At 43.0% G+C, this 116,407-nt stretch overlaps 4 protein-coding genes and 1 pseudogene across 5 annotated transcripts in view; 2 read left to right on the top strand and 3 right to left on the bottom strand.

Moving 5' to 3' along the window:
* The first annotated feature begins 13,653 nt into the window (after nucleotides 1-13,653).
* ARG2 (arginase 2) lies at nucleotides 13,654-48,582 on the top strand. Its single transcript, XM_010366663.1, has 8 exons — nucleotides 13,654-13,951; nucleotides 14,748-14,820; nucleotides 39,148-39,325; nucleotides 42,574-42,733; nucleotides 43,586-43,680; nucleotides 43,863-43,967; nucleotides 44,931-45,067; nucleotides 47,589-48,582. The coding sequence occupies exons 1-8, from the start codon at nucleotides 13,841-13,843 to the stop codon at nucleotides 47,792-47,794; spliced, it is 1,065 nt and encodes a 354-aa protein (XP_010364965.1). The 5' UTR covers nucleotides 13,654-13,840; the 3' UTR covers nucleotides 47,795-48,582.
* On the bottom strand, nucleotides 43,852-69,966 carry VTI1B (vesicle transport through interaction with t-SNAREs 1B). Its single transcript, XM_010366674.2, has 6 exons — nucleotides 68,978-69,966; nucleotides 58,638-58,696; nucleotides 55,929-56,120; nucleotides 52,958-53,131; nucleotides 50,310-50,371; nucleotides 43,852-48,351 (listed from the first exon to the last, which is right to left on the bottom strand). The coding sequence occupies exons 1-6, from the start codon at nucleotides 69,090-69,092 to the stop codon at nucleotides 48,255-48,257; spliced, it is 699 nt and encodes a 232-aa protein (XP_010364976.1). The 5' UTR covers nucleotides 69,093-69,966; the 3' UTR covers nucleotides 43,852-48,254.
* A 2,131-nt stretch (nucleotides 69,967-72,097) lies between these two features.
* Nucleotides 72,098-73,474, bottom strand: LOC104665101 (annotated as a pseudogene). The gene is made up of 3 exons (XR_748367.2): nucleotides 73,463-73,474; nucleotides 73,199-73,380; nucleotides 72,098-72,625 (listed from the first exon to the last, which is right to left on the bottom strand). The product of XR_748367.2 is annotated as an uncharacterized LOC104665101 (transcript).
* Nucleotides 73,378-94,979, bottom strand: RDH11 (retinol dehydrogenase 11). The gene is made up of 7 exons (XM_010366646.2): nucleotides 94,801-94,979; nucleotides 91,965-92,083; nucleotides 91,471-91,626; nucleotides 90,203-90,307; nucleotides 89,316-89,525; nucleotides 83,816-84,005; nucleotides 73,378-73,832 (listed from the first exon to the last, which is right to left on the bottom strand). The coding sequence occupies exons 1-7, from the start codon at nucleotides 94,872-94,874 to the stop codon at nucleotides 73,730-73,732; spliced, it is 957 nt and encodes a 318-aa protein (XP_010364948.1). The 5' UTR covers nucleotides 94,875-94,979; the 3' UTR covers nucleotides 73,378-73,729.
* A 19,200-nt stretch (nucleotides 94,980-114,179) lies between these two features.
* RDH12 (retinol dehydrogenase 12) overlaps nucleotides 114,180-116,407 on the top strand; it is a 12,311-nt gene continuing 10,083 nt past the window's right edge. Inside the window, exons 1-2 of the mRNA XM_010366633.1 lie at nucleotides 114,180-114,466; nucleotides 116,261-116,379. Of these exons, the coding sequence (XP_010364935.1) occupies nucleotides 114,399-114,466; nucleotides 116,261-116,379 (187 nt within the window). The 5' untranslated portion in view covers nucleotides 114,180-114,398. The remainder of the gene's footprint in view (nucleotides 114,467-116,260; nucleotides 116,380-116,407) is intronic.

The raw sequence follows: 116,407 nt of genomic DNA, 5'->3' as shown, positions 1-116,407 counted from the left end.
TTTTAGTAGAGACGGGGTTTCACCGTGTTAGCCAGGATAGTCTCGATCTCCTGACCTCGTGATCCGCCCGTCTTGGCCTCCCAAAGTGTTGGGATTACAGGCTTGAGCCACCTGCGCCAGGCCATCAAATTTTTGTATTTTTAATAGAGGCAAGGTTTCTCTATGTTACCCAGGCCAGTCTCAAGCAACCTGCCTGCCTCGGCCTCCTAAAGTGCTGGGATTGCAGGTGTCAGCCACTGTACCTAGCTGATTAATATGTTTTCTTGTATGCTTTTTCTCGTGTTGATGTGTGCTTTGTTGTCAGCCATTAACCTGGCAATGGAAAGAAAAAATACTTATTTTTCCCCGACATTAATCTACCATAGTTTGCTTACTGTCACCCTGTTGTTCTCATAGCCAGGGTAAATGGCTAGTAATTGTTACAAGTAAGGAAGAATGACAGTGGGAAAAAAATAGAAGAAAGGAAACATAGAAAGAAATCTATTGGCAGAATCTGATATAGTGCAGAAAGTAGTTTTTTTTGTTTGTTTGTTTGTTTGTTTTCCATGAAGTCACATCTCCATCTTGTGGCTTTCTAAAACAGTAGAGCTTAGTATTTTCAACTTTAGGAACACACCTGGCTTTTATGTGGACTGTTTCTCTTCCCTTGTAATATCAGGATACTTTTTGTTCTTGTGCACTAAAGGTTTTCGAATGTACTTAAACCAAGCTTGTGAGAAAGTTTAGATAAAAGATGCATCTAATTTGATGGGCATAGGTTTTACAAATAGGTTCAATTAGACTATAACACCTTCAGCTCAGTTTCATGATTTTGATCAAGCCACAACTGTGTAGGCTTGGAAATAAGTTACCTTTATGTAACTATTTTTTAATGAAGATTTCAAAGGAAAGGTACCCTGGTTTTTGTTGTTTTTTTGTTGTTGTTGTTTTTGAGATGGAGTTTCGCTCTTGTTGCTCAGGCTGGAGTGCAGTGGTGCGATCTCGGCTCACTGCAACCTCCGCCTTCCGGTTTCAAGCGATTCTCCTGCCTCAGCCTCCCGAGTAGCTGGGACTACAGGCACACGCCACCACACCCCGCTAATTTGTTGTATTTTTTGGTAGAGACGGAGGTTTCACCATCTTTGCCAGGATGGTCTCGATCTCTTGACCTCGTGATCTGCCCACCTCGGCCTCCCAAAGTGCTGGGATTACAGACAGGCGTGAGCCACCCTGCCTGGCCAAGAGCTCTGAGTTTTAAAAAGCCTGATATATTGAAAGTGTGGGCGGTAAACCAGCAGCAGTGGCTCGGTGCTTGTTCAAAATGCAGATTCTTGGGTCTCACACCAAACCTATAGACTCAATCTGAGTTTTAGCAAAATTCTCAGGTGATACTCTTAGACATTAAAATTTGAGAAGTACTGAAAGATGTAACTCTCAATACTGGATTCTCTACCCTGCTGCATAGTACAATCAGCTGGGGAGCTCTTAAAAACTACTACACCTGGGTCCATCCCAGGTAATTAAATCAGAATGGGCAGTGAGGGAAGGAGAACATGAACATGAGTTTTGTTTGTTTTTGTTTTTGTTTTTTTGAGACGGAGTCTCACTCTGTCACCAGGCTGGAGTGCAGTGGCACGATATCAGCTCACTGCAACCTCCGCCTCCCAGGTTCCAGAGATTCTCCTACCTCAGCCTCCCAAGAAGCCAGGACTACAGGCGCCCGCCACCAGGGCCAGCTAATGTTTGTATTTTTAGTGGAGACGGAGTTTCACCATGTTGGCCAGGATAGTCTTAATCTTTTGACCTCGTGATCCACCCACCTCTGCCTCCCAAAGTGCTGGAATTACAGGCGTGAGCCACCACGCCCGACCTGGACGTGAGTATTTTTAAAAAGCTCCCAAGTTATTTTTAGGGAGCGGCCAGAGTTAAGCACTCTTGGGAGGAAATCTTTCCCTCTACCATCCTAGGCTCTAATGTTAGAGGCCTGTGAATTAACTGACAATAGACTTTAATAGGAGAAAATGTTACTTTACCTACTGGGGTGTTGCGTAGTACAATGTAACTCTGAATAGTCAGAGATAAAGGTATCCAGTAGGGCCTTTGTATTTCTCGATTCTGCATCCATGAATTCAACCAACCAAGGGTGGAAAATATTCAGAGAGCTGGTTTGGTGGCTCACACCTGTAATCTCAGCACTTTGGGAGGCTGAGACAGGAGGATTGCTTGAGCCCAGGAGTTTGAGACCAGCCTGGGCAACAAAGTGAAACCCCTGTCTCTACAAAAAATCAAAAAGTTAGCTGGGTGTTGTGGCACGTGCCTACTGTCCCAGCTACACGGAAGGCTGAGGCAGCAGGATCCCTTGAGCCCAGGATGACAAGACTGCAGTGAGCCATGTTCATGCCAATGCACTCCAGCCTGGGTGAGACCCTGTGTCGAAAAAAAAAGAAAAAGAGGAAAAAAAATGTCTGTACTGAACTTGCGTAGACTTTTTTCTTGCCATCATTCCCTGAACAATACAGGATAATGGCTATTTACATATAATGTACATTGTATTAGGTATAAGAAGTAGACTAGAGATGATTTAAAGTATACAGGAGGATTGCATAGGCTATATGCAAACACGATGCCATTTTATATTGGGAACTTAAGCGTCTGTAGATTTTGGTATCTGAGGGAGGTCCTGGAACCAATCCCCAACTAATATAGAGGGACAACTGTATATACCACCTTAAACAAAAGGAGGGAGGTTTAGGGCTTCAATGAGAATGTATGGAAGGTTCTATTGGGTTTTTTGATACCGAATGACGCTGAATTAGGACTTTCTGGTGCTAAGTCTCAGTCTTTTCCCAATCAGGAAACTTCCTCACAGGAAACCTCAGAAATTTATTTGTCACAGTCCTGGAGGCTGGGAAGTCCAGGATCATGTTGCCTGCAGATTTGGTGTCTGGTGATAGCCCGTTTCACAGATGACACATTCTTGCTGTGTCCTCACATGATACAAGGGGCAAGGCAGCTCTCTGGGCACTTTTTTACAAGAGCACGGAATAGAAAACAACAAAACAAAACACAAAGTTTCATTCTCCTGTTGTTTCTTACAACACAGAAAACTTCTGTGACCAAGTGTGTGGGGGGGTTTTCCCCATACACCAAGCAAGCAATTCTGACACTGTCCACTTGGAAGTCACGTCAGATCCTACAGAACTTGTCAACAGCTCAGTCCCACAAAAGCGACCCCAACTTGAGACATCAATCGCAAGCCCAAGCTTCTGGAACTTCCCACCAACCAGCTATTAATTGGCATTCCCACAACGCTCCTTTTGGGTTCAGTTAATTTCCTATAAACTCTGTCTTTGCTGCAACTCCTGCTGTTCTCAGTGGTTTTTTTCAGGGCAGCAGGCAAGAAGAACCGGTCAGGCTGTGACACCTGTGCCACTGCTCATGAAGGCTCACAGAACTCAGGGAAACACTTATGCTTACTGGTTTATTATAATGCATATTTTAAAGGATACAAATGAATAGCCAGATGAAGAGATACATAGAGGGAGGTCTGGGAAGGTCCTGAGCTCAGACGCTTTTGTCCCATGGAGTTGGGGTGCACTGCCTTCCCTGTACCCCATATGTAGATGTCCGCGAACTCAGTCCTTTTGGGTTTATATATGAAGGCTTCATTGTGTAGGTCTGATTGATTAAATCACTGGTCATTGGTGGCCAACTCAACCTTCAGCCCCTCTTCCCCTTCCTGTAGGTGTGTGTGTGTTGGGGGCGGGGCAGGGGTATGAATTTCAAGCCCCTCAGCACATGGTTGCTTCTCCTGGTAACCAGCCCCTAATCCTGTGGTTACCTAGGGACTTTACAAAACTCACCGCCTTAACATAAATTTAGGTGTGGTTGAAAGGGGCTCATTATAAATAACAAGAGCCTTTCACATTTATTGCTGTAGAGTTGTTTCAGGAACCAAAGACAAAAGGCCAAATATTTTAACAAAACATATTCTTGAGGAGGAAAAGGGGAAGGGGATGGGGATCCGCTAGGGGCTGGCACTAACGGGACTGGTAGCTCCAGCTTTCAGAGTAGAGGAGTTTCTTGGCCCTGGAGAAAGGGCGAGTCCCAACAAGGCCCCTGGAAGCACTGTGAGATTGAGGGGGACAGGCTTCCCTAGTGAGCCAGGTCCCTTCCTTTCGACCTTGGGAGGGATGAAGGGAATGAGGGGAGGAGAAGGGCCAACGGAGAAGGCAGAATGGCTAGTCAAGGGCCGCTTGGGTGCCGCTTTTCCCCAGGGCTGCCTCCACTCCTGTGGTTGCTTCAAGGGTTGCCAGCCGGGGGCAGAGGCGCCAGCCTATGGTCCAGCACCATGCTGTTGAATGGCTATTCAAGGATCCACATTCCCTGAGAAACCACCTTTGCAGAATTTTAAGTAATGAAATATAACATGACTGACCCCATTTTGCTTCTAGTCTTGCAAGCTAAATTGTTTTGGGGTTTTTGTTGTTGTTTTGTTTTTGTCTTTGTTTTTGTATATTCTAATACAGAGACCAAGATAACTATAAGAGGAATTTAGTTTATAGCTAAACTTTGAGGCAAGGAGAACTGACCCCCCTCCTTGTTTGGAGATTGAAGCCACATTCATATGACATGGTTACAATTATGGTGGGGGTTTGAACTTTGCTGAAGAATTGTGGTAGGGGCTTGAACATAGTTAAAGAATGAGCTGCTATTGCTCCCTCTGTTTTCTGTAAGTTGCTTACTGCCCCAAAGTCACATAATGGGGGTCTCAATATTGATAACTTCCTCAACTACTCCTATAGATGACCTCACTATTGTGAAACCTAAAGACCTGGCCTTGGAGATCCTTATCAGGTTTAGCATTTCGGTAGATCAAGAGAGGCCGCCTGGTCCTGAGACCACCCACACTTCCTGGGAACTGACTCAGCTGTGCAAAGACAGTTTTAGAGGCCCCTGTGATTCTATCCCCAACCAATCAATTGTTTCAGTTCCCCAGCTCCCTGCCTCCCAAAGTACCCTGAAAAAACCCTAGCCTCCAAATTCTTGGAGAGACGGATTTGAGAAATTTCTCCCTGTTCTCCTCACTTGGCTTGACCCTGAAATTATTAAACTCTTTCTTTGCCACAACTTCTGCTGTTCTCAATGATTTTTTTGCAGGGCAGCAGGCAAGAAGAACCCATCAGACTGTGATACCTGTGCCACTTGCTCATGAAGGGCCACCAGCTGCTGGAGCCGTACCTGATGGTGAGTGTGGACGAGGTGAATGTGGTCCACACCAGCACCAATGGAGGACCAACAAACCCATGTACAATGAGGAGCTGTACACTAATGCCACTGATGGCAGCCATCGTCCATGAGATGCCCCGGGCTATGACCACTTCATGTAAACATGTACCCTGTAACTATTTATTTATTTATTTATTGAGATGGAGTTTCACACTGTCGCCCAGGCTGGAGTGCAGTGGTGCCATCTTGGCTCATTGCAACCTCCACCTCCCAGCCAGGTTCAAGTGATTCTCCAGCCTCAGCCTCGCAAGTAGCTGGGACTACAGGCATGCGCCACCACATCTGGCTAATTTTTTTTTTTTTTTTTTTTTTTTTTTAAGTAGAGATGGGGGTTTCACCATATTGGCCAGGCTGGTCTCGAACTCCTGAGCTCAGGTGATCCGCCTGCCTCAGCCTCCCAAAGTACTGGGAATACAGGCGTGAGCCACCGTGCCTGGCCACATGTACCCTGTAATTCTATCACTGGTAAACTGAGTTCTTTCCCTACTTTGTGTTAGTTGCAAAGAAAGAACAACCAATTGGAAAAACAAAAGGCAAGCAGGTTTTATTTCTGGCCATGAATAGAGAGCTCTTGCTCTAAAGCAATGTTCTCCAACCTTTTTGACAGCAGGAACCAGTTTCATGGAAGACAATTTTTCCACAGACCAGGGTGCGGGGGATGGTTTTGGGATGATTTAAGTGCATTACATTTATTGTGCACTTTATTGCTTTTATTATTACATTGCAATATATAATGAAATAATTATACAACTCACCATAATGTAGAATCAGTGGGAGCCCTGAGCTTGTTTTCCTGCAACTAAATGGTCCCATCTGTGGGTGATGGGACAGTAACAGATCATCAGGCATTAAATTCTCATAAGGAGTGTGCAACCTAGATCCCTCACATGCATAGTTCACAATAGGGTCCACGCTCCCAGGAGAATCTAATGCCGCTGCTGATCTGACAGGACGCGGAGCTCAGGCAGTAATGCCAGCAATGGGGAGTGGCTGTAAATACAGATGAAGCTTCACTCGCTTGCTTGCCCACCTGCTACTCACCTCCTGCTGTGCAACTTGGTTCCTAACAGGCCACAGGCCAGTACCAGTCAATGGCCCGGGGGTTGGGTACCTCTGCTCTAAAGACACCTTCTCCCAGAGCCATGGGAAATTGGGGAATTTTATGGAGTTAGATGTGGGAAGGGGAGGTATGTAAACATGTGCTGGGAGCCCAAGATCATAAACATGCATCTTTATACAATGCATGTTCAGAAAATGGTGGGGATTTTCTTCTATGGGTGGGATTTTGATATTATAATGATATCTTAATGATCTAAAGGTAACAAGGAGCTTCCAGTTCCGGTTGGCACCAGTTTTGCACCAGCCTTATCTTCCTCTGGTAATTGATGAAGGGTTCTGAAGCTCCTGTGGCTTCTCGGGCCATCTGGAGTTCTTTTAAGCAAAGTACCTTCAGATAAAAAGACTAGAAAAACACTGTTAAGGAAAAAAAAAAATGAGCTTTCACAGCTGTTTATGGTTTAAGAAAATAGGCTGGGTGCGGTGGTTCACACCTGTAATCACAGCATTTTGGGAGGCCCAGGCAGGCAGATCACTGGAGGCCAGGAGTTCAAGACCAGCCTGGCCAGTGTGGTGAGACCACCCCCTCCACCATCTTACTAAAAACACATACAAAAAATTAGCCAGCCGTGGTGGCGTGCACCTGTAATCTCAGCTACTCGGGAGGCTGAGGCACAAGAATCTCTTGAACCCAGGAGGTGGAGGTTACAGGGAGCCGAGATCGCACCACTGCACGCCTGGGTAACAGAGGGAGACTCTGTCTCAAAAAAGAAAGAAAATAATGAGCTTTCCCAGCTATATTTCTAGGGCTGCCCTGGTAACAATTCCAGTGTGGACTAAAAGGAAGAAGCTGAGGCAAAATTAATATAACTAGAGAATTTATTTGGACCAAGCTTGAGGATTGCAATACAGGAGCACAGATTCAAAAGATTGCTCTGAGCTTTTTTTTTTTTCTTTTCACTGGGAGCGGCTGTGCACGGCCAGCATGGCCAACACGTTGAACACCTTACAAGGCTTGGTGAATCTGCAGCCAGAGGGGAAAGTATCTGTGGTCATAACCCTGATAGGGCAGGACATGGTGGCTCAAGCCTGTAATCCCAGGTACTTACGAGGCTGAGGTGAGAGGATTATCTGAGACCAGGAGTTCGAGACCAGCCTGAGCAACATGGTGAGATCCTGTCTCTAAAATAAAAATTAGCCAGGAGTGGTGGTGCACGCTTGTGGTTCCAGCTACTTGGAAGGCTGAGGTGGAGGATTTCTTGAGCCAGGAGTTCAAGGCTGCAGTGAGCTATGATCGTACCACTGCACTCCAGCTTGAGTGACAGAATGAGACCCTGTCTCCAAACCCAACCCCTCCCCACCAATAAAACAGATCAATGGAAACAAGATTATTCTCACATACCTGAGGCAGCCCACCTACTGCTCTTACTGCAGGAAGTTTATCTGGGGAGTATTTGGGAAACAGGGTTATCAATGCCAGGTGTGCACCTGTGTTGCCCATAAACACTGCCATCATGTAACCATTACAGTCTGTATTTGCCAAAACAATATTAACCAAGAAGATTCAAAGACTGCCAAACAGAGGTTCAGAATCAACATCTCACACAAGTTCAGCATCCACAACTACAAATCACTACCACTTTTCAATCACTGTGGTGCCCTGCTTTTGGGGGATAATGGGTCTTCATTTCTGAAGGCTCTAGTGTCATGTAAAACTTTGATGAAATAAGTTTGTTACAATTTTCTTTTGGTTTTGTTTTGTTTTCTTTTTTTTTTTTTTTTGAGACAGAGTCTCGCTTTGCTGCCCAGGCTGGAGTGCAGTGGCCAGATCTCAGCTCACTGCAAGCTCCGCCTCCCGGGTTTACGCCATTCTCCTGCCTCAGCCTCCCGAGTAGCTGGGACTACAGGCGCTGCCACCTCGCCCAGCTAGTTTTTTGTATTTTTAGTAGAGACGGGTTTTCACCGTGTTAGCCAGGATGGTCTCGATCTCCTGACCTCGTGATCCGCCCGTCTTGGCCTCCCAAAGTGCTGGGATTACAGGCTTGAGCCACCGCGCCGGGCCTTTTTTTTTTTTTTTTGTATTTTTTAGTAGAGACGGGGTTTCACCGTGTTCACCAGGATGGTCTGGATCTCCTGACCTCGTGATCTGCCCGTCTCGGCCTCCCAAAGTGCTGGGATTACAGGCTTGAGCCACTGCGCCTGGCCTGTTTTCTTTTTTTGAGACAGGGTCTCACTCTGTCACCCAGGCTAGAGTGCAGTGGCATGATCACAGTTCACTGCAGCCTCGACCTCTTGGGCTCAAGTGATCCTTCTGGCTCCTGTTTCCTGAGTAGCTGGGTCTACAGGTGTACACCACCACACCCAGCTAATTTTGTTTATTTTTTTGTAGAGACAGGGTCTTGTTATGTTGTCCAGGCTGGTCCTGAATTCCTGGGCTCAAGCAATCTTCCTGCCTTGGCCTCCCGAAGTGCTAGCATTATAGGCGTGAGCCACTGCACCTGGTTCTTTTCTCTTGTTAATCTGTCGTTTGCTATAGGAGTGGTGGCTGTTCCTTACGATGGATGAGGAAAGTTATCACACTTTTCTGCCACTACACTGCCTTTGAGAACTTGCAGTTTACCCTTCTGTGAGTCCCCTTGGATTTGCAGTAAACAATGGTGTGCTACAGCCTGCTCTTAGCAGCTTGCAATTTTTAGAATTTTGTGAGCCAGTTGTCAAACACAACCGTATGGTGGCTCATGCCTGTAATCTCAGCTTTGGGAGGCTGAGGCAAGGAGGATCGCTTGAGCCCACGAGTTTAAGACCAGTCTAGGCAGCATAATGAGAACCCCATCTCTCCAAAAAAAAAAAAAAAGAAAGAAATTAGCTGGGTATGGTGGCATGCACCTGTAGTCCCAGCTACTCAGGAGGCTGAGGTGGGAGGATTGCGTGAATCCAGGAGGTCAAGGTTGCTGTGAGCTGTGATTGTGCCACTGTACTCCAGCCTGTAATAATTTAACTACATAAATTATATTAAAACCAAAGATAATATAGACTCCAGACTTATCACTGCCTAATTATTTTACTATGTCTTCCTATTATTTATGTCCTTGAGTTTCTTTGTGTTGATTGTATCTGTGTGGTAGAAATATTGTATAATGAGCACCTCTTCCCAACTCCATGTTCAGTGACATCACAATGGGAGCTCATAAATAAGAAGTATTTACACCACAGAAATCAGCAAACCTGACAATTGCATCTTACTTATTCCTACTCCCTCACAGTTCCCCACCCCACAACTCCCAGCAACCTATTAAGGGATAGAGTGTGTGTTGGCAGCCACGCAATTAAAGGAAAGAGGCCAAATCTCTAGATTTTCCTACAGAGGAAGAAGAAAAATGGAGCAAACTGGTTTGAACCTGAGGTGGGATCCTAGAGCGATGCACTAACAGGGTACAAGTTTTAAAGTAAATTTTAAAAATGTAACTCATTCTTTATGACTTTAGAATTTTATTTTTAAAAACATTCTTAAATGCCTGTTTTGAAAATAAAAGCTGGTATTCATTTTGAACTTTGGGGTTTATTTTTTGTTTTGCTTTGAGTTTCTGTTTTATGAACTTTGGGGTTTTAAAAATGAATTATAAGCAGTACATTGAGCTCCATAAAGACAGTGCTGGGGCAAGTGAGAGCCAGATGGGCACTGAGCGACTCTGTGCCTCGCTGAGGAAAAATGACTAAACATGGGCAAAGGAGATCTTAAGAAGCCAAGAGGCAAAATGCCATCATATGTGTTTTGTGTGCAAACTTGTCCGGAGGAGCATAAGAAGAAGCACCTAGATGCTTCAGTCGACTTCTCAGAGTTTTCTAAGAAGTGCTCAGAGAGGTGGAAGACCATGTCTGCTAAAGAGAAAGGACAATTTGAAGCTATGGCAAGGGCGGACAAGGCCCGCTATGAAAGAGAAATTAAAACATATATCCCGCCGGGCGCGGTGGCTCACGCCTGTAATCTCAGCACTTTGGGAGGCCGAGGTGGGCGGATCACGAGGTCAGGAGATCGAGACCATCCTGGCTAACACGGTGAAACTCCGTCTCTACTAAAAAGACAAAAAAATTAGCCAGGCGTGGCGGGCGCCTGTAGTCCCAGCTACTTGGTAGGCTGAGGCAGGAGAAAGGCGTGAATCCGGGAGGCGGAGCTTGCAGCCAGCCGAGGTGGCACCACTGCACTCCAGCCTGGGCGACAGAGCAAGACTCTGTCTCAAAAAAAAAAATATATATATATATATCCCTCCTAAAGGGGAGACAAAAAAAAGTTCAAGGATCCCAATGCACCCAAGAGGTCTCCTTCAGCCTTTTTCTTGTTCTGTTCTGCATATGGCCCAAAAAAAGATTTGGATTTTTATTTGAATATTTGCATATACATAATGAGGTATCATAGGATGGGATGCAACTTTAAACATGAAACTTACTTATGTTCATATACACCTTATACACATATCCTGAAGGTGATTTTATAAAATATTTTAAATAATTTTGTTCATGAAACAAAGTTTTGCCTGCATTGTTTCTATTTTTATTTTTATTTATTTATCTTTTGAGACAGAGTCCTCACTCTGTCACCCAGGCTGAAGTGCAGTGGTGCTATCTTGGCTCACTGCAACATCTACCTCCCTGGTTCAAACAATTGACCTGCTTCAGGCTCCCAAGTAGCTGGGATTACAGGCACATGCCACCACGCCTGGCTAATTTTATTGTGTTTTTAGTAGAGATGGGGTTTCACCATGTTGGCCAGACTGGTCTCGAACTCCTGACCTCAAGCAATCCACCTACCTCGGCCTCCCAAAGTGCTGGGATTACAGGTGTAAGCCACCACGCCAGGTCTTGTTTTTATTTTCTTTAGAGACAGGGTCTGGCTCTGTCACCCAGGCTGCAGTGCAATGATGCAATCATGGCTCATAGGCATGAGCCACTGCACGCAGCCTTTTTTTTTCTTTTCTGTTTTTCTTTCTTTTTTTCTTTTCTTTCTTTCTTTCTTTCTTTCTTTCTTTTTTTTTAAGACTAGTCAAGTGCAGTAGTGAGAAGGGGAGAAAAAATAGAACAAGGTTTTCCATCTGTAACTGACTGTGAACAATTAAGGTAACTCACTACCTTCAGACCAAACTGACTGCATTTTGACTGGGACTGGTCACATGAGGTCCAGTATGGGATTTTCCACTTGTGTCATCATGTAGGTGCTGAAAATTTGGATTGGGATTTTAGATTTTTGGATTAAGAATGCTCAACCTGTATAACAATCTCCTGTTCACTTTCCCAGTACATAATAAAGTGGAACTAGTAATTTATCTCTGACTAAACTATAGGTTGTGGAAAACCACTGAAAATGACATGCAGGATTAAAGTAGCACTTTGGAAAGGTCAGGCTGGTGATCCAGAGTAAATGCTCAAAAAGCAAGAGGCTTTTGGTTTTTGTTGTTGTTCGTTCGTTTTTGAGACGGAGTTTCGCTCTTATTGCCCAGGCTGGAGTGCAATGGCAGAATCTCAGCTCACCGCAACCTCTGCCTCCCAGGTTCAAGCGATTCTCCTGCCTCAGCCTCCTGAGTAGTTGGGATTACAGGCACCTGCCACCACGTCCAGCTTTTTGTATTTTTAGTAGAGACGGGTTTCTCCATGCTAGCCAGGCTGGTCTCAAACCCCTGACCTCAGGTGATCCACCTGCCTTGGCCTCCCAAAGTGCTGGGATTACAGGCATGAGCCACCTCACCCAGTGGAAGCAAGAGGTTTTTGCAGTAGCACAGGAAGCCCTGAGGCAACCTGTGCCAGTATCAACTTCAGAAAACATAGTAAAGGGGAAAAAATTGAATGTGGTGATGGGCAAGAAATACAAAAGTATCAACATAATTTCAGTGAACTGAACAAGTATGACGCATCTGTGACTGAATCCCTGACCACGCCCCCTCCCATTCCTGGAGGGCTTGTTAAAACATAGGTTACTAGTGCCTCGACTTCCTGGGCTCAAGAAATCCTCCCACTTTAGCCTCCCGAGTAGCTGGGGCCATAGGCACATGCCACGACACTCAGCTTTTTTTTTTTTTTTTTAATCTCTGGTACAGTCAGCATCTCACTATGCTGCCCAGGCTGGTCTCAAACTCCTGGGCTCAGGAGATCCTCTGTCTTGGCCTTCCAAAGTGCTCGAATTACAGAGGTGAGTCACCGTGTGCAGCCGGTTTCTTCTTGATGCTGTATCCAGGTGATGCTGATGCTGCTGGTCTGGGACCACACTTTCAGAACCACTGACTTACAGCAGTTATTTTGCAAAGGCCTCAAAGACAGCATTGTTAAACCAGCAGGGGGACACAGTACACAACAGAGCCTCTAAAAATAAAGTGCCTTAAGGTACTAAAGCTCCTTTGGAGTTATGGTGTTGCCATGCAGACCTCTGAACTATTTTGGAAAGCAGTGTGTAAATTGACATCAGGTGTTTATGTAAAAAATTAATTTGGTAGAAATAATGTCTAGATTCGTGCATGCCATGGTGTGTTGGTTAAGAACTTGGAATGTGGAGTCAGCTCTGCCACTTACAAGCTATGTGGCTCTGGGAAAATTACTTATGCCTTTGATCTTGTCTTCTTTGCTTTAAAAAGTAACCTGTGGTATAGAATTGGAGGGGTAAAGTTCTTGGAATGCTGAGTATTATTAAATTATTAGTTGTTAAAACTCTTAAGTAGTTACTTAGTACTTTCAGCTCTTTAGCCTACCCCAAACTTAGAAATAGTCTAAATACGTTGCTATATTTGCTTTTTAATAACCAGCGCTCCCGTTATTCAGGTAAAGAATTAAAAACATTTAGAAGGTAATTGCTTTGTAAATCCTAACCTCTTTCATTCAAAATACCTAAGGTAGATGGCTCTTTACAAACGTGCCTGGCTCGGAGAGCTCTCATCTATATTATATCTCCGAATCTAAATTTCACTGATGCACAAAGTCTAAGAGTGTTTCCTGGGCTTTGAGCTTTGAGACAGAACGAAGAAGATGGATGCTGGTTTTGACTAGGCAGGGCACTCACGTGGGGTCTGGTCAGACCAGACCCAACCGAGCCAGCCCATCGTCAGCATCAGCCAGGCGTGAAGATTCGTGTTGATTCCTGCTTTCCGCCAAGTTCAGGAACCTGGCAGGGGCCGGCCGCCTCCCGCGAAGGGACACCCCTGTTAGTGACCGCTCTTACTGGCCAGACCTGGATATTGGCCTTCTGGCATCAGAGGCAGGGGCATGTCCCTGGCCGGAGAGCCCAGGCCAGCGTGGGGTGACGTCATCGAAGGCATGTCCCAGCCCTGCAGAGCGGTGGGCGGGGCCTGCGAAGGTGTGCCGGGGGCTGGTTGGAGGCGCGGGCGGCGGGGTCGGGGCGGGGACAATGTGGTGGTGACGTCACGGGGCGGGGCGGAGGCTGGAGCGAGTAGGTAGGCGCAGCGACCGGCGGTGGCGCTCACTCCCGGCTTCCAGCCGCCTTGAGCCTCTGCCTTGGAGATTCTCAGTGCCACGGATCATGTCCCTAAGGGGCAGCCTCTCGCGTCTCCTCCAGAAGCCAGTGCATTCCATCCTGAAGAAATCCGTCCACTCTGTGGCTGTGATAGGAGCCCCGTTCTCACAAGGGCAGGTGAGAACTGGCACCTGGCACCGCCGGGCAGGATCCTCCGCCCCCTAGAACCTGGAGAAGGCGGCGGTGGGGTGCGGGGGACTGCGAGGCGAGGAGAGGATGGGGAGAAAAGGCGAGGGGAAGAGCTGGCGGGTTCCCGCGATTGGGCACCGTGGGAGCGTGTGGGACTTTCCCCGACAGAGGATGGAGAGGGAGGGAGGGGTGGAGGCCACCCTGTTTGGGATGAGGGCGAGTTTCTGCGGCTTCCCCAGAAAGACCGAGAAAACAGTGGATGCAGCTTGGGGTGATGGAGGGGAGTGAATGAGGAAGAGGATTCCTTGGAGGGGCTGGAGGAGGCGAAACTGGCCAGAATCCCCAGTGGAGAATCGATGGAGGAGGTTAAAGGGAGGGACCGAGGATTTAAGTCTTCTGGATCCATGCACTCAGAATGAGCTTTATTTGACTGGGAGGGAAATTGAAGCTGGCCTCTCCAGCGCGGGAGGCCGGGAGGAGCTGTTTTGTTCTCTTCAATGAAGGAAACCTGCAGTCCGGAGCGCTCAGTCTTCTAGAAGCCCGGTCTCTGGCCCTAGCCAGTCCCCCCACACACCTAGTTCCCGGATCCTAACCTGGCTCAGCCTCTCCCGTCTTGGCTTGGGCAGCTGATGTGATTCCAACAATGGAGTTAGAAGGACAGTCATAGATGGAAGGGCTGATGCTGTCACAGGTTTTCAGAGGAACCTGCTGGGAACTAAGTGTACCAAAGTGGTTTTTTTCAGTCATCTTCTCTACCTCTAACTGTAATTTTTGTGATTGACAGAAAAGAAAAGGAGTGGAGCATGGTCCCGCTGCCATAAGAGAAGCTGGCTTGATGAAAAGGCTCTCCAGTTTGGGTAAGTGGTTAGATTTTTAGATATCAGTGCAGAACTAGTAATAGAGCACTTCAGAATCTTTTTCTCTGACACCCAGGGACCACATAGCTTTGTGTTTGGGAACAGTCTGCCACATCCCGCATCCTCCTTTGGATTCCATCTACAGCTTAAGATCTATCAAGGAGTCATCAGGGAAAGTCCTCTTGCAATAAACAGTGTGTTGGAAGGCAAGGCGGTAGAGTGAGGCAAGGTCTGAACAGCTGCCAGTGAATGCAAGTGATGCTAAGAACACTAACTCCAGCTTCAACTGCATAGTCAACCTTTCCCCTTAAAATTCCATTTTCCTAACTCAATCTTGAGATGCTTATGATTTGTCAGTCTTGCCAGTTTCCTGTCTTCAAATTATTTCCTCTCCAAGGTTAATATCTTTATTACTGGAAGCAGTAATATAGGTCTTATAGACTCATAGATCTTATAGAACTAATAGGCTTAGATCTGTGTTTTCCGAGTTCTTTTTTGTCTTTTTTTGACATGGAGTCTTGTTCCATCACCCAGGCTGGAGTGCAATGGTGCAACCCTGGCTCACTGCAACCTCCACCTTCTGGGTTCAAGCGATTCTCCTCCCAAGTAGCTGGAATTACAGGTGTGTGCCACTACACCTGGCTAATTTTTGTATTTTTAGTAGACACAGGGTGTCACCATGTTGGTCAGGCTGGTCTTGAACTCCTGATCTCAGGTGATCCGCCCACCTCAGCTTCCCAAAGTGCTAGGATTATAGGTGTGAGCCACTGTGTTCGGCTATAAATGCCATTTCTATAGTAAGGGAGAACCCTTCTCTTAGTAACAGCACCAAATTTGAATACCTTTATAAGCAGGGCGCGGTGGTTCATGCCTGTAATCCCAGCACTTAGGGAGGCTGAGGTGGGTGGATCACCTGAGGTCAGGAGTTTGAGACCAGCCTGATCAATATGGTGAAATTCCTTCTCTACTAAAAATACAAAAATTAGGCATAGTAGCATGCACCTGTAGTCCCAGCTACTCAGGAGCCTGAGACAGAAGAATTGCTTGAACCTGGGAGGCAAAGGTTGCGGTGAGCCAAAATTGTGCCACTGCACTCCAGCCTGGGCGACAGAGTAAGACTTTATCTCAAATAAATAAATACATTTATGGCAGGAAGATTCTTCTTTATATCCAATCTAAATGTTTCTAGCCTCTGTTTAAGGCCATTTGCTCTGTTCATGTTTGGATCATTCACATATCTTTTCCGGTGCTATAAGAGCAAAATGTGAGGCAGCACGGAGATTATGGAGATAATAACACAGAATCTAAGTTAACTCCCTACTGTTGCTCTGAAATCTTATCTGCTGGTCATAAGTCCAGTCCAAGTGAAGTCATCTCCTTCCAAAAGACAGGACTAATGAAGTCACTGAGACCACCTTGAGTTGAGGTGTCCTTCATTTACCTCCGCCTACACATGGATATGGTGACTTGGATTCAATACTCAGACCTTGTTTCTTTATTAAACAATTGCAGTTTCTTCTTTACTTAAGGCCTCTCTTAGTCATTTTAATAACTCTCCAAGTTCACCACCGAAGATTAAAGACAAACTGCTAAGATTTAGTCTTCTTTTAATGTGTCGCAAGTTACCTAATGGAAGGAGGTTTTTATTCCTGCCTATAAATGAACGTACTGTCTCTTAAAATAGTTTGTACACATTGCCTTTTTAAAAGAATCATTTTACACTGAAGACGACAATCTCTGGTTATCACTATTTTTAAATCCTGGAGATATCTCTGCAGTCCATCTGAACTTGGCCAAGCATTGCTCAAATTGCTCTACCATCTGTAGGTTCTGCCACGAGAGACTCCTGACAAGAAGCGGTTTCAGTCTCTTCTGGAGGAGACCTCTATAATAATCAGCTGAGGCTGCTGAATGAGGGGGAAGGGCACATTTGTAGCAGCTTCTCTTACTCATGCTTTGTAGACTTCCTTTCCTGTCACAGCTCTTGGTATTTTTCCACTCCAGTGCAGGGGAAGCCATTCTCCTGCAAATACTACTCCCTCTACTGCTTCCTCTCTAAACTCCAACCTAAAGTAGTGGTGAAGTTTCAGTTTATGTGGCCTTCCCTTTGACTTTTTTCTCAGATACATTTAATTGTACAATTATATCCTTACTGTGTAGCTGATTGGTAGCTCAGTATCACCAGCAGTCTGAAATAGAATCTCATAGCCTATTAAATAAAACTGTGGCTCTCAGCAGATTTCTAGCATGTGGTTTTGGCTAATCTCCTGGAATATGTTGGAGAAAAGTACCAAGAGACATTTCAATTGCTCTATTCCTAAACAGTACCAAAATAACTTGAGTGTTTTGAGCACTTTCAAATAAACAGCATGGGTCAAATTTCGAAGGAGAGACTCATGGAAAGGTAACTTTCACAATCCCTTTGTTCCTTGCCTTTGCTCTGATGTCACAGGCTGCCTGTGTTAACATAGCATGAGTTAAACTTCCTGTTTTCTCTCGAATGAATGTATTTGACTTAGTGCCTGGGCTTGTTTTATTTCCTTGGGCTTACTAAGGACACTCAATAGTTCTCTCAGGTAACCGTTCCTTTTTTTTTTTTTTTTTTTTTTTGAGTCGGAGTCTTGCTGTGTCACCAGGCTGGAGTGCAGTGGTGCGATCTTGGCTCACTGCAACCTCCGCCTCCCAGGTTCAAGCAATTCTCCTGCCTCAACCTCCCGAGTAGCTGGGATTACAGGTGCCTGCCACTGTGCCCGGCTAATTTTTGTATTTTTAGTAGAGACGGGGTTTCACCATGTTGGCCAGGCTGGTCTCGAATTCCTGACCTCAGGTGATCTGCCCATATAGGCTTCCCAAAGTGCTGGGATTACAGGAGTGAGCCACTGCTCCCAGCCACCTTTTATTTTTCTTTGAGAGAGGGTCTCACTCTCACTCAGGCTGGACTGCAGTGGCATAGTCACAGCCTACTGCAGTCTCAACCTCCTGGACTCAAGCGATCCTCCAACTTTAGCCTCTTGAGTAGCTGGGACTACAGACACATGCGAGTATGCCTGGATAATTTTTTTTTTTCTTTCGTAGAGCCAGGGTCTCACTATGTTGCCCAGACTGGTCCCTAATTCCTGGGCTTAAGAGGGCCTGAAGAGAAATGAAAAGGCATTGCTCTGGCAAGGCTGAGGAGCAGTATGTCTCTACCTGATTTTGGTTAGCTCTGAGAACCATGGTAATTTGTGAACTCTAGCCACCTGTTACCATGTGAGAAGGAGTAGGCCTTGTACTCTTTTCTCCAGTTTTTCAAGAAAAGTCAGAAATTTGCATTTTAATGGGAAATCTGTGTTGTTTTAAAATACTGTATAATGACACCATTGAAAATGGTGGTGTAGGACCTCCAAAAAAGGATTGAGAACTGTATTAGTCTGTTCTTGCACTTCTGTAAAGACATACCTGAGACTGGGTAATTTAAAAAGAAAAGAGGTTTAATTGACCATGGTTCTGCAGGCTGTACAGGCTTCTGCTTCTGGGGAGTCCCTAGGAGAATTATAATCATGGTGGAAGGTGAAGGGGAAGCAAGCACGTCTTATATGGCGGGACCAGGAGGAAGAGAGTGAAGAGGGAGGTGCTACACGCTTTTAACCAGATCTCACGAGAACTCTATCATGAGACAGCACTAGGGAAATGGTGCTAAACCATTAGAAACAACCCCCATGATCCAATCACCTCCCACCAGGCCAGACCTCCAACATTGGGGATTCAATTCAACATGAGATTTGAGTGGGAACACAGAGCCAAATTATATCAAGAACACTGGCAAAAATGATCAGAATTCAGCTTTTTCAGAACTCTGGAAATTAACCAAAGGCTTGCAGCAATCTGGGGAGCATTTATTCAGTAAAAATGTGGAATCTCCGTAAGAATGTTAAGATTTGTGGCATTTTAACTTGCCCTGTTCCCATGCTGCCTTTTCCCAGGTCAGCTGTAGCCTGGACAACCAATAGCCTGCAATCACAGTGAAACCAGGAGGCTGGCAGTTACTGGAAAAGGGAGAACAGAGTTAATACTCCTCATAGACCATCCCCAGAAAATTGCCATTTGACTGGTCTGGTGGTTTCCTAAAATTGTCTACTCATAAGGTTGTCTTTATTTGACCAACACAAATCAGTAAGGAAAGAATAGTCTTCAGTAAATGATGCTGGGATAACTGGATATACACATACCAAAAAAAAAAAAAAAAAAAAAAAAAGGCCGGGCGCGGTGGCTCAAGCCTGTAATCCCAGCACTTTGGGAGGCCGAGACGGGCGGATCACAAGGTCAGGAGATCGAGACCATCCTGGCTAACACGGTGAAACCCCATCTCTACTAAAAACACAAAAAACTAGCCGGGCGAGGTGGCGGCACCTGTAGTCCCAGCTACTCGGGAGGCTGAGGCAGGAGAATGGCGTGAACCCGGGAGGCAGAGCTTGCAGTGAGCTGAGATCTGGCCACTGCACTCCAGCCTGGGTGACAGAGCGAGACTCCGTCTCAAAAAAAAAAAAAAATCCCTATCTCACACCATATATGAAAATTAACTCAAAATGGACCAAAGTCCTAAATGTAATGCTGAAACCATATAACTGTTAGAGAACATAGGACTGGATTTTTGTGACCTTGGGTTAGGTGTTGGTTTCTTAGATATCCTACCAAAATCACAAATGACAAAAATTAAATTGGACTTAACTAAATTAAATATATCTATGTTTCAAAGAGCACTATCAAGAAAGTGGAAGGACTTCATCAATGTAATGGAAAAAAAAAAAAAAGAAAAGGTAAAAAGACTGCCCATAGAATGGGCAAAATATTTCCAAATTGTATACCTGGTAGGATTATAGTGTTCAGCAAACATAAATAAAATACCAACTGTAAAAAGACAACCCAATTTAAAAATTAGCAACAGATTTAATTAGCCACTTCTCCAAATAATTTATACAAATTGGCAATAAACACATTAGTCATTACAGAAATGCAAATTAAAAACTACAATGGCCTGGCGTGGCACCTCATACCTGTAATCCCAGTACTTTGGGAGGGTGAGGTGGGCAGATCATTTGAGGTCAGGAGTTTGAGACCAGCCTGATCAACATGGTGAAACTCCATCTCTACTAAAAAATACAAAAATTAGCCGGATGTGGTGGCACACGCCTGTAGTACCAGCTACTCAGGAGGCTGAGGTGGGAGAATCACTTGAACCCGGGAGGTGGAGGTTGCAGTGAGCAGAGCTGGTACCACTGCATTCCAGCCTGGGCAACAGAGTGAGACTCTGTCTCGGCGGGGGCAGTGGGGTGGGGGAACTACAATGAAATACCATTTCACACCCACTAGGATGGCTATGATAAAAAAGACAGACAATACCAAGTATTGGTGAGGGTGTAAAAAGACTGGACCTGTCATATACTACTGGTGTGAATGTAAAACTGTGCAGCCATTTTGGAAAACAGTTTGGCAGACCCTCAAAGTTAAATGTATAGTTACTGCAATTCCATTCCTATGTATATACCTCACAGAATTCAAAACACATATTCACACAAACTTTTTTAAAGACAAATTCTCCCTCTTTCACCCAGGCTGGAGTATAGAGGTGCAATCTCGGCCTCAGCCTTCTGAGTACCTGGGACCACAGGCGAGTGCCACCATGCCCAGCTAACTTTTGTATTTTTAATTTTGCCATATTGGCCAGGTTGGTCTCGAACTCCTAGCCTCAAGTGATCCACCTGCCTCAGCCTCCCAAAGTGCTGGGATTATAGGCATGAGCCACTGCACCTGGCTACACAAAAACTTATATACAAATATTCATAGCATTATTCATAATGGTCAACATGTGGTAACTCAAATGTACATTAATTGAATAGGTGAGGAAAATTTGACATAGCCATGCAATGGAGTATTATTCAGCCATAAACGGAATGAAGTACTAATTTATGCTACAACATGGATGAACCTAGAAAACATGCTAAGTGAAAGAAGGCAGACACAGAAGGCCACATATTATATGATTCCATTTATATGAACTGTCTAGAATAGGCAAAGCCATAGAGACAGAAAGGAGATTAGTGGTTCCCAGGAGCTGGGAATGACTGCTAAAGGGCATGGGTTTCTTTTTGAAGGGTGATGGAACTGTTGTGGAATTACATAGTGTCGATGGCTGCACAACTTCTTGAATATATTAGAAAGCACTGAATTATAAATTCTAAAAGGATGAATTTTATGGTATGTGAATCATATCTCAATAATTAAAAAACTATATAGGCAATTGTGATCAGTAAGGAGATGTATATATGAAACTTCTGAATTGCTAATATTGATCTATTTTGTGACTTGGGTAGTAACTACAGTGTGTTTACAACTATCTGTTATGTAAGTTTTGTGTGTTTATATTTTATGAAATATACAATAAAGACACACCACATCATGTCTGTTGATAGATATGAATCTTTTTAAGCTTTAATTTTGGGCGTTGAAAAGAGATAAAACTGGCGTCTCTGAGTTGCCTTTTGAACAGTGTTATATCTTTGGGACGAGAATTGGTTGCTAGGTTGACTCAACAGCAAATATCAGTGATGTTTCTGAAGAGAGTGTAGGGCTGTATGATCCACCAAACCTTCTACCTCTGCCATTCACACTCTTCTATTAAAGAATTATCAAGGCATAGTAGCTCATGCCTGTCAGTCCAGCACTTAGGGAGGCCAAGGTGGGAAGATTACTTGAGGCCAGGAGTTTAAGATCAGCCTGGACAATGTAGCAAGACCCCATCTCTACATTTTTTAAGAGTCTATTTCCATAGCAAGGAAGAAATGAAAGTATAGCATCTGTCTCACTCCCTGCAAAAAAGTCTTTGCCTAGGGTTTGCATATGTGACTGGAAGCTAAATTATTGGAATGAGCTTGTTTGTTTAAGGTTAGTAAAGTGCTGGCTTCTTCGATTTCTAAAGTCATTCTGATATGTATTTGGAAAAGTAAATGTCTAACAAATTGGCTTTATATTTCCTTTAGAGATCTAGCAAAGACCAAACCTGCTTTGGACCTCATCTGTGCCACAGTCCCCTTGGGGGATGGGCCACCTGTAGCAGAAGAATAGGAGCTGAGGCATGAGCTGAAGTGGCATCACTTTAGGGCCCACTCCAATCCCACGTGGAATGTCACTAATAGTGACCTGTTTCTTTGGGTTCAAGCTTTTCATTTTCTGGGCCTCCTTTATATTGCAGATTCTTTTATTTTATAGATAGGTCTCACTATGTTGCCCAGGCTGGAGTGCGGGGGCTATTCACAGACATAATCATAGTACACTACTGCCTCAAACTTCTGGGCTCAAGCAAGCCTCCTGCCTCAGCTTTCTGGGTAGCTGGGATTGCAGATGTGCACCACTGTGCTCGGCTGCAGATTCATTTTAGGAGGTGAATACGTAATCAGTAATTTGCTAATGCCTTAGTAAAAACTTAGTGATGTGCCTGCATAGAGGGAAATCTATAATAGACACTATTGGGATTTGGCAAATTTCAATGTAGTCATATATTTCCCATTTATGACAGAAAAGATTTTAACTTAATACCTTTTATTTAACTTAATACCGCTCATCAAAAGTTTTTTGATACTTAACATTTACCATCTTCTAGACACTGTGCTAGGCATTTGCTATTATCCCATTTTCAAAATTTGTAAAAAGCAAATTTTGACCACCTCAGCCATTAGGATGGCTACTATCAAAACAGAAAATAAGAAGTGTTGATGAAGATGTGGAGAAATTGAAACTCTTGTACACTATTGGTAGGAACATAAAATGGGGCTGCTATGGAAAACAGTATGGCAACTCCTCCAAAAATTAAAAATAGAATTACTATATGATTTAGCAATTCCACTTCTGGGTATGTACCCAAAAGGATTGAAAGCAGGATCTTGAAGTAGTTGCGTACCCATGTTCACAGCAGTATTAACAATAGCCGAAAGGTGGAAGTAACCCAAGTGTTCATTGATGGATGAATGGAGAAACAAAATGTGGTACATACATATAATGGACTATTATTCAGTCTTTAAAAAGCAGGGCTGGGTGGGGTGGTTCATGCCTGTAATCCCAGCACTTTGGGAGGATGAAGCAGGAGGACACTTTGAGTCCAGGAGTTTGAGACCAGCCTGGGCAACTTAGCGAGACCTCATCTCCAGAAAAAAAAAAAAAAAAAATAGCCAGGTGTGCTGGTGCATGCATGTAGTCCTAGCTACTCTGGAGGCTGAGGCGGGAATATTGCTTGAGCCCGGGAGGTTGAGGCTGCAGTGAGCTGTGATCATACCACTGCATTCTAGTCCAGCAGCATGGACAACAGAATAAAGCCTCATCTCTCTTTAAGAAACAAAACAAAGAAACCTGACATACGCTGCAATATGGGTGAACTTTGAGGACATTATGCTAAGTGAAATAAGCCAGGTACAAAAGAACAAATACAGCATGATTCCATTTATATGAAGTTTTTAGAGTAGTCCAATTTATAAAAACAAAGTGGAATAGCAGTTACTAGGACTTGGTGGGAGAAGGAAATGGGGAGTTAATCATTGCTTAATGGGTACAGAGTTTGTTTTGCAAGATGAGTTCTGGAGATGGATGATGGTAGTGATGGTTAGTTACACAATGATATGAATGGTACTTAATGCTACTGAACTTAATTTTATGTATATTATCACAATTTAAGAAGAAACATTTAAATATAGAATGTATATTAAGAACAAGGAAGATCACTTGAAGTTCTGGCTTCTTAGGAACATAATGCTGTATATGAACATAATGCAGTATATCTGAAAACTCTTCAATTTGTTATTCAGCACATTGTTTTGATCTGTAAATAAATGCTGATAATTTTTTTTTTAAAAAAGGACACTATGGGGGCAGGGCGTGGTGACTCATGAGGCCTGTAATCCCAGCACTTAGGGAGGCCGAGGTGGGTGGATCACCTGAGGTCAGGAGTTCGAGACCAACCTGGCCAACATGGTGAAACCCCGTGTCTACTAAAAATACAAAAATTAACGGGGCATGGTGGCGGGTGCCTGTAATCCCAGCTACTCTGGAGGCTGAGGCAGGAGAATTGCTTGAATCCAGGAGGCAGAAGTTGTAGTGAGCCAAGATGGCACCACTGTACTCCTGTCTCAAAAAGAGAAAAAAAAAAACAAAAAACAAAGTATGACCTGAGGAGATTCAGAAACTTTCCCAAGGTCAGTAGTAGAGTTGAGAAGGAGTTAAGAACCTCATTTCTTGCCATATGCCATATGCAACCCGAATTTTGGATTGTCCAACCAACTTCTCAGCCTTCTCGGCTCTTATTACAAAGAAAGAAACTAAACTACCCAGCTTTCTTTTTAATAGAAGTGTTATTTATAGTTTATAATGAATGCACTGCATAAAAACTTTATAGCTTCATTATTGTGAAATGTATTCAAGATCCTACAGTAAAAGTGAAACATTCGCAAAGACTTGCGTTAATGAAGACTACACAGAAAACCTTTCTAAGGATTTGGGTGGATCAGATAGATACTTGGCAAATTTTTGAGTTGTACATTGTTACAGAAAGTCCACTTAACAGTGATCATTTGAAAAACAAAAATATAAATAGTTTCAAAAATCTTTAAAAAATCATCCGAAATGCATGATCTTCACCTCCAGCTTCTGAAGAGCCCTCATTCTCAGCGTCTTCCTTCCCTCATTTCCCACCACAGCCATCTCATGATCCTCAAGCTCATGCTTTTCCAACTCGGGTAGGGACTCTCTCAACTTTCTCCCTGTCATCCCCCAAATCAGTTGTATTGACAAAGAACCTTTTTTAACACCCTCCTTAGAGGATGAGAGTCTAGTTCCTGTCTTAGGTTGGTGCAAAAATAATTGCAGCTTTTTTTTTTGTTTTTTTGTTTTCTTGAGACGGAGTTTCGCTCTGTCACCCAGCCTGGAGTGCAGTGGCGCGATCTCGGCTCACTGCAAGCTCTGCCCCCCGGGTTCACGCCATTCTCCTGCCTCAGCCTCCCAAGTATCTGGGACTACAGGCGCCCGCCACCAGGCCCGGCTAATTTTTTTTTTTTGTATTTGTATTTTTAATAGAGACGGGGTTTCACCATGTTAGCCAGGATGGTCTCGATCTCCTGACCTCGTGATCCGCCCGTCTTGGCCTCCCAAAGTGCTGGGATTACAGGTGTGAGCCACCACAGCCAGCCTGTAATAATTGCAGTGAAATGGATACCATAGATAAGAGTGCCCATGGTAAGGGCTCGACAGTAAGAATGGAAAGAAAAATAGTTCATTTGACTCTCAAACAGTTTGGAAAGTAGTCCAGAGCTGGCTTAGTGGTTCTGTTCCTTTAAGTTCAGACCTAGATTCTTATCTGGTGCTACTGGCAAGGCCTCTGCCTAATGGTGCCAGATGGCTGTAGCCTCAGCAGCAGGATGGAAGAATGAACAAAGAAAGGGGCAACAGCAGTTCTCTTCCCCTCCCAAGAAGTTGCTCTGGGACACTTCTGCTTATCCTATTGTCCAGAACTAGTTCACATGACCACATCCAGTTACAAGCGAGGTTAGTAAATGTAGTTTGTTTGTTCGTTTGTTTGTTTGTTTATTGATTTATTTATTTTAGACAGAGTCTCACTCTGTCACCCAGGCTGGAGTGCAGTGGCATGATCTCGGCTCACTGCAACCTCCACCTCCCAGGTTCAAGCAATTCTCTGCCTCAGCCTCCATAGTAGCTGGGATTACAGGCACCTGCCACTGCACCCAGCTAATTTTTTGTACTTTTAGTAGAGATGGGGTTTCACTATCTTGGCCAGGCTGATCTGGTTTTGAACTCCTGACCTTGTGATCCACCTTCCTCAGCCTCAAGTGTGAGCCTCTGCACCCGGCCCATGTAGCATGTAGAATGTAGTCTATTCTAAGAGGTTATGCTCCCAGCTAAAAGCCTTTTCTCTCTGGAAAAAAGGAAGAATGAATTTTGGGTAACTAACACTCAGCAGTGCCCTCTACCTATACTCTAGACCCCCTCCCCTCCGACAGTCCTTGCTCCAGCATTATCCCTCCTCTCACCTCGCGTCATGGCTCTTCTCTCCTAACCTGTCCTTTCGGTAATTAATTGTGCAACCCTTACCCTCCACCATCCCCCTTGACCTTAGGTAGCCCTCTAGCGGTTGTCAGTTATTCTATTTTTCTTCAGAGCCGACTTCCTGACTTTCTCATTGCCTTTTCACATTTCAGCTTATTATAATGTGGCTTCATAGGCCATCATTGCAGTAAACCTAGTATTGCTGCAGTATCTGACCTACTTCCTAATACAGTGAACAGATGAACAGTATAATATTCACTTTATTTACACCACTAATCTTGCTTTCTTTATTGAAACCAACACTATTCTCTCTTGGCTTCAACTTTTCAAATTCCTCTAGTAAATCCTTTTTTTTTTTTTTTTTTTTTGAGAAAGGGTCTCACTCTGTCACCCACGCTGGAGTACAGTGGTACAATCTCAGCTCACTACAGCCTCGACCTCCCAGGCTCAAGTGATCCTCCCACTTTAGCCTCCCAAGTAGCTGGAACTACAGGCACACGCCACCACTTTTTTTAGAGACAGGGTCTCACTGTGTTGCCCAGGCTGGTGTTGAACTCCTGACCTCATGTGATCCTCCTGCCTCGGTCCTTCCAAAGCGTTGGGATTACAGGTGTGAGCCACTGCATCTGGCCTACATCCTCTTTTTCTACCTACTCCTTACATGTCGGTGTTCTCAGGATTCTGTCCTTGATTCTCCTGCTTTATCCTGTCTTGGTTGGCAGTCTGCTTCCATGGTTTTACTGTCACATGTATGCTGATGCCACCCAAAGCTCTATCTTTTAAAAATTTTTTTGAGACAGGGTCTTGCTCTATCACCCAGGCCAGAGTGCAGTGGTGTAATCTTGGCTCATTGCAGCCTCTACCTTGTGGGCTCAAGTAATTCTCCCACCTCAGTGTCCCAGGTAGCTTGGACCACAGGCTTGTGCCTCCATGCCTAGCTAATTTTGTTTCTTTTTCTCTTTTTGTTTTAGAGATGAGGTCTCACTGTGTTGCCCCAGGTTGGTCTCAAACTCCTGGATGCAAGCAATCTTCCCGCCTCAGCCTCCCAAAGTGTTGGAATTACAGGCATAAGCCACTATGCCCAGCAACAACTTTATCTCTAATACTTATTTTTCCTCCTAACTGCAAACCTGTATACAGATGTCTTCCATGTAGCTCATCTTTTTAACTTTTTGTTATGGAAGTGTTCAAACATAATGAAAGTAGAGATGGTAACATAACTGACTTGATACATCCATCAGCCAGCATCATCACCAGTATGAGGCAATGTTTTTTACACCACCTCCAGACCATTTTGGAGTAAATCAGACATCTTGTTTCATGGACTGGACAGCATCTTTTATCACACACAGTGTATCCTAACTTTATTATGGCCACCCAGAGGGGAAACAGACTTCTTGTATCTTAACACAGGAGGTGGTTTTGCAAATTGGAGCAAGGTGCTCACCATCTGTACCCATGGGAGTTAGGGTCTTACCCTTCTGTAGGAACTGAGAGGTTGAGGCACTACCTCCCTAAATGTGTGCATCTCCAGGAGATGGCTCCCTAGGTCCTTGAAGAAACATTCCTGCTTTGTGAGACTTGTGAGAGGCCTATTTAGTCATTGTGAAGATTCACATAAGTTTGAAAAGCATAGAGAAATCATGAAATAAAAGGGAGGAAGAGAAGTCTCTTTATTTTCAACAGGGAGAATTAAGCCTCTTAATTTTTAATTAGTATTATTCACATTGCCTGATTAAGTTACACTTTTTAGGTTTCTTTTGTTGTTTTTTTGTGTTTAAGTTTGAGTTGAATTCAAGTAAGGTCCACATTGCTTTATATTTTAAAACCTTTATAGGTTCTCTCTTTTTTTTTTTTTTTTTTTTTTTTTGTTCTTTGCAGTTTATTTGTAGAAGAATCTAGGTCATTTGTCTGTAGAATTTCTCTGTTTAGATCCCTGTGTTCTATGGCATGTTCTATGGTGAGTATACTTCATCAGAGGTGACATTTCAGTGATACTGTCAGCCACTGACTATTGCCTAGAATTATCCATTAACCTGTCTCCATGTACTTTCAACAGGATAGTCTCTAACATGTCAATGTCAACAGATCCCAGACTGAACTTATCATCTTCTCCCTCCCTTCCCATGTGCCTCTATTGCTGGACTTTCTGTTCCCTCTCATTTCTTTCTTTAGCTTCCTGTGGCACTTTGCTTCTCCAGGTCATTTTCTACACTGCTGTCTGAGCACTAGATCCAAAATGCAGATTTGATTTATCTTCCTGTTAGAAACCATAGTTGTTCCCCACCATATTTAGGATCTGGGCCTTGTCCCCTCCTCCTGCCGCATCTCTTTGCAGTCCTGTAGGTGCACTCTGGGTTCAGAGGAATTGTGCATTTTTCTATAGGGCTGAAGGTATTCTCTCCTCTGCAGTAAGCATTTCCTCCTCCTGTCTTATTCCTGGCTAATGTCTTCCAGACTCAGATATTGCTGCTTCTGAGAAGTTCTCCTGACCCTTCTCTTCCTGGATCTCTGTTCCCGCCACACCCTTTGCACAGCTGGTTCATAGCAGTTAGCACTGGGCTGGGCTGCCACTTTCTCTGCCTGACATCTCACCAGCCTGTGAGCTCCTTGAAGTCTGCACCATACCTTATTTCTGCATCCCTAGGATTTGGTGGAGTGCTAGGCACACAGTATACTTTTGTTGAAGGAAAAGAGGGAGCAAAGCATTTTAGCTTTCTCCTGTAACTTCATTCACATCACAACCCTTGATGAGTCTTCCCAAACCAGTATTTTGTTTCTCTGAAAATGATCTGCTACTTAGAAGCCACCTGGTCTCCCAGATTTTTAAAAATGTATGACTCGAAGGATAACTGCCATATATCAAACTTTAACTCTTGCAAGCTAAATACTAGTAGGGGCCGGATGTGATGGCTCACACCTGTAACCCCAGCACTTTGGGAGGCCAAGGTAGGTGGATCACTTAAGCCCAGGAGTTTAAGACCAGCCTGGGTAGCATGGCAAAACTCTATCTCTACCAAAAAAAAAAAAAAAAAAAAAAAAAAAAAATTAGCTGGGTGTGGTAGTGCGCTTCTGTAGTCCCAGCTACTTGGGAGGCTGAGGTGGGAAGATGGCTTGAGCCCAGGAGATGGAGGTTGCAGTGAGCTGAGTTCACACCACTGCACTCCAGCTTGGGCAACATAACCAGACCCTGTCTCAAACAAACAAACAAACAAACAAACAAAAAAACACTAGTAGGTAGTAATGATGAGTTATTGCTCCCTTTTTTGAGATACATTTTTAGACCGGGACATCAGTAGATAATGACTGCTTTCTTCAAGTAAGGCTGAGGCTGACCTCTAGTTACTTTAGACAGATGCAGCATTGTTATTTTAATATCCAAAATAGTACAATTCAGAGGCAGAACCTAAGAGATTACAGTGGTTGGCTTAAATAATTTAATCTTTGAATACATTTACTTATCCCTCTCTATTAATGACCAAACCTTGAAGGAAGGAGATGTTACAAGGGCTGGTTGGAGCTGTCTCCTCTGGAACTCTGAAGAAATGAACTGGGATAGATATCTCAAGACACATGGTTCTTTGGCTGGGCGCACGGTGGCTCACACCTGTAATCCAGTATTGAGAATAAATATATGTGGTAATGCTCAGCTTTGAAGGGAAGAAAAATGGACCCTTTCTGGCTCCCTCCTCTATGCCAAGAGAAGAGAACCACAGCCTAGAAAAGGAAGTAGAAAACACCTTCCTGTGTGACCCAAGAGTTGAGTCACTGCAGGTTGTGGCATTGTGGTTAGGGATTTCAGAGAAGTGGTGTTCTAAGATTTACTTGGCCTTGCCTTTATATTCTTTTATAGGGAATGTAGGAAATTCAAACTATGTGTGAGAGCAGGACTCTTTAAGAGCCGTTCCAGTGAGAAATCAGTGGGTCTGCATTTGTTTGCCACTTCTTTTTTTTTCTAGTAGGGATGGGGTCTTGCTATGTTGCCCAGGCTGGTCTTGAACTCTGGCCTCAAGCAATCCTCCTGCCTTAGACCCCAAAGTGCTGGGATTACAGGCGTGAACCACTACGGCCAGCCTGTTTGCTACTTCTCACCAGAAACTGTTTTATTAAAATGACATACAATATTACAGATTTCGGGAAGTCTTAGGTTACACCATCAGTTTCAAGGAAAAGGAAAAGGATAGGGTGGGGAGAAAAACCACAAAGATGCCTCATCCAGTTGAACTAATCTGTAATCTCTAGCATGTGTCAGGTCTTCCCTTGTTACCTCATTGAAACCACTATGTGAGGTAGGACAGGTTTAGAAACTGAACCTGACTAGAGATCTGGACTGTCCTAGGAAGTTAGTGGGCAGATGGCAGGGCTTCTTTTCTTTGCATCCAGTGTAGCATTTGGCTAACTGAGGCTGTCTGAGTATTCTGTGCTTTCAGCCCAAAGTAGTAGGGAATGCAGTCTGCTGGTTTGAGGTTTCTTGGGCAGACTCACCAGGATGCTAGCCCAGGGCCTGGGGCAGGGAGCTACCCATCAAAACTGGTAATTTGCAAAGCTGTAGTCACCAGCCTGATGTGTCTTTTTAAAAATTCTTTCTGGAACAAGGCAGAGTGTAACCATTTTTTTTTTTTTTCTTTTTGAGATGCGGTCTCACTTTGTCTCCCTGGCTGGAATGCAGTGGTGCGATCTCACCTCGCTGCAACCTCTGCCTCCCGGGTTCAAGCGATTCTCCTACCTTAGCCACCCGAGTAGCTGGGACTACAGGCATGTGCTACCATGTCCAGCTAATTTTTGTATTTTTAGTAGAGACAGGGTTTCACCATGTTGGCCAGGCTGGTCTCAAACTCCTGACCTCAAGTGATCCACCTGCGTCGGCCTCCCAAAGTGCTGGGATTACAGGTGTAGAGCACTGCACCAAGGTGTAAACAATTTTCAAACATCACATGCTCTAAAGAACAGTATTTTATTCCTGGGGACTGTTGCTGTTTCTTCTTCTCATTAGCTACTGGAAATATTGAAGTTTTGTCAACATGTTAACAATAGCAGGTCTTGTCTTCTCAGAGGAGCTCAACAGTCTTGTTCTGAATGGATATGGTCATGTGACTTCATGAAGCCAGAGCAATCCTCTTCTTACCTCCACCCCTGCCTGTGCTGGAACCAGGTTCTAGGGTGCCATCAGCTGACAGTCTGTCTGAGAAAGCCTGAGCTGGCTCATCACGGTCTACAGGTGCTCAGAGGGTTGACATGAGTTTGGTTCAGAGAGATGTACATTCCAAAGCCTATCTTTAGAAGATGACAGCATCTGTTCTCCTTAGGCAAGAAGGACAGATGTAACTGGAGAACCAATTAGCAGGAAACATAACTGATGTTGTAAATCATCTCAGTTACTATCTTGAACTAAATTTTTAAGTGTATTTTGTATTCATATATATATTTTAACTCAAGGATCACATTCATGCAAAGGCATCTATTAACACCGTATTTGTATCATTTGCTCTCGAGGTTAACGCTGGTGTATGTTAGATGGATATGTTCCGAAGTGACTGGCCTGGATCCCCACAGTCACTTTCCTTGAGTCCCCAGTGCCACTATCTGTGCCCCTGTCTTTCTCAGTCATGGTCCTCACTGCCTCTGAGAAAACCTACCTGTCATGGAGGCAATATGAGAGCAGAGTGGGGAGGAAGGAGATGTTACAAGGGCTGGTTGGAGCTGTCTCCTCTGGAACTCTGAAGAAATGAACTGGGACAGATATCTCAAGACACATGGTTCTTTGGCTGGGCGCACAGTGGCTCACACCTGTAATCCAGCACTTTGGGAGGCTGAGGCAGGTGGATTGCCTGAGGCCAGGGGTTTGAGACCAGCCTGGGCAACATGGAGAAACCTTGTCTCTACAAAAAAATACAAATTAGCCAGGTGTGGTGGCGCATGCCTGTAGTCCCAGCTACTTTGGAGGCTGATATGTGAGAATTGCTTGAGCCTGAGAGGTTGAGGCTGCAATGAGCCATGTTTGTGCCACTGCACTCCAGCCTGGGTGACAGAATAAGATCATGTCAAAAAAAAAGAGACAAGTTTCTTGAGGTTGTATAGTCTTTGGGAGTTAAATGCACCAAATAAAATTCAGATGTCTGCATTGTATTGGTAGTAACCAAATGAGTTTACCTAAATAACAGTCTCTCCAAAGGTTATTGCCCAAATTACATTGTATGGATAAGAGAAATTCTACTTACTTCAAATGGCCTGAATTAACCCCGGCATCCCCCATTCCCCACCCTCTAGTTTGGACTTCTAGTAACATTGCAACTTCATTTTTAATAAACTAGTATTTCAGGTACAACCTTGTTCTAACAATTAGCAGTCGCATCCCTTTAAAATTCCAGGAATTTGGCTGGGCGTGGCAGCTCACACCCATAATCCTTGCACTTTGGGACGCCGAGGTGGGTGGATCACCTGAGGTCAGGAGTTCCAGACCAGCCTGGCCAACATGGTGAAACCTGTCTCTACTGAAAATACAAAAATTAGCCGGGCATGGTGGCGCACGCCTGTAATCCCAGCTACTCGGGAAGCTGAGGAGGAGAATTGCTTGATCCGTTGGGTGGAGGTTGCAGTGAGCCGGGATCGTGCCAGTTCACTCCAGCACGGGTGAAAGAGCAAAACTCCATCTAAAACAAACGATTTGAAATAATTTTTAAATTAACTTCCAAGAATTCCTTTTGCATGGGGCTAAATCTGCCATGTATAATATTTGAGTCTGTAACTTGAAAAGCCATTAGTACCCTCTCAGCACCAAGTGAGGATGCAGAGTCTTTGTTTTTCTCCTGATTTCACTGATTTGTTATTCCTGACAAGTCACAAACATTTCTATCCTATTCATATGTAGAAACAATTTGGAAAAACTGCACACTAAGAGGCCCCTAGCTTTTCTGCATGTCTGTTATTCTACCAGTGGGCTGCCTGTGGCTCAGCAGACCCTCCTGTGTGTCAGCCCACTTTGAAACCCATCTCTCTTGACTTGCTAAGAGCCCTGGTAGCAACAGGGGTCACAGCAGTAGGGAGAATGGGATAGTCTTATGCTGTCAAATAAAATAAAATAAAAAATAAACCTCAGTCATCAAGTAATTATATATGAGTCTCTAACCAAAGGGTGATTCAGTTGCTGTTAAACAGTTGGAGCTATTTAGCCTTGCTGAAATTCTTCCTCTGCAATGTGTGGATAGCGATACCAGCAGAGAATGCGAGAACGTGCACCTATCTGTAGAATGTGTATCACAATGTGGTGTGTAGAGGCAGACAATTATTATCCATTTCCTGTCTCTGGCTTCTTTCAGGGATTTACTCACTAGCCCTGAAATAGAAGTGCTGTTCACAGATATTGCTAAGGTCAGGTAAGGCTGTTTTGATTTCTTCCTTACCGCCTGGTTGCATCATTCTGTTGATGCACTTATGTTCTTGTTCCACTCTGATAGAGCCTGGAGAGGTTTATCAAGGCCAAAGGTAACATCTGGGGCCTGAAAGATCAGAGTAGTACTCGGTGTATATTATTACCAGCACTCAGGAGAGAACCTACAAGGCTGTGCCAGTGTATAAACAGTAAGTGAAAAATGAGAGCCTTTCACATTGCTTCCAAATCTGTTTGACATGAGAACTTCCTTGAAGTTTCAGGCTCCTCTTGTCCTACAATGTCCTCTTAAAAGAGAAGAAAGAGCAGCAATTAAACACTAGGTCTCACCTGACCTGGACTTACAGATGAGTTGACTTGATGCACAGTTAGAGAAAGGGAAAGTTCCCTCAGGCATAACAGCCAGACACATATTCCTTACACATTACAATGTTCGCATTTTTCATCATTACCCTAAGCTTCATGAAAAATTAGCGAGACCATTTCTTATGACCTTTGAACCAGAAGAATTTGCCACAGCACTCTGATAAAGAAATAGCTTTAAGGCTGGGCATGGTGGCTCATGCCTGTAATCCTAGCACTTTGGGAGGCTGAGGTGGGAGGATCACTTGAGGTCAGGAGTTCAAGACCAGCCTGACCAACATGGCGAAACCTTGTCTCTACTAAAAATACAAAAATTAGCTGGGCATGGTGGTGCATGCCTGTAATCCCAGCTACTTGGGAGGCTGAGGCAGGAGAACCCCTTGAATCTGGGAGATGGAGGGTGTAGTGAGCTGAGATCGCGCCATTGCATTCCAGCCTGAGTGCAAATCAAGACTCTGTCTCAAAAAAAAAAAAAAAAAAAAAAGGAATGGCTTTAATATTACCCAGTTCATCCTGCTCTTACAAAATGTTAACATCCCATCAGCCTCCTCACTCCTCTTAAAAAAAACTGTAGCAGATGGGTTACAATTCATGTTTTCTACAACAATATACTAGAACCAGGATTCAGATAATCCTAGAACTAGGGTTCTGTTCTACCAGTCCTTTGGGTACCTCAATACTATTGGCACAGTAGGCATTAGAGGAGAAAGCTCTTAAGAGGTGACATCAGGTTGGCATATATTTGTTGATTCAGTTCTGTAATTAGAATAGTTTAACATAAATTTGTAATCCTAGAGCAACTTTCATATTTTGTTCTTAAAGGTTATGGCAATAGAATAAAAAAATACTCACTGTGGCATAGATTGCTAGCTATCCACCAAAATCTATTCTCATTCTCTTCTGGACATAAGCTAGACCTGCATTTGCTGAGCAGTGCCAAAAGTGAGCAGGAGTAATGTGCCACTTTCAGGCCAGAGTCTTGAAAAGAGGAGGTGCGCTTTCTCGATGCTTTCTTTCTCTCCTGCTGCCTTGAACCTGGAGAGACCTAGACTTAGCCACACAGATGGCAAAGTCCTAGGTATGGGAGCCACAAGCCAGGTCTCTGAAAAACTGCATAAAGGAAAGCCTCCTGCTGACCTGGAATACCTACCCTGGATGTTAAACGAACAAGAAATAAACTGTTTCAGCCATTATTTGGGGGGAGTTGCTATGGCAGTTAATTTACTCTAATAACCTTACTTAAAATAATATTACGTATTATGCTTATAACTAGGCCAGGCATGGTGGTTCACACCTGTAATCCTAGCTCTTTGGAAGGTCATGATGGGAGAATTACTTGAGCCCAGGGTTGGAGACCAGCCTGGAAAACACAGTGAGACCCTGTCTCTACTAATAATCCCAAAAAAAGGGGAAAAAAATGATTAAAGTCTGAAAGGATACAGTAGTAAAACCTGGGGAGTAGGTTTGGGACCTCTGTTATACACGTTATCATCCAATTTTACAGAGAATTTCAATTGCCAGTAAGGGAAGGGGGGAAGAAAGCAAAACAGTGCAAGTACAAACTATTTGTCATAGGAGTTCTTCTTTGACGCCCCTGATCCTCAGTGAACTTCCTTTGACTCCTTTAGGACTCATTGTCACAAGTCCTTACATGGCACTGAAACTGTGCAAATTATACAGCAGAGTTGGTTCTTCCTGAATATTCTAGGGGGGCAAAAAAAGAGCAGAGTTGGGAACAGGAAGGTAGGCCACTCAGGCAGGGCCTTTCAAGGTATTAATCCCTTTAGAGGGGGCTGGCCCTTAGCTTTGTGGATACAGAAACACAAGGTTGCTGAGTGCATAGCTCATCAGGCTTTCAGACCCACAGACTCATGCTAATGGTGCTGGATCAACCTAAGTGCCCATGCATAATTATGTTAAGCAGTAGTCCTTCCAGCGTCCACTGTCTAGAAGCTCTTGCCCATATTAAGGCATGTGGGAAACCAACTGAATAGCCAGAAGGCTGTTTGGTGAGATGGCATTGGAGTAAATGGAGTTGGACAATGTTGACAGAATCCACCACCCAGGTTGGGAATTAATCTAATGAACCCCCGACAGAAGTTAGTACCCTTCCAGCACCTGTAACGAGAGCAGAGTGATGGCCTGAATTAGTGACCAAAATCCTATGAAATTCAATCTCTCTTCCTGGGGAATGTTGCTGTAAGATTGCCAAATTCTCTTTAGGTTCATTTTTTAGGCTTTGTGCAGCTTTTTTCTAATACAAGTGAGTACTGTTTTCTCTCACGTTTATCTGAGTCCACATCCTGGTTTGCATGATTGGACTTGGGTAGTCCCCAAGTTCTGTGACTTATCCACTGGATTGAGCACTTTAATTCCTCTGTATTTCTTCTTGGTCATATGAGGACTGAATGAAAGCGCTTGGCAAATAGTTCTGAAAAGTTAGTTAATATTATTTAACTCCAGTTTGGGGCCTTTTTATGACTATTCCTTAAAGTGCAATGACCAAAATATAAATTTATAGAGTATAAATCTGTTATAATTGTACACCTAATATTATAAATCAGCAGGCATACCCTGGTGTCTTACATCTAATAAGAACCTAATGGTTGATGTGATTTAAGGAGAGTGCTGAGATAAACATGGAGGTGAAAGTAGAAGGCCGGGCGCGGTGGCTCAAGCCTGTAATCCCAGCACTTTGGGAGGCTGAGACGGGCGGATCATGAGGTCAGGAGATCGAGACCATCCTGGCTAACACGGTGAAACCCAGTCTCTACTAAAAAAATACAAAAAACAAGCTGAGCGAGGTGGCGGGCGCCTGTAGTCCCGGCTACTCGGGAGGCTGAGGCAGGAGAATGGCGTAAACCCGGGAGGCGGAGCTTGCAGTGAGCTGAGATCCGGCCACTGCACTCCAGCCCGGGCGACAGAGCGAGACTCCATCTCAGAAAAAAAAAAAAAAAAGTAGAAACATCCCGGAATTGTCCAAGATCTGTGCAGTAGGCTGGGCGTGGTGGCTCATGCCTATAATCCCAGCACTTTGGGAGGCTGAGGCAGGCGGATCACTTGAGGTCAGAACTTTGAGACCAGTCTAGCCAACATGGCAAAACCCTGTCTCTACTAAAAATACAAAAACAAATTTACTAGGCATGGTGGCACACACCTGTAATCCCAGCTACTCAGGAGGCTGAGGCAGGAGAATTGCTTGAACCCAGGAGGTGGAGGTTGCAGTGAGCCAAGATTGTGCCACTGCACTCCAGCCTGAGTGACAGTGCAAGACTTTGTCTCAAAAACAAAACCAAAAAAAAAAGTCTGTAAAGTCCAGGATTGAGTTGTCAACAGAGTAAAGACTTGATATTGACTTGAAGGTTAATTAAAACTTTCATTCTCTTAAGTCTAAAGTATCCTCTCCATATTTTGAGATTTGAAGTCCATAATGACTTTACTCATACCTTTTTGTCTTTTTAATAAAAGATTTTTATAGATGTTTTATTTGGTTCACATTTTTCTCTTGGTTCACAATGTCTTTGGCCTGTTGTCATATTCTTCTCCTCCTACCCCTGCCCCCGATACCTTTTTATCTAGTTGTCTGGATCTTCTCCAGGTCAGGGCCTTTTATATGACTATTCCTTAAAGTGTAATGGCCAAAAGATAAATACAGAATTCTTGCTGTAGGTGTATCTTACCTTTAAGAATAGGTCTGGGTGACACAAGGGCTGGGGAGGAAAAAAAGAATAGGATAAAGTTTTCTGTCTTGTTTCCAATATCTCTTGGTAGCAATTCCTTGGTTGACCTCATGGGTATTTGTTATGGTAATTTTTTATTTTTATATTTCCTCAGAATTTTGGCTTTGGATCGAGTTTGGGTTCAAGAGGTAAAGCTCAAAATTATAATTTAAATTCATGATGAGTCTATGCTGCTCTTAATCCAAACCTTTAACACAAATCTCTGCCAATATTAAGATAGGCCATGTCTACCTTGTTACTGCCCCTTCCCCACCAATACCGGGACCCTAAGAATACAATCTATGTCAATGTTCTGTTCTCTGATAGTTCAGATCCCTGTTTGATGGAGTCAGAGTATTTAGTCCTCACCCTAAATGTAGCATCCAACTTAGGTGGGAAAATATTCAAAGCTGTGAGAATATAGCACTAGTTCTTAAAGTGCTGGACTCATGAGGAATTCCTTAGGAGACAAATTGCATAGTAAAGGATAGAGGTTGAGCATCCCTAATACAGAAATCCAAAATCGGAAGTCTTCCAAAATCTGAGACTTTTTGAGCACCAATATGACATTACAAGTTACCCTGAACACACTGTATTAATGGTATGTCATATTTTCTGCTATTAAGTACCTATGTGTGAAAAAGCAAGAAAATTACTGCCTATCAGTAGCATATAAATTCAGAGTCAGGAAGATGGTGATGCCAAACAATCAGATTGTCCACATGGGTGGCTGTGATAGTGACACCTTTGTTTTCTGATGGTTCAGTGTGCACAAACTTTGTTTCATGCGCAAAATGATTTAAAATATTATATAAAATTACCTTCAGGTTATGTGTATAAACTGTGTATGAAACACAAATTTTGTGTTTAGACTTGAGTTCCATCCCTAAGATTTCTCAATATACTTAATGCAAATATTCCAAAATCTGAAAAAATAAAACAAAAAGTCTAAAACACTTCTGGTCCCAAGCCTTTGGATAACAGGTACTCAACCTATACAAACTTTGGAGCCAGATGGCCTAGATTCGGATCCTGATTCTGGCACTTAACAGCTGTGTAACTTGCGTGGTTACTTCTCTTTGGCTTCAGTTTCCTCATCCACAGAATAGGCACATTTTAGTTGCCTCACAGAATTGTTCTGAGTCTTAAATAAGAATTTATGTTAAGCAGTTAGAACAATGCCTGGGATCTTGTAAATAATCAATAAATGTTAGATATTTCTTTTAGAATGTTTCAGATTGGCTTTTTATTTATAAAATATTGTAATATGTGAATTTCTTGGACAGGCATGATGGCTCATGCCCATAATCCCAGCACTTTGGGAGGATGAGGTGGGAGGATCAGTTGAGGTCAGAAGTTCGAGACCAGCTTGGGCAACATAGCAAGACCTCATTTCTACTAAAAGAAAGTTAAAAAAAAAAGGAGAATCTCTGTATTTTTGCTAAATTAATAGTACTTAATTTCCTTTAAAATTGTTGGTTCTTTTTGATATTTTACTTCTACTCTATCACTCTGGGATATCTGAGGTCTAATTGTTCACCATTTTTTTATTGTTGGGTTAAGTCAATTGGTATCTCTTAGTTCCAGTTTCCAACATCTGCAAAACTATTCATAATAGGATCAAGATAATCTTCCCACAATCATTTGACATTTTAAATTTTGCTGTGACAAAATGATTATATGTGTACTTTGTCACATATTATCATTGTGGCCTAGGCTAGTAAGAGTTGGAGATAGCACAGAAAATTCATCTTGCCATCCCTCATTTGTTTCCAGGCTGCCACCTAAAAGACTTCGGAGATTTGAGTTTTACTCCAGTCCCCAAAGATGATCTCTACAACAACCTGATAGTGAATCCGCGCTCAGTGGGTCTTGCCAACCAGGAACTGGCTGAGGTGGTTAGCAGAGCTGTGTCAGATGGCTATAGCTGTGTCACACTGGGAGGAGACCACAGGTAAGCTGGGAGCCAGGGGTGGTGAGGGGCTGGATTACATGGTGCTTTGGGCTCATCACTTAGCTTCTTTACCTGTTTCCTCATCTGGAGAAAAATACTCTACAGAATTTTTAGGGTAGATATTAAAATAAACAGCATTTAAATGTCTAAGATCCCGAGCTGCTGAAGGTGCACCGTGGCTTTCTTTGTATGACACATTGTACAGTAAGAACATGTACATTCAGACACAGCAAGTTCAGAGGTTCATGTGCCTAGGCAAGGTTCCTAGGCACTGTGTTACATGTTTGTCTCCTGGGAAGCTTTCTTGAGACACTATCTTTTGACTTTGGAGAATTAGAAAGATCCATTGATAGGCTGAATTTGAGAGTTTTTGTTAGCATTTCTGCTAACAGAACTGTTAGAAATCCCCTTTGGCATGTTATTACATTTTCTTTCTTTCTTTCTTTCTTTTTGAGACAGGGTCTGGCTCTGTCTCCCAGGCTGGAGTACAGTGGCATGATCTCGGCTCACTGCAACCTCCACCTCCTGGGCTCAAGCCATCTTCCTACCTCAGCCTCCCAAGTAGCTGGGACTACAGGTGTACACCACCATGCCTGGCTCATTTTTGTATTTCTTGTGGAGAGGGGGTTTGGCCATGTTGCCCAAACTGGTCTTGGACTCCTGAGCTCAAGCGATCCTTCCACCAAGGCCTTCCAAAGTTCTGGGATTACAGGTGTGAGCCATTGTGCCCAGCCATGAATACATTTTCTGCCTCCACAATATGGACCCTAGTGACTCATGCAATCAGTCCTTTGATCCTGTCTCCTCCTGAATTAGCATGTACTTGATTGAGCACTGTTCTGATATTTTCTCAGCAGTGCTACAGATTGTAGGAAATTTGTGATATATTAAGGCCTAGATGAAATAAATATACATGGAATAAAACAACAATATTGAATTCTACAGAATTTCAAAGGAGAAAGAGATCAATCTGGACTAAAATAGATTTCACAAAGGAATATGATTTGAACTAAGCAATGAAGGTCTTTGGTAGGAAAAAGGCACTGAAGTACTAGGAGTATTGAGCACTCCATACGTATTCTCAGTTCATCCTGCTAACAATGCTATGTGGTAGATATGGTTTTATCATTTACTGCTGGAAGCATGTAGGGACAGACATATGAGAACTTATCCAAGGTGGGCACAGTGGTGCATGCCTGCAGGCCCAGCTACTCAGGAGGCTGAGGTGGGAGGATCGCTTGAGCTCAGGAGTTTGAGGCCAGTCTGGGCAACACAGTGAGATCAGTTCTCTTAGAAATAAATAAATAAGAAAGAAAGAACACTTATGCAAGGTCTAGAACCAGGAAAGAGAGCTGGAATTCAAATCCAGTGTGACTCTTCTGGTGATTATTTTCCCTGAGGTGCTGAGAGAGCTTTTCAGATCACTGAAAAGAAATCTTTGTTACATCTGGAGACGCAGGTAGATTCCTCCTTGGGAGGAAAAAAAAAAGACTCAGGTTGAAGAAAATGGTCACACCCAGGTTCTCTACTGAGATGACAAGGCCATTCAATTAAAGTAACCAGTGGGCAAGTCTCCTGCCTCCTTTCTCAGTGTGGTCTCTGGAAATTTAGTCTGTCTTCTGGTCTGACTTCTGGTCAAGTCTCACTGTTTGGGGACCACTGATCAATGTGATTACCAGAGATCTTGTTTTCTTGTGGCTATCTGTATTGCAGCCATGTTACTGATTACCAGCTCAATGTTAAAACCTAGGCAATCTGAAATTCTAGAGAGGAAGAGGTAAGTGCATAACTTGAATAGCTGTTGAACATTTTCAAGAAGAGGCATTTTTAGGTCACTGCTCCTTTTATGTGGTATAACATATATTACTACCTTAATCATCAAAGCAACTCTGATTTACACAGGTCAAGTATTATTATTATCCCTATCTCATAGAAAAGGAAACTGAAGTCTGAAGAAATTAGATGCTTTGTCTTCAGTCACACAGCTCTTCCTGGACTAAAACTCTAGTATTCTGACTTAATCCACTGCCTTTTCACTAGACCATGCTATTCCTCAAAAGACCCAACCAGTGTGGGACATGGAGCCTAGAATAGCTGTCTCATGCTATATTGACCAAGAAGGATGGTTGCAGTCCTAAGATGCTTAAGCTGCATTTCCCATGTATGTCAAATTCCTTGGTTACTGGGAAGTTATCCCACATTTATTTCATCAGGTGTATTCTTAGAATTGAGACAGGACAGTTGGCTAATTTAAGCGGAGCCCAAGGACAAGGAAAGGCAAACACAGAAAAACACTTTAAGAATATTTGAGGCCGGGCATGGTGGTTCAAGCCTGTAATCCTAGCACTTTGGGAGGCTGAGCTGGGTGGATCACTTGTGGTCAGGAGTTCAAGACCAGCCTGGCCAACATGTTGAAACCCCATCTCTACTAAAAATACAAAAAATTAGCCAGGTGTGGTGGCATGTGCCTGTAATCCCAGTTACTCAGGAGGCTGAGGCAGGAAAATAGCTTGAACCCAGGAGGTGGAGGTTGTAGTGAGATGAGATTGCGCCACTGCACTCGAGCCTGGGCAACACAGCGAGACTCTGTCTCAAAAAAAAAAAAAAAAAAAATTGAATGCCATGCTAATATATATAAGGTAACATGCAATAAATCTTTTTACTTAGTGGTCTAAATGAGGTCTTTAATTTGTTTACCCTGTTAATGTCTCCAAGAGCTTTTCTTTCAGAGTTTGGTGAGTTGTTACCTATAGACCATATCATTTACCAAGATTTCTTTTTTTTCACTTTTGGAGACAGGGTGTCACTATGTTGCCCAGGCTGGTCTTGAACTCTGGGCTCATGTGATCCTCTCACCTCAGCTGAGTAGCTAGGATTACAGGTGTACACCATCTTGTCTGGCTTAACTTGATTTCATTCATTGAACAAATATTTGAGGTTCTTTTTTGAGCCAGGGCTAATGGATAAAGTTACGTGGATTTGCGGACAGCAGTGACATCTGTCACACTGCAGGGTAGCCAGTCACCAGCTTGGAATCTCTAGGGCTTTATATTTTTTCTTCCTGTCTAAATCACTCAAGGTTAATCTTTGGGAACTACAACTGCAGGTCTTGCTTCACCCAAACCCAGCCTCCGTCTAGGCCCTGGTTTGCCCTGTGGAGAGAGTGTAAGTTGTTTTGTCTGAGGACATTTGTTATTCATCATGTTTGCCAAGCAGAGGGCCTTCAAGATTATATTTGTTCTTTGCAGCCTGGCAATTGGTACCATTAGCGGCCATGCCCGACACTGCCCAGACCTTTGCGTTGTCTGGGTTGATGCCCATGCTGACATCAACACACCCCTTACCACTTCATCAGGAAATCTCCATGGACAGCCAGTTTCATTTCTCCTCAGAGAACTACAGGACAAGGTCAGTGGGCCGAAATGAAAAGGTGAATGCTTGCAGGGTTTTGCTGGGGTTGGTCTAGTTCAGTAAGATTGTGGTGAAGGGTGGGGTTGAGTGTGGATTACCACTCCTTCATTTGTTCATCACTATTATGGACCAGGCAGTCTGCCAGATGCTAGGGGTATAAAGACTAGGACATGGTCCCTGTTCTTTGCGGGGGGGCTCATAACCTTGTAAGAAAGCAAGGAGGGGTAGTAACTATAGCGACTGGTATACCCACAGCCTGAGGACTTCTTGGTTAGAGGCTCCCAGGCCATATTCTCAGACACACTGATCTAGAAGACAAATAAAACCATGCTCTGGGTAACATTTTCCTGAGCAGCTCAGAAGATATGGGAGTCCCTGTTAGGCATAGACTAGAATCTGTATATCCCTCCCCTCAGTGAGAGACCAAGTCAAACCAGGACACTACAAAGATTATTCATTGGGCAGAAGTCCTGTGTCAGCTGTTGTCCAACTTGAGATGGCAACCAGGTTATGCTTCAAGAACCAATCTGTAAACAAGTCAGTAATGTGCAATGGGATAGAAAAGGGCTAATCAGCAATATTCCTGCTACTAGGTAAGTTAATGAGAAACCAAGACAACCTTAGAGATTTTATTCTTCGTGAGAAAGCACTACTGTTCCTCAGCTGCCCTTCTGAAACATTTCCACCTTGTATCACTTCTCCTTCCCCGAGGCGTGTGTCCTGTGTTGCTCTAAACTTACCCTGTGGGTGGCAGAAGAAAGTAGATTGCATACCCAGGGAGGCACATGGTGATGATCTTGGTGAGACCAAGAATTCTTGATTAATCCTGTCCATTCCTCCCTTTCATAGGTACCACAACTACCAGGATTTTCCTGGATCAAACCTTGTATCTCTTCCCCAAGTATTGTGTATATTGGTCTAAGAGACGTGGACCCTCCTGAACAGTAAGTTGATGCATTTGGCTGAAGTTTAGGGCCCATCCTAGCCAATTATGTTCCATTTGAAAGGCTGATGCTCGACTTGGTCTATTGTAGGTCACTACAACAAACCCACCCCCTCCCCCAAATATGCATTTATTAAAAATGCTCTTTAAACTAAGGACTCCTTCCTTTATATCTCATCACAGTTTTATTTTAAAGAACTATGATATCCAGTATTTTTCCATGAGAGATATTGATCGACTTGGTATCCAGAAGGTCATGGAACAAACATTTGATCTGCTGATTGGCAAGTAAGTAACTGTAACTGATGTCAGGGCAAACCCCCAGTGGGCAACACACTTTAGCCTGTTTCTTAAGGACAGCAGCTTTACTTTTAAAATAAAAAGCAAAAACATACACATAATTTTAAATAGTTCAGAAAGGCAAAATATGAAACACAGGTCATATTCTTCTTCTGGGGTTTTTGGGAGGAGGCTTCCTCTAAATCATTGCTTAGATCTTCTGTCTCATGAATTTTTCTTGATCTCCATCTTTAATGCTTATCTTCTGAGATGACAAGGATTTATTGTTTCAACTGTCCCATTCTTCCCAGTCTCACGATTGTTTCATATGAATTTTATGTTAAGCAAATCTTGGCAGTGTAGAAAGATGGCAGATGAATACTAATCAAACGGTAGTTTTAAGAGCATTTTCCCAATACCAAGTATTTACTTCTGGGTGATTAATGTCGGAATTGTTATCTGGTAGTATGTCATTTCGTAAGCTGTTAAGAAACTTAGTTGTTAGCTTCAGTCTTTGGACACTGGGGCTATAATGAAGTTAGAAATGGAAGATGTTGAAACTGCAGACCTAAAATTAGAGTTCACTTCAGCTGCTGTTAGGTTCAGAGAATAACATCAAGCCAATTTAAATCAGACTGTATCAGAGCCCAATCTCATCTAGAAATGAAGAAATCCCTCTATTGACAGTTATTAGTGTAAGAGGTTCTAATACCTAGGGTAAGGCAGAAATATACATTAGAGTTAGTCTGTCTGAGGCATGCAGAACAAATGGCAGTATCATGAAGTGGTAGGTAGGAAGTTAATATTGCCAATCTCAGTAACTTCCAAGAATAGAAAGCCTGGAAATGTATTAACAGCTTTATTAACAAAGTACCAGGACTAATAGCAACAAAATCAAGGAGTTGCAACCATGAGAAGGATGAGTGTCCAAGCACAACCAGTTAAGTATTATTTTATCCTCTTCCTTTCTAGGAGACAAAGACCAATCCATCTGAGTTTTGATATTGATGCATTTGACCCTACACTAGCTCCAGCCACAGGAACTCCTGTTGTAGGGGGACTAACCTATCGAGAAGGCATGTATATTGCTGAGGAAATACACAATACAGGTATGTAGCAACCAGGTCTGCAGCCTGTTAACAAAATAGGTAAATATGCTAGAGTCTCTTGCCTGCAAAGGATCTTTTCTGATATTCTACATCATTGCAGTTTGTTTTTGCTTGAACTTTTGTAGCGAAAAATTATATGGCCATGCTAATAAAAAAGGACTACTTTAGAGTCATGCTTGGACATGGCTCTTGCCAAATTACACTAAGGCAATAATGAGTAAAAAATTGTATATTTAAACAATTAAATACAAGAATAAATTGTCAAACTGATGCAGTTCTTTGTGTCTGAGTTATCTAAAGGCAGATTAAGATAAGAAGGCAAGACCAAGACTGTAATTTGCACTGTAAGAGGTTGGTTCGTTGGGAGTTGTGAATTTGTAGTTAAAGCTGATCTCTTCAAGAAATCTGCAAATTGGACAATATCTTGGGTCCTTTATGTAGGGTAGGTCTTGTACTAGAGCCTGATAGGATCTCTAATAAGGGGGATACAGTTAGATGAGAATGACTGATGGAAAGGGTACTAAGATGAATTCTACGTTATCAAGACTGGCTACTTTTCCAAAACTCACACTTGTTTGCAAACAGTTTCCATTTCTGTCAGAAAGCTTCTGGTTTTAAAGCTACTTCAAATGACCTTTCATTCCAAAATTTAAAGAACTACCAAATCATACTGCTTCAGTAACCATCTGATGGAACTAAGGTATGGATAGAGACCCCAGATTGAAAGGTTCAGGGCTATAGAGAACCCCTGACTAGATGGGATAGAAAGTGACATTGAGAAATGGTCTCCTTAGCGCCACAGCCTGCTAGAACCTTAGGCAGTACAGAAAGGCAGGTAGTACTGGTCTAATTCTCAGATCTGCAATCTTAGATGTTGCCAGTGGTCCTCAGGTTATTGGTCAGAGAACCTGGGAGTTCAATTCTCTGCTTTGCTTCCTAAAAACACCACTTTAGAGCAGGGGTTACAACCTCTAGCACTTATATGTGGCAGCGGCCATGGCCTGTCTCTTTGTTCCCATGCTACAATATTTTATTCCAAAAGACACTCATGGGGCTAGGCACAGTGGTTGATACCTATAATCCCAGTACTCTGGGAGGCCAAGGCAGGAGGATTACTTGACCCCAGGGGTTCAAGACCAGCCTGGGCAACATAGTGAGACCCTGTTTCTACAAACAATAATTAGCCAGGTGTCCCAACTACTTGGGAGGTTGAGTTTGCAGTGAGCCATGACTGTGCCACTGCAGTGTTATAATGCTGTCAACTGGATACCTAAAGCAGTTTGCTTAATTTAAAGGGTGGCAATAGTCTGGAAAGATAAGTCATGTATGTATTTCTAATACTGCAAACCTTGATTACCACTTCTGGGATATGCTAAAGGTGCAGGTTTAGTCAGTGGAAATCAAGAGACAAATCAGGAACACAGGTCCATGTGCAGGAAATGATGGAAATGCTACAGTAATACACCTGTTGGTTGCAGTTTGGCACCATACACTCAACTACACATTGCTAATAAGGGAAGATGCTGAATGGACATATGGCATTGAGCACATCATGTACTATAGTGTAATATCAATTAACCATTAGGTACATTCGCCTGTGTTTCCAGACTTTATGGCCACCCTAAATATTCTCAGATACTTGTATTCCTGAATACTAGCTTGTTCAGATCACGCTTCATCCAGAATAACCAACTAAAAAGTTAAATTCCACAGAGCAATGAGGCATTTAGAGGGGTGAGCATGTTAGCAGGTCTGGATAGGTTCTTCTGGTTTAAGCTTCCCTTCCACTTGCTCCAGGCCAAAGGAACAGTACTGAGAACTTCGACAGAAGTTCTCAAACCTTAACACAAGGTAACTGGAGTCCAAATAAAATAACTAACATATGGCTGAATCGTCTCTTGATCAAGTACAAGATACTGGGTCAGTCTGCTGGGAGACAAAAGATGTGTTAGATGTGGAACCTGCTTCCAGAGCTCAGGCCTGCAGGGGTGAGAATGAAGCTTGCAGTAATAAATACATTTCAGCGCATATGGTGTGGTGCTCTAACAGATACAGATAACATATTAGAGTTCAAAAGTGGGAATGGAGTTTAGCTAGTGAAAGTGGGAGATTGCCTCTGCCTTCATACTTGATTCATTTCCAGGCAGGCATCTGGAAGGTTCCTAGTCATACTAGGAACCTACATTTTGCCAACAAGCAGGATGAAAACCTCCCCCACCCAACACCAAGCCTTTTCCTTTTCCAGAAGGCCTGACAATTATGCCTATTATGTTAGTTGAACAAGGATGGTTTATTTAGTTATCTTAAAGGATTCTTTTAATCTACTGGAGCATAACAGTGTTTTAACTTAAATTCATGGCCAAGAGGATGAGGTGCAAGGGGCTTCCTGAAAATAGGTATTTTCTACTACAAAATGGACTCTCGTTTTTACCTTGGCTTGTTCTCCCTGTCCCAGTGGGATGACCCTCACTGAGAGTAGTAGCAAGGGAATTTGAGGTTTTGTCACACTTTGTTCTTCCAGGGTTGCTGTCAGCACTGGATCTTGTTGAAGTCAATCCTCAGTTGGCCACCTCAGAGGAAGAGGCGAAGACTACAGCTAACCTAGCAGTGGATGTGATTGCTTCAAGTTTTGGTCAGACAAGAGAAGGAGGGCATATTGTCTATGGCCAACTTCCTACTCCCAGTTCACCAGATGAATCAGAAAATCAAGCACGTGTGAGAATTTAGGATATACTGTGCACTGACATGTTTCACAACGGGCATTCCAGAATTATGAGGAATTGAGGGGACAGATAGATACAAAATGGTTGTCTGGGTCAATACTGCCTTAATGAGAACATTTACACATTCTCACAATTGTAAAGTTTCCCCTCTATTTTGGTGACCAATACTACTGTAAATGTATTTGGCTTTTTGCAGTTCACAGGGTATTAATATGCTACAGTACTATGTAAATTTAAAGAAGTCATAAACAGCATTTATTACCTTGGTATATCATACTGGTCTTGTTGCTGTTCTTTCACATTTAAGTGGTTTTCCATCTTTCCTCCCTCCTCCCACAGTTGGGCTACACAGTGCATCCCTGAACTGTTAGCCCACAGCAGCAATATGCTTATTCCATCCACATCCCTAACATCATGCATTCACAAGGTCAAAGTTCTGTCCACAAACCCTTCCCTATAGAAGTTCAATGGTTGCGAAAGAATTTGTAGTAAACCAGGCCTCCCAGGATGGCGAGCTCCAGTAAGATGATAATGGAAAGCAGCAGCTTGTTGGTTGTCACTCTACAAAGAGAAGCAAAGTGGGGAGTAGTCAGAAGTTTGGATAACCTTCCTTCTAAACATTTTGGGGTTAGACCTGGAACCACGGCTGGATACTCTGAGGCTGTTTGTTTGATCACACAGCCACTTACCAGGAAGTACTCACGAGGTTCTTTAGCTGTCATTTAGGGATAATACTGTCTACCTCACAGAAATGTTAAACTGAGACAATAAAAACCAAAGCATAAAAATGGATTCTGAAATGTGTCCAAATGGTAGTTACTTCCTTTAAAAATAGCTTTTCTAGAAAGAGGGGTTAGCTAGAAAAAGTAATCATATATACATCCAGCTCAGGATGGATCCGGCCCTAGGATAAGTAACTAGAAGCCTGGGTAATACCTTTCAATCCCTTGGAAACTTCTTCCCTCTGCCCTGTTTTTCCCTTTGCTCTCCTACCAACCCAAATGGATATGTTATAAAGGTAGTATAGGAGCTTAAAAATTTTACTATCTGTTGTTTACACAAAGAATCCAACCTCTAGTTCTCATGTTCACTCTAGGTTTCTCCCTATTCCACAAGGAATTTGTCACTGTAGGAAAATCCCACCCCTCCTGCTAGTTCCATGAGTGGGTTGTAGTTTTGTTTCATGCTAGGCCATCTGTGCCCAAGGTCACGTACAATACCCTCTTACCCCCAACTTCAACCTCAGTGGCAATATTTCTGCCCTGGATTTGTCTGTTAGCACTCAAGGATTTTGGTTTTTATTTTTGATAAAGACTACTTTATTGGTGGCAGTTAGTACAATTCAAATTTTGATCCTCAAAGAAGGACTTAGTTATTTATCAGACTAGGAGTCCATAGAGAGCTGAATGAAACTGAATCAAGTCACTGCTGTGATGACTGAAGTCAATCCTGTTTCTTGAGAAATGAAACCACAGCCAGCTGATGCATGGCATATGCTGTTTCACTGAGAATCATGGTGGCTCTATACAGGAGGTCATCAGCTCCACCACCCTTTAGATGCACTGGAATTCTGTTCTTCTCCTGAAACAGCTTGTGTTTTCTGGACCTTTATTTTCAAAATGCCTGTGTGAAGCAATGCTCATGGTCCTCTGGGCAACCTGACAGTGCCAGCAGATTCTGCAGCATCTTAGCTCAGTTACTGCCCACCAATCCTGACAACTCCCCAGGGTTTTATTTTTAAAAGTCTACTTCTTCCCTATAAGACAGAACTTCCAGAAAAGGAGCTGACTCCCATGAAGGGCAAGCAGAGCCAAAAGCAAGTACTATGCAGGTGAAAACTGCTTTCTAATCAAGATTTTACAAATATATTTCTTTTTTTTTTTTTTTTTTTTCGAGACGGAGTCTCGCTTTGTCCCCCAGGCTGGAGTGCAGTGGCACCATCTTGGCTCACTGCAACCTCCGCCTCCTGGGTTCAAGCAATTCTCTGTCTCAGCCTCCTGAGTAGCTGGGATTACAGGTGCCCGTCACCATGCCCAGCTAATTTTTTTGTATTTTTAATAGAGATGGGTTTCACAATCTTGGCCAGGCTGGTCTTGAACTCCTGACCTTGTGATCTGCCCGCTTCGGCCTCCCAAGGTTCTGGGATTACAGGTGTGAACCACCGCACCCGGCCGAGATTATACAAATATATTTCAAGGAATAGGAAGCTGTTATTCCTATGTGTTGCCTTCTCTAAAGAACATCAGCTGTGATTAAATCTTTTCAGTGGAGAAATTTTTCACTGCTCCAAGTCAAAGCAGTATATACTTTTAACAAATGATTTTATCCTGAGCTATTTAATTATCCAAGACCATATTCCTTAGTGTATTTATTCTGGTCTGCTGGGTGGTACTGAGTATATGGGGACTATGTGTCAACTGCTGAGGTGCTTTATTAGGACCTTTGTAAGTCACTATTTTAAGCTTTTTGTTTGAAAGCCATTGAGTTAAGAGAAATTTCATGACTTTAATAAAACTTACTTTCTGGACATTGAACGGAGAATCTTTCGACTTTTGCTCAAGTTTTCACTTGTGTTTACCAGCTGAGAAGAGAAAATAGTGATTATTTCCCTCTTTAAAAAGTATACTCTGTACAATTGAATATCCCTAGATTAACACTAGGCATTAAGGGATGTATGTTGAAAAATTCCAAGAAATCAAGCTAATTTAAATGATGGCCTTCGAGTGTAAGTAGAAGAACCTAGAAAGGACAAGATATTTTAGTACTCATCAAGTAGGCTTGGGAATCATCTTCCTAGGTTGCTACTGGGGATGGACTCCTGAGACTGAGCTAATCTTCTACCATGGCTATTCCAAAAGGGAAGGCTTCAAGTGTAGCCAGCAGACTAGACAGCCAGTGACTATAGAGCAACTAAAGATTTGAATTTCCTCAGCCAAATTCCAGGACAGCCTCTTGGGTTGGCATTTGTTTTTGTAGGCTGGCCTGTTACTACTTTTGGGATCTGGTTATCTTTTTTCTTTACCCTCTTAAGAGACAGTTGCATCGGATTGTGAAAAGGACCTCCATGGAACTTTCAGCTGCCTGCTACTAATCTGGACAGCTGGAGGATATTTCACCTCCAGCAGATGGCTACCTGCCATCTGTTCCCATTCCCCAGTGGCCTTGGTAAGCTGACCTCTCAGCTCATTCCTTGGCTTTTATTTCTTTGAAACAGGGTCTCACTCCATCACTCAGGCTGGAGTACAGTGCTGCAATCGTAGCTCACTACAGCCTTGACCTCCCATGCTCAAGCAATACCCCCACCTGTCCCCAAGTAAGCTGGGATCACAGGTGCATGCCACCATACCCTGCTACTTTTTTTGATTTTTAGTAGAGATGAGATCTCGCTATGTTGCCCAGGCTGGTTTCAAACTCCTAGGCTCAGGCCATCCTCTCACCTCAGCCTCCCAAAGTGCTAAAATTAAGGTGTGAGCCTGGCCTCTTGGGCTTTTAAATTCAACCAATCTACCCGGTATGTTCAAAAACCAAAACCCACACAATCTGAAAGCAAGTTACATTCTCCATAGCTTTCCTTGAATGTAGTACTTTATTGTGAATTTTCACTGAAGAGGGCAGGCATTACTCTGACTTAATGGAGAATTGTAGCTACTAAGAAAATCTACTCAAATCTTCACACTGAGCTAGTATTTTCCTGTCCAAATCTTGGCCACAGTATGTTTTTCAAATTGATTTGCCTTCGGCTATTAAGAATACAGCATTCAATTGGCAAATTGTATTAATTAAAAAATTCCAGCCAGGCACAGTGGCTCATGCCTGTAATCCTAGCGCTTTGGGAGGCCAAGGTGGAATGATTGCTCGAGCCCAGGAGTTCGAGAGCAACTTTGGCAACATAGTGAGACCCCGTTTTTACAAAAAATTAAAACAATTAGCCAGGCACAGTAGCACATGCCTGTAGTCCCAGCTACACATGAGGATCACTTGAGCCCAGGAGTATGAAGCTACAGTAAGTTCTAATTGCACTGCTGCACTCCAGCCTAGGTGACAGAGCAAGACCCCGTCTCTAAAAAACTAAAAAATTCCTACGTAGGTTAACTCATTTATGGAAAGGAAAAAATAAATGAGTTATTTTTCTGAGGCTCTCAGAGTGACAGTAGACTAGAGGTCCCTGATATAGTCATCATTTGGTTTAAATATTTGTTTTCTTTCCACAATGATCCAGCTTACCTTACTGGATAATCCTTAGAGATTTTTTTTCTCTATTACTTTTTTTTTTTTTTTACTTTTACTTAGATAATAGTAAAGGGTTATAGTCCAAGATTGAAGCATAATTTATAAATCTATAAACTGTGGTACTATTTTACGAAATCTGGAAAATAGCCTTGGCTCTAAATGACAGGGTATAAGTAGATGATGTTTTTGTAAGAATAGCAGAATACTCTTTTAGATGTGTGAAAAATTAAAATCTCAGATTGGAAGCTTTGAATCCTTAAGTGCCTTTTGACATATTATATCTCTTGCCAAAGAGAGAACACAGCCACTTTATCCTTATTAATTCCTGTAATCTTATAAGTGTAGAAATCAGGTTTCTTCCATCTTTTTTTCCCTTCACTGAAGCAAAAATTTCCAATGATGTCTAATTCTTAGGGGTAAAATTGCTTCTAAGGGAGATCTCTCGGCCAAGCAAACTAAAAATTGAGCAAAGCGGCCAGGCACAGTGGCTCATGCCCGTAATCCTAGCACTTTGGGAGGCCGGAGTGGATGGATCACCTGAGGTTAGGAGTTCGAGATCAGCCTGGCCAACATGGCGAAACCCCGTCTCTACTAAAAATACAAAAATTAGCTACGCATGGTGGCACAGGCCTGCAATCCCAGCTACTCAGGAGGCTGAGGCAAGAGAATCGCTTGAACCCAGGATGCGGAGGTTGCAGTGAGTGGAGATCACGCCACTGCACTCCAGTCTGGGTGACACAGTGAGACGCTATCTCAAAAATAAATAAATAAATAATAAAAAAATTAATAAATAAAAATTGAGAAAAGCATAAGAACTTAAAAAAGACTATTCCCTAAATACAGAACTGCTGTAGCTTTTGGTCTCAGTATGGTTTCCCGGTGCAGTGGCCTCCTAATTTCCCCATACTTGCCCCTTTCCCTGTCTGCCCAGACTTACTCTACTCTTGGTGCGTTCTAACTGGTCTCGTTGTTCCCCCAGCTCTTCTATGATTTCTGAGCCAATCTGGTCAGTCTCTGTGGCAATCCGATGAGAACGTTCAATACTTTGGGTGGCCCGGTTCAGGCTTTCAGTGCCTTGCAGCAGCATTGCCCTTTGAGACTGTAGCCGATTCTGAAAGGAGTATGGAAGAGAAATGTTAGACTTTTTCCATTATAAATTCATTGCCAGCATATTCCTCATGACCTTCCCCATGTTAGAAGGAATACAGTGAGCAATAATTTTCATTCCTTTTAAGGCAGAACCAAAGAAGCTAATGATTCTTTTTCAAGGTCACAGACTAAAGCAGAACCTGAAATGAATCAATAGGATCACAATACCCCCACTCCACTGTCTTTTACATTTACATGAGGCGAGGAAAGATGGATTAAAAATACTGGAGCACTTTCCCTGTGTTTGTGATGAATCTGAACTGGTTCATGTGTCTCCTGGACTATCAAATTCTGAAAGGTGGCAGCCCAGATGTGGGAGCTACCTGATTAATGCATATAGCCTGTAACTTCGATAGTGCTATGAGCAAACCAACTAAACTGCGCAGCCCTAGAAAAAGGTTAATTCACTGAAGATTCCCACTTGACTGGTACTGAGGACTGAAGGACCATGAACAAGCTATTCTGCTCTTCGTTTTACGTCTCCAGCACCTGGTATTTCCAGGTGGTCTCCCATCCAAGTACTAACCAGGCCTGACTCGCTTAGCTTCTGAGATTAGGCAGGTTTGGGGTGGTATTGCCTAGATGACTAAATTCTTCTTTTCAGCATCTAAAGAAATTTTGTAGAAGTCTGAGACATTACCACATTCTGGAAAAAACGTATGTGGTTACCCTCTTGGTGAGCCCCAAAAAGAACTTCACCTAAGGTCAAACAAAAAGCCTTGAGGCTGCCACACTGAGGGTGATTTGGTCTCAGGGAAATTAGTATCTGGGGCTTGAGCAAGCTTCCCCACCTGCCCTAATTTTCTAAATCCCCACCGAAGTTTTACTCCACCTGTAATCCTTAACACAGACAGCATGAAGACAAAAGTAGCCTTGTCAGGCCAGAATTAACAACCACTGACAGAAATGGAGGCAGCTCCAAGTTCTTAGCTGTTCAAAGTGCGCGTGCGCGCACACACACGCACACACTCAAAAGGAACCCAGCTCACAGAGACCTATTACAGAGCAGGTGACCACTGGCAGGACCATCAAGAAGCCAAAAGATTGGCTCCCAGAGCAGAAGTAGCAAGAAGCATTTTCTTTTTTTCCTTTTTTTTTTTTTTTTTTTGAGACAGAGTCTCGCTCTGTCGCCTGGGCTAGAGTACAGTGGCACGACCTCAGCTCACTGCAGCCTCTGCCTCCTCGGCACAAGCAATTCTGCTGCCTCAGCCTCCTGAGTAGCTGGAATTACAGGCAGCTGCCACCACGCCCAGCTAATTTTTGTATTTTTAGTAGAGACAGGGTTTCACCATGTTGGCCAGGCTGGTCTTGAACTCCCGACCTCAGGTGATCCACCGGCCTTGGCCTCCCAAAGTGCTAGGATTACAGGTACAAGCCACCGTGCCCGGCGCTCTGTAGCATTTTGACTTAATAAACGGCATACAGACCAGCAGATGAGGAAACCACTGAATGAGGTTCAAATAAAATCAGTTACGTTAGCACAAAGGAAGAAGGAAAAAGGTTTTCAAAATAAAAGATGCAGATTTTCAACTGAGTAGGCTAAAAAATGACCAAGAAAAGATCAGATCACATAAATGAACTTCAGACAGATTTGGAACAATAATTTTACTGAAGGTATGGATACCTAAATTATGTTTTAATAATTTCTGAAACTCATAATTTTAAAGCAAAATTGTTTGGACTTCCTCCCCAACTTTGGCAACATGACTAAAGTCACTTTTACAACTCCCACTTTAACCAGCTCCACCTGCCTGCCTTTTTCCAGTCTCCCTTTAAGTGATCTTCTGTCAGCTTCTAATCTGTGGTGATTCCTTGTGCATCCATTTGAAAATTTTAACTACTTCATTCTCAAGGGGTCTAGTTTTGGCACCAGCCATGTCAAGCCAGTATCATTCTGAATGTCTCTTAAACTACAATCAGGATGCATTGTGAAACAGGATTTGTTTAAAATTGGAGTATGAGCCTTTCTACCTCTGTTCAGTCTGGACTGGTGGGCCCCTTTCTATTTCTCTGCCATGCTACTTGCCAGAGAATTTCTACTTTGTGCTGTGTTTGTGGAAGACAGACCAAATGCAGCACATTTAATCGTTCAGACGTTTTATTCCTTTAACAATCTAGCTGCTCTAGATGGTTTCAGAATACAGATGTTCAATTAGTCCAATTTTATAAATCAGAATCCTGAAAGCCAGACAGGCAGTCTGGCTCACTTTCCATTACCACAGAATAAAAAGAAAGTTCCTTCTCGAGAAGCGCCCTGCATTGGTTACTGTATCTCAGTTGTTGGGCCATCTTGACATTAAGGTAAAGGAAAGCTTGGATTGATTGTGTAACAATATTCTGATAAATTAGAAACCTAACTGAATTTTCCAGGCATACCTGAGAAAGTGATTCTAAAATTTATATGAAAGAATAAAAAAGATCAAGGAGAAAAGAAATTAGATCAATGGGTCAGAATACAGAATCCAGATAATAAGAATAGGTAACACTTATATACTACTACATATAAAGCACTGTTTTTTTTTTTTTTTTTATTGTAAGACTGTATTATATTAAGGATAAAAAGAAATCTAAATATGCATATGGTTCAAAAGGCCTGCATTAAATAGGGCAGATACCAAGGGGATAACAGGACCTGGATGCAGAAAAGAGGATAAGGGTGAAAAAAATGAAACAAGAGTCTAGTATACATTGATAACATGAAATACCCCAACAACATAGGCCCTTAAGGAAAAAAAAAAACAACAACAGCTAAAACTTACCATATGCTCATTCTCTAGAGCATATATGCCATATTTCATGTCTCCTCGGCCTCCAGGTGTGGCTGTCAAAGGTGTGCTTCTCACCTCCCGATGGAGTTTAGCAAGGTCCTTCCGGTAGTTTCGAAGCTTAGACATCATGGGGTTACGGAAAGACAGGGGTGCATAACGTAGTTCCTCCTCCATCTCTGCCAGCTGGGAAGGCAGAAAGTAGTGAGTGGATAGCCTGGTTCTTCCCTCACTCATTTGGAAATATGTCTAGTTTGGACTAATCAAACCACTTATTTATTTGGACTACACCAAGCAAATAACCATATGCTCCACGAGGCAGGGACCATGTCTGGCATGTTCCTCTCATTCTGAATGCCTGGCGTACTGCCTAGCAAGCACAGAGCAGGCCTTCAAAACATATGAACTGAATGAATGAATGGAAAAACAGGAAGTACTTTATAGCTTACTAAACATTTTTATATACATTCTCCATTTAATCCTCACAAGTCAATAAGGTAGGAAATGCTCCATTTCATATAAAAAACTTAAAGAAACCTGCTCAAGATTACACAAAAAGAAGGAGTCCGGGCCAGGCACAGTGGCTCACACCTGTAATCCCAGCACTTTGGGAAGCCAAGGCAGTAGGATCATCTGAGCACAGCCTGGGCAACATAGCAAGACCTCATCTCTATTAAAAAAAAAAAAATTAAACAGAAAAGGAGTCAGCGTTCAAAATCTTCAAATTCTCTCAGCTCTCTTTAATATACCAAGTTTTTAGCCTGGTATGATTGAACACTGCCATCAAAAAGTGCTTTGAAGTCTACTGTACTAAAAGTGATAGGGGTCTGGCATCAGGGTTCTTCCCTTCTCCTGCTCCTCTTTCTGAAATCAATTAAGTTTGTCTCTAGGTCAGAGACAACCAGGGGCCTACCCTAGAGCAGGGTGCTTTAGGGGAATCAGACTTCTATTTTTCTGGGATAAGTAAAATGTAACACCTGGACATGTTCACAAGCGGCCCTAAATTATTTTCATCTGCCTGGAATGGTCAGAATAAGATTATTACTTTTGTTGAGTTTGGAGAAAACAAGTATCTGAGCATCAAACAAATCAGTAGTAGCTAGAAGATTTTAAAAATGCTACCAAGGTATTAACTAAAACAGGAGAATGGCTACAAACAGGTATCACGGATATGCCCAGCTGCACACAGGTACTAAGAAAAGCTCCTAGTACCCCCACCATTAGGAAGAAAATAGTTTCCACAGTCTGGTGGCCTGGTCTTTCTTAAAACAGATGCAAAACAGAGAAAAGGATGCAGATGTGCTTCCTTCTCAGAACTTCACTGTGATAACTGGGAAACTGAACAAGCAAGAAGGAAGTTCGCTGGCCAAAAGAGAATTTTTTCTCTATCTGCTCTGGGGTAGCAAATACAGGGGCAATTATTTCTGCAGAGTACTAGCAGGGACCAGAATTTTGGCCCCAATCTTAATGGGTTTGCTGAAGCTAGAGTATAATGAGATGGAGTCAAAGAACTCTTGCTTCCATAGGGCTGGAGCGAAAAAAAAAGAAAAGCCACAGGTGAAGAGAAGCAGTTGTTAAACTGTTCAGTAAACTGAACCAACTTCTGACAAACTTTGGGTGCCAACTGACACTCATGCATGTCTTGCCTGAGATACCAAGTCCAGCTACTACGTTGTCTTTTAAGGCAGAAAGGGACATGGTTAGAATTACCTCTAAACTACATTTTCTGTGACAGTAAGTTTAACAAAGAACAGTAACTTTTTTTTTTTTTTTTTTTTTTTGAGGCAGGGTCTCGCTCTGTCACCCAGACTGGAGTGCGGTGGTGCAATTGTGGCTAATCACATGCTTGACCTACCAGGCTGAAGTGATCCTCCCACCTCAGCCTCCTGAGTAGCTGGGTCCAGAGGCATGCACCACCACACCTTGGTAATTTTTTTTTTTTTCTGGTAGAGATGGGGGATCTCCCTAGGTTGCCCGAGCTGGTCTTGAACTTCTGGCCTCAAGTGATCCTCCCACCTTGGCATTTCAAAGTGTTGGAATTACAAGCATGAGCCACTGCACTGACCAGTAACCCATCTTAATGGCCAGCTCTTAAAAACAGATTTTAGGCCGGGCGCAGTGGGTCATGCCTTGTAATCCCAGCACTCTGGGAGGCCGAGGTGGGCAGATCATGAGGTAGGAGATCGAGACCATCCTGGGTAACACGGTGAAACCCCGTCTCTACTAAAAATACAAAAAAATCAGTCGGGTGTGGTGGTGCCCACCTGTAGTCCCAGCCACTCGGGAGGCAGAGGCAGGAGAACGGCGTGAACCCAGGAGGTGGAGCTTGCAGTGAGTCGAGATTGCGCCACTGCAATCTGTTGCCTGGGCGACATAGCAAGACTCCGTCTCAAAAACACAAACAAGCAAAAGAAACAACAGATTTTAAAAGACTGCTTGGGTAAAAGTATGAGAATGCCCTCACTACTCACATCAGCAATATATTACCAAAGAGTCATATTTCACGAGCGTCTTCAGGCTTTACCCATTTGTGTTTGTCAAACCCCCTCAACAACCATCCCCATCAACTGGCTTCATTTAGTAAGAAATAGTCAAAATCAAGATCAATGGACAGGAACAGTTAATCTGTGATCAGTTCATAGCATTACTTCTGGAAAAGACCAACACTAGGTAGAAGAAACAAAATTTGTTCCTTGTTCTCACCGTTTCATTTGCTTCCTGTTGCTTTTCATCAAAATCCCTGATCAACTTCTTCTTCTCTTCTAGAAAAGATAGATAAGTTTCAAATGCTTATTACTATTTCCACACATTTGTCCTTTGTGTTTAGCTTATTTCACTTAGCATAAAGTCAAGGTTCATCTATGCTGTAGCATGTATGGGGATATGGTCTTTTACAGCTACGTATTTTTCAATGTGACTCCTAAACACAAGCCAGCAGCACTTCCACCAACTAAAGAGCAATCTTTTTTTTCTTTTGGAGACAGAGTCTCACTCTGTCACCCAGACAGGAATGCAGTGGCTCGGTCTCGGTTCACTGCAACCCCTGCCTCCCAGGTTCAAGCAATTCTCTTGCCTCAGCCTCCCAAGCAGCTGGGGTTATAGGCACCCACCACCATGCCCAGCTAATTTTTTTTGTATTTTTAGTAAAGACAGGGTTTCGCCATGTTAGCCAGGTTGATCTCAAACTCCTGACCTCAAGTGATCCATCCACCTCAGCCATTCTACTGCAAAAGAGAACAGATGAGCTGGACTTATGAAGAAATGGCCTGTGGGTATTCAGTTGCTGTCCTGAGATTTTCTTAGATGATTTGTCTACTCTGATTTTCATCTTAAGACCTGACTTGTTTTTGAGACTGTGCCTCACTCTGTTGCCCAGGCTGGACAGCAGTGGCATCATCTCAGCTCACTGCAACCTCCAACTCCCGGGTTCAAGTGATTCTCGTGCCTCAGCCTTCTGAGTGGTGGGATTACAGGAGTGTGCCACCACACCCAGCTAATTTTTCTATTTTTTTGGTAGAGAGGGGGTTCCACCATGTTGGCCAGTCTGGCCTCATGTAGTCCACCCACCTCGGCCTCCCAAAGTGCTGGGATAACAGGCGTGAGCTACTGCACCCGGCCAAGCCCTGACTTTTGAATCCAATCCTACATAAGATGTAATGTCACTGTAATGCTTTATATGGATTTACATTTTGTTAACCACAACAACATCTAATGTCAGTTGTATCTTTTTTTTTTTTTTGAGACAGAGTTTCACTCAGGCTGGAGTGCAGTGGCATGATTACGGCTTACTGCAGCCTCGACCTCCCAGACTGAAGCAATCCTCCCACCTGCTCAAGCAATTCTCCTGCCTCATCCTCCCAAGTAACTGAGACTACAGGTGCAAGTCACCACATCCAGCTAATTTTTTTTTGATAGAGATGGGGCCTCACTATCTCATGGCAACCTCATAAGTTGCTGAAGCTGGTCTTGACTCCTGGACTCAGGCAATCCTCAACCTCAGCCTCCCAAAGTATTGGGATTACAGGTGTGAGCTACCACACCTGTCCATGTATCCTACTTTTTAAGTGACCATAAATCATTTTGGATGCATATGTTCTATAATCTCAACTTGAGACCAAGTTCCTCTGAAACACATAAATTTATTTTGTCATTTTTACTATGCCATAGATCCTAGAACTATAAACCTCCTTAGATGTGGCTACTGCCTGAAAGCGCAAATGACAACACACTCTTTACTACGTCTCATTCATTGTTGTGTGACACCCCCTTAATATACACAAGATACTCCAGACATTTTCCTCCATATTACTCACAAAACCCATGGCTCTGTTTGTTGTTTAAAAAAAAAGGTAGGGGAAGGTTCACCATGGCAAGCGGTATGACTCTTGACCATCTATGATGTAACTGAAATGAGCACCAAAGCAGCTATTACTATCTGTGAGGGGGCTGTATTCTTAGCTACCAGTACTGAAATAATACCTACAGTCAAAAATGGCTACTTCCATGGAGCAGTATTGTATCACTTTGTAATAAGCTGTCCCAAAAGTGCTGAGCATCATCACTGCTCTGAGTCCGCACATCTCCAAATTCAGGCATGCTCACTCCTGATCCAAGCCAGACAGTAGGAAGCAGTACTGTACACATACGTACATTCCCTTCCTAGCTCGTTCCTTTCCTAGATTTTTCTACAACTGTGTTTAGTCATAAAGTCTCCTCCTTTATTCTTCCTTTGTTAATGGGTATGAAAATCTGCATTCTCAAGAGGCAAATTCTAGAATGATTCCAGGAAAGTAACTACATAAATGAAAGGGGGAGAAGAAGACCACAGAACCTCTCTCCTTTCACTAACTTCTGTGTGCTGGAATATTCCATTTCCTACCTGATTTCATAAAACACATTTCCTCTTATGAGTGCTCTATAACTTAACATACTTTAAAAGAACTTCACTACATTTATGAGATCCTTTCTGGACTTCTAAGATTTAAAACAAACAAAACAGAAGCCTTTGAAATCATTTCTTATGATAATAAAGCCAGGGAGGCAGATAATTCAAGAAGCTGATCTCTACCCAACTGAGAGGGATAGACAGCTGCTTTTCAAAAATTCTTCAGGCTCAGAATTATGAAACCAATGAATGCTAGAGCTAGGATGTACCTCAGCAATCATCTAGTCTAACTTCCTGCCTTTACCGCTGAGGACGCTAGACCCTGGAGAAACTGAGTGCCTCCCCAGTCATCGGAACAGCAAATGTATGGCAGCACTAGTTCTGGAGTGCAAGTCTGCTGACTCCCAGTCCAAGGCTTTTCTGTACAGTAAACAACTGTATACTGTACACAACTGAGGGGCATTTTTGTGCGCCCAGGGTATAGCCTTTACCAACTGGAAAAAATTTGCTTAAAAAACAAAAAACCTCTTCCTCTTTTTAGGGAGTTAGAATTGATGTCACAATCAACTACAAACAGCAAGGTGGCATCCTGGGGAGAATGCGCACCATGAGCAAGAATGAACCACTTCAAATACCATTATCCCCCACCCCACAAGCCTGCCCAAATCAGTCACATGTGAGGGACTCTCTGGGACCAACTCTGTCTCCTTTGGGAAACTGAGTGGATGCTGACATGGAGTAAAATGGAAACAGCTCTGAAAAACAGAACTACAGAAAGCCTACCTTAATGTCTGACCAAGGTGAGCAGCCTCTCTTCCTTATGGGGGTTTGAATTTCCAGTCCAAGAATGCCTACTCTTGGCCCTTTAAAGTTGTGGAAATAACTTCAGTTTCACCAGCTCATAAATATGTGGTTACTTTGCTTTTGGCGCCTCACTGTGGCAAAATGGAGGACTTACACCCTTTATTTCTATACCGTAACAGTTGACTAGATCCCACACCATGCAGGAGTTAAAAACAACAGATTCCTCTCAACCAACCTGTTTCCTCATCTGCAAATAGGGACTATAAAACTACTGACCTCATAAGGGTTGTTTGAAAGGGTTAAAAGAAATAATACACATAACATTCACTTAGCAAGTGCCAAATATAAAGGCTCAATAAATAGGAACCACCATTGTTTCTGAAAGTAAATACTTACGAAAACCTAAGAGCAAACACAAAATTCAGTAGAAAATATGAGGAGTTAGAATAGTTGAAATTCTACAGTCTGTAAGTAATTGGTGTTTATCGGCCAGCTGACTACAGTACTCCATAGTGATTATTTTTTCTGGCTCCGAAAATAATAGGGTCTTGTGTTATACATACTGATCTAAATGATTTAAAATGGAAAACTTTGAATATTTTTACGATACCCATTAAGACATATGGAGAGACGTCTTCAGGTATGACAAAAACAAAACTAGAAACCATGACCACAGGCATTTAACATTATTGATTAGATTAAGAAATTATAGCACATTATAGTACTCCAAAGTAATTGGAGAGACCTCTTCAGAGGTTGTAAAACCAAGACTAGAAATTATGGCCATAGGTACTTAATGAGATATTAAATGGATTAATAATTATTGTATGTGGTAATGGACAGTCACTGCCACAAAAACTTCCTAAAATAGGACACATTGTCTCTAATATCCTTCAAAGGCAGAAAGTGAATGGAGACTGTACTTTGGAGAAATACTGTTTTTGTTGTTTTAATAGGTAGAATATACCCATTTTTAAAGTCATGAAAATGCAGACAACAGTAGAATAGAAACAAATCACAATCATATATTAATATTTTCTTTCCAACAATTCACATTATTCACATATTCCATCATCCAACAGATATCTATGGAGCACCTAGTCTGTGCTAGGTACTGTTCTGGTGCTTAGGAAACACAGTGAAAAAAAGACATAATATTGAGCTTATATTCTAGCTCAGTGGCTTTCACACTTGGCCTTCATCAGAAACCCCCTGGAGGGCTGTGAAAACACACTGCTTGTCAAAAGTTTCTGATTCAATAAGTCTGGGGTTGGGCCCAAGAATTTGCATTTCTAACAAGTTCCCAGATGATGCTGATGCTGCTGGTTCATGGACCACAATGAAACCACTGTCCTAGTGAAAGGAAGACAAACAATATACTGTAAATATCATAAATGTACTAAGTGTCTAATACGTCAGAAAACAAGTGCTCTGGAAAAAAAAAGAAAAAGGTAGGAGTAGTTGTATACAGGGCTGTTATTCTTAGTTTTCATTTAAATAACACAGCTAGTAGTTCTATTATCTATATTAGCCGTATTCTAAGGACTTTACATATATTAACTCATTTACTCCTCACAAAAACCCTATGAAGTAGACACTAAGATTTATCCCCATTTTGCAGGGAAAACTAATTGGGTTAAAGTAACCTGTCCAAGGTCACACTGCTACTAAAAGGTGGATTTAAACTCAGGCAATCTGGCTCTGTAATTCTTGCTGTTAAATATTATACTATATGCCCTCTCAATTCACATATTTCCTCATAAATGTTTTATTGTTAATTTTAGAGACAAAGTCTTGCTCTGTCACCCAGGCTAGAGTGCAATGATATGATGACAGCTCACTAAAACTTCAAACTCTTAGACTCAAGTGATCCTCCTGCCTCAGCCTCCTGAGCAGCTGGGACTACAGGTGAGCAGCACCACGCTCAGCTAATATATATATATTTTTTTGTAGAGCTAGGTCTCACCATGTTGCCAAGGCTGGTCTCCAACTCTTGGCCTCATGTAATCCTCCTGCCTCAGCCTCCCAAAATATTGGGATTACAGGCATGAGCCACCACACCAGAATATTGGGATTACAGGCATGAACCACCACACCTGGCCCCCATATTTAATTAAATTAATTAATTAATTAATTTATTTATTTATTTTTTATTATACTTTAAGTTCTAGGGTACATGTGCACAACGTGCAGGTTTGTTACATATGTATACATGTGCCATGTTGGTGTGATGCACCCATGAAGAAATACTCTGTGAGGCTAGAATGGACATATATTATGTCATGATCTCTGTTCTCCAGGTACCTTTGATATTCTCATCCACAACCCAAACTCTGCTTCTCTTCTTATGTTTCTTATTTAAGTTCATCATTCACCCAGTTGACCAAGTGAAAAAATGCAGACACCCTGGAATCTTTCTCCCTCACTCCTCATATCCACTGAAGCTGGTTAATTTCTGCTTCAAAACCACCTCTTGGGCCGGGTACTGTAGCTCACACCTGTAACCCCAGCACTTTAAGACGCTGAGGTGGGTGGATCTTAATTAAGCCCAGGAATTCGACAATAGCCTGGACAACATGGGAGACCCTTACTAAAAATACAAAAAATAAGCCAGGCCTAGGGGCATGTGCCTGTGGCCCCAGCTACCCAGGAGGCTGAGGTAGGAGGATCACTTGAGCTTGGGAAGCCAAGGCTGCAGTGAGCAGTGATGGTGCCACTGCACTCCAGCCTGGATGACAGGAGGCAGGAGTGAGACCCTGTGTTAAACGAATTCCTGTGTTACCAAGGCAACTGCCCAAAAGGCTCTTAACACAGTCCCCTATACGCAGATTCTTGTGCTCTCTCTCGTCCTCTGTCTAGCCATTAATGCCCTCCTTCTAAAAGAAAATCCACATCAGTCAACTGCTTTAAGTCCTTTACTGACCTTCCATATCAAGTCCAAATGTCTCGATGTCACACTAAGATCCCCTCACAATCTGGCTGTTTCACCTGCCCCATCTACTACTACTTTCCCATATACATTCTAAGCTCCAGAGTTGGGGGTATTCCATTTTTTTTAACTCCTGTGTTGTCTCTTTGCATTTCCCCTGCTTAGCAAACTCCCATTCAACCCCTTATATTTCAGTTTGAAGTTTTTTGAAGCTTCCCTCTCTTCCCCATGCTCAAGTTCAGCCTTTTTTATGGTCTCTGAGAACTTTATTTTCGGATTAATCACACTCTTTATTGTAAGTTTGTTTACTTTTTTTTTTTTTGAGATGGAGTCTCACTGTTGCCTGCAATCTCCACATCCTGGGTTCAGTTGATTCTCCTGCCTCAGCCTCCTGAGTAGCTGGGACTACAGGCGCATGTCACCACACCTAGCTAATTTTTGTATTTTGAGTAGAGACAAGGTTTCACCATGTTTGCCAGGATGGTCTCTATCTCTTGACCTTGTGATGCGCCCGCCTAGGCCTCCCAAAGTGATGGGATTACAGGCATGAGCCACTGTGCCCTGCTGTTTGTTTCTTTTTCAGATAAGCACTCTGGAAGTCCTCAGGGCCCAGACAGTGGCTGATACATAATAATTCTCAGTGTTTATTGAAAAATAACTTAATTCAATTACACAGCATAAGTTACATGCAAGGGCTGTATTATGTACATTATGCTGTGCCTAATAATTTATGATGGGCATTAAAGTGCTGAAAACTTTATGATGTGGTCTCTGAACTAGAAAAAGAGGGATTCAGATGAGGCACCATGTGTTTGCTTAGATAAATTCAATTTATTCAACAAATATTTATTGAGCAGTGTGAACGAGGTAGTGAATAAGAGGTAAAGTTGTTGGACTTCTTATTACAATTCTAGGGATATGTATATACTTTATTTACAACTATGTCTGTTGCCAGCAACTTAGAATATTTTGTGGTTGGGTAGAAATTCACCTATTTCTGCCGAGCACAGCGGCTCACGCCTGTAATCTCAGCACTTTGGGAGGCCGAGGCAGGTGGATCACTTGAGGTCAGGAGTTTGAGACCAGCCTGGCCAACATGGTGAAACCCCATGTCTACTAAAAATACAAAAATTAGCTGGGTGTGGTAGCAGGCGCCTGTAATCCCAGCTACTTGGGAGGCTGAGGCATGACAATCGCTTGAACCCAGGAGGTGGAGGTTGCAGTGAGCTGAGATTGTATCACTGCCTGGGTGACAGAGCAAGACTCTGTCTCAAAAAAAAAAAAAAAAAAAAAAAAAAAAAAATTCACGTATTTCCGACTGTCCTCTTTGCAGGATGGAGAAAAAGGCTGGGGAGATAACAAACGTGAATGTAACTATCTAAGCTTTATGTTGCTATAACAGAATAGCTGAGTCTGGGTAATTTATAAAGAAAAGAAACGCATTTCTCAGAGTTCTGGAGGCTGGGAAGCCCAAGGCTGAGGGGCCTGATTCTTTCAAGGGCCTTCTTACTACCCATGGGTCACCCTATGGCAGAAGGTGGAAGAGCAACAGATCAAGAGAGCAGGCAAGCAAGAGAGGGCTGAACTAACCCACTCTCTCAGCAACCAACCCACTCTCAGGATAACAATCCAATCCCTGAGGATGGAGCCCTCATGGTCTAATCATTTCTTACGGGTCCCACCTCTTAACATGATTAAAATGGCAAATAAATTTCAACATAAGTTTTAGAGGGGACATTCAAACCATAGTAATAATGAATTCAATTTTCTATTTTTCAAGCAATGTTCTTTTGCATTATTTAGCCTTATAGAAATGGGCATTGCAAAAATTAATTCAGTGCCAGGTTGAAAGTGCAGTCTACTTTTTTTTTTTTTTTTAGACAGAGTCTTGCTCTGTCATCCAGGTTAGAGTGCAGTGGTGAGATCTTGGCTCACTGCAACCTCCAGCTCCAGGGCGCAAATGATCCTCCCACCTCAGCCTCCCCAGGAGGTGGGACTACAGGCATGCACCACAATGCCTGGTTAATTTTTGTATTTTTTGTAAAGATGAGGTTTCACCATGTTGCCCAGGCTGGTCTCAAAATCCTTCAACACAGCAATACTCCTAACTCAGCTTCCCCAAGTGCTGGGATTACAGGTGTGAGCCACCACGCCTAGCCTGCAGTCTACTTTTCTTTTCTTTTTTTTTTTTTTGAGACAGAGTCTTCTCTGTTGCCCAGACTAGAGTGCAGCGGCACGATCTCGGCTCACTGCAACCTCTGCCTCCTGGGTTCAAGCAATTCTCCTGCCTCAGCTTCCTGAGTAGCTGGGATTACAGGCAACTGACACCATGCCTGGCTAATTTTTGTATTTTTAGTAGAGATTGGGTTTCACTATGTTGGCCAGGCTGGTCTTGAACTCCTGATCCTGACCTCAAGTGATCTGCCCGCCTCTGCTTCCCCAAGCACTGGAATTACAGGTGTGAGTCACCGTGCCCTGCCTGCAGTCAACTTTTCAATCACATAAATCAGATCCCACAATGCTTCTGCACAATATAGTTTAATTGCATCCCATCATATTTAGAAAAAGGCACAAGGGCCGGGCGCGGTGGCTCAAGCCTGTAATCCCAGCACTTTGGGAGGCCGAGATGGGCGGATCACGAGGTCAGGAGATCGAAACCATCCTGGCTAACACGGTGAAACCTCGTCTCTACTAAAAATACAAAAACCTAGCCGGGCGAGGTGGCGGGCGCCTGTAGTCCCAGCTACTCTGGAGGCTGAGGCAGGAGAATGGCATAAACCCGGGAGGCGGAGCTTGCAGTGAGCTGAGATCCGGCCACTGCACTCCAGCCCGGGCGACAGAGAAAGACTCCGTCTCAAAAAAAAAAAAAAAAAAAAAAAAAAGAAAAAAGAAAAAGGCACAAGTCTTTCACCATGGTCCACAAGGCCCTACATGGTCTGGCCCTGCCTACTTCTCTCCTTTGCTCACTTCATCCCAAACACATGGAACTTCCTGCTCCTCGTTGAACACACCAAGCTCATTTCTGCTTAAGGGCATTTGCAGTGCTATTCCCTCCTTCTGACACTTACTTCTCCCAGATTTCTGGTTTACTCCCTCTCTTCATTCAAGTCTCAGTTCAAATGCCATCTCCTCAGAGAGGACTTTCACAACCGCCCTATTTAAAACTGAAGTCCCAAGGAAAGCAGATCGCTTGAGGTCTGGAGTTAGAGACCAGCCTGGCCAACATGGTGAAACCCCGTCTCTACTAAAAATACAAAAAAAATTAGCCAGGGGTGGTGGCGCAACTGCAATCCCAGTTACTCCAGAGGCTGAGGCAGGAGAATTGCTTCAATCTGGGAAGTGGAGGTTGCAGTGAGCCGCGATCGTACCACTGCACTCCAGACTAGATGACAGAGTAAGACTCGGTCTCAAAAATAATAATAATAATAAAATAAAACTGAAGTCCCATCCCTTGTTCCTTTACTCTGATTTTCCTGTATTCTTTAACACTGCCGCTTAATAGTTATATATTGTTTATCACCTACCCACTAGAATGGGGACGTGCATGTCTTTTTCACTGTAATTTGCAATATTCACCAGCACCTAGAACAGTGCCTGGCACACAGCAGCCTCACAATAAATATATATTAAATACATGCATTTCATTCTCACCAGAGTCATTCAATTCCTATGACCTTGAGTAATTCGTTGAGCAAACACTCAGGCTCTGACCCTTAAATAAAAGCAATAAAACAAAGTTTTGTCCTTGCTATCAAGTTCTATATATCCAGAGGCCAAGAACTATATATAGCAGGTCTTCCTATGGATCTAGGGCCGGAAAACTCTAGCTCCTCCAGACAAAACTTGTAGCAACCTGAACCATGAAATTAAGGGGTAGTAAATAGTCTCAGCAGTAAAAACGTTCAAAACAAGACCACATCTAAATGCCACAATAAGGTTTTAAAGGCCAGCTCTCTACCCTCCAATAACAGGTATATACCAACACCCCAAATTATGACTCCTTTGGGTTTTTAACCCTTTTTCTGTGCTACAGATCCTCTGTCAGTCTGGTGAAAACTAGACCTGTCTTAAGACTAGTGCTTCCAAATGCATAAAACAAACAAAAACAGCTACGAAAGAAGCCCATGCTACATTACAGGACCGCATATGTAAAAGCCCCTCTGCTTTGTTTGCCGCAGTGAAAAAAAACGAGAAAATGTGGAAGGCCATAGAAAGATCCCAGGGAACTGAACCCCGCGTCCCCGGGCGCGTCCCCAATTCACTCTCAGTGGCAGGGAGACTGGGGCTGCGACCCAGCCAGCCCTAGGGGGCGTGTCTGAGGACGCGGAGGGAGGAGACGCGGGCCCGGGTCTGGGAGGAAGGTGGGGGAAAATTCCAAAGCGCGCGGGGCAGCGCTCCCCACGGCGTGGCCCACCCGCGCCTCACCGGTCCCAGCAGTCCCCAGCAGCCGCTCGGGCACCCCTTGTAGGTCTTCATGGAGGCCGCGGAAGATCTCGTGCAGCTTTTCGAAATGCTCCGAGGAGGCGGCGGAGGCGGCCATGGCGCAGGACGCGCTGGAGCAGCGGCCACCCAGATTCGGGGCTGTGGGCCCTCTCCTAGCCCGGCGGTCAGCCACCCAGCCCCGTGGCCATAACGGCGACCGCCGCACCACCGCTGCCCAGGACGAGGCTCTTCCGGGGCCGCGGCAGGGTCCTCCCGAGCCGGAACGCCCACCCTCTCCAGCCCGTGATTGCGGGAACGCCGGCGCGAAAGCCTGACGGGAAGGCGGGAGACTGCGCGGCTTAGGCGACTCCTGAGGGAGCGAGCGGGACTAACGGCAGTCGCAGAGCCCGAGAAGTGCCCGGTCCGGGGTGGAGAAAGGCCGCAAAGAAAGGGCCCTAGGGGACCTGCGGGACGGGCAGCTCGGCCGCCTTCCTCCTGGGCCCCGCCGGCCGGCCAGGGGCGGGCGCTGCAGTGCACGCCGGGGTTTGTAGTTTGACTCGGAGAGCGTCTGGTCCCGGAGTCGCGCGTTGCCCGGGGTGCCAGGTTTAGCCCGGTGCCCGATTTGATGTGTGTTTGCGTCTAGACGTCGTCTTCACTGTCATCGCGCTTTGCTTTGCCACCCTGACCCGAATTCCTCATTTCGCGTTTGACTGAATGTTAGCTTTCAGCCCTGGAAAGATAGCCGGGCCGGGGGCTCTGCCTGCAGTCGGGAGGTGGAGCACTTTTCCTGGAAGGCCCAGCGGCTCCCCAAGCTTTCAGAAGTGGCGCCCGGCCGGGCGAGTGGCTCGCGCCTGTAATCCCAGTACTTTGGGAGGCCGAGGTGGGAGGATTGCTTGAACCCAGTAGTTCGAGACCAGCCTGGTCACAATAGCGAGAGCACTACCGGAAACCCAAAATAGGAGCCGGGCATGGTGGCGCACACTTTTGGCCCCAGCTACCCCGTAGGCTGAAGCAGGAGGATTACTTGAGTCCACAAGGTTGAGACTGCGGAGTTGCCACCACTGCACTCCAGCTTGGGAGACCTTGTCTCCAAAAAAACAAACCCAAAAAACAAAAATTCAAAAGTGGAACCCAGTTAGGATGACCTCGAAATACTCTAGCTGCTAGGCCCGACTAGTGCACTAGGCTGCCTCGTGCACTTGTTCACAACAGGTGTTTTGTCAAGCGTAGGCATTGCGAGGGATCTGGGCATGTTGGTGAATAAAACATTTACTCTCTGCTCCGGGGGAATTTATAATCTGGTGTGGAAGGTGGGCCTGGCTTCATTAGGTCTCATCTGCCACTAAGTGTCACTTGTTAACAATTACAAGGTCCTTTCCTGCACTCCATGGGTGTAAATGCCTGTCTTCAGGTCGGGCATGGCGGCTCACGCATCATCCCAGCACTTTGGGAGGCCGAGGCGGGCGGATCACTTGAAGTCAGGAGTTCGAGACCAGCCTAGCCAACATGGTGAAACCCCCATCTCTGCTAAAAACACAAAAATTAGCCGAGCGTGGTGGTGGGCGCCTGTAATCCCAGCTACTGGGAGGCTGAGGCAGGAGAATCACGTGAACCCAGGAGGCAGTGGTTGCAGTGAGCGCCACCGCACTCCAGCCTGGGCGACAAAGCAAGACCCTATCTCAAAAAAATTAAATTCTTATTTTCACCGATTTTACGGTTTGCTCAAGGTGTCTGTTCTCAAATGTTTGCTTGGGAGCTCAATTTTAAACTGCCTACAAATATTAAAAGATGTATGAATGCTCAGGAGAAAATGCTTTGCTAATTTATATCTCCTGGGCCCTCATTTTTATTAGATCAAGTTCATTGGCTGTTGATTCAACACACTTTGGTTGAGCTCTTAATGTGCACTTAGCACAGACATGACCAAGTCTGAAGTAACTGTCAGTATACTGTGTAAGTTCCACAACACAATGCTGGGACTTGTCACAGTACAGAAATAAGGGGCAGGTGCAAAAAAAAGATTAATAGCCTGGGGCCGGGTGCTGTGGCTCACACCTGTATCCCAGCACTTTGGGAGGCCGAGGCGGGACGATTGTTTGAGCTCAGAGTTTGAGGCCAGTCTGGGCAACAAAGCAAGACCCTGTCTCTAATAAAAAAGAAAAGAAAAAAGAAAAAAAAAAATGGCCCGGGATGATCAAGAAATGTGGAAAATGTATCTGTGAAGAGTGTCAAAAAATGTTAAGTAGTAAATGGTGAATGAATAATCAGATTATCACACAACCTAAATTAATAGCATGTGGATTGAGATTGCACTGTAGCTAGACTCTGGGACAAATTATTCTTTAGAATGAAAAATCAATGCATAACCATAATAATGAACAGTGTTTTCTTCTTTTGACTGTAATTAAACTTTTAATTCTTAGTTTTTATTCTGGTAAATGAAAACAAAAAATAATCAAAAAGAATTTTTATTTGTCATTGACAGTTCAATATAAATTAAGTAAAACATTAATTCATTTATTCTGCACTATTATCAGAATTTTTCTAATTTTTCCATAAAGTGACCATTTCTAAACATATAGCTTAATGGTCAAAACAAGTTCAATAAAATATTAATTTACAAATATCAGAAGTGAAGACTGTGGTCCTATAATTCTTTCCCCTACCAAAGTTAAAATATAATTGTCATTCCAGGAAATCAAAATATTTTAGAATAGCACACTCTAAACAAGTGATGGGAACACTACTAATTCCTCAGACTTCCTCTGGCATTACTTTTGATAAAGAGTCTCCAGCCAGGCACGGTGGCTCAAGCCTGTAATCCCAGCACTTTGGGAGGCTGAGACGGGCGGATCACGAGGTCAGGAGATCGAGACCATCCTGGCTAACACGGTGAAACCCCGTCTCTACTAAAAAATACAGAAAAACTAGCCGGGCGAGGTGGCGGGCACCTGTAGTCTCAGCTACTCAGGAGGCTGAGGCAGGAGAATGGCCTAAACCCAGGAGGTGGAGCTTGCAGTGAGCCGAGATCATGCCACTGCACTCCAGCCTGGGTGACAGAGCGAGACTCTATCTCAAAAAAAAAAAAAAAGAAAAAAAAGGGTCTCCAAATAAAATACAGAATTTTGGCACATAAACATTTTAATCTTGTCAAGACAATGTAAGGAAATGCCCCCAAAAGATTATTAAATTGACCATAATTACCAATATCAGTCCCTAAGATAATTTTTCTGAATAAAAGAATTGGGTTTTTTCTTTTTGTTTTTAGGATTTTTTTTTTTTTTTTTTTTTTTTTGCCACACTGGTTTTTGTTAAGACCTCATCAGTCTTGGATGCTCACCCTCAATTCCTCCATAGCTATGTTAGTATATTTAATGTCTTTTGCTATTTTCTTAATCCTTAACTAGTCCCTTCATTTCATGCATTATCTTCCAGTATTCTCCTCCTTTATTTTTACTTCTTCCCTGCTACCCATGTGCTCTTGGTGGGTAGTTACATATACAGAATCTGCTTCCCTTTGCAGTGTTTCATTTGCACAAAGACTGGATGGCATTGGTTTGCTCCATCTCTGATTATTGTGGCTGTTTTGAACTTTGTGAAAATACTCCCTTGGCATACGTAAACAAGAAGACACACAAAGACACACACAATGATGATGACCAAAAAGCCTTTCTTCTCATTTTCTAAGAGAAACGAAGGCACAAAAAAGGAGTCTTCCATGGGCCTGGGGTCACTAACTGGAGTCCAGTGGCCTGACTTTTCAGAGTGCTCCTTTCCTTATCTACTTCCTGGTCCAAGAAACAGGAAAACGACAGTTTGAACTTGATTATAATTTCTGCCTTCCTCTACATTTCTGCCATTCCCCAAACCTCACAAACTTCTTAGAAAAGGAAGCTGTTCTGCGGTTTAGACATGAGAAAGCATCTTAACAGAAGTGGCTTTAGGTTGTCAGAGATAAGACCATGCCATAATCCACCTTCAGTTAAGAATCTCCTGAAAGAATCCAGAAGCTGGTGCATGACAGTTAAAGAGGTGAGGGTCAAGCCCTGCTCTTTTTTTTTTTTTTTCTCCTGAGACAAAGTCTTGCTCTGCTGCCCAGGCTGCGGTGCAGTGATGCAATCTCAGCTTACTTTACACCCTTCGTGTTTGAGCGATTCTCCTGCCTCAGCCCCCCGAGTAGCTGGGATTGCAGGTGTGTGCCACCATGCCCGGCTAATTTTGTATTTTTAGCAGAGGTGGGGTTTCACCATGTTGGCCAGGCTGGTCTTGAACTACTGACCTCCAGTGATCCACCATGCCTGGTCAAGCCCTGCTCCTGAGCTCATGGAGTTTAGCTGAGGTTGCAGTGTGGCCCTTTTGAAGTGAAGACTGGTTGGTTGGGAGAAACTGAATTGTGAATAGAAAAGCTAGTTCAAATTTGTATAAATCATCCCTGCTATAGTTTAGATTCTCCTAGGTAGTAGTTTCTTTCAGAAGGAAAATATGAGCTATGCAGGTCATATGAGGGTCTTCTTATCCTATTATGATATCTCTAGTAACTCTGGCAGTAACAGAAGCAAAGTAAATCTGGACATGATAGACATTTAGATGAATCTGGCAGTACACTGAGTTTTAACTGGACACCAAGCAGGCAAGGCTGGAAGGTTTTGCTCTCTTTGTGCTAAAGGTTTTGGAAACCTTGAAGGAGAATCACTTTGACAAGAAGTACTGTGTAGTCTGCCGCAGTCTTCTCTTGGGTCCAACTGCCACTGCCTGTTAGTCCATTGGGAGGCCCAGCAGGTCACAACTGACGTCCCACAGCCGCCTTGCTATTGTCTCATTACGAGCTTGGGCAGAGACCCATGTCACATGACAGTCACTGGAAGGTAAAGAGAGAGGTATGAAGCACAGTGTTAAGAATGAAGTCTGCCATCTGCCAGGGATAAGGAATATGACATAAAAACAACCAGGGATCACATGTAATCCACGTACTTCACAGGGCCAGTGTTGGTCCTATCTCTTCATTCTCCAGTCCTTAGCCAGAAAAAATGTAATTCCCATTTCAGATCTCCTCGCTAGACCACCTCTCATCAGAATGCTTTGTTTGATATATAATGCATATATTTGGTCTTTATATTCCCCTATTTATATAATTTAATACCAGTGCCCGCCCGATACCCATGTATATCCATCTTCTTCAAGTAACTCCACAGGGCCCATTCTACAGGGCCTTGGACAATGTCATATAGCTGAGATCCTGCTATTCACATTGGTCAGAGATGCTTGGAGTAGTTAAAAAAAAAAAAAGCTGATTTCTGGACTACCGGAAGTTATACTCTTTGTAAACTCATATGAGAAGTAAAGCCAGCTTTGAAAACAACAAAAGGAAAACGCAACAGCAGAAAAGAAATGGTAAAACCAAGGTGCCAGGTGTCTGGGTCCCTTTTGTGGTGCTGTAACAGAATATGACAGACTGGGGAACTATAATGAGCTTACAGAAACTGGCTTATGATTATGGAAGCTGAGACCAAGATCAAGGGGCTGGCATCTGATGAAGGCCTTCTTGCTGTGTCATAACAAGATGGAAGGCATCACATGGCAAGAGAGGCAAGGGGACCCAAGTCATCCTTTAGTAAGGAACCACTCCCACAATAATGAACCCATTCCAGAGAGAATGGCATTAATCCATTCATGAGGTCTGCCCTTGTGACCTAATTTACCTCTTAAAGGCCCTGCCTCTCTACACTGTTGTATTGAGGCTTAAGTTTCCAACATATGAACCTTGAGGGACACATTCAAATCATAGCAAAGTGTTTCATATATATACCCTCTCTTCATTGCTGTAATTAATTCCAAGTTTGTTTTTCTTTTTTTTATTTTTGGAGACAGAGTCTCACTCTGTCACCCAGGCTGGAGTGCAGTGGTGTGATCTCAGCTCACTGCAACCTCTGCCTCCCAGGTCTGAGTGATTCTCCTGCCTTAGCCTCCGGAGTAGCCCGGATTATAGGCGCCTGCCACCGTGACCGGATAATTTTTGTAGGTTTAGTAGAGACAGGGTTTTGCCATGTTGGCCAGGCTTGTCTCAAACTCCTGACCTCAAGTGATCCACCTTCCTCGGCCTCCCAAAGTGCTGGGATTACAGGTGTGAGCCACCGTGCCCAGCCTATAATTCTGATGCAGAAAATTTTCTTAAGGACAATTCTTACTCATTTTTGTATTCTCTGGATCTGGTATACATCTGGTAAGCATTCAATCAAAGTTTAAAAAAAATGATTGAGTGAATGGATTACAATCTTTAAAGTCATGTAAGGAAGCAACTTTTAAAAGTATACTATTTCAAGAAAATTGCTTCCTTAGTATTCTAAGCACATTCTGAAGGTGAAAGAGTTGACAAGTCTGAATTAACTATATATGCAAACTCTTAACACTATGTCCAGTAAGACAGTGGGGTTCAAAGTGTGCACCACAAACCAGCAGCAGGAGCATCAACTGGGAGCTTGTTAGAAATTCTCCAGCCCTACTCCAGACATACTGAATGAGAACCTCTAGGGTTGTGGTTCAGGAATCTGTTTTCAACCAGTTCTCCGGATGATTCTTGAACACACTAAAGTTTGAGAAACACCACTTCAAAATATCATCATTTACAAAACAAGTCTTATCAGGACTTCTGTTTAAGAAGACTCACCAGTATGACCAGTACAACTTGCCATTTCTTAGTGAAAAGATCATCAGTGAGAACCACAAGGCTCTGTGTCTCTCGGGAAATGACTCGGCCGTTGTAAGCCTCGGCATCCTCCACTGCACTGTGCCTTATACTCTTCATAAGGTTACAGTGAAGAGCAAAGAACACAGTTCACATGAAGGTTCCTTGTAGATGATAAAAAGTAATCAAATACTACAGCAAGAGCTTTCTGGTTGTTTTTCTTAGACAGGGTCTCACTGTTGCCCAGGCTGGAGTGCAGTGGTGCAATCGCAGCTCACTACAACCTCCCCAGGCTCAGGTGATCCTCCTACCTCAGCCTCCCAAGTAGCCAGGACCACAAGGACATACCACCATGCCTGGCTAATTTTTGCATTTTTTATAGAGATGGGGTCTCATTATATTGCCTAGGCTGGTGTTGAACTCCTGGGCTCAAGCAATTTGTCCACCTCAGCCTCCCAAAGTGCTGGGATTACAAGTGTGAGCCACCACACCCAGCCAAGTAAGAGCTATTTAAGTGTGCCTATGGCATTGGCATGGTCACGGTATTGACATTTCCAGGGGGATTTTGCTAAGAATTAGTATAGGTAAAAGATAAACTAATTTCAAAACTTACTACAATGCTATAGAAACCAAAATAGTGTGACACTGGCATAAGAACAGACATACAAATGAATGGAACAGAATTAAAAGTGCAAACATAAACTCTTATATTTATGGTCAATTGATTTTTGACAAGCTTACTGTTATACTCGAATTGTGTTCCCCCAAAATTAATATGTTGAAGCTCTAAGCCGCAATGTGACTGTATTTAGAGATAGGGCCTTTAAGGAGGTAACTAAGGTTAAATGGGGTCATCAGGGCGGGGCCCTAATCCAACAGGACTAGCGTCCTTATAAAAAGAGGAAGAGACACCAGGAGTGTGTGTACATAGAGGAAAGGCCATGTGAGGGCTCAGAGAGAAGGCATCCATTTGGAATTTGGAAGTCAGGAAGGCAGCCCTCACCAGAGACCAACCAGGCCAGCACCTTGATCTTGGACTTTCAGTCTCCAGAAGTGGGAGAAAATAAATTTATGTTGTTTAAGCCACCCAGTCTGTGGGATGCTGCTATGGCAGCCTGAGTGGACTAATATAGCTACCAAGACAATTCATTGGGTAGAAAACTGTCTTTTCATCAAATGGTGCTAAGGCACTGGATAGCCACATGCAAAAGAATGAAGGTTGATCCCTACCTCATATCACATATAAAAATTAGTTCAAGGCCGGGTGTAGTGGCTCACACCTATAATCTCAGCGCTTTGGGAGGCCGAGGCAGGTAGATCACTTGAGGTCAGCAGTTGGAGACCAGCCTGACCAACATGGCAAAACCCCATCTCTACTAAAAATACAAAAATTAGCCAGGCATGGTGGTATGCGCCTGTAGTCCCAGCTACTTGGGAGGCTGAGACAGGAGAATTGCTTGAACCCGGGAGGCGGAGGTTGCAGTGAGCAGCCTGGGTGACAGAGCAAGACTCCGTCTCAAAAACAAAAAAATAAAATAAAATAAAATAAAAATAGTTCAAAATAGATCACACACCTATGTAATGCTACAACTATAAAACTATTAGAAGAAAACATAGAGGTTGCTATGGTTTGAGTGTATCCCTTAAAAAAATCACATGTTGGAAACTTAATCCCTCTGCCTTCATGAGCAGATTAATTAATTAATAAAGGCTCTGCCCTCATACATGGATTAATGTCACTATCATGGGAGTGGGTTTGTTCTTGCATGCCCTCTCACCATGTGATGCCCTCTGCCATATTATGACACAGCAAGAAGGCCCCAACCAAATGCCAGGCACCAAGTTCTTAGACTTCTCAGCCTCCCGAACCATGAGCTAAGTAAATTTCTTTAGAAATTACCCAGTCTATATTCAAAAGCTAGCAGAAGGCAAGAAATACTAAAATCAGAGAAGAACTAAAGGAGATAGAGACACAAAAAACTCTTCAAAAAAAAAATCAATGAATCCAGGAGCCGGTTTTTTGAAAAGATCAAGAAAATTGATAGACTGCTAGCAAGACTAATAAAGAAGAAAAGAGAGAAGAACCAAATAGACGCGATAAAAAATGATAAAGGGGGTATCACCACCGACCCCACAGAAATACAAACTACCATCAGAGAATACTATAAACACCTCTACGCAAATCAACTAGAAAACCTAGAAGAAATGAATAAATTCCTGGACACATGTACTCTCCCGAGACTAAACCAGGAAGAAGTTGAATCCCTAAATAGACCAATAGCAGGCTCTGAAATTGAGGCAATAATTAATAGCCTACCAACCAAAAAAAGTCCAGGACCAGATGGAATCACAGCCAAATTCTACCAGAGGTACAAGGAGGAGCTGGTACCATTCCTTCTGAAATTATCTCAGTCAACAGAAAAAGAGGGAATCCTCCCTAACTCATTTTATGAGGCCAACATCATCCTGATACCAAAGCCTGGCAGAGACACAACAAAAAAAGAGAATTTTAGACCAATATCCCTGATGAACATCGATGCAAAAATCCTCAATAAAATACTGGCAAACTGAATCCAGAAGCACATCAAAAAGCTTATCCACCATGATCAGTGGGCTTCATCCCTGGGATGCAAGGCTGGTTCACATTCACAAATCAATAAACGTAATCCAGCATATAAACAGAACCAAAAACAAAAACCACGATTATCTCAATAGATGCAGAAAAGGTCTTTAACAAAATTCAACAGCCCCTCATGCTAAAAACTCTCAATAAATTCGGTATTGATGGAACGTATTTCAAATTATTAAGAGCTATTTATGACAAACCCACAGCCAATATCATACTGAATGGGCAAAAACTGGAAGCATTCCCTTTGAAAACTGGCACAAGACAGGGATGCCCTCTCTCACCACTCCTATTCAACATAGTATTGGAAGTTCTGGCTAGGGCAATCAGGCAAGAGAAAGAAATAAAGGGTATTCAATTAGGAAAAAGAAGAAGTCAAATTGTCCCTGTTTGCAGATGACATGATTGTATATTTAGAAAACCCCATTGTCTCAGCCCAAAATCTCCTTAAGCTGATAAGCAACTTCAGCAAAGTCTCAGGATACAAAATCAATGTGCAAAAATCACAAGCGTTCTTATATACCAATAACAGACAAACAGAGAGCCAAATCATGAATGAACTCCTATTCACAATTGCTTCAAAGAGAATAAAATACCTAGGAATCCAACTTACAAGGGATGTGAAGGACCTCTTCAAGGAGAACTACAAACCACTGCTCAGTGAAATGAAAGAGGACACAAACAAATGGAAGAACATACCATGCTCATGGATAGGAAGAATCAATATCATGAAAATGACCATACTGCCCAAAGTAATTTATAGATTCACTGCCATCCCCATTAAGCTACCAATGACTTTTTTCACAGAATTGGAAAAAACTGCTTTAAAGTTCATATGGAACCAAAAAAGAGCCCGCATTGCCAAGACAATCCTAAGCCAAAAGAACAAAGCTGGAGGCATCACGCTATCTGACTTCAAACTATACTGCAAGGCTACAGTAACCAAAACAGTATGGTACTGGTACCAAAACAGAGATATAGACCAATGGAACAGAACAGAGCCCTCAGAAATAATACCACATATCTACAGCCATCTGATCTTTGACAAACCTGAGAGAAACAAGAAATGGGGAAAGGATTCCCTATTTAATAAATGGTGCTGGGAAAATTGGCTAGCCATAAGTAGAAAGCTGAAACTGGATCCTTTCCTTACTCCCTATACAAAAATTAATTCAAGATGGATTAGAGACTTAAATGTTAGACCTAAAACCATAAAAACTCTAGAAGAAAACCTAGGTAATACCATTCAGGACATAGGCATGGGCAAGGACTTCATGTCTGAAACACCAAAAGCAACGGCAACAAAAGCCAAAATTGACAAATGGGATCTAATTAAAATAAAGAGCTTCTGCACAGCAAAAGAAACTACCATCAGAGTGAACAGGCAACCTACAGAATGGGAGAAAATTTTTGCAATCTACTCATCTGACAAAGCGCTGATATCCAGAACCTACAAAGAACTCAAAACAAATTTACAAGAAAAAAACAAACAACCCCATCAAAAAGTGGGCAAAGGATATGAACAGACACTTCTCAAAAGAAAACATTTATACAGCCAACAGCACATGAAAAAATGCTCATCATCACTCGCCATCAGAGAAATGCAAATCAAAACCACAATGAGATACCATCTCACACCAGTTAGAATGGCAATCATTAAAAAGTCAGGAAACAACAGGTGCTGGAGAGGATGTAGAGAAATAGGAACACTTTTACACTGTTGGTGGGACTGTTAAATAGTTCAACCATTGTGGAAAACAGTGTGGCGATTCCTCAAGGATTTAGAACTAGAAATACCATTTGACCCAGTCATCCCATTACTGGGGATATACCCAAAGGATTATAAATCATGCTGCTATAAAGACACATGCAGACGTATGTTTATTGTGGCACTATTCACAATAGCAAAGACTTGGAATCAACCCAAATGTCCATCAGTGACAGACTGGATTAAGAAAATGTGGCACATATACACCATGGAATACTATGCAGCCATAAAAAAGGATGAGTTTGTGTCCTTTGTAGGGACGTGGATGCAGCTGGAAACCATCATTCTGCGCAAACTATCGCACGAACAGAAAACCAAACACTGCATGTTCTCACTCATAGGTGGGAATTGAACAATGAGATCACTTGGACACAGGAAGGGGAACATCACACACCGGGGCCTATTGTGGGGAGGGGGGAGGGATAGCATCGGGAGAGATAACTAATATAAATGACGAGTTAATGGGTGCAGCACACCAACATGGCACATGTATAGATATGTAACAAACCTGCACGTTGTGCACATGTACCCTAGAACTTAAAGTATAATAAAAAATAAAAGTAAAAAAATAATAAAATCAAAAAATAAAATTAAAAAAGAAAAAGAAATTACCCAGTCTGTGGTATTCTGTTACAGTAACAGAAAACTGTCTTTACTAAAGACAGTAGTAAATCTTTGTGACCTTGGGTAAGGCAATGATTTCTTAGCTACGACTACACAAGTGACAAAAAAGACACCATTAAGAAAGTTAGAAGACAACCCACAGAATGAAAGAATATTTGCAAATTATATATCTGACAAGGAACTTGTATCTAAACTATTAAGAACTCTTGCAACTCAGCAATAAAAAGACAATTATCAAACTTAAAAATGGGCAAAGGACTTGAATAGACATTTCCCCAACAAAGAAACAAATGAACCAAAAAGTGCATGAAAAAATGTTCAACATCATTAGTAGGAAAATGAAATGAAAATAAAAACAAGATATTCCTTCATACTAGGATGGCTAAACTCAAAAGGAGAAACAATAACAAGTGTTTTTAAGGATGTGAAGAAATTAGAACACTCATACACTGCTGGTGGGAATGTAAAATGGGGCAGTCACTTTGGAAAAGTTTGGCAGTTCCTCAGCAGTTAAACACAGAGTTACCATATAACCCAGAAACTCCACTTCTTTTTTTTTTTGAGACGGAGTCTCACTCTGTCACCCAGGCTGGAGTGCAGTGGCCGGATCTCAGCTCACTGCAAGCTCCGCCTCCCGGGTTTACGCCATTCTCCCGCCTCAGCCTCCGGAGTAGCTGGGACTACAGGCGCCCGCTACCTCGCCCGGCTAGTTTTTTGTCTTTTTTTAGTAGAGACGGGGTTTCACCGTGTTAGCCAGGATGGTCTCGATCTCCTGACCTCGTGATCCGCCCGTCTCGACCTCCCAAAGTGCTGGGATTACAGGCTTGAGCCACCGCGCCCGGCCCAGAAACTCCACTTCTATGTACCCAAGAGAAATGTCCACACAAAAATTTCTACACAAATTGTCACAGCAGTATTCAAATAGCTAAAAGGTGCAAACCTAATGCCCATCACCTGATGAATGAATAAATAAGATGTGGCAAATCTATACAATGAAATGTTACGCAGCAATAAAAAGAAATGAACTACTGACACATGCTTTGGCATGGGTGAACCTTGATAACATTAAGCTAAGTAAAAGAAGTCAGTCACAAAAGGCCACATATCATATGATTCCATTTATATGAAATGTCCAGTAAAGGCAAATTCTTAGAGACATAAAGCAGACTAGTGGTTGCAGGCAGAAAGAACAGCCAGTGCAAAAATCTTAAGGCTTCAATCAAAACAGACTTTTATGTTCATTTCTTGATGGTGGTCTACATGGCTGATGTTGGATCTTCAAAATGAATTAAGAATTCATAGCAAAGGAAAGGTTCTTCAAAAGTCAGTTCAATAGTAAGTTATGGATTTAGAGCTGACTTTCTTTAAACCACTCAGTCAAAGCCAAGATAAAGGGTTATTATTATTATTTTTTTCTTAAAATCTCCAGGGAAGAAGAATCCAGTCACTCTTGGAAAATCAATCCAGTGTACTATATAAATCTATCTTCTTATACTTCAGAACCACATTTCCAACTATCTGCTATACATTTCTACTTGCATGCCTTATAGATAACACACACACAACATGTACAGAGCCAGGTTTATTACACAGTGGACAATTGTTACTCTTTGGCTGAACATTCTACTTTCTTTTGGCAATAGCAACCTGATTTCCTTCTGCAGAATTACCTTTTCCCCTCAAAATAGTTTTGAGAAGAGCATTAATAAAGTCCCTGTCTGCCTCTAATCAAAAGAGTAAAAATGAAGGGATGGGAGGAAGGAGAGCCAATGCTTCCTCCCTAGAGAGTGGATGATAAGCAATAAAACCTAAAGACTAAAGATAGCTGGCATTCACTCACCCTAGCAGCAATGCCCTGGCTAGCTGACTGCCACTCTGACTCTTCTTAGCCTGGCTCTTCAGTCTTCCCTTTCAACCTAGGGGTCCCTCCTCTCCGTACTAATAGTTTAATAAATTTCCTTCTTGCTTAAGCTAGACAAAGTCCCTTTCCACTGCTTTGGAATCCAGGAACCAGAAGTTCCTCACATTACTTTTCCATGTCTGCTGTCTTAGTTAATGTCATCATCAACCTCAGTCAGGCTTGAAATCAAGGTTAGCAAAGCCTCTCTCATCCCCTCATTTATTAATCATCCAGTGATAAAAATTCTGCTGCTTCAGGGCCTCTTTCACATTACCATTCCTTTCATCCCAACTTTCTGGAACTCTCTCTCTCACTAGGTTAATTATTCATTCATGAAACAAAGTTTCTAAAGCACAGATGAGATTGTCTCTCTACTGAAACAACTCTGGGGCCCCTCCACAAGGCTGGCATTATAGGCCTCTCATAATCTGTCTACCTTTCTTTCCAATCTTAAAGCTACTTTCAGCTACTTCCCTAAAATTTCAGGTCATTTCAACAATAACCTGAAGTAGAGGTAAAAACATGTTAAAATTTTGATCTTGTGTGAGCCTGGGATTTGCTTCAAAATAATATGAGGAGAAGAAAAATATGCAAAGGGGTAGAGAATGGGGATAGGGCAGAATTGGTCATGGGTTAATGGTAGCTGAGTCTCCATTATATGCAGGTTCAGTGCACTATTTTATCCACCCTGTGTTATATTCAAAATTCTCTACATTTAAATCATTTTAAATGTCTTTGCTTATTTGAGAGAGGAGTCCATAGGTAGTATTTCAATCCTGAAGACAATAGAGAAATACATATTCAAATCCTTTTTTTTTTTTTTGAGGCAGAGTTTCGCCCAACCTCAGGTGATCCGCCCACCTTGGCCTCCCAAAGTGCTGGGATTACAGGCGTGAGCCACTGCGCCCGGCCTCAATTTTTTTTTAAATTCTTTTTAATGTAAAACAATAGAATGAGGAATCCAAAAAAGAATGAAGATTACTGGACTGACATAACAAAGACAGGAAGAAAACAAACAGAATGTATAATTATCAGTATAAAAGACGGCATAAGTAAAATCTAATGTAGCAATTATTACAAAAAAAGGAGTCAGATTCCCCTATTAAAAGGTAAAAACTCTATAGTTAAAAGACAAAAGCTATATTAGACAATGTACTTTTAAAAAAGGGTATACCCAGACAAACCCAAATATCTCCTTTGAGCAATAAAATCTCATCTTCAGAAAGAGATAACATGCATACCTGAAATGATTCCCACTTAGAATCTCAAGACCTTCTGTTAAGGCACAGTGCAGGCTAGTCTGGGCTCCCTGCTGAGGAGTCTTGATGAAAAAGGAGAAAAGCCACCACATCCATCTCATGAAAGATGAGTGCCGAACCAGTTCAGATTGGACTGTGCCAGGGTGTACAGAATACGTCGTAACGCCAGAGCCTGATTGGGGGTGTCAAGAAGAGAGAGGAAGACAGGACTTGATTTTGCATAATGGCCCCAAACAGAAAAGGATGTAAATAAACATGTGACTTTCACATATGGACTCTTTTGCCCATGGTGACATCAGAAGTATTGCTCACAGTAATTTATACTTCCATCTCACAGATTTAAGAAGGCTGTAGAGTAGACAGTGCTAAGGACCTCCGTGTATTTGTGACTGGAAACTCCCCTGTCAGGAATCAGCAAAGCCAAGACTCATCCTCTCAGCAGCACTTAACATTGTTGACCACCCCCTTCTTTTTTTTCCCCTTCTTTTTTAGATATGGGGTCTCCCTATGTTGACCAGTCTAGTCTTGAACTCCTGGCCTCAAACAATCTTCCCACCTTGGCTTCCCAAAGTATTAGGATCACAGGCATAAGCCACCATGCCCACCCCATCCCCTTCTTTTTTTTGAGACAGTCTCGCTCTGTTGCCCAGGCTGGAGTGCAGTGGCACGATCTTAGCTCTGCAACCTCTGCCTTCCAGTTTCGAGTGATTCTCCTGCCTCAGCCTCCCGAGTAGCTGGGACTACAGGCGTGCGCCACCATGCCAGGCTAATTTTTGTATTTTTAGTGGAGGCAGGATTTCATCATGTTGGCCAGGCTGGTCTCAAACTCCTGACTTTAAGTGATCTGCCCACTTCGGCCTCCCAAAATGCTGGGATTACAGGCGCCCATCTCCTTCTTCAAGTCTTCTTTTTCATTGGCTTCCATAAGCCTACACCACTTCTGGTTTTCCTAACCTTTCTGGCTGCTCTGTCTCAGTTTTTTGGACCTGTTCATCATCTTCTAGGCAAACATTAAATGTTGGAGTTCTTGCGGCTCACCAGACTCACTCTCCATAATTCTACGATGCTCACATTTTGTCCACAGTTCAAACTGCTACTCTGAACTGCAGACATACTGGGAGTCAACACAATGTGGTGGTTATGGGCATGGACTTCGTAGACAGACTGCCCAGTTTCAAATCCTGGCTCCACTCATTAGCTATTGGGCAAGTTCCCTTTTGTGACTCATTTCTTCATCTCTAAAATGGGAATAATCATAATACCTACACCTTACAGGGTTGTTCTGAGGATTAAATGAGTTCGTATATGTTAAAGATCTTAGAAGAGTGTCTGATGCAGCTGGGTGTGGTGGCTCACGCCTATAAGCCTAGCATTTTGGGAGGCCAAGGCAGGTGTATTGCCTGAGCTCAGGAGTTATAGACCAGCCTGGGCAACACAGTGAAACCCCGTCTCTACTAAAATACAAAAAATTAGCCGGGCATGGTGGCGTGCACCTGTAATCCCAGCTACTCGGGGAGCTGAGGCAGGAGAATGACTTGAACCGAGGAGGCAGAGGTTGCAGTGAGCCGAGGTCATGCCATTGCCCCTCCAGCCTGGGCGACAGAGCGAGACTCCGTCGCAAAAAAAAAAAAAAAAAAAAAAAAAAAAAAAAAAAGTGCCTGATGCATGGTAAGTGCTAAATGACATGCTATTTCAGGCCCCCAATCCTTTATTGAAAATGCTGGGGCCAGACATACTTCAATTTTTTTCTGATTGTAGAAAGGTAATATAAAATGTATACATACACTGCCTATTATCTAATCTCCCTAGTACAGGAAATGTTTTGCTGCCAAATGAGTTTTGGTGTAAAGCTTATGAAGAAACAGAATTTTTCCGGTCTTGGTGGGCTGACAGCTGCAGACACAGCCCTGTGGACGTGCACTATTCCCAACTGCCTACTCGACATCTCCCTAGATGACCCATAGTAATGCAGACTCAGAGGTCCCAGATTTCTACTTTTAAAGCCAAACCCGGTTCTTGCAGTGTTCCTGACACGCCCAGTCAGGCAAAAGGGTTCTTGATGAATGCTCGCCTAAAGCATGCATCTCCAGTCAACAAGCTCTCCCACCCCAAATATCTCTCAGAAGTTTCTACTACCCTCCATCTCCACCACCTAGTCCAAACTACCCTCATTTCTCGCCTCTGCTGATGAAATCAACGGCTGCAACCCCTCTTGCCCCCATTTTGAAAAGGCTTTAATTTTAAAGGTTTCCCATTGCTCTTAGAATAAACATGAAAATCCTTACCGTGGCCTCTAAGGGTTTGGCCTCTACCTATCTCACCAGTCTCAGCTCAGATCTTTATTACTCTGGCTTTCTACAACCTACCGATGGTAACCTTCACTGTTTCTTCACTGTTACATTCTGTTCCTTCTGCCTGGAACGTTTCTCAGCCTCCACAGTCTTTTTTTTTTTTTTCAGATGGAGTTTCACTCTTGTTGCCCAGACTGGAGTGCAATGGCGCGATCTCGGCTCACCGCAACCTCCGCCTCTCAGGTTCAAGAGATTCCCCTGCCTCAGCCTCCTGAGTAGCTGGGACTACAGGCATGCGCCACCATGCCTGGCTAATTTTGTATTTTTAGTAGAGACGGGGTTCTCCATGTTGGTCAGGCTGCTCTTGAACTCCTGACCTCAGGTGATCTGCCCACCTCAGCCTCCCAAAATGCTGGGATTACAAGTGTGAGCCACCGCGTCTGGTGTCTGGCCCCCCCTTTTTTTTTTTGAGACAGAGTTTTACTCTTGCTGCCCAGGCTGGAGTGCAGTGGCGTGATCTTGGCTCACTGCAAACTCTGTCCCAGGTTCAGGCGATTCTCCTGCCTCAGCCTCTCCAGTAGCTAGGATTATGGGTGCCTGCCACCACACCCGGCTAATCTTTGTATTTTTAGTAGAGACGGGGGTTTCACCAAGTTGGCCAGGCTCGTCTCGAACTCCTGAGCTCAGGTGATCCACCTGCCTCGGCCTCCCAAAGTGCTAGGATTACAGGCATGAACCACCACGCCCGGCCTCAGCCTCCACATTCTATCAGTACCTCTAATCCCTTTAATTTCTAATCACCCTTTGGGGCTCAGCATGCAACTCACTTCTTCAGAAAAGTCTTCCCTGAACCCTCAGACTGAATAAGGTCCCCCCCAGGCCCCCACTAAAATCCATTATAAGTCCTGGTACTTCTCTTTTATAACATTTATCACAATTATAATTAAACAGCCACAATAAAAAGGAAACAATCCAGATGTTGTTAAAGAAATGCATAAATACACTAAGGCACATCTATACTATGAAATACAACACAGCCAATACAATGAATGGGGTCAATCCATATGTACTAAATGGAAAGATCTCCAAGATACTGTGTTGGAGTTTCAGTTCCTTGTGCATGATACATACATATGTAAATGCATAGGATAATTATTGGAAAGGGGCATACAAGCTGTTGATAATGGTCACGTGAAGGGAGAAGAGCAGGGGGAAGAGGGGAATAAATGAAGGGGGTTTTTCACCTTTAATTCTACATACTTCCATATGCTTTGAACCTTTTTTTTTTTTTTTTTTTTGGTAGAGATGAGGTCTCACTATTTTGCCCAGGCTGATCTTGAACTCCTGGCCTCAAGTAATCCTCCGGTTTTGGCCTCCTAAAGTGCCTGAGATTAAAGGTGTGAGCCACTGTGCCTGGCCTTATTTGAACTTTTTACAATGAGAATTATTCATGCATTACTAGGCTGATTCTACATTTAACAGTTTGTATAAAGACTTGCTAATTGTCTTTCTCCCGCGTTAGATGTAAACCAAACCAAGGAAGAGACTATACCTATCTTGTTCACCAACTCATCCCCTGTCCCCTAACCCAGTGCATGGAACAGCGTGGGCACTGAATACATGTCTGCTGAATGGCTGAATGAATGAATCTTCTGTCAAATCGGGTTCTTTTACTGCACCATAAAGATTTTCCACTGAATCCTCACAACGATCAGAGTTACCTCATTCACATATTGTGAATTCTCACCACTGGACCCATCTTTACACCTCCAGGTCACTGAGGCTCCCTGATCAACTCTTTGGATAGTTTTCGCCATCCAGTTACCCTCATATATCATAAACTGATAAAAGATGTCATGCCCTGGGCACAGACTGGGCATAAGGACTGAGCTAACCACCAGCTTCCTTCTCATCTCACAGATGTTCATTTGGTAGGATGATCCTGTTCCAACTATAGGGCAACTGTGCCTGATTCCTTGAGCCTGTATTCTGCCTGCCTCAATTCCTAGCACAGTTCACCCTCGATTTCCCTTCTCTTTATTAGAAATCCAGAGTAGACAGTGCTAAGGACCTCTGTGTATTTGTTACTGGAAACTCCCCTTCTCAAGCATGTATTTCCCTCTTATTTGACCCTTTGCAAGGAAGACCCTCCTCCTCCATATTTCCAGTACCTGTTTTAGTCTACTGCCTTTATCTAGTGCCAGTTCAGGTCCTTCCCTCCTACTCAGTCTCACTATGAGTAAAAAATCTTGACTTGTTTATGAAGCCTGGATTAATTGCGACAATAAACTGTGAAGTAGTCCCATTTACATATGAAGAAGGAAGTCCTAAAAGTTAAGTAATGGCCAGGTGTGGTGGCTCACACCTGTAATCCCAGCACTTTGGGAGGCTGAGGTGGGTGGATCACCTGAGGTCAGGAGTTCAAGACTAGCCTGACCAACATGGTGAAACCCTGTCTCTACTAAAAATACAAAGATTAGCCAGGCGTGGTGGCATGCACCTATAGTCTCAGCTACTCAGGAGGCTGAGGCAGGAGAATCGCTTGAACCTGGGAGGCAGAGGTTGGCAGTGAGCCGAGATTGCGCCATTGCACTCCAGCATGGGTGACAGAGCAAGACTCCGTCTCAAAAAAAAAAAAAGGCCAGGCGTGGTGGCTCATGCCTATAATCCCAGCACTTTCGGAGACCGAGGCAAGCCGACCACGAGGTCAGGAGATCGAGATTATCCTGGCTAACACAGCGAAACCCCATCTCTACTAAAAATACAAAAAGATAGCCAGGTGTGGTGGCGGGAGCCTGTAGTCCCAGCTGCTTGGGAGGCTGAGGCAGGAGAATGGTGTGAGCCCGGGAGGCAGAGTTTGCAGTAAGCCGAGATCACTCCATTGCACTCCAGCCCGGGTGACAGAGCAAGACACCGTCTCAAAAAAAAAAAAAAAAAGTTAAGTAACTTGCTATAGATCACACAGCTAATAAGTGGTAAAGCCAGGTCTTCAGACTCAAACTCAGAGTCTCACTGTCCCAGCTAGCCACCTCCAATATTCAGTTGTAGACTACTTACTAAAACTATACCCAATTATAGCCACAGAAGCAGGTCCTCTCCAAGTGATGGGCTCTGGAAACAGTTTCCGTTCCTGTGGGTTTTACCTGCCTCTCTCTGACCCATGTCTCCACATTCATTTCCTCCAGGCCCACCTTTTAGCCTCCGGGCCAGTTCCTGGGTGAATAGGATGTTGGCTAGCTTGCTGTGACAGTAGGCCAGGCCTGCATTGTAGAATTTCTCGCCCTGTAGGTTATGGAAGTGGATCCTTCCCAGGTGATGTGCGAGGGAAGACACATTTACTATTCTTGATGGGGCTGATTCCTTTAGTTTCTCTAGCAGCAGATGGGTCAGGAGGAAGTGACCTGTTGAGAAATACTAGAATTAATGAAGTTCAGGGCCATGTGGGAATGACAGGAGTTGTGGTAAGCAGGCCTCAGCTATGGGAGGCAGATAATTCAGAAATAAGATCTTTCCCTCCAACTTTTCATTATCAACTAGAAAACAAGTTCAATGAAGGTTTAGGGAAACTACAACAGCCAAAGACATGAGGCATCCTTATATGAGCGAGATAGGTCTAGACTATGTGAATATGAAATCCCAGTTCATTCCTACTTTGTTTAATCTCATTCTTAAGAGCTGGTCGGCTGGGTGCAGTGGCTCACGCCTGCAATCTCAGCACCTAAGGAGGCTGAGGCAGGAAGGTGCCTGAGGCAAGGAGTTTAAGACCAGCCTGGGCAACATAGCAAGACCCTGTCTCTACAAAAAAAGAGCAGATGACCTATACCTGATGCTGGCCACAAGGATCACTACTAAGAAAGCAAGACAGTACCCTAAACCAATTAGGCTGTTAAAAAATGCACCAAGGCAAACTGAATCTAAATCACAGATTAAAAAGTGGGCAGAACCTGGAGCAGCCCTCAGGTATTCCTCAGCTGTCAGGTAGGTTTAGTCACACCACAAGAAGGCTCAGTCTGACCCCTAAGTTTCCCAAAGAGAATTTTGGTTCTCTCTAGCTTTGTGATAAGGCCAGATTTCTTACCCAAGTGGTTGACTCCTATGTGCATCTCAAAGCCATCTGCTGTCTTCGAGTAGGGACACATCATCACTCCTGCATTGTTGATCAAAATGTGGAGGTGCTTTTCCTCTGCAGGGACAAGACAATGGCGCGTGGAAGTGGTTAGCCAAAGCTACTACATCTTAGAAAGCTGCCTCACGCTCAGGCTTTGAAAGTGAGGATGCAGGACTTCAATCTTCCCTCCATTTTCCCTTCATACTTATTTTCTATTGTTTTTCATTTTAAGACTAGTTGAATCCCACCTGCTTTTACTATGGGGCAAAATTCCATTTTATACTACCAAATGACCTTCCCGATCTTTGTAGTTCAGGAGCTACTTACTCACTGCTTTTGGGAATTGTTTCATCCACCTCTCCCAATAAAAAGACTTCCCAAGCTGAATGGAAAGATTCCAAAGCAAGAGATAAATGAATGTTCTCTATGTACCTCTACCCTGGTATTCAGGTCCCCAAAGAAATAAATACTGGCTTCACCTCTTTATTGCATCTTCCAATTCTCTCTCATGGTTCATTTCCTCATATGGTTTGTAATTTATGAGTTCACATCAGTGAAAGTTTTTTCCTTGGAGGCCTAGATCCCTGGGCTATGAGGGGATATGCCTATAGAGTGCTCTTGGATTTGCTTTTGATGACACATTACAGGTTTTTATGTTAATTTCCCATAGATTATTACACACACACACACACACACAAATCAAACCCATAAATATCCTCATATCATTTGCTGGTATGAATTCAGTCCCCACAGATGATGCCAGCTTGGGGTTCTAATATTTTGCCGATGACTCTTTATCCGTCTATGTCCTAAAGAGATGTCATGTCCCTGAGCCGGTGGCCAGGGTTTTTATTAGCCTCTATACTATGGACCAGATGGCCCTTTGTGAATCTCAACCTTGTGTAGAACCTCAAATACAGCTCCAGCTCTCAAAAGCCTGTATAGGTATTTAGACCTCAGACCCTAAAAAGCCCATACTGAATGCTGAGACTCCCATGAGATATCTGGCTTCAGCTCTTGCTCACTGCTATGACGTTTTGAATTCCTTTTCTGTTTCTGCCTCTGGAAGATAGCCCTTTGACATAAATCGTGTCCCAGTGACTATGAGTTCAGCTACAAAAGTTTTTGGCTATATTTTATCCACTATTTCTATGAGGGAGAGGGACCTTTTCCTTTTAGTTAAATCTGCCATGTTGATCTCAAGACCCACAACATAGTCTCTCTAGTTCTACACTTACCGGCTAAGAAGCCCTTAGCAAAAGCTCGAATAGACTTAGTATCAGACAGGTCCAGTTTCCGCACCAACACCTGCTGGTTCCCTGTCGTGGTCTGGATCTCTTTGGCCACCAACTCCCCCTTTTCCACATCCCGGCAAGCTAAATATACTCGAGCTCCTGTCAGCCAACATATGAAAGAGAAACAGTCAGCTCTGTTTTTGAGCTGGCATTATAAATCTGATGTTATTTCCAATATTTTCTTAAAACACACATTTTTACCCTTTCTTCACAACAGAGGTATCTAATTAGCAAATAGGTAAAGAAAAATAAATTAATAATATTCATTAATGATCCATTATATGTAGAGCATAGTACTAGTTTCAGATCAGCAAATCAGTGGAACTCTTAGGTATTCTTGAATTCCAAAACTGGGAAGAAACAATGAGAATGAATCATCATTACTGTGAGGGGTAAAACAGCAGTAATAGGAGGGAATTGAAAGTAGGTGAACTTGCCTCTCTGAGCCAGCTCTTTGGCTGTCTCCTTCCCGATACCTGTATTAGCTCCAGTGACCACAACTACTTTCCCAGGAAGCTGAACAGTTGATGTACACACCCCACTGGACAGCATTTTCCTGCAGACAGAGAAGGAGAGCTCATCAATTCTTCATTCTCCTGTCTCAGCCAGTAGGTTCCTGCAACTCCCTGTGTCTTCTGGCTGAGGTTTGCTTTAGTTCTTTCCACTGTTGTCCTTTTAAAGGTTTAAGGAAACTTGGAGGAAAGATGACAAAAGTTTTCTGCTTTTGCTCAAAGACAAAAGTGATTCTATTACAAGGGCAAAGCTTACAGCTGTTCCCTGCAGCACAAGAACTGGATGAATATCTGATTAGCCAGGCACCTTTGGTCTGAGCTCTCCCTAAGGCACTTGTGACTTAGAAAATCACAAGATTCAGCCCAGATGAAGAAATAACTAGTTTCTGTAGGTCAATCTGTCCACAACTGGCATTTTATGGCCTTGAGAAATGGCTAATCCAATAAAAAAGTTAAAACTATGAAAGCTTGTGACTCTGGTACAAAATAAACAAGAAAAAAAAAAAACACCCACACATGCACACACACACACTTAAAGAGAAGATTATGTACGTACAAAGGGGAGTTGGGATTCAAGTCTTGCTTTGTCTAATCAGAGTCCTTGTTTCTTTCTTTTTTTTTTTTTTTTTTGAGACAGAGTTTTGCTCTTGTTGCCCAGGCTGGGCAATGGCATGATCTTGGCTCACTGCAACCTCCACTTCCCAAGTTCAAGCGATTCTCATGCCTCACCCCCACTCCCCGGCCCCCACTCCCCGGCCCCCAGGCGCCACTACATCCAGCTAATTTTTGTATTTTTAGTAGAGACGGGGTTTCACCACGCTGGTCAGGCTGGTCTCGAACTTCTGACCTCAGGTGATCCGCCTGCCTCGGCCTCCCAAAGTGCTGAGCCCGGCCTAGAGTCCTTGCTTCTAAGCACTATACTATACCGCCTTTTCCAAATGAATGAATGCACAAACATGGATTGGCGGTTCTCAGACTGGCCTATTCTCTTCTTGGCAATGTTGCGACTCTGGTTAAAACAATCTGTTGACCAAGAGATGCATTCTTAAAGGGCATTTTGGAGGCCGAGGCGGGCAGATCACGAGGTCAGGAGATCGAGACCATCCTGGCTAACACGGTGAAACCCAGTCTCTACTAAAAAAAAAAAGTACAAAAAAATTAGCTGGGCGTGGCAGCATGCGCCTGTAGTCCCAGCTGCTGGGGAGGCTGAGGCACGAGAATGGCTTGAACCCGGGAGGAGCAGCTTGCAGTGAGCCAAGACCGCGCCACTGCACTCCAGCCTGGGTGACAGAGCAAGACTCCATCTCAAAAACAAAGAGCATCTCAGCCTTTTTCATTGAACTTGGAATTGCAAGGTACATACTCTTAGCCACTGAAGTTACCTGCTTAGTGCAAAATGCCACAGGAAGGCAGATTAATTCATGGTCTCCACAATCCATCACCTCTCTCCTCAGAGAACAAGCCTCCAGGCTGTTTCCCACATCCCCTTACTGTAGTTCCAGGAGTGACAACTTAGTAGGACCTGTACTTAGCTCTTTCTTCTCCTTAACCAGCAGGAATGAAAGAGACAACTATAAAAGTCCGGCTCTGGCCCGATTCCTATAACCCTGCTGAGTTGGGAATACAGCTCCTGGAGTATAATGTTTTTTTGTTTTTTTGTTTTTTTTCAGAAAAATCCCACTGGGGTATGAGCACTATATTCAATTCTGGTTCAACTTTTCATTGAGATTCTATATGGATAAGAGGATCTTGTAGTGAAAAAAAGATAAAAAGCAGTGATTTCATCTGCGTGTGAGCAACCATGTGTGCCTAGAGGTGGGAGAACTGAGTGTTCAGAAGGGAGAAAATATGTAACTGGAAGAGGGGCGCCAGAGAGGGAAGAGAAAATAAAAATAAAAGAAGGAAAGTAGGTGACCGTGGTAAGAAATGACTGTGATCTGGCCTGGCTTCAAGTTCCACTGGGACGAAGACCGCCCCACCTGGGGAAGGAGTGTGTCTATTCAGTAACTGGTCCGTCACCACTGGTGACTTACTTAGAACCAATAAGCAGGCTGCCGGTATTACAGCCCGCTGCTGATTCACTGCGGCACTTGGCCAGCCTTGGGCTGACTGATCTATCACCTGGTCAATACCTTTCCACCATTCTCCCAGCCCTCACCGCCGCAGTACCCTAGCTCCTAACTCAGATCCCCCGTGCTCCTACTCGCAAGGCAGGATAAGAGCTCATAACCAAACCCTCTTCCTTTTCACTTTTCTCCTTTACAAAATCCGCCCACAGAACGAGCGATTCTAACAGCAACGAGAGAGCAAGGATGGGCCGCAGATGTTAACGATTGCTATCAGTTTCAGAGGGCGAAATGTGGAATCGCTACTTTGTACCTCGAAGGCTGGTTCAAGGCGTGGGAATTAAGGGGAAAACAGCGTGGGGCCATATCCCATTGAAGGGTCCGAAACTCGAGAGTTTGAGGTAGCCTTACCCTCGGGATTCCCTGGAGCCAGAATCAGGGGGTGCTTAGACAAAAGAAAAACGGGCCAGGGAAAAGCAGGGTGCCCCGGAGTGCCGCCCCTTTTCACCGCCTGGGCTCTCGGGTCTCCTCCTGGCATCCAGGACAGCTGGACCTCGCCAAAACCCACCGAACTCTGGGCCCCGCCATCTTGGAGCCCCCCCAGGGGCGTTTTCCAAGAAAGCTTTGGTGGGGATTTTATGTTTCCCTGCCGCCCCCAACAAGAATTCGCGAGAAGGCAATACATTTGCACAGACCTGATTTGGGGCGCAGCCATATACAGAAGGAAGGGCAGAAGGAGGAGCAACAGCAGGAGCAGGAGCTCAACCATCTCTGCCGGCTGCAGCCGCACCAGAACAGGATGCCCCAGCGGCGCTCGCCGACTGTGGTTTCTCTTTCTAGACACGCCCCAATTCAAATTGCGACAGCCCGGGGAGCAGACCTTCTGGGAAATGTAGTCCAGAGCTCCGCAGCCTCAGGCGGGCTACGGGGGAGCGCTGCGGCCGATGCTGGCAGAAGTTGAATTATACATCGCTAATCCCCAACCATCTAGGGCCTAGGGCCTGTGGGATCATTCACCCAGCTCTCCCTTGTGGCCACCCGCGGTGTTTGTGAAATCTCTGCAGTCCTCTATCTCCCCAGACCCAAATCCAGTCCCTGGTTCGGTTTTCCCCAATCCTGGTTAGGCAGTTACCGCACTGTTTCTCCTGGAGATCAGATGTGGACGTCTGGGAAATGAAAGGCGGATTAGACAGGAGAGGAGTGATGCGGATTGTGACAGTTGGGAAGGTGGGGGAATGTAAACCCTTCCTCCTCGAGGATTCCTTTTTCCAGTAGAGAGGAAGCAATAAGTCCTTGAAGACATTCCCAGGAGAATCACTTTATTGTGTCTTCATTGGCACAGTTGTTTTTGCCAACTCGTGAAAGTATTTAATCCTGTCTTGAATTAAGGCTATGAATATGTTCTCTGTGAATAAATAGGTTCCCTGTTCAACTGTTTCTTTCATCTGAGGCCTATTTCCTCGGGGTGAATGTGGAGGGTGTTTTAACCAATCAATATCTGTCTGGGATTCCTTAATTGTACCCAGTAATATTTTCTGGTCCTTTTGCATTATTTCCATTTGGTGAAAAGACACATGTTCCAATGAACTAATATATTTTATAGCAAATTGGAGAGAAGAGGGTTTCTTTCACAATACTAATTCTTACCAATTTAACATTTGATTATCTAGCAATCATCACATTTTGTCACACATTCTCATTATTGTGTTACCTAATATTTGTATTGGGTTTTATAACTTTATAAACGCCTTTCATTTGTCCTTATTCATTCATTCTTGCAATTGACAAACATTTATGGCATTCCTATAGTGTACTAGGCACTGTGCTGAGGTCCAGCAGGGAGCCAGGAACACATAATCTCTGCCTGCCCAGAGTTCATGGACTGTCAGGGCAGACCTTAAATAGGTGATCACTATATATAAATCGTGGTGAGGGTTATGAGGGGAATTAGAGAAAGCTCTGGGAGCTTCTAGCAGGGAGAGGAGCTCTAGATCAGGAAAGGCTTATTTGAGGAAATAACATTTGAGTGGAGGCCAGAGGGAAGTTAGTAGGCAAGCAACACAGACAAGAGTGCTGTGCAGAGGAAAGAACCCACCTGAGGGCTCACAGAGACAGCAGGGTGCACTAGAGCAACAGAAAACCGTCTAGGGAGAAGGGAGAGTGCCAGAAATGGCAATAATAGCCAGCGCTTACATAGTGTTTATTATGGCCAGGCCCTCTCCCAATGCTTTATATATATTAACTGTCTTAATTCCCATAACAATTCTATGAGGTAGGTACTATAATTTTCCCTTTTTATGAACAAAAAAACTGAGGCACAATGAGGCTATGTAAGCTAGCCTAGGTCAAAGAGGCAGAGCTGGGATTCAGACTGAAGCAGGTAGTGTTCCATGAGAGGGCCCTGTATGCAAAGTGGCCCCCAAATGCCAGAGGAGCCAAGACACCAAAGGATGAGGCAGATAAATCCAGTTTCTTCATAAGGGTGTTTTACTGGGGGAATTTACAGACAAAATGTGGTCTTGGGTGGCAGATTTCTGTACACGTAAGTTCCACAATCAGAGCTTATATACTGTAGGGAAAAAGTCAAACTGCTCTGTGCGAGACAATTAAAGGTAGCCCTCCAGAACAGGCAAGAATGCTACATGTGTAATAGATAATAAGCTGTGCAGTAACATCAAGGTTGACATATTCTTACACTAGGGACAGTAAATAAAGTAGGAATCAGGAGATATTCACAGGACTGGGGCCAATCAGAAGTCAACATTGCAGATTAGCATCCCAGATGCAGTCACTTTTGTCCCCCAAGTTGTATGCAGGGTCTATTGTGCCCTTAACCATTGAGCTATTCTGCCAAAAGATGAAGCTGGAAATTTCTCCCCATACTTATGTGTATTTGCATAGGCACATAAAATTTGCATATAATTTCAGCTAATTTATAGACACATTGGAGCCATTAATGGAACCCAGATTAAAAACCATTGATTATCTTTACTAAAAAATTAGCCGGGCATGGTGGTACGCATCTGCAGTCCCAGCTCTTTCGGAGGCTGAGGTGGGAGGATTGTTTGAGCCACGAGTTGGAGGCTGCAGTGAGCTAGAATTGTGCCAATGCACTCCAGCCTGGGTGGCAGAGCAAAAACCTGTCTAAAAGCAGAGGAGAGCCTTGAGGAACCCTAACCTTATGAAATGGGTAGAGGGAGGGGAGCCCAAAAATTGAGAAAACAGCCAGAGAGGTTGGAGATGTATCAGACAGGGTTCAATTGGAAGAGAGAAACTACATAATAATTTGAACAGGGAAAGTTTAACATAAAAAAATTATTAACTATAATGGGATTGGAATAATGAGGGACTGGATAGTATAGGTGTTGTTATACTTCTCCGGAAAAGAAAAATAAATATTTTATGCTCTGAGGAGAATTTGCAGCTACTCAACCCTGCTGTTGTAAATGCGAAAGCAGCTGTAGATAATATTTGAACAAATGTGTTCAAATGTTACTGTGTTTACTGCTCAAATGTTACTCTGTTCCAATGACACTCTATTTACAAAAACAAACAGTAGGCTGGATTTGGTCTGTGGGTCATGGTTTGCCAACCTACGTGCTAGTGAGAAGAAAAGAGAACTCTTAAAAAGATAAAAAGGGCCAGGCACGGTAGCTCACACGTGTAACCCCAGCACTTTGGGAGGCCTAGGTGGATGGATCACTTGAGGTCAGGAGTTTGAGACCAGCCTGCCCAACATGGTGAAACCCCATCTCTACTGAAAATACAAAAAAATTAGCTGGGCGTGGTGGCAGACACCTGTAATCCCAGCTACTTGGGAGGCTGAGGCAGGAGAATCCCTTGAACCTGGGAGGCGGAGGTTTCAGTGAGCCAAGATCGTGCCATTTCACTACAGCCTGGGCAACAAGAGCGAGATTCCGTCTCAGGAAAAAAAAAAAAAAAAAAAAAAGATAGAAGGCTGGATGTGGTGGCTCATCCCTGTAATCCCAACACTGGAAGGCCAAGGCGGGAGGATCACCTGAGCCCAGAAGTTCGAGACCACCCTAGGCAACCTAATGAGACCCTGTCTCGACCAAAAATTTAAAAAATAAATAAATTAACAAAATAAATTTTAAAAAAATAGGCAGTGTACTGGTGTGTGCCTTTGATCCCAGCTACTCTGGAAGCTCAGGTGGGAGGATTTCTTGAGCCCACCAGGTTGAGGCTGCAGTGAGCGGTGATTGTGCCACTGCACTCCTGCCTGGAAGACACAGCAAGACCCTATCTCAAAAAAAAGAAAAAAAAAAAAAAAGAGAGAGAGAGAGAGAAAGAAAGTTATGTGTATGTAAAAAATCTTCACCTTTTTAAAGCTTTTTTTTTTTTAAAGTAATCAAAAAACAGTAAGTCACAGGAATTACCTTCATAAAACATTTAGAAAAATTTTAGGCTAGTTACTAAAAAGTAAAGAAAAAACTTTTGTAATATGATTGTTTTGCTTTATTGGAACTCTATTTAGATAACCTGGAAGATAAACTCAATGAAAAGAATACTTGGATTTAGGCTGGGCACAGTGACTCATGCCTGTAATCCCAGCACTTTGGGAGGCTGAGGTGAACAGATCATGAGATCAAGAGATCGAGACTATCTTGGCCAACATGGTGTACTTTTACTAAAAGTACAAAAAGCTGGGCTGGTGGCACGCACCTGTAGTCCCAGCTACTTGGGAGGCTGAGGCAGGAGAATCGCTTGAACCCGGGAGGTGGAGGTCGCAGTGAGCTGAGATGGTGCCACTGTACTCCAACCTGAAGAGAGAGCAAGAAAAAAAAAAAGAATACTTGGATTTAATTAAAATACAGGAAGAGTGTGTCCAGGGTTATGAACGTACACTTTATTTTTGAGGAAAGTAAACAAGGAAACTTGTATCTTAAGCAGGACAATAAATATGTCTTAGTAACAGCATCAAAAGTCCCCTGGTTATAGGGAATCATTTAGACGTATTGAGAAAAGCCAAGACTACAGAATCAAGTTATATTAGAGGAAAATGGTTTTGTTCCAGACCTGAGAGGCAGAGGTTGCAGTGAGCCGAGATCATGCCACTGCACTCCAGCCTGGGTGACAAAAGCAAAATTTCATCTCAAAAAAAAAAAAAAAAGAAAAACCCAAAGATTACAGAAGTTGACAAAAAGGTTGAAGGAGAGGACTATCATTTCAACCAAGAAAAAGATGTATCTTTTTAGGGGTATAAAGAACGAACAACAATGACTCATGACTTGGGAATGATGTGCAGCGAGGTATAGCACAAGTAGAATTTTTTGAGATATAAATTTAAGAAGTTTTAGAAAAGAAATAGGTTGTAGAATATAAAATCAAAAGCTCTTATAATTCACTAGGAGCAAATTTATACTTTAAGACAGTGTTATTTTAACATAGAGAACCAAAATCTCAATCTTTAGAAACACTTGTAACTTCTTTTTGATTATAGCCAACTTATTCACATATGTTAAAGAACTTTATTATTATTATTATTATTATTATTATTATTATTATTATTTGAGACAGAGTCTCTGTTGCCCAGGCTGGAGTGCAGTGGTACTATCTTGGCTCACTGCAACCTCCACCTTCTGGGTTGAAGCGATTCTCCTGCCTCAGCCTCCTGAGTAGCTGGGACTATGGGCATGTGCCACCATGCCCGGCTACTTTTTGTATTTTTAGTAGAGATAAGGTTTCACCATTTTGGCCATGCTGTTCTTGAACTCCTGACCTTGTGATCTGCCTGTCTCGGCCTCCCAAAGTGCTGGGATTACAGGCATGAGCCACTGCGCCAGGCCTATTATGATTTCTATAGACTATTTATGATGTGTTTGAACTTTTGTTTTGTCCTACACTTTTTCTTTTATAATTAACCAGTCATTTTGCTTTAGGAAAATAATTTACCATGCAATAAATTATTATCATGCAGTGGCATGATCAGCTCATCATAACCTCAACTCCTGGGCACAAGCAATCCTCCCTCCTCAGCTTCCTGAGTGGCTAGACTACAGGCAAGTGCCACCATGCCAGACTAGTTTTCAAATTTTTTGTAGAGACAGTGTCTCACTATGTTGTAGAGACAGTGTGTCACTATGTTGCTTAGGCTGGTTTTGAACTCCTGATCTCAAATGATCCACCTGCCTTGGCCTCCCAAAGCATTAGGATAACAGGCATGAACAACTGTGCTCAGCTTTTTAAAAAATTTAATATATATATATATATTTTTTTAAATGGAGATGAGATCTCATTATGTTGCCCAGGCTGGTCTCAAACTCCTGAGCTCAAGTGATTCTCCCACCTTAGCCTCCCAAAGTGCTAGGATTACATATGTGAGCCACCATGCCTGGCCTGTGCTCAGTTTTTAAAGTTTTTTTCTATAAACCATTTTTATAGCCTGTGAATGTCAGATATTTACCTAAGCAAGAACTTTAAAGTTAAATATATAGGTATTTTGTGGATAACTCAGAAGGTTTAGCTGTATTTCTTAAACCAACAATATTAAATTAGTCTTACTTATCAAAAATCACACAAAGATTATTTTGGTTTGGCTGGGTTCATAGTTTTATACCTTTGTGCCAAATCCTGGCACTGTAAAATATTTAATAAGACAAGTATAAATCTGATCGTAAATCTAGGCAAATATGTATGTTGACAATTTTGAAGACATTTTAATATTTATTTTACTAATAATTTTAAAGCCAGTTTATTTATTAAAGAATTACTTAAGTCATGTGAACTTGGAAAACCTTTGGGCTTACTAATTTATGAGTGCTCATTTATTTATAAGTCAATTGGGTATCATGTAGATACAACATATAACATACTACATGTATATATGTAAACACATAAATACACACATATATATGCACAAATAGAAATCCTATACCTTTATTTTTTTATTTGCTTTTTGAAACAGGGTCATACTCTGTTGCCCAAGGTAGAGAGCAGTGGTGTGACCATGGCTCACTGCAGCCTTGACCTCCCAGGCTCAAGTGATCCTCCCACCACAGCCTCCTGAGTGCCTGAGACTACACGTGCATGCCACCAAGCCCAGTAACTTTAAAAAAAAATTTTTTTTTGTAGAGTCAGAGTCTCACTGTATTGCCAGGGCTGGTCTTGATCCTCCTACCTTGGCCTCCCAAAGTGCTGGAACTGCTGGCATGAGTCACCTCACCTGGCCCTTATAGCTTTCATTTTAGAATTTTAGTCATGAGATAGTAATACAAGCTCACCAGTTTATAAAAGATGGTTGGATCTGAAGTATTTCTGGAAAAAATTGGGACCTATTAGTTCACATGGCTAAATTTTATTTGTCCCAATAGGTAATCTAATGAAGGCTGTGAGCCAAAGGTTTTGGGTAGTTTGATGGCAGTTTTATTTTAAAAATCTTTTATCCTTTTATTCAGTTTCAGATAAGTTTAGAGTTAGATTTTTAATGTTAACATTTTATCTTGAACTGGCTGAATTGCATAAGAAAAACAAAATTTCTAAGTCTTCTTAAGTTAGTAATACTACAAACAGTGAGCTTTATCTCAACACAAGTAGGAAAGTCAGTAGTTTCAAAGTAGGCAGAAAAAATATATAGAGGTAGACAAAGAACTTAGAAGATCCTACATGTTAGCTCTATAGTTCTGGGTGGACCACTTGAGTTCTAATCTGTCTATTAAGATGTGCACAACAATGGGCCATAATATATATCTAGCTGGAGTCTCAGAAAACCCAGTATGTCTTTTTTTATTTTTCTGAGACAGAGTCTCACCCTGTTGCCCAGGCTGGAGTGCAGTGGCATGATCGCAGCTCATTGCAACCTCTCCCTCCTGGTCTCAAGTGATCCTCCCACCTGAGCCTCCCTAATAGCTAGGGACTACAGGTGCGTACCACCATGCCTGGCTAATTTTTGCATTTTTTGGGTAGAGATGGGGTTTTGCCATGTTGCCCAGGCTGGTCTCGAACTCCTAGACTCAAGCGTTCTTCCCACCTCGGCTTCCCAAAGTGCTGGGATTACAGGCGTGAGACACTGTGCTTGGCCTGGCATGTCTTAATGTTTGAGAATCTCATTTTTTAAATATTAATCTGTCAGTTTAGAAAAAAATTGTTGGATTTGTATTTTTATGATCTCAGTAGCTCTATTCTCATTCTGCAGTTGTTTTGATTGTTCCCCTTGTTTTAAATTTAAATATATTTCTCCCTTTTGAGGGAAGGAAACATGTGTATTGTGAAATTTTAAAAATCTCTGCCTAAGAGGTGTATGGGAGCCAGGAGAACAAACAGGAAGCGCTGAGTTCAGATCACAGGGGTTGAAGGAGGAGGAGGAGCTGGAGGCAAAAAGGAGAAAGCCTCCTAAATCATTAAAATTTACAAATCGTTTCACATATTGTTTTTACCTCTTGAATTGAGGCATTTTTAAAATAATTTTTTTAGAAGCTTGTAGGTGTTATTGGAAGTAAATCTTCCATTCAATTTGTCTGGATCTAAAACCAACTTTTTTTCAATTGTGTGTGCAAACAAATTATCTTAGGCATTTTCGGAACATCTCCATTTTGGCTACTGCTGCTTATAACCATCCTGGATTAGGTGGATCTACTACTTATCTAGGCACTCGCAAGTGGAAGGATGGTAAGTATTATACATAAAACTCAGCAGGTGTCTTAGAGGGCACTTCCCATCTAAGCTTTGTGTGAGTCAAGTTATGAAGTGGAGTAAGAGTGCCCTCATGAGACTGGAAGAGGAAAAAGCTAAGGAAAGGTCTCACCCCAAATCACCAGGGAAACAATTTACAGAGCTTCTATTTCACCCTGCCCTAGAATTTAACAAAAACCCTTATCTTGAATTCATAGCAGCAGCTCTCATTCTGAGACAGTCATTGTACCACGTAGCCAAGGAGGAAACCAGCTTTAATAAACCGGGGTGTCGAAGTCCAGCAACACAACGCATTTTGTGCTGGCACATGCACGAAGGTTGGAAGCAGGTCTAGGTAGTCCAGGGAGGTCACTCTGAACTCCTGTCAGCTGTGCCATTTTGTTGATGGAAATTAAGGCTGCTGAGGCAGAAATAAATTGATAAAGGTTTATTGGAAGCCAAATGTGAGGATCAATGTGGAAAGACACACTAATAAAGCTGGGTGTATTCCGAAGTCTGTTGTTACAAGTTGGAATGATTTTATAAGAAAGTTTAGGAGAAGGGAGGGGGACTCTTCATACTGGAGTTGTCCTTTTTCATTGAAGGGCACAATACAGAGGTTACAATCATTGGCTACAGATGACAACATACAAGTTCAAATGTCCGTGTTTAAGACAATCAGTAACACTTCATGATTCAGAAACAAATAAGTGTCCTTTTCTGTGTCCGTAGGTTACATATTAATGTGTACATCAACAGTTTGAGGAACTCTTAATAAGATTTGAGAGACTCATCATAAGATTCTTTACTCAGAAATGGGATGTAAGCCATGAATCATAAGACTTGCCCCAGGTGGGCTAATTTGGAAGACTGCTAAACATGACCTGCAGGTTATCACAGTTAAATGCAATGTGGGGTCCTGAATTCAATCTTGGACCAGAAATAGGACATTAGTGAGAAAACTGGTGAAATTAGAATAAAGCCATTAGTTTAGTTAGTGGTGTTGTACCAATGTTAATTTCCTGGTTTTGATCATTGTTCTAAGGTTATTTAAAATGTTGACATTTGGGGAAGCTGAGTGAAAAGTATGCGGGAATTTTTTGTATTATTTTTGCAACTTTTTGTAATATTTCAAACTAAGATGTTTTAAAAAACACATTTGATCAGCCATGATAGAGGAAAGGCTGAATTATCTTTTTATCTTTTTTATTTTCACTACAGAAAATGATATTTACAAAATAATTTTTATAGGAAGAGGCCCTCAAAAACTATGCAGCCAAAAATATAAGAAAAAATATCATTAAGTGTGTCAAGCAGTTAATTAATAAAGATATAGCCAGGTGCAGTGGCTTGTGCCTATAGTTCCAGTAACTTGGGAGGATGAGGTGGAAGGATCCCTTTAGCCTAGACCCTCTGGGCTTGTAGTGTGTTGTGCCAATCAGCTGTTCACATTAAGTTCAGTATCAGTATAGTGACTTCCTGGGAGCAGGGGACCACCAGGTTACCTAAGGAGGAGAGAACTGGCTCAGGTCAGAAACAGAGCAGGTCAAAATAGGGGTGCTGATCAGCCGCAAGATAGTGCCTATGAACAACCACTGCACTCCAGCGTGGGCAACACAGCAATACATGTTTCTAATTTTAAAAATAAAATAAAAATATGATGTCATTTTCTGAATTTTGTGATATTTGTAGTGTGAACCCAGAAAATTTGTGACAGGTCTCAGTTAATTTACAAAGTTTATTTTGCCAAGGTTGAGGATGTGCCCCCATGACACAACCTTCAGAGGTCCTGACAACATATGTCCAAGGTAGTCAGAGCAAGTTTGGTTTTATACATTCTAGGGAGACATGAGACATCAATCAACATATGTAAAATGAACATCGGTTTGGTCTGGAAAGGCGGGACAACTCAAAGCAGGGAGGGGGCTTCCAAGTCACAGGTAGGTGAGAGAAAATCAGCTGCATTATTTTGAGTTTCTGTTTAGCATTTTCAAAGAGGCAATCAGATATGCATTTAGCTTAGTGAGCAGAGGGATGACTTTGAATAGAATGGGAAGCAGGTTTGTCCCTAAACAGTTCCTAGCTTGAATTTTCCCTTTAGTTTGGTGATTTGGGGAGCCCAAAATGTTTTCCTTTCACACTAGCAACTATTAGATTTTTAAAAATCGTAATTTCCTATTTGCTTTTCTCTTGTAATTAACTTCTTGCTTTACTTTGAAACAGGGTCTTGCTCCATCTCCCAGGCTGGAGTGCAGTGGTGTGATCACAGCTCTCTGCAGTCTCCACCTTCAGAGCTCAAGCTCTCCTCCTGCCTCAGCCTCTCAAGTAGCAGGGACTGTAGGAGTTCACACCACCCCCAACTAATTTTTTTTTTTTTTTCATTTTTTTTCAGTAGAGATGAGATCTGATTATGTTGCTCTTGGTCTCAAACTCTTTGCCTCAATCAGTCCTCCTGCCTCGGTCTCCCCAAAATGCTGGGATTACAGGTGTGAGCCTCTGTGCCCAGCCTTGTCTTGTTTTTGTACCTAATATTTATTCATAGTTTTATATTCTTTTTATTAAAAAGAGCTCCCTAGGCTTTCAAAAGGAACTGCCATCTTCCGGTAATTCTCCAAAACAAGGAACACTAAGGGAAAGAGGAGGGACACCAATATATGTTCTCTAGGCCTTTTAGAAAACATGGAGTTGTTCCTTTGGCCACATCCATGCAAATCTACAAGAAAGGTTATGTTGTAGACATCAAGGGAATGGGAATTGTTCAAAAATGCCCCACACATGTTACCACGGCAAAACTGGAAGAGCCTATCAACAGTGCTCCCCAGCATGCTGTTGGCATTGTTGGACACAAACAAGTTAAAGGCAAGATTCTTGCTGAGAGAATTAATGTTTTATTGAGCATATTAAGCAGTCTAAGAGCCAAGATAGCTTCCTGAAACTGTTGTAACCAAGCAAGTTACAGAGAAACATCACACTCTGAGACGAATTCAGGAGTCCTCTATTAGCCGGCGACCGAGAGACGGCTAGTGCTCAAAATTCTCTCGGCCCCGAAGAAGGGGCTAGATTTTCTTTTATACTTTGGTTTAGAAAGGGGAGGGGGGGAGTCTGGTTAAAACAATCTTACAGAAGTAAAGTAGGCAAAAAGTTAAAAGGATAAATGGTCACAGGTAAGCAAACAGTTCCAGGTGCAGTGGCTTTAAATCTATCACAAGGTGATAGTGCGGGGCTTTGGGTGCTATCAACCGGACACAAATGTGGGGGCTTTGGGTACTATCAACCAGGCGAATTCCTGGGAACTGTGGATATAGCTTGCCACAGTATCTTATCAGTTAATTGCATTCTTGGATGTGCTGGAAGTCAGCTCGCACAAATTAAGTCCTAGAGGAAGGAGGGTGGGCAAGGGGCTGCGAGTGAAGGAGCCAAGATGCAGTCTGTCTGGCTCTCTTAGTTAAGGGAGAGTCAATTCAGGTCAAAACAAGGTAGGGTATCACAAAACATGGAAAGAAAAAGGATCAGAAAAAGAAGGAAGCAAAAGAGAAAAGTACCTGAAGTGCCAGCCTTCTCTGCTTTGTGAAGCTCACTTTGTGAGAACCAATGGAAAGAAGCCTAAGTTGCTGGAACCTATTCCCTACGAATTCATAGCATAATAGCGGTAAACAAACAAACAAACAAACAAACAAAAAACAAAAGAGCCCCCTAAATCGGATAGACTTCATGCCCTACAATATCCAGATCTACTTCTGATGATGTTTTATTTCATAAGCTGGGCAATAAGTCATGGTGAGTATTCTTTAAATGATTCTCTATATTATTTGGTTTACTCCAAACACAAACTAGTAAAACATTTTGTCTAAGAGGTTTTGTTTTCTTTATCTGTCCTAGTCCTGATGTTGGATGCCTATGACTTCACTGATTGCTGGAAGCCTTTGAGTTGGCAGAAGCTTTGCACAGCTTTGCTTCTGCCATCCTGAGCACCTCACCACAGTGCAGGTGTAAGGCCTGGGCTTATCGGCCCTCTTTTATTTAAAAAAAATTTCCCAACGTTTAATTGCAAAAGTCCCTTAGCTTCATTTCTACTTTATTTCAGTTCCCAATGCCAAGTTTGTTCTTTCTCTAAGTATCTTCTGAAGGAGTGACTCACCATTCACTTCTATTGGAATCCAAATTTTGCAATATTCACAAAGTTGCAAATAATTAAATTAGGATATCTTAGAATCTCATAACCAGGGAGAGATTATTGTAAACTCAACCATATTCACCACTATTTATTGCATATCTGCTTCATGCAAACCTTGGTTCCATGTGCTGGGGGAACACAAACGTAGACCTTATTTCTGTCCCTGAGCTGGTGAGATAAGAAGTTGCCTAGAGGCCAGGCGCAATGGCTCACGCCTGTAATCCCAGCACTTAGGGAGGCCAGGCAGGCAGATCACGAGGTCAGGAGATCGAGACCATCCTGGCTAACACGGTGAAACCTTGTCTCTACTAAAAATACAAAAAAAAATTAGCCGGGTATGGTGGCGGGTACCTGTAGTCCCAGCTACTCTGCAGACTAAGGCAGGAGAATGGCGTGAACCCGGGAGGCAGAGCTTGCAGTGAGCTGAGATCACGCTACAGCACTCCAGCCTGGGCGACAGAGCGAGACTCTGTCTCAAAAAAAAAAAAAAAAAAAGGAAAAAAGAAGTTGCCTAACTAAGTTATAAGTCAAACCGTTGTGACTGCTGTACAGAAAAGGCAAATATGGTGTATGGGAGCAAAAGAAGTGGATAATTGATTAGGATGGGTGAAAGCTGCAGAGAGGAGACATTTAAGTTGGACCTTAAACACAATAAAAGATTTCTTCACCTGAAAACAAATTCCATTTATGTTAGAAAGTTTTTTAAAAAGTGAATTGGCAATTTATAACAAATTTTCATTTTGAAATGTTATGCTTCTTGATTTTCCATGACAGAAAGCGTGTGCACACACATGTGTTTGTGTGTGTGTCTGTATGTGTACTTCCATTACATTTTAATCTGAACATTTTCAAACATGTATAATAGTTTCAAGAATTTTACAGGCTGAGTGTGGTGGCTCACACTTGTAATCTCAGCACTTTGGGAGGCCAAGGCCAGCGTATCACTTGAGGCCAGGAATTTGAGACCAGCCTGGTTAACATGGTGAAACCCCATCTCTACTGAAAATACAAAAATTAGCCAGGTGTGGTGGTGGGCACCTGTGGGTTCAGCTATTCAGGAGGCTGAGGCAGGAGAATTGCTTGAGCCCGGGAGGCGGAGTTTGCAGCGAGCCGATATCACACCACTGCACTCTCAGCCTTGGTGACAAAGTGAGACTCCATCTCAAAAAAAAAAAAAAAAAGAGTTTTACAATAAGCATCCATATATCCATTATCTAGATTCTATATTAACATTTTACTATACCAGTTTTATCACATATATAAAACAAATATAGTGAAACACCTGCTTTACTTCCTTCTATCAATCCATTTTATTACTGTACTTCAAAGTAAATTACAGACATCAGTACCCTTCCCCTTTAAAAAATTCAGCATGTATATATATTATTCATTAACTAGAGTTCAATATATATTTAGCTTTTTTTCCTTTGGATGTAAAATTTATATACAGTGAGATGCACAAGTCTTCGGTATATATTTGCTGTTTTGACAAAGGCATAGACTCATGTAACCGAAACTCCTGTTGAGAGATAGAACATTTCCATTGCCTCAGAAAGCCACTCAGTGGAGGTGTGTTTTTGAAGTACATGTGGACACAGATCGCAGGCATTGTAGACTAATGGAGTGATTAGAAGTAAACAGAATTAAGCTGGGAGAAGGTAAAGTTTCGAAGGACAAAAGGATTAGTAGATGGCCAGCATCCCAGGCCCTGAGAGGATATTAATAACTTGCTGTGGACAGTAAGCAGGTTAGCTTGGCTACAGCTGAGTGAAAGGCATGGGATACTAAGTAAAACGTTATTGTGCTTTAATCCTTTTCAATACTACACACAACAGGGTTATCCTGTAGGCTTACATTCTGGAGGGCAGTGGTTCCCAAACGGGGGTGATTTTGCCCCATAGTGGACAGTTGGCAATGCCTGGAGACATTTTTGATTGTCACAAGGGGATAGTAGTGCTCCAGGCATCTTAGTGGGTAGAGGCCAGGGATGCTGCTAAACATCCTCCTTTACACAGAACAGCCACTCACGGGAAAGAATTATCAGGCTCAAAATCAATAGACTGGGCATGGTGGTTCATGCCTGTAATCCCAGCACTTTGAGAGACCAAGGTGGAAGGATCACATGAGCCCAGGAGTTCAAGACCAGCATGGGCATCATAGTGAGACCATGTCTCTCTATATATAATTTTTTAATGTCAATAGTGCCTGCTGTGAGTTAAGAATAAGGGTTGCTGATCCATAGGGGGAAAAATCAATGGAAGTTACATACTAGCTGCAAAAATTATTTTTCTTTGAGAAAGACAGTGTGTTTATTTCAGCTTTTAAAATCAAGAAAAAGGGCCGGGTGCAGTGGCTCAAGCCTGAAATCCCAGCACTTTGGGAGGCCGAGATGGGCGGATCACGAGGTCAGGAGATCGAGACCATCCTGGCTAACACGGTGAAACCCAGTCTCTACTAAAAAATACAAAAAACTAGCCGGGCGAGGTGGCGGGTGCCTGTAGTCCCAGCTACTCGGGAGGCTGAGGCAGGAGAATGGCGTGAACCCAGGAGGCAGAGCTTGCAGTGAGCTGAGATCTGGCCACTGCACTCCAGCCTGGGCGACAGAGCGAGACTCCGTCTCAAAAATAAAAAATAAAATAAAATAAAATCAAGAAAAAGGAACAATAAGCCATTATTATTGGTTAAAAAAAAATACAGAAAAAAGTGCTTCCATTTTGGTTTGCTATTTGGGGTCAGGACATGGGAAGAGGCAGCAAGTTCCTCATGGCTGGAAATGGAAATAACTGTGGTGCTGTACAAACTCCTTAGGGAAGTCGGGCAGGGGTTGCAGTAGAAAGATGGAATCTGTCATCTTCCACCTGTCTCATCTGGCTTCCAAAATATGTGATTTGAAAAATCGGGAAGAGGAGAAGGAGGAAGGGAGGAAGAGAAAGAGAGGCTTATCGTTTGCCCTCTTGCTCTAGTTTGTAAAAGGCTCCTTTCTTAGCAGGGTATCCATGACAGGGATAACCAGGAGACCAGTACAGTATGAGCTGCTAGATGATTTATGACCAAAGGTCAAATCAGCAAGCAGCTTCCCAGCTCTGCTTCATAGCATGTGATCTCCACACATCCCTGCCTCAGTGTCAGCCCTGGGAGGATGGCTGATCTGGGAACTTGACCTGTGATTCACTCATGGTGAGACTAGAAGAGGATCCTTCTCAAAGGTGTTGTAAGTGATGAGTGCTTTGTCATCACTGAATTTCAGGCCCATTCCTGCACTGGTTCCTCTGGTGTTTTCATCTCTCTCTGTGACTTATATCTATATCTGTCTCAGATTGAAAATCCCTGAAGAGCAGGTATCCTATTGATCCCTGGCTTTTTTGATGTTGATTACAATGAAGTGGGTGATGATTATGGCTTTGCTTATGTGCCAAAGTGTGTTTAAGAATGTCTCAATACCAGTTTGAGAAACAGCTTTATTTGTGATATTGCAGTAATTAATTTAACAAAGATAAACATGTCAGTTGTTGCAAAGTGATATGGTTTTTGAGAGAAATTAAGGCCATTGGGGCAGAGATAAATTGATAAAAGTTTATTGGAAGCCAAATGTGAGAATCTATCCAGTGAGATGCACCAACAAAGTTGGGCATGTTCCAACATCTTTTACAAGTTGAAATGCTTTTATAAGACCGTTTAGGAGAAGGAAGGGGGACTCCTCATATCGGAGTTATCCTTTTCCATTGGAGGGTACAATATAGAGGTTACAATCATTGTCTATGGATGACAGCATACAGGCTAAAATGTTTTATGCACAAGACAATCAGTAAAAGCAAATCAGCAGAGCTTTATGATTTAGTCCTTTTGAAAAGGACACAAAACAGTGTCCTTTTCAATGTCAGTATTAATCAGTAACCTGATAATTAATCAATACATAGTTTGAGGAACTCGCGATAGAATTTGAGTGACTCACAATAAAATTCTTTACTCAGAGACAGGATGTAAGCCATCAGTCTTAAGACCTTTTCCAAGCAGTTCATTTGGAAGCCTGTGAAATGTGTCCTGTAAGTTATCAGGGTCTTTTTGCTGAAAACATTATTTGTTTTTTCTTTTCTTTTTTTTTTTAGAGACAGGGTCTTGCTCTGTTGCCCAGGCTGGAGTGTAGTGGCATGATCATGGCTCACTGCAGCCTCAACCTTCTGGGCTCAAGTGATCCTTCTGCCTCAGCCTCCCAAGTAGCTGGGACCACAGTGTGTGCCACCAGGCCAGCTAATTTTCAGTTTTCTTTTTTGTAGAGATGGGGATCTCACTATGTTGCCCAGGCTGGTCTTGAACTTCTGGTCTCACATGATCCTCCTGCCTCAGTCTCCCAAAGTGCAGGAATTACAGATGTAAGCCACAGTGCCCAACCAAAATGTAATATTTATTTATGTAAATTATTTATTTATTCTGTTTCTTAATTATTTATTCTTTTTATACAGCTGTATACTATCTATTATGTGGCTTTACTACTGATGGACATTTAGGAGGTTTCCAAACTTTTGCTATTATAGACAATGCTATAATGGTAACCTTATAAATGCATGGAAGTAGAATGTTTAGGTGAATGAGTGCATGCACAGCTTTACTAGACATTACAATACTTCTCTCTATGGAGACTGTAACAGTGGACTCTCCCACGAGCAATGCATCCACGTTATTTCTTCACATGCTTGCCAGTAGATCATACTACAATCTTTTTGACCTTTGGCAATCTGAAAAGTGAAAAGTGGCTCCCAGTGTAATTTTAATTTGCATCTCTCATATGAGCAAGGGTGAAGAGACACTTGTATTTCCTTTTTTGTAAACTGCTCTTTCAATTGGGTTGTTATTCCTTTTCTTATTGAGTTGTAGGAGTTCTTTATCTACTAAACCAATTAGTCTCTTGTCTTCAAAGCCTGTTATTAATATTTACCCCCAGTTTCTCATTTATCTTGCCTTGTATATGATGGTTTCTGTCATGCTCATTTTTTGTATTTTAGTTTTTGATTTCCTGTCTTACTAGAAAGGTCTTACCACCCTAAAAATGTGTCCAGTGGTTCTTCTTAATACTTCAGTGGTTTCGTTTTTCATATTTATATATTTGAGCTATTAGAATTTTGGAAGGATCAAGTTTGCTTTTTCCCAACTGGATACCTAGGTGCTACTAAATCCCCATGTGTATTTGGGTCTATTTCTTGCCTTTCCATTCTGTTCTATTGATGTGTCTGTCTATTCACGTACCTGGACTTAATAGTATGGTTTAACATTTTGGTACAACTTATCAATGATCTGATGGTGGTCTTTAGATTATAATATTTAACATTTTATTTTAGCAAAGTATTTGTGTATTTTCATAATTCTAGATGCCTTATGGTGCTTCTAATATCTTCTCTCCAGAGGACTGCATGCTGTTCTTAAGGACTCTCTGCTTCCTGGACAAGCTAAAGATAAGGTGAGTATCATCTTCATAAATGCAAGGATTTTAGATTTGAGTCCAGAATTGTCTGCTGGGAATGATCTGATCACTCCTTGTTCTGTTGGTCAGGTGCATGGGTTTCCCCAGGGGCAGAAACTGTGTCTTCCTGGTATGTTGCACAATTCCTGGTGCAGAGAAACACTCAGTAAGTGTGAGTTGAGGATGAATTGATGAATAAGGACATGAACACCTGCCTGCCACAGAAGTCTTCTTTCATGCATGGGTATTCCTGAAGGCTCCTCTGGCTTCACAGGAAGGGAAAGAACTGGGAAATTATTCCTGGGGTCCTGTCCCAGCTCTTTGCCTATTCTCCTGTCCAAGAGAGGAACACAGAGCGAGGAAGGGCAATGAATCCCATTTATCCTCCTCCCATCTCACACACATCCAGAGGCACGATCCTAGCTCCCTTCAACCTTGACCTCTGAGCTCAAGTGATCCTTCTTACTCACTCTCCCAAGTAGCTAGGATTACGGGCAAGCACCACCACGCCCAGCTAATTTTTTGTAGAGACAGGGTCTCACCATGTTGCCTAAGCTGGGTCTTGAACTCCTGGCCTCAAGTGATTCCCCTACCTTGAGCTCTCTACCAGCATTTTCTTGTATTTCCCCTCATCTTCAATAGCATTCAACTGAAACATCACCCACATTCATCATCTGTCCCTTTTCTACACCATGGCCTTGAGTAAAGCAAGGGAGATAGGAATCAGAACAGCTAACCATAACTGCTGACTATTATACATTGTTCAGCATATGCTAGTTTCATTTTCCACCAATGTAATAATTGAACACTTAAAACAAGTGGGGAGATTATATATATATATATATCTCATATATGGTTTTATATATATGTAAACTATATATATAAACTATATATATAATCATGCCCATTGTAGAAGTGAGAAAACTGAGTTAACAGAGAGGTTTAGTAACTTGCCCAGGGCCATGGAGCTTTTAAATAGATTCAGTGCTAGAGTCCATGCACTTAAACGCAATACCCTTCCCTTGTAATACGCATGTGCGTGTGTTAACTTCATTGAAGTATACTATAAAATGCAGAAAACTGCACAAGTCAAAAGCATACGACTCAGCAGATTTTCACAAAGTGAGCACACCTGGGTACTATCACCCGGATGAAGTAACAGAACACTCTCAACCCTCCAGGGATTCCAGTCATCTCCCCCCAAGTCACTGCCCCCTCCTCCCTGAGGTTAATCGCTCTTCTGACTTCTCTCGCCATTCTTCTGGGAGTTTTCTTCCTGTCCTATTTTAATCCACTCGTATTTTTTTTTTTTTTTTTTTTTTTTTTGAGACGGAGTCTTGCTCTGCCACCCAGGCTGGAGTGCAGTGGCCGGATCTCAGCTCACTGCAAGCTCCGCCTCCCGGGTTCACGCCATTCTCCTGTCTCAGCCTCCCGAGTAGCTGGGACTACAGGCGCCCGCCTCATCGCCCGGCTAGTTTTTTGTATTTTTTAGTAGAGACGGGGTTTCACCGTATTAGCCAGGATGGTCTCGATCTCCTGACCTCATGATCCGCCCGTCTCGGCCTCCCAAAGTGCTGGGATTACAGGCTTGATCCACTCGTATTTTAAGCATCATGGGGTTTGTGGCTAAAGTTAGAAATATTCTATATATCCTATCTTACAGTAGGGGTGGCAGTGGTTGGGAGAACACATTTCCTAGAGAAGAGAAGCAATTGAGGATGGGGGATTTAGGGGGTACTTGCTTTAGTTTCCCCACATTCTCTTTGCCAGTAAACCTAAGTAAGCTTCTAACCTTGCCTCCGTCCCCTCCCCGCCAGGACTACATCTCCCAGCAGGCTGTGCTCTGACAGCTCTCGGATTTAAATAGGATTCTGGGCTCTGCTCAGAGTCAGGCTGCTGCTGAGCACTCAGGTCGGAGAGGAGCAGAGAAGCAGCAGAAGCAGCCAAGAGCTGGAGCCAGATCAGGAGCCTGAGCCAGAGCTGGGGTTGAAGCTGGAGCAGCAGCAAAAGCAACTGCAGCTACAGAAGTTGGAAAGATGCTGGTCACCTTGGGACTGCTCACCTCTTTCTTCTCGTTCCTGTATGTGGTAGCTCCATCCATCAGGTTTGTCTTAATTCAGCAACTCAAATAATCGTTTACAAAGACCTGCACTGGAAGCCGGTTCTCAGCTGCTGAAAGAAGAGAAAGGGAAAGAGGCTGACGGAGAGAAAGTCAGGGCAGGAAAAGCAGGAAGGAAGGGGGTGCTGTGGATACCATGGTGGAAAACCAGAAGGAAGCATCTGCAGCTGGGTAGAGGTGGGGCTGAGTTCTGGCCCCACCTGAGCTCTGGGGAGAGTTCTATTTGCCAGCGGAAGGCTGCGTGGATGACTCTGTCAAGTAGCTCAACAGACACCTTAGGTGGGAGTCCTTGCTTTTTCATTTTATTCCTTTGGGTGTCTCTGAAGAATTCAGAGACTCTGTCCCTATTCAAGGTGGCCCTGCTGGCTTGTCATGCTGTTAAGTACCAGGTAGTTTGGGAAAGAAACAAACTCATTTCCCTTTGAGACTACCCTCAGTTAATGTTTTGGGATGACTCTTTTGCTGTGGGATTTCTAGAGGTGTCAAATAAATGTGCGTTCTAAGTGGAGAATTTTTTAATTTCTCCTTTTTTGTTTTTGCTCTGTCACCCCAGGGTGGAGTGCATTGGTGTGATCATAGCTCACTGCAGCCTTGAACTCTTGGGCTCAAGCATTCCTCCTGCCTCAGCCTCCCGAATATAGGGAATATAGGCATGTGCCACTACACCCAGCTACTTTTTAAATTTTTTGTGGAGATGGGGGTCTCACTATGTTGCCCAGGCTGCTCTCAAACTCCTGGGCTCAAGCAACCCTCCTCCACGTTGGCCTCCCAAGATGTTGGGATTACAGGCATGAGCCACTGGGCTTAGCCTAAAAAATTTCTGATGATAAAGGAGGTTAAATGGACCTACCAAGGACAGTGTTATTCTAGGTTCTCCATAGAGATCTGGGTTCAAGTCCCACTTCTGCCACCACTATGTGACATGAACCTCCCTGAGCCTCAGTTTTCTCTACTGTAATGTGGAAATAATACTGGAGAAGTTGAGAGGATGAAAATAAATTACATATGGAAAGTGCCTAGCCTAGTAATTAGCAGTCAGATGTTGTATAGGAAATGTTAGTTCTGCTTCTCTGTATTCTGTTTTGGGACCTGTGAAGTCAATTTCATGTAAAAGAGTGCTCTCTGCCCAGAGGTCTGAAAAAAGGAGATTTTATTTCTGTTTGCCATTGGCCAGAATGAAATCTCTAATACAATGGTTGAAAGCCTCGGAAATGCCCCACTCCCTAAAACTGGAGAGGCAGCCTAAGATCAGCACCCATGTATGCCATTCCCCAGAGTGCTAAGAGCAGTACCTGTGTGTCACTCCCCACAGAGTGCTGTTCATCAGTTACTCATGATGACAGTTACTGAATATTGACTCCGCTAATGTTTATCATGCGTATGTTTTGAATGTAAGTTAGAGGGGAAAGCTTTCCTCTGGAACCTCTAGAGATAAGAGCTAGATGTACTTATTATCTAACAGGGAAAGTCTTCATTGGCCCTGACTCAAGAGTTTACTCTGTTTGCTAATATGATTATTTGTGGCTTCTGGGCAAGTGACCTACCCACCTGCACTGATGAACAGGCGACTACCTTGCCCCATGAAAAAATGTTGTGCCATGAAGATTAGCTTTTATGAGTCTCCTGACTGCAACTTAAAGATATCCTTCTTTGAGACTGGATAGCTTATTTATTTATTTATTTATTTATTATTTATTTTTTAACGTATCTTAGTGAGTTTTTAACGTATCTTAGCTAGTGAAGGATGGTACGTGACGCTCTTGTTTCCCTTGCCGATAGGAAGTTCTTTGCTGGTGGAGTGTGTAGAACAAATGTGCAGCTTCCTGGGAAGGTAGTGGTGATCACTGGCGCCAACACAGGCATTGGCAAGGAGACGGCTAGAGAGCTTGCTAGCCGAGGTAAGTGTTTCCCCTTTAGTCTCCAAAG

Source organism: Rhinopithecus roxellana, chromosome 5 (assembly GCF_007565055.1).
Source record: "Rhinopithecus roxellana isolate Shanxi Qingling chromosome 5, ASM756505v1, whole genome shotgun sequence".
Classification (NCBI taxonomy): Eukaryota; Metazoa; Chordata; class Mammalia; order Primates; family Cercopithecidae; genus Rhinopithecus; species Rhinopithecus roxellana.
The sequence above is the reverse complement of the archived record's forward strand: the minus strand, read 5'-3'. Positions and strand labels throughout refer to the sequence as shown.

Bases quoted from the DNA above. Each gene is read 5' to 3' on its own strand.
- ARG2 (XM_010366663.1), top strand. From the start codon at position 13,841: ATGTCCCTAAGGGGCAGCCTCTCGCGTCTCCTCCAGAAGCCAGTGCAT. The intron at 13,952-14,747 runs GTGAGAACTGGC...TGTGATTGACAG, and splicing joins CCCCGTTCTCACAAGGGCAG to AAAAGAAAAGGAGTGGAGCA. The intron at 39,326-42,573 runs GTAAGCTGGGAG...TGTTCTTTGCAG, and splicing joins ACACTGGGAGGAGACCACAG to CCTGGCAATTGGTACCATTA.
- VTI1B (XM_010366674.2), bottom strand. From the start codon at position 69,092: ATGGCCGCCTCCGCCGCCTCCTCGGAGCATTTCGAAAAGCTGCACGAG. The intron at 58,697-68,977 runs GTGAGGCGCGGG...TATCTTTTCTAG, and splicing joins GCTGGGGACTGCTGGGACCG to AAGAGAAGAAGAAGTTGATC. The intron at 48,352-50,309 runs GTAAGTTTTATT...TTCTCTTTGTAG, and splicing joins CTCCGTTCAATGTCCAGAAA to AGTGACAACCAACAAGCTGC.
- RDH11 (XM_010366646.2), bottom strand. From the start codon at position 94,874: ATGGTTGAGCTCCTGCTCCTGCTGTTGCTCCTCCTTCTGCCCTTCCTT. The intron at 91,627-91,964 runs GCAAGTTCACCT...GTTGGCTGACAG, and splicing joins CAAAGAGCTGGCTCAGAGAG to GAGCTCGAGTATATTTAGCT. The intron at 84,006-89,315 runs GTGGGCCTGGAG...ACCCCCAATCAG, and splicing joins ACTGGCCCGGAGGCTAAAAG to GCTCTGGCGTTACGACGTAT.